Below are 127,594 nucleotides of genomic sequence, written 5' to 3'. Positions count from 1 at the left end.
GAACAACTCTAGGGCCCCTGCTGTAGATGGGCTCCCAGCTCCCCAGCGGGATTAGGCCCCAATTGCCCATGCTGGTAACCGGCTTGCTGACACTTTTTTTTTTTTTTTGAGACAATATCTTGCTCTGTCACCCAGGCTGGAGTGCAGTGGCATGATCTCAGTTTACTGCAGCCTCAAACTCCTGGATTCAAGTTATCCTCCCACCTCAACCTTCCAAGTAGCTTGAATTATAGGTGTGCACCACCACGCCCAGCCCAACATGCTCTTTATAGGTTGCCTCCCCTACCCACCTCACTTCCCCACTCTGCTACCAGTGTTCCCTGGAGTCAACTCCCAAATCAACTACCTGCACTCCAATCCTGTGGTCAGGGTCTGCTTCTGGTGAACCTGAAAGAAGACAGCCATTTGCTCCAGGAAGGCACTGGATCTAAGGATCTTCCAGACCTTCGTTCACGCCACCTTCCCGGCACCCGTACTTGACAAATGATGACACCGATGCTCTGACAGCTCTACACCACCGCCAAGCAGCCCTATTACCACCCCACACCACGTCCTTCTCTCTGCTACATCATCACCTACCCCCTTGGGTTTCCACCTCCCAAAAAAAAGGAGAGGAGTTGTTCTCCTGTGCCAGCCTCCTGATGTGCCCGGCCAATTTTTTCGTATTTTCAGTAGAGACCATCCTGGCTAACATGGTGAAACCGCGTCTCTACTGAAAATATGAAAAAATTATCTGGGTGTGGTGGCACGCACCTGTAATCCCAGCTACTTGGGAGGCTGAGGCAGGAGAATCACTTGAACCCAGGAGGCAGAGGTTGCAGTGAGTCGAGATTGTGCCACTGCACTCCAGCCTGGGTAACAGAGCAAGACTCCATCTAAAAAAAAAATCACTTGTTCACAAAGAATAGATACGTGGGTCAGAGTCTGCTCTGGGCTGTCAGCTGGGAAAAGCCAGCAGACCCCTGACGGTCCCACTTCGATCCCACTTTGCACTCTATCTTTGCTTCTGTTTCTTAATTCCTTCAAGGTCACCTGGGGTTGGGGTCTCTACAACCAAGCTGTTCCCGGCAGTAGGCCCCATACTGACATCTACGTGAGTTGCCTCAACGAACCTTCACAATACCCAAAAGACATAAATGGATCTATCATTCCCTTTTTTTTTTTTCTTTTTGAGACAGAATCTTGCTCTGTCACCCAGGCTATAGTGCAGTGGCACGATCTCAGCTCACGGCATCCTCCATCCTCTGCCACACGGGTTCAAGCGATTTCCCTGCCTCAGCCTCCTAAGTAGCTGGGACTATAGGTGTGAGCAACCACGTCTGGCTAATTTTTTTGTATTTTAGTAAAGACAAGGTTTCACCATGTTGACGAGGATGGTCTCAATCTCCTGACCTTGTGATCTGCCTCCCTCAGCCTCTAAAAGTGATGGGATTACAGGCATGAGCCACCGTCCTCGACCCAACTTTTTCTTTTTTTTTTTTTTTTTGATATGGTGTCTAGCTCTGTTGCCCAGGCTGGAGTGCAGTGGCACAATCTCAGCTCACTGCAACCTCCGCCTTCCAGGTTCAAGCGATTCTCCTGCCTCAGCCTCCCAAGTAGCTGGGATTCCAGGCACCTGTCACCACGCCCAACTAATTTTTGTATTTTTAATAGAGACAGGGTTTCACTGTGCTGGTCTCGAACTCCTGACCTTGTGATCTGCCCATCTCGGCATCCCAAAGTTCTGGGATTACAAGCATGAGGCACCACACCCAGCCCTATCATTCCCATTTTACAGACATGAAAAGTGAGGCTCAGAAGAGAAAGCAACTTTCCCCCAGTCACACAGCTCCTGATTGAAGGTGGCAGTGACCTCCTTGAGGTTGCACCTGATTGAAGGTAGGCCTGGTTGCAGAGGCCACACCATTGGTGACCACAGCATAGCAAAAAGTGATGGCATGGACAACATACTCAGAAAGGGTAGAGGTCCTGAGACTTGGCCGAGTTTGAAAATAATTTAAAAAAATTTGAAGACTATAGAGAATAGCCACAGGTAGACCCCAGAAACTCCAGCCTGGCCCCTCCCACCCCTACACAGTCATTCCCTTGGGCTCTATGACTGCCACATTCTATACTAGCAGCCCCTTCAGGGCCCCTCCTGAGAGTTGGGGGCCCTGCCAGGACTCCATATCTCCGATGACATTCCAAAGGGAAATGACCCACCCTCAAAGCCACAGGGCCCCACCCACCTCCTCCCTAAAGTCTGTGGGTCCAGGGCCCAAGGCCTGCCCCTCCAGCCTCAGTTTTGGCCAGAAGCCCCTTCCCACCCAGTGCCAAGAGGCCTTCTCCCTCCACTGAAGAGCTCTGTTGAGCTGCAAGCCCGGCCGGGCGTCGGGGGGGTGTGGGGGCTGGACTTCCTGCCCGGGTACCCACCCACCTGGGCTTCCAAGCTCAGGTTATAAAGTTGCCTTTCTAGGAAGCTGGAGACAGAGGCCAGGGAGAGATTCCAGATAGCCCCAATCTTGGAGAGGTAAAGACAAGGAGGTCACGGGGCATTTCTCAAATATTTCTTGAGCACTTATAATAATGTTGTGAGGTGGCACATAGATTTTAACACCAGGCGAACCTGGGCTGGAATGCTGGCTCTGCTGCTCACCATCTGTGCCACCATGGCCAGCTAATTTTCATTTTTGCAGAGGTGGGGTTTTGCCATGTTGCCCAGGCTGGTCTCAAACTCCTGGGCTCAAATGATCTGCCCATCTTGGCCTCCCAAAGTGCTGGGATTACAGGTGTGAGCCACCGTGCCTGGCAACAATACGTTTCTGTTGTCCAGGCCACCCAGTTTGTGTTAATAGTATTTGTTATGGCAGTCCTCACAATCTAATACAATTGGGAAACCCAGATTTTGATTAAAAACTTCTTGAGGGCTGGGAGTGGTGGCTCATACCTGTAATCCCAGCACTTTGGGAGGCCAAGGCTGGTGGGTCAGGAGACTGAGAATATCCTGGCCAAAATGGTGAAACCTCTCTCTACTAAAAATTCAAAAATTAGCCGGGCGTGGTGGCATGCACCTGTAGTTCCAGCTACTCCGGAGGCTGGGCAGGAGAATCGCTTGAACCCTGGAGGCGGAGGTTGCAGTGAGCTGAGATGGGGCAACTGCATTCCAGCCTGTGTGACAGAGCGAGACTCCATCTCAAAACAAACAAACAAAATAAAAACCTTCTTGATTTTTTTATGTTGGCAATTTATTAAACATATTTTTCAAAAACCTATGCAAGTTTGCAAAAAACCCAGTTGTAGGCTGAATGCCAAGGGCAGGAGGGCTACCGGGCTGAGGTCCTGGATCAAGACCCTGCTTTCTTCCTAGGAAGATTTCAAGGGGCTGGGAAAGACATAGGGCCAAGGAAGTCAGACTTGCTTAGTGCTTTCCAGACTATAGAGAACCTCCAAAGACACCCTGCTGAGAATGCAGCCACTCAGGGAACCAGGAAAGGCCAAAGGCAGTCCCGGCCCTCCCCTTACCCACCCGCCTGGAGCAGCTCCCACAGCAGGGGAAGGCTCTTCCCTGAAAGCAGGTCCCCACCCCACGAAAGATCCAGCCCACTGCTCTTCTTGGAGAGGCCTCTGCTTACAAAGGGCAGGTGGTGCAGGACAGCGGCACCCTTGTTCCTGGCCCCTGTCCCAGGCAGGCTGAGCATGTGCTCCAGGATGCAGTGCTCTGAGAACAGGTCTGAAACATCTGAGGATGCAAGCCCCACCTCAGTGTGTAGCTGTCCCCGTCATTCAGTCCTGCAACAAGTGCCCTTCAGCACCTGCTCCAAGCCAGTGCACGCAGTCATTCAGCGCCAGCACTCACCAAGCGCTTACTCTCCTGGACTCAGGGGACAGGAGCAGCGTGGCTCCTGCCCTCATGGAGTTTACTTCCTGGCAGAGAGAGACAAAAACTGAGCACTCAGATCAGCAAGCAAGGCAATGTTCTAGAGTGTTGCAAAAAGAAAAAATACAGTGGAGTTGGAGTATGACTGCGTGAAGGTCTGTTTCTGATGGGGTGATTAGGGAGGGCCTCTCTGAGGACGAGGCCTCCGAGCTGAGGCATGAGTGAGGTGGAGGAATCCATCACTCAGGCTGATCTCGGGGAGAGCCATGGTGGCAAGAGGAAACACAACGTGCAAAGGCCCTGAGGCGCCAGTGGGCCTGGCACAGTGGGAAACAGGAAGATCAGTGAGGCTGGTGCGTGGTGAGCAGGTCGAAGCTGGAGGGGTGACAAGCAGCTCAGTCAAGAATTAGGGAGAGAGGCAACCAGCCTGACAGACAGATGGGAAGGCAGGCACAGCACACTTGGATAAGGCCACAGAGGGGGCTTCACCAAAGGGCTGTGAGAACTCAGAGGAAGGAGAGATTCCTTCTGCCTGGAGAAATCGAGAGGGATTCCTAGAGGTGGGGGTTAGAACTTTGCCTTCAAGGATGGGCCCGGATCCACCATGTCGAACAGCATGTTTTTTGGTTTTGAATGTTCAGAAAAAAATAAGATGGAAATGAGATCACAACACTCCTCTTTCCCTCCCATAAAATGAGATCACAACACTCCTCTTTCCCTCCCATAAAATGAGATCACAACACTTCTCTCTCCCTCCCATAAACCTTGGTTCTGCTGGCAACAGGCATGGAAACTTGCACCCCTTAATCATGCTTTCTCTGTCACATCCACATACCAGCTCAGAGCAGCATTAAACATCTCCAGAAGGTCTACACAGACATCTGGCTTCTGCCTGGGGCTGGCTAAAAACCACCCACCGGTGGCCAGGCATGGTGGCTCACACCTGTAATCCTCCCACTTTAGGAGGCCAAGGCAGGAAGATCACTTGAGCTCAGGAGTTTGAATTTATCATTTTTTAAAAAGTGCTTGAGTCAGCAACAGCAAACCAAATCTCAGATGGATCAAGAATCTTGAACATACTCACATTATTCACAAATGCATGTGATTAATTCCCACTTCTGGGAATTTCCTAAAGAAAGAATCAGAGGCGCAGACAAAGATGTAAGATCGGTTGTCATGGCATTGGTTTTGTGGTGAAAATTTGAGAAGAATCTAAATGTTCAACAATACAAGATTGGTTTTTATGATAAATTCCTAATAAAAAATATTGCACAGGCATTAAAATAATGTTTTTAAAGAGCATTCATAAGAAAATACAAGAAGACTAGGATACAAACCTATTTATAGGCGATCTGAGATTTAAATATACATATATGAAATGAATGAGCTGGACACAGTGGCTCACGCCTATAATCCCAACACTATGGGAGGCCAAGGTGAGCAGATTGCTTGAGCTCATGAGTTCGAGACCAGCTTGGGCAGCATGGCAAAACCTCATCACTGTAAAAAAATACCAAAAATATTAGCCAGGCATGGTGGTACGTAACTGTAGTCCCAGCTACTCTGGAGGCTGAGATGGAAGGATGGCTTGAGCCTGAGGGATGGAGGTTGCAGTGAGCTGAGATGGCGCCACTGCATTCTAGCCTGGGCAACAGAGCCAGATTTTATCTCAGGAAATAAATAAATAAATAAACTCAAAATATAGGCTGTTACTGTCAGACAGCTTGACTGGCAGGATGGTAGATTACTTTTATTTTCTTCTTAATATCATTTCCAAAATTTTTATGCTGAACATAGTTGACTTTTATGATTGAGGGGAAAATGTTCTCATTCATTCAGTGAGGATGGTGATAGGTATTGACACTTACTTTGTGTCACATGAGCAAAACACAGCAAGAATGGTCTCTGCCCTCACAAAACTTGTGATGGAGACAGCGTTAAACAACCCAGCCAATAAAAAGACAAAAGACTACAAATTCCAATGAGAACCAAGAAGTTTCACTTCACAGTGCCAGGAGAGAGAAGAACAGCAGGGTGACCAGGCGGGGTGGCTCATGCCTGTAATCCCAGAACTTTGGGAGGCTGAGGCAGGTGATCACTTGAAGCCAGGAGTTCAAGACCAGCCTGGCCAACATAGTGATACCATTTCTACTAAAAATACAAAAATTAGCCAGGCATGGTGGCACTGGCCTATGGTCCCAGCTACTAGGGAGGCAGGCTGAGGCACAAGACTCACTTTAACCCAGAAGACGGAGGCTGCAACCAGCCAAGAGGGCATCACTGCACTCCAGGCTGGGCGACAGAGTGAGACTGTCTCAAAATAAAAAGAATGGCAGGGGCAGTGTAATTTAGAAGAGGTGTCCAGGGAGGGTGTCTTGAAGGAGACGCTGTTCAAGCTGAGACCTGCAGTGTGGGTGGAGCCCGGTAAAATGTGAAGGAAAGGGTTCTGGGCAGTGGGAACAGCATGTGCAAAGGTCCTGGGATGGGAGCAAGGTGGGTCTATCTGAGAAACTAACAGAAAGCCAGTGCAGCCAGGGAAATAGCAAGAAGTGGTGGGGAATGCGATTAGAGAGGCAGGACCGGTCCAATTTCACAGAGCCTCCAGGGCTGGGCCAAAAACATGGGCATTATTCTGTGTGGAATGGTGATTGTAAAACATGCACATTATTCTGTGTGGAATGGTGACTGACTATTTTAAGCAGGAGAGTGATGTGATCTGAATATGTCAGACTTTTTTTTCTTAAGAAAAAGGATCTCACTATGTTGCCCAGGTTGCTCTGGAGCTCCTGGGCTCAAGCAATCCTCCTGCCTCCACCTCCTAATGTCATGCATTTTTAGGAGAAAAGAGATTGAGCCAAAACTACAAAGCTACAAAGCTTTGGGGCAAATCCAGTGTCTGTTTTATTGTGAGACGTCAGGGATTCAACCCCAAGATGTCCAAACCAACCCACCCTGAGGGAGCTCGTATCTCTGCTCAGTGTTGTTCTGAAGAGAAGTGGACACAGGAGAAAGGAAGGCTGAAGGTGGAGGAGGGAACTCCCCGCCTCACATCAGCTGTCACTTTACACACTCAGGGCCACTGTCTTCTCTGATTCCCATAAGCACCATCAAAGAGAAGCAGGCAGGGAGTTGTTAGCCTGTTTGACAGACAGAGAAGCTGAGGCTCAGAGGAGCTGGCCCAGTCATTCATTCATTCATTCATTCATTCATTTGTGCATTCCTTCAACATTGACTGCAGGATAGGTGGAGACGGGGAAGCGCAAGGTGAGTGAGACATGCCCCAGCCCTCAGGCATCTCATGGACTAGTGGATCAGGAAGGCAAGGGGTATATCCCAGGATAAGGCTTTGCTCCAGACATGTCTGCATTTGAATCCCAGCCCTGCCACTTTTATCGAGGAGTAACTTAACTTCTCTGAGCCACAGTTTCTTCATGTCTAAATGGGGACAGTGGTGATGCTGCTGAGGAAGAAGATGGGGGAATAAGAGGAAGAGGAGGGGGAGGAAGATGGGTTGTCCTAAGAGTGGGAAGCATTTGCCGAGTGCTCAGTAGCGGGAGTTTGTAGGTTGTGGCCACCTCCTTCTGACCCAAGTTTTAGTGTGATTTCCACGGCACATCCCCTCTCCATCTTGCCTTAAGGCCATTCCTTTCACAATGTCACCCCAGGTTCACACTTGGCAACCCGAGAAACATTAGCAAAATTAAAAGGTTGCACTGAGTGTGTATATATATATATATATATGTATCTATATCTATGATTGCTTATGAATAATTATGTGATTATATTTCTAACTCTTTTCTATTTCATTATTTATGTGGGAACGAGCTGAGGCTTCAGACCCTTACCTCAGCACTTCCTACCCACAATAGATGAGGAAACTAAGGGACAAAAATATTAGATCATGTCCCAAGGCCACACAGCAAGCAGGCAGCAGAACCAGGATTCACATCCAGGCCTGTCTGGCCCCAAATCCTGTCACCAGAAACTGTCTTTTCCTAAACCACAGGTTCTTCACCATTTATACATCACAAGGCCCATCAAGAATCTCAGAGCAACATGGGAATATCATTGAGCCCAGAAGTTTGAAATCAGTCTGGGCAACATAGTGAGATCCCATCTGTACAGAAAACAGGAAAAAACTAGCTGGGCATGGTAATATGCACCTGTAGTCTCAGCCACTCAGGAAGCTGAGGTGGGAGGATAGCTTGAGCCCAAGAGGTCAAGGCTGCAGTGAGCCATGATGGTGCCACTACACTCCAGCCTGGGCAGCAAAGCGAGACCCTATCTCAAAAAAAAAAAAAAAAAGAAAAAAGAATCTCATTAAATGTATCTCTGAGAATTGAACATTAACACCAAATTTTATATGCAACTTCAGAGGGTCCAGGGGCACAAACTGCCTAGAGGACCCTGTGACCTCATGTGACTGGCAGAGATCTGAGACTGATTCCACCAGAAGATTGAGCCAGGGAATGCCAGCCATGACCTCTGAGTTCCAGTGCCCCAGACAGACACAGACAGGCACATAGAAAGATAAAAGCATTAACACGTACGCAGGTGTGTGTGTGTCACTAAAGACTCACCTAGGAAAGGTCAGAGTCCTGAAGTTTCTGTTCCTAGGGCACCCTCAGCTCAACCTGGCCTATTGTGATCTCCTCACACAGAGGCCATTAAGAGTTGGCAGCAGAATTATCACTGGCCATGGTGATCGCAGCCAAGCTTTGGCTAGCCTTGAAAAGGACTTCCCTTCAAAGAGTCCGCAGGTCAAATCACGTAGGGCTCAGGGACAAGCTGGCCCTTGTTCCCAGCTGATAAGCCACCCCGTATCACATAATCCACCATGGGGGCCCTGGATTAGCAGAAGTCAATGGCTGCCCCACCTCCTAAAGTTGAAGAGGAGAAAGACAAAGAATCAGGAGGCCCCAAGGCCCGTCAGAGGCTGCCTCCCGGATGTGCCCCTTCACGACCTCTGCAGTTGGGTTCATTGTTTGGGTTCAGAGAATCATGTGAGGCACCAAACGCAAGGGCCACATCCACCAATGGGCGGCATGAATTTCATCTCCAAGATGATTCAATTTCCCTCAAATGTCCAAGAAAAATAAGACCTAAGACGGTTGAGTTTTGTCTCCTATTTATCATCATGAGTAAAACTCTAAGTTCTGCCCTCTGAGAAAAGGTCAACTGACATTTGATGCAAAGGTCTACGTATCTGGTGCAAAGGTCTATGCACTGTCTGTTCAGCAATGTCCAAAATGGGGTCTTCAGCAAATGAAACCGTAGCTGGGGTTCACGGCATGAGAACCACAGAGGAGCTGGGGAGGTCCTGCCACCTAGGGAGAGCGAGGCAGCACATGGGCGGAGCCTGCTTTGAGGCAGGACCCCAGCCCAATGCCCAGCCTGACCCCCTGAGGCAAAATCAGCGTCCTCGCCTGCACTCTCGCTTTGTAAGCCGTGGTTACACCAAACAGCACGAGAGGATGCACAAAACAAAATCACAAATCTTCAAGTGGTAGGAACCGAGCAGCCTTCTGCTATACAGGGAAAGCCTCAGGCCCAAAGAACAGGCTCTAGAATTTGGGAAGCCATTCAATGAGATAACAGGTAAGAAGAAGCCCTGCCCAGAGACTAGAATATATATATTTTTTTGAGATAGGGTCTTGCCCTGTTGCCCATGCTGGAGTACAGTGGTGCAGTCAAGGCTCACTGCAGCCTCAACCTCCTGGGCTCAAGCAATCCTCCAACCTCAGCCTCCTGAGTAGCTGGAACCACAGGCAAGTGCCACACGCTTGGATAATTTTTTTGTATTTTTGTAGAGATGGGGTTTCGCCATGCTGTCCAGGCTGGTCTTGCATTCATGACTCAAGCAATCCACCTGACTTGGCCTCCCAAAGTGCTGGGATTACAGGTGTGAGCCATTGCTCCCCGCTGAATTTCTTAAATATAAATCAGAGCTTCAGCAACCTAGTGACATCATTCAAAGTCTCATTCCAGGGGCAAGCACGGGAAGCAAAGGAGCTGACCCAGTTATGTGACTCCCAAGCTTAACCCCCTCCACCCTCCAATCACCCTGAAAACAAAATCCAAACTCTACCACAGTGAATCACTCAGGATGCAACTGGTTACAGGCAGCTGAAAGCGAGCTCCTACTGATGATTTTACCCGGAAGGTGTTCAGAGCAGGGCAGGTCCCCAGCTGGTAACATCTGTGGGTCAACAGCTTCCTTCCCAACTCTCTACTGTCTCCTTCACCTTCAGCCACGCTCTCACCCCTCGAACTACTCAAGCTCATGCCCACTCAGGTTTTTAATACTTTCTAACCGCCCTGCATCCATTACTCATTGCCCAGGTCGTTGCCTGGCTCTATCCGCCGTGTCACCCATATCTGGGATAAGATATCACTCAGCACAGAGGTGTGGGTTCAAAGGGATGTCATCCCCTCTCTCCATCATCTTTGTTTGTCTTTCTTCACACATGTATCATTATCAAGAATTGTTGGGCCGGGTGCAGAGGCTCACATCTGTAATCCCAGCACTTTGGAAGCCAAGGCAGGTGGATTCCTTGAGTCCAGGAGTTCAAGACCAGCCTGAGCAACATAGCAAAACCCTGTCTCTACCAAAAATTTAAAAATTAGCCAGATGTGGTGCCACATGCCCATAGTCCCAGCTAGTCAGGAGGTGGGAGGATTGTTTGAACCCAGGAGGCAGAGGTTGCAGTGAGCCAAGATCAAACCACTGCACTGCAGCCTGGGAGACAGAGCAAGACTTTGTCTCAAAAAAAAAAAAAAGAATTGTCCTGTTATCAGTGTCTCCCACTAATGGGTGAACTCCATGAGGGAGGGCACAGTGTGGCTGAATTTCTTAAATATAAATTTCTCCCTGCCCGGCACTTGCCACATTACCTGGCAGGGAGAAAGTGCAGGGGCTGTTTGCTAAAAGAATGCATGTGTTTCGCACATGCCTGGAACCCTGACAACTTCCCATTTCATTTCCCAGCACTTTGGGAGGCTGAGGCAGGTGTATCACCTGAGGTCAGGAGTTTGAGACCAGCCTGACCAACACAGTGAAACTCCATCTCTACTAAAAATACAAAAATTAGCTAGGTGTGGTGGCGTGTGCCTGTAGTTTCAGCTACTCAGGAGGCTGAGGCAGGAGAATCGCTTGAACCCAGGAGCCAGAGGTTGCAGTGAGCCAAGATCACGCCACTGCACTCCAGCTTGACAACAGAGCAAGACTTCATCCCCCCCGCCAAAAAGAGTTTATTACAAAGCAAAAGAACCCTCTGACAGCTCATCAGAAGTGAGACAGCCCCTTCTGATGCAAGGGATATTCCTTTATGGGAGTTTTGCGTGGTTATTCATCAAGGGGCAAGAAAGAGGGGCTGCTGCTCAGCATGTTGTGGGTGGATTCTTAGGCCTGCAGATGCAGTGGTTATATGCGCTAGTACACACATTGCATGTCTCATTAGAATCTTAAATCTCTACCCATGGGTGTAGCTAAATTAGGATTTTTTTAGCATCAAAAAGAGCCTAGGTCAGTTTGAGGACATCAGTTACAGGGTTCCATGCCTGCGCAGACTTGGGGATTTTTCCTTAGGCTCTTGCTCCTCTCTGCTACAGGATGTCTTGAACCACAAGTGCCGGATGTGGTTCATGGAATGCCAAGCAGCTTGTTCTTGCCATAGATTTGATAAGGCTATTTTTGAGAAGCTATGCTATCTAACCTACCTCTAAGAGACAGACACCTTGCCTGCCTACCCCCTTCACAAAAAGCTCCAAGCACTCTGAACATCTTTCAGGAAGGCAGGACAATGGTGCGGTGATGAGAAGGGGCTGATCTTGGAAGGTAGCCTGAATCACGCCGCCCTTATCAGCACGCTTGGATCATTTCCCTTCTTGTCTAATGACTTTGCAGACAGACATTGGTCTATAAAATTGGGACGCAGCTCTGTCATCAACAGTCTGGAGGCAGGAGCAGGAGGAAAGGCGGCTTCTGAAAACTTGGGTCCATCCACCCCAGGCAAGGTAAGAACTTGCCGCATGGAACAGGCGAAAGAGAAGTTCCAACTCGTGGGTGGGAACAAGCAACGCACAGTCCATCTCAGGACCGGTAACGAGGGCTTACGCATTTTTAACTGCTTTAGCAACGTCCCTCCCCTGCTGACATGCACTCTGCCTAGCACAGGGAAGGTGGTTGGCCATTGCCTGTTATGCACTGCTTTTCGGAGAATGAGAAATGTAGTCCTGAGGTTCTCAAAAGGTTTCACTCAAGTCTGACAATATTGCCATCAACTCAGTCACGGGCATAAGATTTTTTTTCTGTGAAATTATGCTTAGATGTCATGTGAGATACTGAGGTTACATTTCTTGCAGACGAGAGTAAAATTTTAAAAATTAATGAAGCTGTGTTGAGATTTTCTTCATAAGGCCTAATCAATTCAAACTGAAGAATTCTCACTGGCTTCATTCAGATTGTGCCCTTCACCACATTCCTGCCATAGTTGCTCTTCTTTTTTAAAGATAGAGTCTTAATCTGTTGTCCAGGCTGGAGTTCAGTGGTGTGAACTTGGCTCACTGCAGCCTCAACTTCCTGGGCTCAACAGATCATCCCACCTCTGCCTTCCCAGTAGCTGGGATTACAGGTGTGAACCACCACTCCCAGCTAGTTTTTTTTTTTTTTTTTATAGAGACAGGGTCTAGTCCTATTGTCCAGGCTGGAATAGACACATTTTTAGGGTGTTGGCAAATGGCAAAAAGCTTGCTTTTGTTAATACCTATACATGGCAGGGGCAAAGATCTACAACCCAGCCTGGCATGGTGGCTCACACCTGTAATCCCAGCACTTTGGGAGGCAGAGGTGAGCAGATCTCCTGAGGTCAAGAGTCTGAGACCAGTCTGGCCAACACAGTGAAACTTCATCTCTACTAAAATACAAAAATTAGCTGGGTATGGTGGCACACACCTGTAATTCCAGCTACTCGGGAGGCTGCGACATGAGAATTGCTTGAGCCTGGGAGATAGAGGCTGCAGTGAGCCAAGACTGTCCCACTGCACTCCAGCCTGGGCAACAGAGCGAGACCTTATCTAAAAAAAACAAACAAACAAAACAGGCCGGGCGCAGTGGCTCAAACCTATAATCCCAGCACTCTGGGAGACCAAGGCAGGTAGATCATAAGGTCAGGAATTCAAGACCAGCCTGGCCAAGATGGTGAAACCCCATCTCTACTAAAAATACAGAAAATTATCTGGGCGTGCTGGCACAAACCTATAATCCCAGCAACTTGGGAAGCTGAGGTGAATTGCTTAAAACTTGGAGGCTGAGATCACGCCACTGCACTCCAGCCTGGGTGACAGAGCAAGACTCAGTCTCAAAAACCAAACAAAAAAAAAGATCCACAACTCAATTTTACAAAAAAGCTCACCTTCCTCACAGAGGCAAAATGCCAGAGGACACAAACCTCCACCTCGCCATAAATATTAGAGGGAAAAGCTTGGGAATCAGTTTTGGAGGAAAGTGAGGGTCGAAGGTGAGAATCAGTCTTTGAAAGGCACCCAGAACAGCTCAGACTCCAACAGGGGTCTCCTAATTTAGTGTGGACCCAGCTCTCTGCCTCCTTGCTGAGGCTCGGAATCCTCAGAGTGAGCAGACGCATAAGACACATGACCAGGCCGGGTGCCATGGCTCAAGCCTGTAATCCCAGCACTTTGGGAGGCCGAGGCGGGTGGATCACGAGGTCAACAGATCGAGACCATCCTGGTCAACATGGTGAAACCCCGTCTCTACTAAAAATACAAAAAATTAGCTGGGCACGGTGGTGCGTGCCTGTAATCCCAGCTACTCAGGAGGCTGAGGCAGGAGAATTGCCTGAACCCAGGAGGCGGAGGTTGCGGTGAGCCGAGATCGCGCCATTGCACTCCAGCCTGGGTAACAAGAGCGAAACTTCGTCTCAAAAAAAAAAAAAAAAGAAAAGACACATGACCACACGCCCCAGTGACGAGACATAGGCCTGAGAGTGCAGCTGCAGGACTTGGAACTCTCCAGTTCCCCAGCAGGTGACTCAGATGCCACCTGTGACAGAGGAAGGTGGCATGAGAATGTGTGACCTGAAGGTAACACCAGTGAGCAGGGACCAGCCTGGAGAGTAGGTTTATGCACGGTTGAAAAGACAGAGAAAAAGCCCTTTCTTCAAGACGTTGACAGCCACATACAGCAACATTTTTCCATGACTGCAGCATACAGACTAGAATACCTAAGATGTGAATGGCACCCTCCCACAAGGACCAGGACTCTAGTATGTGGACATCCTACACAAACCTCCATGGCAGCCCAATGGTCCATGGGGAATGTGGTATCTGAAGAAGCCTTCCTTTGCAGGTATCAGCCACCAAGATGCTGACTCTCTGGGTCCTGGCTGTCATCTTGGCCATCCAGGAAGAAGCACTTGGCCAGCTGAATCTCCCAGCTAGTCCTCCCATAATACCCAATTTGCCCGTCTCTCTTCTACCTGGATTACCCATCCCTATTCCACCTGGATTACCCGTCCCTCTTCCACCTGGATCACCCCCTGGAGGTCTGCAAGTCCCAAAAGTCCCTCTGCCCAGAAAATACCCAGCGAGGACCAAAGGAAGCAGGTGTCTACCCATTGCCAAGTACTTCATATCTGACAGCAAACTTGAAGACCGTAAGTAAGGACTGTTCCCCCACACACCCTTCCTTGGTCCTTTCAACCGCTCACACAGGCTTCTCATTCCTAAGCTCAGGGGGTTTCCGCCTTCTGAACAAGCAGGTCCCGAACATGAGGGGGCATTGGACTCACTTTAGGAGCTTGTGACAGCACAGATGCCCAGGTCCCCCTGGCCATTCTGGTCAGGCACTAGTGCAGTGAGCCTGAGAGTCCAGCTTCCTCATTTGCTCCAAGATGGCGCTGAGGCTGCTTGTTCAAGGTCCACGTGTAGGCTAGGGCTGGTCTACACAACCCTGGCAGACTGTCTGAGTATCCCCAAATCATGTGCCTCTTCTCACCTGGAGACTGTGCAGAGACACCACCCAGCCCCTCCCTGCTGGGCCCCAGGGCTTACCCAGACTCCCATGGGTGCTGAAACCTCAGCCTACTTTGAGGAGCCAGGAAATGGGAAATCTGGGTCACACCATCATCCCCTTGACCAGACTTGCTTTCTCCAAACTCCCTTTGTTCATTCACTCCCTGAGTCTCACTCCCTGCATGAGGCAATGAGGATAGGGCAGATGCCCCTCTAAGAACCCCGCAGAGGTTGAGGGCAGAGCAACTCCGGAATTTAAGGCTAGGCCAAGAAGTGACTCCCATGGAGAAGCCAGAAGGAGCACAGATTTACTAGCGAATGACAGCCAGCAGGAAGGCTCTTGGTGCTCCAACGGCAGCCTCGCAGCCATGGCCCACCTCAGCCATCCGGGATGAGGAGACAGGGCCACACAGGGAGGCCTGGCACGTGCTGAGTGACCACAGGGCCAACCCCACAGCTCCAATGTGGACTGCTATGACTCAGGAAGAAGCTATGCTTTGCTCTTCCAGCAGACTTCCTTGGTACAAAAGACTTCAAATATGTACAAAAAAGGCCAGACATGGTTTAAAAAAAAAAAAAAAGACAGCTGTGTACCCATCACACAGTGATTTGGAGATAATGATTATTAATTTTGTTTTGCTTTGTTTCGTTTTTGAGATGGAGTTTTGCTCTTGTTGCCCAGGCTGGAGTGCAATGGCACAATCTTGGCACCCTGCAACCTCTGTCTCCTGGGTTCAAGCAATTCTCCTGCCTCAGCCTCCCAAGTAGCTGGGATTACAGGCATGTGCCACCACACCTGGCTAATTTTTTGCATTTTTAATAGAAATGGGGTTTCACCACGTTGGTCAGGCTGGTCTCAAACCCCTCACCTCAGGCAATCTGCCTGCCTCAGCCTCCCAAAGTGCTGGGATTACAGGCGTGAGCCACCGCACCCTGTCCTTTTTGTTTTGTTTTTGTTTGTGTTGAGACAGGATCTTGCTCTGTTGCCCAGGCTGGAGTGCAGTGGCACAAGGACCCTTCACTCCATGTCCAAATCCCTTTAGATGTACTCAACAGAAGGCTGATCTCATAGCAGTTGCTAATAAACAGTAGCTCTTAACAAGGGCACAGGCAACTTTCTCTGACACCAGGCTGTCCCTAGAGAAGGAGCAGCAAGGACTGTTTCTTACAGGAGGCACCAGGCACCATATACAGTTTCTATGGGCCCCTCCAGTCAAAGGTGCTGTTGCCCGGCAGGGAAGCTTCTTCCTGCTGAACCAACTGGGAAGGCCACAGCAACAATGCGTCTCTTTATACTTTTCAGATATGAACGCCACCTTGCCCCCGCAGATTGAGAAGATGCTGAAGTGTAAGAAGGTTGACTTGGCTGGTTTGCTTGGGACCGTGTTATCCGCAGTGAGCGATTTGGACCTGCTGTCTCTATTAGACCTCACTTCATCCCTTGATATACTTGGAGGTGGCAGCCTCGGTGGCCTCCTAGGCGAAGGAAATGGTGGCAAGTCCTCGAACCTCCCATTGCTCCCAGAAGTCACTGGTGCTGTCAGCGGTTTGCTAACCCAGAGGACGGAGGGTCTGGGGAGCCTACTATCCACTGGTTCAGACAAGAACCTCGTAAAAGGACTGCTTGATGGCACTGGTCTCTCTGCTCTCCAGCAGCCTCTGAATGATGTGACTGACAAAGTTGGAGACCTCAAAGAGTCTGCTCAGGGTGTGCTGAACAGCACCCTGCTGTCGGGCATCAGCAGTGGACTCTCAGACCTCCTGAAAAATGCTGACCTGGAACAGCTCTTGCTGGGGTAAGTGCTTCCTTGACCTGTGGCTTCTCCACCAGAAAACCTGCTGATTTGGATTCTCATGTTCAACTTCCATTGGTCCCATAGATTGGGATGGGTATATTACTTGGTATTGGCATATTTCACCAAGAAATAGTCTTGCTCTATGCTGTGCCTGCACCCTTTCAGGGGGAAACAGGAGCAAGATTATTGAGCTTATAGGCCTGGGCAGATAAGAGGGCTGAGGGGTCAAGGGACTGGATGGTGGCTTGGTAGGCTGTTCATTGTCTGCTTCAGAGGCATTTCTCCTGCTTTCCAGGCTGATTCCTTGAAACAGGACTGCCTCTTGATGCTTTTGCTTTGCAGATTACAGGTTGAAAAAGTGACTGTGGAGAGCATGAAGTCAACCATGACAGCTGACGGGATCCACGTCCAAGCCACGACTACCATCTTCATAGGCGGAAACGGGTGAGTCTGTGCCCACAGCCGTCCGCTGGGTCGCTCTGCCCCAGTGTTGCAAGCTCCAGTGAGCAAAGGCCAGGTAGAGACAACAGAGAGGACAGCAGCATGGGTGAGGGTGGGGCAAAGCAGGTACTGCACACAGCCGCCCCTCTGCCCCCGTGCAGACGGGCAAGAAAAGAGAATGGGCCCGGGAGCCTCATCCTCCAATCATGTGAGCAAAGGTGTTTATGGGAAATGGGCACCAGTTCATACTTGGAAGGTGAGGAGGGAAACCAAAGGGAACACATCTCATGGTGATGCCTGCCCTGCTCTTAAACTACACATACTTTCCAAATCCTCTGGACTCTCCATGGGGAATCAGCACCAACCTCGTCAGCTGGGGAAATGGAGATGATTAGAATGCACTTGGCTGGCAGGGTGCGGTGGCTCATGCCTGAATTCCCAGTACTCTGGGAGGCTGAGGTGGGCAGATGACGAGGTCAAGAGCTTGAGACCAGCCTGACCAACATGGTGAAACCCCATCTCTACTAAAAATGCAAAAATTAGCTAGGCATGGTGGTATGTGCCTGAAATTCCAGTTCCTCAGGAGGCTGAGGCAGAAGAATCGCTAGAACCCAGGAAGCGTAGCTTACAGTGAGCCGAGACTGCATCCTAGAACCCCAGCCTGGGGGAAAAAAGAAGTCCTTGGCAAGCCACACATGTCAACATGCACATATCCATCCATCCATCCATCCACCCACCCACCCATCTGACATATGGTAAGGAACACTGCTCTGGGACAGATGCTGTGCTGGGAAAAAGACCGATTAAAAACAGTCCCCATCCTCAGTATCAACTCACGGAGGAGGAACATGTTAACAGTGTAGGCTCAGGGCACATGTGAAGACATAAGAGGGAAAAGACATCTCCCCTGGAGACAGGATGGCTTTGGGGACTAAGACACCCAGCACTGATACCTCTCACTGGCTCCGTGTCCACCAGGCACCTAATTGTCCACAAACTCCTTGGAGCCTCTCCACAACCTTCCCAGAGAAGCAGTCCTGTTTCCAGACGAGAATACCCATGCAGACTAGCAAAGGCGGTTACAAACCTTACTCGAAATCACAGCAAAAAGATGGCACCAACAGGGTTTAGACCAGGCAGTCAGCCTTCAGAGCTCACACTGTGACCGCTACAGATAGCAGGGGCAGAAAGAGTCATTTGTACTGTCTAGAAAGTCCCTTGTTCATAAGATCAGCTCTGGTCTATGATGGGTTTTTCTTATACTGTTGCTCACACGGCTGAAAGGTTCACACAACAGTGAGCCTGTAATGGACGTCTCATTACAACCCAGCCCCGTGCCAAGAGCAGATGACCTCCTTAGGGCTAGTTAGGAGCATGACTTTGCCAGATGTTTACTGCCTGCCACCTGTGAGCCAGGCTCTCTACCCAGTGAACAGGGGACATCCAGCCTTGGGGCACGTCTACTGGAAAGCACTGAACATCTCCCCTCCTGAATGAACCTTGACAAACACATGGAGTCGATTCCTACCATGCCTACCGCTGGGCCTGAGCACCACCTTGGAGCCAGCCTGGCTTCACCTGTGTCTTCCTCTCCACAGCCTCTTGGGACCTGTCCTCAGCCTGGTGGGATTTAACGTGCATGGGGACGTGGCTCTGAAGATTGGCCTTTCCACAAATGACACCCACTGTGTCAAACTCCAGGTCCAGGAAAAAGCCTTCGAGGTCAACAAAGTGACTCTTCAACTAATACAGACGTACGTGAGACCATTTTTGTCATCTTCTGGATCCCCCGACCTCTGTGCCAGCACCCTTACTCATAAGCTTGTCCAATGCAGTGCCTTAAAGGATGAGTAAACAGAGGCCCAGAGAGGGGTCTCTGCTGAGAAACGGCCCATTATGTTTCAGAACAGTCTTTTCTCACACTCCCTGCCTACCGCCTGCTAACTGCACAGGTAGTAACTCGTTCTATTTTTGGCATGAGCATGACATTCATCTAGATTGATATGCAAAAGATGCAAAAGGGCAGAGAATGAAAAGTCTCTCTCCCACCTCTGAATGCCAGCTGGCTAATTTTCCTCCCTGGAAGCAACCAACAGGCCCAGTCTCTTATGTTTGCTTTCAGAAATGCTGTGTTGCCATGTGAGTAAATTTGCACGTATCTATAAACACACAGAAGGGTGCACACGTAATATACACTTGCCCGGGCTTTGTCTCATAGAAAAAAATTGCTAGGAGCTGATGCAAAGTTTTCGAGTTATCTCAATTGACTATTCACAGTCAATTACAGACTCATCTTCTTGTTCTACTCTCTACCCTCTTCTCACTATTGTACTTGACTAGTCTTTTAAGAAAAAGAAATAAAAAAGGGAGGCTGAGGCAGGAGATCTCTTGAACCCAGGAGGCAAAGGTTGCAGTGAGCCAAGATCATGCCATTGCACTCCTGCCTGGGAGACAGAGTGAGACTTCTCAAAAAAAAAAGAAAAAGAAAAAAATTGCTAAGAATCTATGTGTAGATAAACAGCTTCTTCGCTTTTTATGACTCTCTAACATTTCTTAATGAAGATGCATCATAATTTAATCCCTTATCAAAGAACACTTCATTGTTTCCAATTATTGACCTTTATACCCAATGTTTATACCCAACTACCATGAATAAGGTCACAGACAAGTCTGTCCCCACTAGGCATGAGCGTCTGAAGGATGAACTCCCCTAGGTGGGATTGTGGGGCCAGACGTCATGTGCTTTGGTCGTTTTGCCAGGTGTCCTTGCATCTTCCTTAACGACTGAAACGGACGGTGAAGGGCTCAGGTGTGTGCACTGATTAAGCTGCGCAATAGCATTTCCCCTGTTTCGTCAATGGGCAGGTTCGTCACCGTTTGGGCAAATCCAGAAACACAAAATCCCATGGTTCTCCTCATGCCTCTTTCCCAGGGTCACGGATATTTTGCCTTTGTCTCTCCCTTTACCCTTGGATGATGTTGTTCTTCAACTGTTGACAGTAAAAATAAGTAAAAATGTAAGTCCTGGGAAAGGGGAGGGCACCCCTTGGAGGGCTACATCACTGGGGAAGACAAAGGGGTCCCTTCCCTCAGATTTGCCTGATGCCAGGAGATACTCAGGAACGAGGTGTCGGGCCCTTGGGATCCGCGAGACTTGGGGATCAGCAGCCCCTCCAGCTCGAAAAAGCCCACCAGAAGCACTGACAATGCCTTGGGCTGGTGGGAGGGAGGGATGACTTCTGCCAAATAGGAGGCCCAGGAAACAGGACAGAAAGAAGGGAAGGAGAGGGCCGGGTGCAGTGGCTCATGCCTATAATCCCAGCACTTTGGGAGGCTGAGGCGGGTGGATCACCTAAGGTCAGGAGTTCCAGACCAGCCTGGCCAACATGGTGAAACCTTGTCTCTACTAAAAATACAAAAATTAGCTGGGTGTCCTGGCACATGTTTGTAATCCCAGCTCCCCAAGAGGCTAGGCAGGAGAATCACTGGAACCCAAGAGGCAGGGGCTGCAGTGAGCCAAGATTGTGCCACTGCACTCTGTCTCAAAAAAAAAAGAAGGGGAGGAGAACAGGGGAGAAAAAGAAGACACTGTGGGGAGAGAAGGAGGGCGGGCTGATGGTGCTTCCTTGGCAAAGCTAACCAGCGGTGACTTCACAGATGGAAGAACCACGCTCCTGTGACATTGTTCTCAGTGACATCAGCGAATGCAAGAACTGTGAGTGCAAACACGCAACCCGTCGGCTGCCCAGGCCGACGGCAAGAGATGACCAAGGGTCCTTAAGGGATCCTACCAGGAGACAGATCAGAGAGGAAGGGGCTGTGGGATACAGCACCACACGCCTCCCAGCACCCAGACACCGTCACCCCAGCACGCTGACACCCTTGCCCCAGCACCCAAACAACCTCACCCCAGTACCTTCTGGCCACAAGATACCCCAGCTTACCTAAGTCTCAGTCTCACTTTGACTTAGTCCCCAGGAAGGGAACAGGACAAAGCCCCTGGCAGTCCCCGCTGTAGCTTGCCAGTCCCAAATAATCTGCCCGGCACACACAGGCACGGAATCTCGGGAGGAAAGTCCCAGGCCTTCACCCTGGGAGGCTGAGAATCAGAAATCCCTCAATGTCCCCAGACATGCAAAGAGACAGGGATAACAGGACGTGGGAGGTTGGCAGCCACCAAGAGAGCTGAGGCAGGGAATCAATCACATTTGACAAGTTCCAGAGTAGAGGAGACACGGGGCCCAGCCAGTGAGCCTTTTCCTCCCTTGGAGTTAGGGGCTTATCAGGAACAGAGCCAAGCCCTCTTGTCAGCTCCCCCCACTCCCCATGGCCTCCTTCCGCATGCATGAGAATCCAGGAGAGGCAGCCACTTTCTGCCTGGGATCCAGGGACTGGGAGGAGTCCAGACTGGCCCCCTGGGGAAGGCAGTACTGGGCAGAGGGCTGAGGGTGTACCAGCTGTCAGCGCTGTGCTGTGGCATCTCCATGTCGCTTTCTCTTCTCTCCTGCAGCTATGGGCTTGTTCACATACTCCTTCAAAAGTTCCAGAATGTCCCCCCAAGGTCTTTCAACCTTCTACTGTGTAAGTGCGCCCTGCCCTTATATGGCTTTTATCAATAGATAGAAGCAGAGAAACCCCTAAACTCACAATATATATTTTAAAGATGTCACAAACCAGCCTGCATCCTTACCCTGGGGTGAATCTCCAGGCTTCTGCCATCGCACCTGAGTGCCTCCTCCAGGGCCGACCATGTGTTCTCTTCCACTGAAGTCCAGTGTACGATACTGAGGCCATTCCCACAATGACAACCATTTATTGGCCATCAGGGTCAGCCCAGCACAGATCTAGATACCCAAAGGACAATACATAAGAAATGACAGAACCCACTCACCGCACCCACCCCTCTAAGCCACCGGGAAGGCAAAACCGGGTTATGAGAAGTGCTGAAAAAGGCAAGGTTTTGGACTCAGGTAGCTTCACTTCCAAGAATCTGTCCAAAAAAACCTAAGCCCAGATACATTTAAGCACAACGACATAGAGTTATTCATGATGGGAATTTAAAAAACAAAAAAACCTGAAACAAAAAGCGAATTATTAAACCAAGTACAAGATCATTAGACACGCTGACAGCATTTGTGATGGTTTACAGAAATGCTTGTGAAATTGTTATTGGTTTTTTTGTTTTGTTTTTGAGACAGGATCTCATCTCTCACCCAGGCTGGAGTGCAGAGGCACAATCACGGCTCACTGCAGCCTGGATCTACTAGGTTCAAGTGATCCTCCCACCTCAGTTTCTCAAGTAGCTGGGACCACAGATGTGAGCCAAGGTGCTCAGCTAACTTTTAATGTTTTGAATTTTTTGATAGAGACCAGGTCTTTCTATGTCGTTCAGGCTGGTCTCAAACGCCTGGGCTCAAGTGATCCTCCTGCCTAGGCCTCCCAAAGTGCTGGGATTACAGGTGTGAGCCACTGCGCCCAGCTATTGTTAGTTTTATTTTATTTTGAGACAGAGTCTTACTCTGTCGCCCAGGCTAGAGTGCAGTGGCGCAATCTCGGCTCACTGCAAACTCCACCACCTGAGTTCAAACAATTTTTCTGCCTCAGCCTCCCAAGTAGCTTGGACTACAGGCATGAGCTACCATACCTGGCTAATTTTTTTGTATTTTTAGTAGAAACTGGGTTTCACCACGTTGGTCAGGCTAGTCTCAAACTCCTGACCTCAAATGATCCGCCTGCCTCAGCCTCTTAAAGTGCTGGGATTACAGATGTGCACCACCATGCCTGGCTATTGCTAGTTTTTAAACAGCAAAGTAAACTTTGCTGAACCATCTAACTTTCCTGCTAAGTGGAGTTTGCATTTCATTGCCTATTAACCAATGAAGGCCAGAATATCCATGAAAGGAAATTAAAAACAAGATGGGCTTTGGAATGTGGGAAGGAAGGAGGGCACGCCAGACCAATAGCGCAAGCACAGGAAGGTAAGGAATGTGACTGTTGGCCAGGCAAGGTGGCTCAAGCCTGTAATCCCAGCACTTTGGGAGGCCAAGGTGAGTGGATCGCTTGAACCCAGGAGTTAGAGACCAGCCTGGGCAACATGACAATATCCTGTCTCTACAAAAAATCCAAAACTTAGCTGGGCATGGTAGCGTGTGCCTGTAGTCCCAGCTACTAGGGAGGCTGGAGTGGGAGGATCACTTGAGCCTAGGAGACAGAGGTTGCAGTGAGCTGAGACTGCACGGCAGCACTCCAGCCTGGAAACCAGAGTGAGACTCTGGCTCAAGGAAAAAAAAGTGACTATTGTGCAGATGTGCATATACACACATACACCTTACTGGGAGCAACACTTAAACAGGGGCCATTTGCCTGAAAAATAATGAATGTGGCTTCTCCTGGGAAGTCAGAGGTCTGGGTGTCCTGAGCCACGCTGTAGGGGGCACGGGCAGCCAGAGCCAAGCAGCAACTCCCCCTTCACCTGGTGCCTGCCATCCGGACACTGAGAGCCCCATCACACCCCATGGTCCACACCACAGCAGAGTCGGGGAGGTCAACAGCCATGTGCCCTCAGGCTCCTCCCACGGCGATACCTTCAGGGCCACCTCACTAGTCACCTCCCTAGTCAGACCTCCGAAGGCATTGAAATGGGTGTCGGTTTCATGTGATCACAGAGATTGTCTGTTTCTTCACTCTAGGCTGAAGCCCGCTTTAACAAAGGTGCAGTTGCTGTGCCTGGAAGTTCTCTCTCTTCAGTTACTAAAAATGCCAGCATTTCTCTAATTCTATCCCATATGATGCTCAAGGCCATCATCACTCACACTGCCAAGCAGAGCTCTGTGCAGGTAAGGGCCACCCACAGGGCCCAGCGTGGATAAGCACTGTCCTCAAGCTCAGCCGGTCAACCTCTGAGAGCAATAAGGAGGGGGTGAAAGTGGATTCTGAATGTTCTTCCAGGTTAATACACAATTGCCATGGGAGGCACCTTTTCCCTTCATTGTCATATAAATGGGCCCTAGCTTATGTTGGTGGAAAGCAGGGAACAGGGACATGGGAGGAAAAATGTGTTCGGAAGCTGGGTAAGGTGGCTCTTGCCAGTTATCCCCATGCTTTGGGAGACCAAGTCAGGCAAGTCACTTGAGTCCAGGAGTTCAAGACCAGTCTGGACAATACGGTGAGACCTTGTCTCTACAAAAAGTTAGCCAGGTGTGATGGTGCACATCTATAGTCCCAGCACTCAGGAGGCTGAGGCAGGAGGATCACCTGAGCTGGGGAGGTTGAGGCTGCAGTGAGCTGTGATCGCACCACTGTACTGAAGCCTGGGCGACAGAGCGAGACCTTGTCTCTGGGGGAAAAAAAAGAGTTCCAAGTGCCATCTGTGTGCCAGGGACAAAACCAGGTGTCTTTATATAACTAACCTCATTTCATCCTCAAAACAGCACTGAGATGTAGGTTTTCTTATCCCCATTTGACAGATAACCAGAGTGAGGGAAGGAAGCGCCAACAAGTCACAGAATGAGCAAAAACACATGGCAGGTGTTCATTTGCTACCAGCCCTAGAAGTGGCAGAGGGAGTTGTAGCAATAGTAACAATCATAATTGACTTCTATGTGCCAGGCTGTCTTTGAGACAAAGTATAATTTTTTAAGAGAGTGTCCCAAAATGATCAAGTACAGAAGTCTCTTCCCGTAAGGGCATAGAGAGAGACAGGCTTCAGCTTGGACAAGCTGTAATAGAAAAGTAGGATTTTACATGTTGCATGAGCCACCATCCTTCAAATGAAAGAAACGTCATCAAGGTGAATGTTTGGAAATAGACCTTATCTGTCATGGACACATCAGCTGCGCCAGCACCCAGATGACCAACTTACACTAGACAATCAATGATATTTGCATGAACGATCTGAACGATGCGAGTGTCTCATCTGTAACATTGTGCAGTCCTTCCTCACCACACTCCAAATGACAACTTCTTTCCAACAGAGAAATAACCTGGATGCAAGAATCACCAAACTAACCTACTCCCACCAGCTAGCCAATCAAATCCAAGCCAGCTACTGGGTTAACATCTCCAAGGATGGTGAGCGCCCTGTCACCGGGAAAACGGTGAGTGCTGAGAAATGAATCAGAGCAGAGTTGTGAGGAAGAACTGCAAGGAGCAGTGCTTAGTGGGATGAGATACACCCTAAACCCTGAGGCTCGGAGTGTCTGGGTGTACCTAAGATGAGGGAGACCAGCCAGGCCAGCAGGCTCAACCCCCAAGGGAAGAATAGAGTGAGCAGATTGGCTTAGGAGGATAAGGCCGGGAGGACAACCCTGTGACCTGGGACCCTGCTAGCCATCACACAATGTGACATGTCTGCTGAGTAGCCAGGCCAAGGTGTTGTTATTAACTCGTGCTCATTTTGTATTAATTCAGGACTTAATCATCTCATTGGTGTGCAAGATTTCAAAAGACAAACTGATCACAGACATCAGACTTCTGAGGTACTGTCTATAACTACATAATCCCTCTGTCTATATAAGAGATGATCTCAGGCCTGATAAAAATCACATAAGCGGCCAGGCGCAATGGCTCATGCCTGTAATCCCAGTACTTTGGGAGGCCGAGGCAGGCAGATCATTTGAGCTCAGGAGTTCCAGACCAGCCTGGCCAACGTGGTGGAGCCCTGTCTCTACTAAAAATACAAAAATTAGCTGGGTATGGTGGTGTGTGCCTGTAATCCCAGCTACTCGGGAGGCTGAGGCAGGACAATCACTTAAACCCTAAAGGCGGAGCTTGCAGTGAGCCAAGGTTGCACTATTGCACTCCAGCTCTGGGCTACAGAGCAAGATTCCGTCTTGGAAAAAAAAAATTACATAAGCAAAATAGTCATAAGACTCTTGGGAATTATCTGCAAAATTACAAGGAAATCAGGACGGAGTTTTGAACTCACACACTGTTGTTCATCCTACATTTACTCTTTCTGCTCAGTAGTTTCCAAGTTATAAGTGATTTTAAGGAGCAACTGATGACCTACTTAGCTCTACAATGGAGTTGCATTTTTACCTGAACCTAATATTTCTCTGTACTTTGTTTCCTGACAGCTCTGAACACAGTACAACACCCCCCGATGCTGTAAGTTTATTACGTTTTCAATACATTTATCAATGGGATGTGAGAAAAGATTGTAGTGCCAGGTGCTCAGTGCCCCACACACTCTGGAAAGAAAAGGTCAGGGATGGCCAGGAATGGTGGCTTACGCCTGTAATCCCAGCACTTTGAGAGGATGAGGTGGGAGTTCGAGACCAGCCTGGCCAATATGGTGAAACCCCATCTCTATAAAAGTACAAAAATTAGCTGGGCGTGGTGGCGAAGGCCTGTAATCTCAGCTACTCGGGAGGCTGAGGCAGGAGAATCGCTTCAACCCATGAGGCAGAGGTTGCAGTGAGCCAAGTTTGTGTCACTGCACTCCAGCCTGGGCAACAGGAGCAAGATTCTGTCTCAAGAAAAAAGAAAAAAGAGAAAGTCAGGAAGACGAGACCACAGACAGTGTGGGGTAGGACAGCAGCTCCAAACCTAGGCTCTCTTGGGAGCTCTTCAAACACAGCTACCCATGCCCAGTGTGCATTCCACACTCAGGCGCTGACGCGAGCAGGGCGTGGAATCCTGGCCTTTTGTGGCATCCTGGTGTACCTGATGCATCCAGCAGGCCTTGCAATTCACAGCAAGGAAGAAAATCTGACCTAGACCAAGCTTGTCCAACACACAGCAACAGGCCACGTGTGGCCCAGGAGGGCTTTGAATGTGGCTCAACACAAATTCCTAAACTTTCTCAAAACATTATGCAATTTTTTTGTGATTTTTTTTTTTTTAGCTCATCAACTATCGTTAGTGTATTTTATGTGTGGCCCAAGAAAATTTTTCCTCTTCCAATGCAGCCTAGGGAAGCCAAAAGATTGGACACCCCCTGATAACTAGACTCTAACCTAGCTAGGCTCACGAGAGTTTCTCAGAATCAGAGGCAGCTGTCCCTGGCTCAGCTCTCCTGTCAGCTATTTTCAACCCATGTTCCATGGGTTGACCACCCTGCAGATCACCCCAGGAGAGCATGGGAGGAGAGGAGTGTGCAGAACGAGGGAAGGCTCCAGTGACCAGGCTCCAGCTACAGAGACGGAACCTGGTGCGTTTCCCCCGCCAACTCCATGTTTAAGATATTCCATCTTGAACAGTCCTGCTGTGTCGCCAGCCTGGAGTGCAGTAGTGTGATCTCGGTTCACTGCAACCTCTGCCTCGAGGTTCAAGCGATTCTCCTACCTCAGCCTCCTGAGTAACTGGGATTGCAGGCACCTGCCATCACGGCCAGCTAATTTTTTGTATTTTTAGCAGAGACAAGGTTTCACTATGTTGGCTAGACTAGTCTTGAACTCCTGACCTCAGGTGATCCTCCCGCCTTGGCCTCCCAGAGTGCTGGGATTACAGGCATGAGCCACTGAGCCCGGCCAGCTCAAATCTTAAACCAGCAAATGTTTAGTGAGCACATGCTATGTGCCCAGCCCTACAAATGCCACATGAAGTAGTAATGAGGCATCTAACTCTAGGAACTGACATTCTAGTGTGAGGACCAAATGGGGACATATAAACACGTTTTTTAAAAGGCAAAAAGTATTAAGAGTCTGTCAGCCACATTTCGTGGAGGCACAAAATGAGCGCCCAGAGGTGAACAGCCTCATTACTTTATAACTGAAGAGTTTATGAGCTGGGGCCTCTATATCAGCCCTGAGATAATGGGGACTCATTGAGAGGCAAACTCCAGAGGTGATCACTAGCCCAGGGCACCCTTTGTCTCAACTTGACCAGGCGGCTACATGACACACCAGGCTGTGTGTTCAGCAAAAGCAACTTAGAAGGCACGATCCCCAACCTCAGATAACTACCCACCTGATGGGGACAAAGACCTTCATGCAAACAGCTGTCAACAGGGCACAAAGAAGACACAGTAGAGAGGGTACCACGGGGGAGGCAGAGGGTGGATGTACTAAAGAAGTGATGCCTGAACTCAGCCTTCAAAGAGGAGCAGGAGTTTATCACACAAAATAAAAGTGTATGGCTGGGGGAGGTGGCTCACGCCTGTAATCCCAGCAAGGTGGGTGGATCACCTGAGGTCAAGAGATCGAGACCATCCTGGTCAACATGGTGAAACCCCGTCTCTACTACAAATACAAAAAATTAGCTGGGCATGGTGGCGCATGCCTGTAATCCCAGCTACTCGGGAGGCTGAGGCAGGAGAATTGCCTGAACCCAGGAGGCAGAGGTTGCTGTGAGCCAAGATCACGCCATTGCACTCCAGCCTGGGTAACAAGAGTGAAACTCCGTCTCAAAAAAAAAAAAAAGAGTTTGAGACCAGCTTGGCCAACATGGTGAAACCCCGTCTCTACTAAAAAGCACAAAAAATTAGCTGGGGGTGGTGGCAGGTGCCTGTAATTCCAGCTACTCAGGAGATTGAGGCAGGAGAATCGTTTGAACCCGGGAGGTGGAGGTTATAGTGAGCCAAGATGGTGCCACCACACTCCACTGGTGACAGAGCCAGACTGTCTCAAAAAAAAAAAAAATCTGCACATACAGAGGACCTAAGACTGCTTTCCCTGACTGTGACAACTAGCAGTGGACTACCAGATAATGCTGATGCAAATGCTCCTCCTGTCTCTTGCAGATTGACCAGGTACAAGGGGAGATGGCTGAGGTTCTGAAGAAGTTCTCGTCTGGCCTTACTGGTATGTTGCATTAATAACCTGAACACCTAGAAGAGTCAGTGGCAGAGGACAGGCACCAGGGTGTGAGCCACACTGCAGAGTGTGCTAAGCACAAGGTCATCTGGTCACAAGCTAGGCCACAGGACACTTTTGTGGGCAGATAGGGGCTTCAGCACCCTGAGATGGCAAAAAATGAAAGTCAAATCAAAATGCCTCTCCTACAGCTCCTAAAGAAATCTCTGCCCACTAGGTGTCTTCAGGACCAACACTATCATCATGCTTAGAGGAAACATGGATCCAGGCACCTAGTCTCGTAGTCATTAGGGACTTGGGAAATCAAGAGGCTGAAGTGTTAACTCTTAGGACCACCAAATATGATGGTGCAACATGCCATCTGCACATATTTCTGGTTAACTCTAACTAAAGAGGTTCAAAATAGCCCGAATAACACTAAAACAGCAGGGCCTCACTCGTGTGGTTTCTTAAGGTAGTAAGGACAGACATGCTAGCATATCACCTGGTATGAGTATTTGGATCCCTGGCTGGGCACAGTGGTAGCTCAGGTGTGTAATTCCAACACTTTGTGAGGCTGAGGCAGGAGGATCACTTGAACCCAGGAGTTCAAGATCAACCTGGGCAATATAGCAAGACCTCATCTCTACAAAAAAAATTTTTTTAATTAGCCAGGCATGGTAGCATGGTCCTGTAGTCCCAGCTATTTGGGAGGCTAAAGCAGGAGGATCGCTTGAGCACAGGAGTTCTAGGCCAGCCTGGGAAACATATCGAGACTCAGTCTTTATAAAAAAGAAGAAAGAAAAGAAAGAGTACAGCTGAGCACAGCAGCTCACTCCTATAATCCCAGCAATTTGGGAAGCCAAGGCAGGAAAATCACTTGAGGCCAGGAGTTCAAGACCAGCCTGGGAAACACAGGGAGACCCAGTCTCTACAAAAACATAAAAATCTTTAAATTAGCCAGGCATGGTGTCGTGAGCCTATGTTCCCAGCTGCTTGTGAGGCTGAGGCTATGTGAGAGCAGGAGGAACACGAGCCCAGTAGTCTGAGGTTGCAGTGAGCTATGATGAAGCCTGGGTGACAGAGCGAGACCTTGCCTCTAAGAAAAAAGAATGCCAGGTTTCACCTCAGCTTTGGATACTCACCAGGTTTCAATCTGGTTCTGGAGTCTTCTCTTCCTGGCTACCCTGCTCTAACCTCCCACACCCTCCAACAGCCTGGGGAATATCCAGGCCCTTACTCAGATCACTCTGTTGAATGGGCAGGAAAGAGATTTCCTGGTTATCGTCCTTTTGACTCATAACATGTTCCTTCTTTATTTCAGAATATGTTAAACAATGGAATATACCACCACCAGTAATCTCAAACCTTCTAGACAATGTCAATTTTGAAGTGCTTAAGTCGGTAAGAGGGAGAAATACAAATATTTTCTTTTTGCACTAACACCCACCGTGTGCTTGCATCTTCAGAGAAATGAATGGGACCAGAGAGGCCGGGCATCACGATCTGTTCCTGGCAGCCCTCTCTGCTCCATCCATCCTCCCCACTCTCCCCTGGTCAGAAATACTGCTTACTGTAATTTCAGGCACCACACAAGTCCTAACCTAACAGGAAGTCACTCTTGACCATGTATAATCAAATAATCGGTCCTGTGGTCCACACAAGGACTCTCACACTTACTGAATATATCTCGATCATTTCTTTGGAAATTTCACCATTGTGCATACCTGACTCATCCTCACTGTCAGCTGCTGCCTTCCTAGAGCCTCTCACTCTCTGCTGCCATGAGTCAAATTTCCCTTTCTTCCCCTCTCTATCTGACCCTCAACCCAGTGACAATCTTGAAGGAAACCTTGCTTCCTTTATTCAACTTTGTCACAAGTAAGAGGTTAAATGGGCCAGGCACAGTGGCTCACCCTTGTAATCCCAGCAGTTTGGGAGGCCAAGGCGGGCAGCTCATGAGGTCAGGAGTTCGAGACCAGTCTGGCGAACATAGTGAAATCCAATCTCTACTAAAAATACAAAAAATTAGCCAGGTGTAGTGGTGTGTGCCTGTAATCCCAGCTACTTGGGAGGCTGAGGCAGGAGAATCACGTGAACCCAGGAAACAGAGGTTGCAGTGAGCCAAGATCGTGCTGTTGCACTCCAGCCAGAATAACAGTGTGAGACTCCATCTCAAAAAAAAAAAAAAGTTAAATGATGAAGATGAGTCTCCAGAAGATGAGAAGTAAAATTTAGAATCTTCATAACCCTTAGATGGTCCCGTCTTGATAAATCTGCTTAATGAATATGAAATCTGACCATGAAGATATCAACTTCTTTCACTTCAGCTCAGATCTCACAAATTGTACATTCCTGTTTTGACTTAACCCCAAACAACATGTATCTGTAGCCATATCAGTGACTAGAGTAAGGTAAAATCAGCATTTCCCTCCATGTTATTTCCTCCCACCCCCAGCTCTCACACTCCATGGCTACATGTAATTGGGACACATCGCTTAACTTCAAGTCAGCCTTGGGTCCATCACATGAATGCCAACTGAAGTACAGCTACCAGGGACAGGAAGCCCAGCCAAAACTGACTGGGCTCAGCAACAGCAATAAAACCTATAGGTCTTACACATCCAGTGATTACTAGTTTCAGCAGTGGCTCGACTAAGGGCCTGAAGGATGACACCATAATCAATTTCTCAGCTCCAGTATTTCTGAATGGGCTCCGTTTTGCCTCTGCATGGAAGCCCCACCTCCCAGGAGCTTCACCTTCCATTTCCTTCCCTAACAGTTCAAACAACAATCATCCAGAAATAGTCTCTGGGACTCCCATTGGCCTGACTTGGTCCATACCCCAACCCCTGAAGCAGGCACTGGGATCAGAGGGATAGTGTCCTGGTTGGCTCAGACTGTACCTGCAGTCAGCTGATGTATTTCAGCGCATCATTTATTGTATTTTCTCTCTCCACAGAAGGACCTTCAGGCAGCAAAGTGAACCTAGCTTACCAGAAGCCAAGCAATGTTCCAGAATGAAAGCCAAAAACACTCTGTAACACTCCTCTATGAAATACTGAGCAAAAGACATCCTTATGATTAAGGAACCAAGTAGAGTTAGTGTTCTTAAAATGTCAACTGTCCTTTGGAATTGTACTAACTACCTTGAATTAACACACACAAGAAAGGCAAAAATTCAGGGATTTTTGGCATTTTTGTAATCATCTCTTTAATAAATAACCTGTTTTCTTGCAAGAAAAAAATGACTCACTTGTCTTCCATTCCTGCAAAATGAAATTTCTGCAAATAGGAAATGATTTGTGTCTTTATGGCTAGTCAAAGTATTTCTAATTTGGAGTGTAAGAATTAATGATACGTAGGACAAGGCCACAAAACCCACGGTGAGTACACATAGTACACTAGAGGACAACTATGACAATGACTAAGGTGTTTCTTGCTGTTTCTGCTCCTCAGCTCCCCAACTCCAAATGCTTTGTTTTGTATATTAGCCCAACATGAAAATCATACAGTAGCTAGGTCCAACGTCTCTATATTAAGTGATATATACAGTTTTTGATTACCTGTTCAAGTATATACCTGTGAACTTCAAATATCTGAGACAGGTCTCTGGTCTCCATTAATTTATTTTTATTTTTTTGAGACCAAGTCTTGCTCTGTCACCCAATCTAGAGTGCAATGGCGCAATCTCAGATCACTGCAACCTCCACCTCCCAGGTGCGAGCGATTCTCCTATCTCAGCCTTCCAAAAAGCTGGAATTACAGATGCCTGCCACCATACCCAGCTAATTTTTGTATTTTTAAGTAGAGACAGGGTTTTACCATGTTGGCCAGGCTGTTTTTGAGCTGCTGACCTCAACTGATACACCCACCTCAGCCTCCCAAAGTGCTGGGATTATAAGCCTGAGCCACTGCACCTGGCCTTCAGTTAATTTAGAAAGTTTATTTTGCCAAGATTGAGGATGCATGCCTGTGACACAGTCTCAGGTGGTCCTGACGACAGGTGTCCAAGGTTATCAGGACACAGCTTGGTTTTTATACATTTTAGGGAGACATGAACTATTTATCAACATATATAAGATGTACATTGATTCCATCCAAAAAGGTGGGACAACTCAAGTAGGGAGGGGGCTTCCAGGTCACAGGTAGGTGAGAGACAAACAGTTGCATTCTTTTGAGTTTCTGATTAACCTTTCCAAGGAAGGCAATCAGATATGCATTTATCTCAGTGAACAGAGGGAAGACTGAATAGAATGGGAGGCAGGTTTGCCCTAAGCAGTTCCCAGCTTGGCTTTTTTCCCTTTAGCTTAGTGATTTGGGGGCCCCAAGATTTATTTTTTCCTTTCACATTCCCCCCCTTTTTTAAAAAAATCTTTTAGAGTGGCCAGGCATGGTGGCTCATTTCCATAATCCCAGCACTTTGGGAGACTGAGGTGGGTGGATCACCTGAGGTGAGGAGTTCGAGACCAGCCCGACCAACATGGTGAAACCCCATCTCTACTAAAAATACAAAATTAGCTGGGCATGGTGGCACATACCTGTAATCCCAGCTACTTGGGAGGCTGAGGCAGGCGAATCACTTGAACTCTAAAGGCAGAGGTTGCAGTGAGCCAAGATCACACCATTGCACTCCAGCCTGGGCAACAAGAGTGAAATTCTGTCTCAAATAAATAAATACATACGTACATAAAATAAAATCTTTTGAAGAAAGCATTTTAAAAGAAAATGAGTCCTGCTTTCAGGTTTCATCCTATCTATCATGGCTAGGATGATTTCTTCTTAGACAAGTAGGTCCCAAGTTATTAGGAAAGCTCATTTCTGGCAGGTTATAAAGTGTCATGTCCTATGAAGAGAAAATAGAGGGAGGAAGGGAGAAAAACAACAACAAACAAAAGAACAATCCTGGAAAATGGATATAGGCCACATTACTCTGAAATCCATATATCAGTAGGCAGGTATGAAAGTGGCTTATGTATATAGATAGGTTGTTGTTATTTTCTTCTAAAGCTTAAGTTATTTTCTTCTGAAGTTTAAGTTGTCTAGCTTCAGTTTGCAAGGTATAATTTTTTTAACATCAAACCCAATGTCTAGAAAGACTACTACAGTTTCTCTTTAATTATAGACAACTTGATTATATAAAAGTATTTGGTTTTGTTTTAATTAATCCTTTTTTGTGACTTACACAGACCATTCATAATATACTTGGACTTTCTGGTTTGTCCTGAACATCCCCTCTCTTAAACAACCAGTCATCTTCTTCTAGGACTAAATTTACAATACAAAATTCTTTCTCATATAAAATTATTTCTCTTTAAGCTTTCTTACCAAAAATTACCTGTTTATTTCTATAGATTTCTTTATGTCTCTCTTATTTCCCGGTTCGTTTTACATTATTTTATACATAATGTTTAAATAGGCTTCCAATCAGACAAAATTCTTTTACCTTTTTAAAAATGACTTTTTTTAGAAAGAATGTTTTCCTACAATGTATTTTTATTGAAAAATACCCATATAATGAAATATCTATTATTTAATTTAATATAACTTTAGATTCTAAATTATGACAAGTTTGTCCACATTTATCCCATTACATTTACCTAATTACTTTAATTATCTACCTAGATTACTTATGAAAACTGCAATAGTCATCAAAGTTATGAAACTCACCACTGCAAAATTACAACTGAGACAGTGAAAAAAATATGACCTAACTGACTCCATCTTGTTTCTAACCCCCTAAGCTGCCCTTGTTCATTCCTGGGCATAGGCCAAACTAACTTTGGGAGGAAGTTAGTTTATAGTTTAGCTTTGAAACAAAGACAGTAACAGTCCTTTCCCAAAAGAAACCTCCTTATTGCCTGTGGACTAGACTACCTAAAGGCACAAGACTAGCAGTATAGTAATTATACTAAATAATTCAAGATTAGCTATTTTCATTAAACCAATATCAATGTCTTGTTTATTAAAAATTACACAAGCCAAGATCATTCTATTTTGAGCTGGGTTTATAGTTTTGTAACTACTATGCTAGATTTTGACACCTGATAGGATCTGGCAGGATACATATGAAATTGCTTGATCAAAAAAACTGCTTGATGCAAACAAAAATGGATACTGGCAATTCTTAAGACATTTCTTTTTGTTTGTTTGTTTGTTTTTGTTTTTGAGACGGAGTTTCGCTCGTTACCCAGGATGGAGTGCAATGGCGCGATCTCGGCTCACCGCAACCTCCGCATCCTGGATTCAAGCAATTCTCCTTCCTCAGCCTCCTGAGTTGCTGGGATTACAGGCACACGCCACCATGCCCAGCTAATTTTTGTATTTTTAGTAGAGACAGGTTTCACCTTGTAGACCAGGATGGTCTCGATCTCTTGACCTCGTGATCCACCCACCTCGGCCTTCCAAAGTGCTGGGATTATAGGCATGAGCCGCCGCACCTGGCCTCTTAAGACATTTCTAATATTACTTTACCAATAATTTAAAGCTAGCTTATTTATTAAAGATTTTACTTCAAGACATGTAAACTTGAAAAAGCGTTTGATTGGTCTTTCCTCTTTTCTGATAAAGTATTTGATTTGAGCACTTTTATTTTTCTTTAAGCCAATTAATTAGACCTCTTTATGTATTTTTAGTAATGAAACATTATGTACACAACACATAAATACATAGCTGTATTAGGTATACCAACAGAAGTGCACCTTATAGATTCATAAGACCTACTTTTTTTTTCCTGCCTTAGATTTGCAAACTCTCAATAACCTGTTTCATTACCCTGGCAGTTGTCAGGTTAATAGTCCTAAATCTATATATTGAATAAAACAACTCTTAGATGAAAAATCAGATAGAAAAATTTACATGTTAATGTACAGAGAGAGAGAAAAAAGTCTGTTGGTACTTAACAGAAATTAAAGATGGACACCAAATCAAATATAAAATTATAGAAATCTATCACAGGTTTGTATGAAGAGACAAATTTTATTTAGATAGGGACTACTTATCTTTTAACTGGATCTTTGAGCTCTGGGCAGAGCCCACACTGAATCCTGAGTCTCCAAAAAGGGAGAATTATTATGAGGCTAGACCCTATGATGCTTTTATTACACTTAAAAAAAACGTTAAGCAAAGACATTTCTAAGTGTCTAAACTACACTCTTCTTTTAAAACCCAAGAGTAGCCTCTGTTGCAATAACTATTTTAGTCAAAAAAACAGGTAACACAATATAAAAATAAGCAGTTTAAGAGCTGAGACAAATTTTTCTGTTTATATTTTTGGGGTTCCATAAGGAAAAACAGAGTTTTCTCCCCAAAAGAAAGTCTGGTACCTTCTTTTTCTTTAAGAAGCCCCAGGCTATTATAAACTATTTAGGTCCCTCATGCAGTAGAGGGTGCAAGAGAAATGAGAGACAGCAGAAGTAAATGAAGAAAACAGAATTCAGTCAACTGAGAAGAAAAAAACCTTTTGCTCAAAAAAAAGGTGCTAAACAAAAGCATGAAGGCCTTTTAAATACGAACACACACACACACATCTTGGATGTTAGCTTTTAATTAAGCTGACCTTTAACCACTGAGCTCTTTTAAAAAAATCTTTTTAAATCTCATTACCATATTTCAGCTAGAATGATTGCTGCTACTTCAGAAGTACCAAGCATCAAACCAGAAAGAGCTTGACTTAGGAACCAAACCCAGGCTGTCATGGTGAGAAAAAAAAAAGGTAAAATCCTTAACTGTGGAACCGCAGCATGGGGTGACAGGCATTGCTCTTTCAGTTTTGCCTGGTTTCCAAAAAGGTGGCCTTGTTATGTAAATAAAGCATCTTGAGTGTGCGACCCCCTTGTAGACCCCTGCCTGGTACCCGACCCCAAATAACAGCTCGAGAGTTGGAAGCCGAGTTCAGGTTTATTGGGACCAGCGGGCAGGCCAGGAAAGGAAGGAGAATGGGGCTGGCTGCCACTGCGCAGCTGGGGTAGGAGGGTTTTATAGGGGGGTGGACGGGGCGTGGACACAGGGCTGGCGGGGTGTCGTAGGAGCTTAGGATAGGCTGTCCGTCTCTGGGCAGACTGCTGAGGTGGCTCAGAGGGTTACGTGTCGGGTCAGGATAGGCCGAGGCTTGGCGGGCTTTCCTGCTGCGATGATTGGCTGCTTGTTGTTGCTGGGCAGAACAGAGCAGGCTTGGCGGGCTTTCCTGCTGCGATGATTGGCTGCTTGTTGTTGCTGGGCAGAACAGAGCAGGCTTGGCGGGCTTTCCTGCTGCGATGATTGGCTGCTTGTTGTTGCTGGGCAGAACAGAGCAGGCTTGGCGGGCTTTTCTCAGGGCAGCAGGAAGCCTGGAGGGAGGGTGGGGGCAAGAAACCTGGGGGAAAGATGGCGGGACTTTCTACCAAACATTGAGTATTCAAATTTTTTTCTTTCTTTTTTTTTTTTTTTGTTTTTGCTGGCCATTTTTCTACCCCTACCACACAACCTTTTGTCTGTGTGAGACAGAGAATTTAGCCATCTCAGAGGCCTTATTCCCCATAATTTGAAACTTTCCTTCAGATTTGATCAAGTCAGACAGTTGATCAAACCCAATGGGAAGAAGACCAAAACGACAAAAACAGAAACAAACAATAAAAAATAAAAGTTAAGCAGAACAAACAATGTCACAACTTACACAATTCCTGAGCACTCTAATTGTAAGGAGAAATTAAGACCAGCTGGTTATTGATCTTTAAAAAAAAAAAAAAAAAATTCGCCACCCATTGTTGCCCAGGCTGGAGTGCAATGGCGTGATCTCAGCTCACTGCAACCTCTACCTCCCAGGTTCAAGTGATTCTCCTGCCTCAGCCTCCCAAGTAGCTGGGACTACAGGCACACACTTCCATGCCCAGCTAATTTTGTATTGTTAGTAGAGATGGGGTTTCTCCATGTTGGTCAGGCTGGTCTTGAATTCTCAACCTCAGGTGATCTACCCACCTCTGCCTCCCAAAGTGCTAGGATTACAGGCATGAGCCACCTTGCCCAGCCTGTTAATCTTAACATTAGCCAAGACAAACCCCAATTCGGCTACCTACCTAGGGGTAAGTCTCAGGTTCTCAGGCTGAAAACTGCTCTCTATCATCCTAGAGGCAGGAAAAAACTCAAATTCGTCTTCCCTGCTGGAAGGGAGCTCAAACTCCATAAAGGAATTACTTGCCTTCCATTGTCATGGAAGCAGGAAAAACTTGAATTCCTTGTGTTGGAAGTAAAACTCCCCCAAAAAAGGAGTGGTACAGTAAAATAAACTTTAGATCTTGACCAAATTTTGGGAGATCAGGGATTCTCTGGAGGGGGTGCTTCCAGGCCTCAGCAAATTATCCTATTGGTTTGAGCCATAAAGATAGCTCAAGCTGATACCAAGCCCTTGTTAAAAGAAAAACTTCAGCTGAATTAAATTTAAAGAAGTTTAATTGAGCAATGAACGATTTGTGAATTGGGCAGACCCCAGAATCACAGCAGATTCAGAGAGACTTCAGGGATATCTCATGTTCAGAACAAATTTATAAACCAAAAAAGGGAAATGATGTACAGAAATTGGTAGTGAGGTACAGAAACAGCTGGATTGATTACAGGTTGGCGTTTGCCTTATTTGAACACAGTTTGAACACTTAGCAGTCGTGAGTGTTAGAGGCACATACTCCTAAGTCTGCAATCTTGTCTGCCTGTTCAGCTAGGTTACCATTCATCCACAAGGACTCAAATATAAAAATACAGAGTCCTCAGGCCATATTTAGTTTGCAATAACGAATTGATAGGAGATTGGTCAAAGGTCAAGGGCACCTCCTCTCAGAATCCCTTCAGGGTTATCAAAATGTGAACCCCGAATAGTCTCAGTTAATTTGCAAAGTTTATTTTGTCAAGGTTGAGGACACACACTAGCCTCAGGAGGTCCTGACAACATGAGTCCAAGGTGGGCGGGGCACAGTTTGATTTTATGCATTTTAGTAAGACATGAAATCAATATATGTAAGATGTATATTGGTTCAGTCCAGAAAGGTGGGACAACTCAGCAGGGGGCGGGCTTCCAGGTCACAGGTAGGTGAGAGACAAATGGTTGCATTCTTTTGAGTTTCTGATTAACCTTTCCAAGGAAGGCAATCAGATATGTATGCATTTATCTCAGTGAGCAGAGCGATGACTGAATAGAATGGGAGGCAGGTTTGCCCTAAGCAGTTCCCAGCTTGGCTTTTCTTTTTAGCTTAGTGATTTGGGAGTGATTAGCCTAAGATTTATTATTATTATTTTTTTCCATAGGGACAAGAGGCAGAGAAATTCTAGGCAGAAAAGAGTGGAATCCCTGGCAAAGTCCCACCCCCAAGCCAAAAAAAGCCAAGACCATGGCCCAAAGTGAGAACTTATATCCCTGTGTTCTCGCTCAAATATTGCCTTGTCCTCAACCACCCATGGCCCTGCCCCACCCCATCCTGTGCCTATAAAGGCCCCAGACTCAGCTGGCAGAGAGGAAGAAGCAGCTGGACATCAGAGGCATGCCTTGACTTCAGAGAGACAGCCTGACAGTGTAACTTCAGAGAAGAATCCTGCTGGAGACAGCTAGACTTCAGGAGGTTACCCGCCCTCCACTTTCAGATCCCCTTTCAGCTCCCCTTCCCACTAAGAGACACTTTCACTGGCAATAAAACCCCCCACATTTACCATCCATTGATTTATTTGTGTAACCTCATTTTTCCTGGACCCCAAACAAGAGCTTAGGAGCAAGTGCAGATACAAAAGGGCCCACTGAACTGTTAACAACTCAAGCTGTCTGTAGATGGCAGAGCTAAAAGAGCACTGTAACATGCCACTGGGGCTTCCAGACTCATAGGCACCCGCCTACCCAAATGAACCCAGAGGTGGAGCCTGCACAGAGTTTGCTCCTGCCTGCACCCAAAAGCACTCACCCCATCTCCTGCACCCACTTACCTGTGTGCTCCCTTCCAGGAGTGAATGGAGTTTGCCCCTGCTGGTGCCAAAGTGGCCAGCTGGTTCCAGCACTCGCGGCCTCCAGTCCATGCCTCATTTGCTTATGTGCTCACTCCCTCAAGCAGTTGAGAGCAGCAGGCTGAGTAAACGGGGGCACCCCTGTCACAAGTCTTGCAAAGGGGTCAGGGAAATATCCTACTTCACTTTCACATCCCTAAGAGTGGAACTGCTGGATCATATAATTCTATGTAACTTTTCGAGAAATAGTCAAGCTGTTTTCACAGTAACCGGACCATTTCTACATTCCCACCAGCAATGCATGAGGGTTCTGACTTTTCCATCCTCTCCAGTAGCTGAAAGGGTTTTGATTGGGAGGATGTGTTTTATAAAGAGCACCCTGGCTGCCAGTTGGAGACTGGCTCATAGGTGGCAAAAGGGCAGAAGCAGAGGTCAGTTACCCTGGTAAATGATGATGGTGTCATGGACTAGGATGGTGATGGAGAGAAACACTCAGATGAGAGAGAGCCTCTTGAGGCAGAATCAACAGAACTCAGATTGTTGATGAGAGAGAGCAGGAGGAAACAAGAATGATTCCCAGGTGTTTAGGTAGAAAAGCTGGGTGACCTGTATTGCTATTTATCACAGTGGGACTGACGATGGGAGGTACTGGCCTGACTCTTCATAGGTGACAGGTGAATAGTCACAGGTATTGACTCTTCACAATAGCCAAAAGGTGTAAACAACTCAAATGTTTATCTATGGAGGAAAGAATAAACAAATATGGTATACACATATGATGAAATAGCATTCAGCCATAAGAGTGTGACATACTGACATATGCTGTAGTATGGATGAACCTCAAAAACATTTTGCTGAATGAAAGAAATGAAGCACAAAACATACATTGTAAGCTTCAGTTCATATTACATATATATATATATATGTCTTTTTTGAGACAGAGTCTTGTTCTGTCACCCAGGCTGGAGTGTAGTGGCATGATCATGGCTTACTGCCACTTTGACCTCCTGGGCTCAAGCAGTCTTCCACCACAGCCTCTTGGGTAGCTAGGACCACAGGAGTGTGCCTCTACACCTGGCTAGCTGTTGATTTTTTGTAGAGGCAGGGTTTCACTATGTTGCCCAGGCTGGTCTCGAACTTCTGGACTCAGGCAATCCTCCCACCTAGGCCTCCCAAAGTGCTGGGATTACAGGCGTGAGCCCCTGTGCCCAGCCCATAAGAAATATTAAGAATAGGTAAGTCCATAGAAACTGAATATAGCATGTTGGTCTCCTGAAGTGCAGGGTACGGGTACTGCTGAGTAACTGCTTAATGGGTATGGTTGGTTTTGGGGGATTTTATTTTCCTGTAATAGAAATGTTTGGAACAAGACAAAGGTAATGGCTGCACAACACTGCGAAACTACTAAATGCCACTGAATTGCTCCCTGAAGAAAGGTTATTTTTATGTTACACATATTTGATCTCTATTTAAAAAACAAAAATCCTTCCAACCCACAGCACCTCCATGTACACCTAGCACCCAGATGTTGGTTTCTAACACCTATCAAAGTCATCAATCAGGGCTCCTTGGAGAAATGTCTCATTCTAGGACTAGAGAGGAAATATAAAAGATGATCCTAGAGCATCTCATAGTTAAGTAAAAGAAGTGCTTCTAATAAGTAAATGAAATCACAATTGACAGAGACATGCCAAAGGGATACAGGGCTGAGGGAAAGAGCTGCCAAAGGCCAAAGCAGAAACAATTTCACCAATAAAATTAAGTAGTGTTAGATTATAACTCAAGTATAAAATAAATATCCAGCAGTTCCTACTGATACAAATGATTTAATAAATAAATGCGGAAGAACAGACAAATCTCATTGAAGAATATCAAATGATTTATTTCACAGTAAAGTAGGCAGGCACAGTGGCTCACGCCCACAATCCCAGCACCTTGGAAGGCCAAGGTGGGTGAATCACCTGAAGTCAGGAGTTCGAGACCAGCTTGGTCAACATGGCGAAACCCCATCTCTACTAATAAAAAAAAAAAAAAAATTACCTGGGCATGGTGATGGGTGCCTGTAATCCCAGCTACCTGGGAGGCTAAGGCAGGAGAATTGCTTGAACCTAGGAAGCAGAGGTTGCAGTGAGCTGAAATTGCAGCATTGCACTCCAGCCTTGGTAACAGAGCAAGATTCTCAAAAAAAGAGAAAAGCTTCTTCTGTCCTTGTCTTTTCCTCCTCCATTTGAACAAAGGACTCAGGTTTTTACTCTGTGCCTGATCCATCACAGAGCCTTCTGAGAACATTCTGAGAAATTCAGACAGATGGTTTTGACTGAATACTCATGAAACCTTTTAAAGAAATGAGTGCTAGAGGGGGGTGGGGAGTTGGGGAGGAATAACATGGGGAGAAATGCCAGATATAGGTGATGGGAGGGAAGGCAGCAAACCACATTGCCATGTATGTACCTATGCAACAATCTTGCATGTTCTTCACATGTACCCCAAAACCAATAAATGCAATAAAATATATATATTAAAATGCAATAAACCAATAAAATATACATATTTTAAAAAGAAAAAGAAATGAGTGATAGAGATCATCCATATCTGTAAGCTTTGTTGGTTTTTCTTGTTTTTTGTTTATTTGAGAAAGGGTCTTGCTCTGTCACCCAGGCTAGATTGTGGCAGTGTGATCACAGCTCACTACAGCCTCTATCTCCTGGGCTCAAGTGATCCTCCCACCTCAGCCTCCCAAGTAGCTAGGACTACAGACCTGCACCACCACACCCAGCTAATTTTTCGTTCTTTTTTTTTTTTGTAGAGGCAGGGTCTCGCCACGTTGCTCAGGTTGGTCTCCAACTCCTGGGCTCAAGCAATCCACCCACCTCAGCCTCCCAAAGTGGTGGGATTACTGGTATAAGCCACCATGCCCAACCTGCATTTTGAATTAATAGTTTCTTTTTCCTTAAGACAGAGTCTGGCTCTGTCCCCCAGGCTGGAAGATAGTGGCATGATCTCAGCTCACTGCAGCCTCCACCTCCCGGGTTCAGTGATTCTCCTGCCTCAGCCTCCTGAGTAGCTGGGACTACAGGCACCTGTCACCATGTCCAGTTAACTTCTGTTTGTTTTTTTCGCAGAGTCAGGGTTTCACCATGTTGGCCAGGTGGGTCTCAAACTCCTGAGCTCAAGTGATCCACCCGTCCCAGCCTCTCATAATGCTGGGATTACAGGTGTGAACCACCGCACCCAGACATTTTTTCATCTCAGGTAAAAAAAAAAATTTTGGCCGGTGGGTGGCTCATGTCTGTAATCCCAGCACTTTGGGAGGCCGAGGCAGGCAGATCACAAGGTCAAGGGATCAAGAACATCCAGGCTAACACGGTGAAACCCCATCTCTACTAAAAATACTAAAAACTAGCCAGGCACATGCCTGTAGTCCCAGCTACTCAGGAGGCTGAGGCAGGAGAACTGGTTGAACCAGGGAGGCAGCAGTTGTAGTGAGCCAAGATAGCACCACAGCACTCCAGCCTGGGTGACAGCCAAGACTGTCTTAAAAAAAAAAAATCCAATAAATAATTTGTTTATGTTGGGGGTTGTAAAGGAAAGCAGAGTGTTTTATCAAGTTTTTTGCTTAAGCGGCTTTAGGACAATTTAAAAGTCAACTTTGGTGCCAGAAAAAAAGAGGTCCATGAGGGAAATCCTCAGGTAAAACACAAAATAAAATGCAGCGATAAGCAGCTAAGTCAGTGGCATCCAGTGAAAACATCAGAAAGATCGAGAGCAGTTTTCCCAAGCAAATGGTTCTCCCCACCTTCCTCTCCTTCAGTCTGCCTCGTAAGGCCCAGGGGAGGAAATCAAAGAGGTAGCAGTGTCCACAGGAGAAACTGGGTTGGAAAACACTTAACAGACTCCACGGAAAACTCCAGAAACACTAACCAAGGTAAAAACGAAGTAAAAGTGAGAGACAAAGGGTTAACTTTAGGTAAATTTAATGACTGTAAAAGCTGTTCACATAGCAACAAAGAGACACATTTTCCACTGACATAAAGTTGCTTCACACCTTGCAGCTCATCTCCACAGCTTCATGGCCTCTTTCCTCAGTGACCAGCACTGTTTCCCCTTCCTGTTGGGGAGGACTGCCCAAGTCAGCTCTGAAGCCATCCTCCCAGGTCAGCAATATGCAGAGGAGTCCTTCAAGGTGGTCCTGCAGAGAACATGGCCCTTAAGTGTCTGAGAGCCAGCAGAGGTGATCTGAAAGAAAACCAGGCGAAAGAAGGCAAGGTAACTAGTACTGCATCACTGGGACTTCATGTGGAGCCTCTGGAGGAGAAACCCCCAAAAGGAACCTGATGGAGGCGACCAGCTGGCAAAGACCACATGGTTCCTGTGTGCCCCTAATCCTGGCAGGAAGAGATGTCTCATGGAATAGCAAGGTATATAATTTAAGAAGTCAAAGCAGGTCAGTCCCAGCCATTTCTCCCTTTTCTCTTGGAAGATGGCTCCTCCCCAGCTCTAACTATAAAATTCAGGTGGAACTGCCCATCACAGACCCTGCCTCCTAACTCCAAGGCTGAGCCAGTCAATCCTTCCTCAGGATATTTACAGCCAACATTTGGTGAGAAATACTCTCTACACCAATTGAGAGCTGAAAGAATGTGACCCCAAAGTTACCTATGGTCACATTTCTTACATAAGAACAAGTCAGTCGATTAGTAAATACTTAGTGAGTACATATTTTGTACCTGGAATTGCCCTAGGACCTAGAAAATAAATAAAAATGAACGAACAGAGAGAAACAAAGCAGGCATTTTCCCTGCCCTCAAAGGAACTTCTGTGGATGCTCTGGAGCATCAGTCTGTGTCCTGCCTAACTCATCAGTGCATATCCTGCCAGCTTCTGGTTCTGAGGTGAAATGGACATGAGAACAAGGCAGGGAAGTTGACAGTGGCAGCACTGAGCAATGTGAGAAGGAAGAAGAAAGGAAGAAATGGAAGGAGCGAACAAAAGAAGCATATCGCCAGTGAAAGGGAGAAAGAGAGGGAAAATCTCACACCCATACAGGGCTCATCTGCGAGTCCAAGGACGAAAGTCAAGAAGCTTGAGCACATGTACGTTAGGGAGGCCTAAGGCATCAGAGATCACAAAGATCATACTGATCCCTGACAGACAACACTCTCCACTCACTCAAAATCACTTACACTTCCTGGCCTCTCTGCAGCAATAAACTACATGTCACTGCATACTTCAACCTCTCCAAATTCCCAAAAAGAACCCTTCCAGGACAGGAGAAAATATAAGAAGAATAAGAAGACACTGGTAAGGACCAGTCTAAAATTCAATCCAAAGTGCCCTTCCACTATACTCGTTGAGACGAGATTTTTATTTTACTAAAATGTGTCTCTCAGAAAAAACTTGATTACCACAAATCATCCAAACCAACACTCATCGCACAGTACAAGCCGAAGGCCCAAAAGGACTCCTCACCTGCACCAGCACATAGTCCCCAGGCTGGGCTCTGACCCTGAGCCCAGGGTTACTGACATCTTCCATCTCGGCATCAGGGAAGATCACCTTAAGGTTTCCATCATTCCTGCCACACAGGTCGGCGGCAGAGCGTTTACTGAGCTGCAGAAAGAAGAGACAAGAGTTCCTGGATTTGTCACAGTCATACATTTTTGCTGGGAAGAAACTGTGCCTTCTCTGTCTTGGATCCCCAAGAGTCTTACCCACAGAGCACTCCTTAACCAAGGAATCACTGAAGACTCAGTGTTTGCTGCTGCTTCACCAACAAGGGCACTTTACTGAAACTCTGTAAGGTTTTACTAATATATTGTAATGAATCAATTAATCAGTGAGTCTTTACAGAACGGCCCTCTGCAGGAATGGACCTCCAACAGTCCTAAACCCAGACACTTATGAGTGATGCATTTGGAAAACCGACTTTCACCTTACCCAGTCTCATACTAATCGCTCAGGAATGTTCTGGGGTTGTTTGGCCTGGATTACTTGCCCTTACTGAATAGACAGACTGAAAGCCAGAGTCTCCATCACAACACACAGAAGACAGAGCCAGGCGGATACTAACATCACTATGACAGGATTAACTTCTAGAGTATACAGAAATCCTTCTCTTCCAGCCATAATAAAGACACAGAAACAAGGTTACCCTTCAGCCTTATAAATAATAACCAGCAAAATGGGCAAAATATATGAAACAACTGTTTTTGGATACTGCACAAAAGATCATACAAGACTGTGAACTGTGAGAGAAGGAAAACCAAGTGAGCATGCCAATCACCCCTGCTTTCTGCCAGAAGGTACATGCCAGACAGAAGCCTGTGAAGCAGGAGGGGAGAGCTCAAGCACAGCACAGTGATCCTCCCTGCACTGAAGAGAGAAGGATTCGGGTTCAGGGAGCCTGAAATAGTCAGCAATTGTGAAATTCTAGAGAGGAGGGAGCAAAGTGGAAAAAGAATCTCAGAAATATGCAGAGGGTCCTTATTAGTCTTCGCTGAACACTAACACTTGCACATGTAGCATAAACTCCATAGAGTCAGGCAAAGAGAGTAACCTGGGAACTGTCCACCGAACAGTTCCCAGAACTCACATGTGGCTTGGAATCCACCACCAAACAGTTCTCATTGGTTCCTTGGGACATTCACTAGCAACTCCTGACAGAAGGTCACACCTTAGTAGTTAGGCTACACTATCCTTAGAATAAAAGTTTTTCTGGCCAGGCGCGGTGGCTCACACCTCTAATCCCAGCACTTTGTGAGGCTGAGGTGAGTGAATCACCTGAGGTCAGGCGTTTGAGACTAGCCTGGCAAACATGGCAAAACCTCATCTCTACTAAAAATACAAAAATTAGCTGGGCACAGCGGCATACATCTGTAGTCCCAGCTATTCAGGAGGCAGAGGCAAAAGAATCACTAGACTTGGGAGATCGCAGCAGGGTGAGATTGTTCCACTGCACTCCAGCCTGCGCAAAAGAGCGAGACTCCATCTCAAACAACAACAAAAAAGATAAAAAGAAAGACTTAGGTGTAAATCTAACAAAACATGGGCAAAATCTGTGTACTAAAAACTACAAAAGCTAAAACTATGAGCCTGTAGTCCCAGCTACTTGGGAGGCTAAGGCAGGAGAATCACTTGAGCCTAGTAGTTTGAGTCCAGCCTAGGCAACATAGCGAGGAAAAAAAAAAAATCAAAGATCTAAATAAAGAAAAGACATAGTATGTTCTGAAGCATAAAAACAACATAACACACACACATATGGCCTCACCCCTTCCACTAGCACCAACTGGGTACAGCCCACAGCCGTCTGATTGGCTTTTGTTGCTTCTTCTCGGAAGACAGTGATAAGTTCCTCCAAACGCCTTAATTTTACCTCTTCCGGGACATCATCTTTCAGCCTGTGATATGCCCGTGTCTTCTATTGAAAAAAAAAAAAAGAGGAGATGGAGGTCACCAAGGACTTGTAGAATCTACTCTTAATGCACAGAGGGGATTATACTTACAGACACATGTACAGAAACCCAAGCCAGAGCCAAGAGGTTTCTCTGGCTCTGGGAGCATTCCAAGAGAAAAATGTAGTGGAGTCACATTTTTGCAAGGGTTAAATTCTAAATTTAGCACATGAAAATCACAGACTCAAAATTACTCTTGATATTTACCCTAAGGTTACACTTGTACATATACCAAATGACTCATATATACTAGGTTACTCAGCAGCACTATTTATAAAGACATAAGAGGCAAAGCAGCCTAAATGTTTATCAATAGGCAAGCAGTCACAGAAATGATGGTTTGGCCATACAATGGAATATTATGTAGCTGATAAACAGAACGATAGCTCTATATGTACTAATGTGGAGTGTCCTCCAATCTACTGTTATTGAAATAAGAAAAGTACAGATCAACACATGTAACTTTGGTGTAGACAGAATACATACAGGTATGCTTACAAGCACAGGAAATATCCCCAGAAAGTTATAAAAGAAATTGCTAAGAGTGGTTGCCTTCAGGGAAGTAACTAAAAAACTAGGCAACCTGAGAAGAAGGAAAAACTACTCACGTATACCATTTAACCTTTTAAATTTTATACCACAATCATGTATTACCTAGTCCAAAAGAAAAAAGGGAACTTATCCTTAAAAAGAGTTTACATCATCTAAAACCACAGTGTGTATATATATCTTTATGCACATGAGCTCAGGCTCAGTGCTGGAGAACCACTAAGCTAGACAGAAGTATGGAATAGAAGGAATATCTATATACTAAAGTCTGGACATTCAAACCAATCTGCCTTGAAGAGAATAATCCACAGAGAAAAATGAGAATCCTAAAAATACTTGCAGAGTTTACTCCATTCTGCCTTATTGTTTATTAAGAACACTAACTTACCTGTTGTGCATTTACTATGCATGAAACACAATCATAACTGCTTTAAACATATTATCTTACTTAATCCCCGGAACAACCCTATGAGGCTGGTCCTGTTATCCCCAGTTCAGAAATAAGGAAACCAAGACATCTGCCCAATGTCACACAGTTATTAAGCAGCAGGGGCACAATCTGAGTGCTTGCTCTCATCCACTAGGTTTTGATTAAGTTCCTACAACCTTAACCGTAATTTATGAATTAGGTCCCAAAGTGAACATTCATATTCACTGACCATAGGATGCTTCCGCCACATGCTGGGAACCCATTTCCCATCCCTAAGATTTTTTTTTTTCTTTTCTGAGACAGGGTCTCACTGTGTTGCCAAACTGGAGTGCAGTGGCACCATCTCAGCTTACCACACCTTCAACCTCCAGGCTCAAGTGATCCTCCCACTTCAGCCTCCCAGATAGCTGCGATCACAGGCATATGCCATCACGCTTGGCTAATTTTTTCTTTTCTTTTCTTTTCTTTTCTTTTCTTTTGTAGAGAGAGGGTGTCCCTGTGTTACCCACGTTGGTCTCAAACTCCTGGGCTTAACTGATCCTCCCACCTCCACCAATCCTAGTATTAAAAAGAATTTCCCTTGCATATTTGTGATGTCCATGGAAAAGAAGCAAAATACAAACAGCTCCTCTGAAACTTCATCTCTCCAAAACAATAAAAGAGACATGAATATGATATATACACCGGCACAGCTACGCTGTCCACAGAACACTAGGCAGTGGGCTTTAAAACAAATAAATTAGTCGAGGTGTTATGACTCAGCACTTCAGGAGACCGAGGTGGGAGGACTGCCTGAGGCTGGAAGTTTGAGACCAACCTGGACAGCATAGCAAGACACTGTCTCTTAAAAAAACAAAAAACAAAAAAAAAGGTGATTCTTTTTATATGCCCTTAATGTCCCAAGTATGGCCAGAAAGATATAAAGTTCACCAAGAATAATCTGGAAGCTGCCAAGGACTTATTTAAAAGTGTTTTCAAGTTCAACCGAGAACTCTGACATTTACAAATAGATAAGATGTGAATATTTAAAATCATATTTTCTTTTCAGAAAAAAAAATTAGCTTGGTTGATGGCAGCTCAGCAAAAATGACAATAAAGTCATGGTTTCAGCCATTCGTCAGCCAGCTTTTCTGAGCCCTCTGGCCACAGGGGGCCTTCAACCTCCTGCCCAAACACAAGCGCACTGCCGCAAAGGTAACTGAGGGGATGAGGAGTGGACCATGCAAATCCATGCCTACAATCAAGAAAATGACAGTCAACCGGGACTATCCCTTCGCTGCAGGAAAAGTGCACTAATCCCTCCTTCTTTCCTAATCTCCTTCTGCTACATTTTCCTAGGAATCTGCTTTGTTTCCTGGAAAGCTTCAAAGTGAGTCCACTTGCCCAGGAAAACAGAAATTAGGAATCACTGAAGATGGCTGGGAAGATGACCAGGGGCCACATCTGCAGACCAAAAAGGAATTCTGCATGTTAAGAAACAAGTTCAGGTTTCTTGTAAAGAAAAGGTTCTCTCCTTCCATACTCAAACTGTCAACAATGTAAACATAATGTTCAAATATTTTAATGAAGAGGAATACTGGCACAGTCATCGTTTATCATCAAATTGCTGAATTGTTGTTTCAAAGAGAAGACAGAGTAGACTAGAAAAATGAAAGGAAGTAAATTGTCAGAGCCTGTGGTTTCTCAAGGACTGCCTTGCCACCACTCTTTTCCGCCCAGTTCTCTATAATCACCCCCAAACGGGTCAGGAATGATGTCAGTCCTCCCCAACCCCAGGGCTCACCTGCCTCATGCTGTAGGCAAAGAGGAAGCCCATATTGTACTGAACTTCCCGGAGCAAAGATACTGTCTGGACGTGATCTTCCTCCGTCTCACCACAAAAGCCAGCAATGAAGTCACTGCTGAGGCTCACACCTGTGACATACAACAAAGGAGGCTTATCGTCAACGGAGGCCTTCGGCATATGTGGATTACAAGGGAGGGATAGCAACTGATAGTAAGGCCTTCCCTGGACTATTCAGCCCATGCATAAGTGAAACAAAATAGTACAGAGTAAGGCAGGATGGGCCTGTTCATCCATAACATTCCATGACCGGGACCAGCTTCTCGGCTAGAAAGAAACGAATTATCACCAATATTTACAGCAATAAGTTGCAATAAAGCTAGTTAGAAAAAGTATACATTTAAAAAGATATCAATTGCTCTCAAATTAGAACTAATTTAGATATTGTCAGCTTACAAGATGAGATAAGGTCTGTCCTCTATGTCTAGAAATACAAAGGCCATAGAAAAGGAATCTCTATAGCCTTGAGGCCACAAGGTGATCCACAACTGAGTATTTCCAGCAGGACTAAGACCACAAAAAATCAGAAAGACATAAAAGAAAGAGTTCAAGGAGAGAGAAAGAGCAAGAAGGGGAGCACAAGAAGTATAAAACTGTCATGACCGGGTGCAGTGGCTCATGCCTGTAATTCCAGCACTCTGGAAGGCTGAAGCAAGCGGATCACAAGGTCAGGAGTTCGAGACCAGCCTGGCCAACATGGCGAAACCTAGTCTCTACTAAAAATACAAAAATTAGCCAGATGTGGTGACGCAAGCCTGTAGTTCCAGCTCCTCAGGAGGCTCAGGCAGGAGAATTGCTTGAACCCGGGAGGCAGAGGTTGCAGTGAGCCAAAATTGTGCCACCGTACTCCAGCCTGGGCAAGAGCGAGACTCCATCTCAAAAACAAACAAACAAAAAAACTGTGTCACAAGGAAATGCCAAAGGTGTTGACCGTTGCCTGTATCTAACCATGATGACTAGTCACTGGTCGAGTAATGTGCTCAGCAGAATGAGTTTCTTCAATGTACCTGGAATAGATTCTCTGATATGGTGAACTAACGCCACGTAAGCTTCTCTTGAATATCTGCAATAAAGAACAAAAGGAAAAGGCCTACATAAACCCAGTCTTTTTAAGTGAATGCTATAAAAAGCTAATACTATGAATCCCCACAGGCAATCACTTTTCATCCAATTGTCAGGGCACAAGAGTAGATTAAAGTAACCAGAAGAGCCCTTTTAATCCAAGCTGTATCTTCTAATCTAATCTAGAGCCTATGAATTTTTATTTCAAGGGCATAAACTTTTTTTTTTTTTGAGACAGGGTCTTGCTCACTCTGTCACCCAGGCTGGAGTGCAGTGGCACAATCTCGGCTCACTGAAACCTCAAACTCCTGGGCTCAAGTGTTCCTTCTACCTCAGCCTCCAGGCTGGTCTAGTCTCAAACTACCTGGCTAGCGTGAGAGAGAGAGAGAGAGAGTCTGTGTGTGTGTGTGTGTGTGTGTGTGGTATGTAGAGACTGTGTGTATGCAGAGACGGGGTGTATGTGTGTAGAGACTATGTGTGTAGAGTGTATGTATGTGTGTTTGTGTAAAGACTGGATGTGTATGTGTGCAGAGACTGGTTGTATGTGAGTAGAGACTATGTGTGTAGAGTGTATGTATGTGTGTTTGTGTAAAGACTGGATGTGTATGTGTACAGAGACTGGTTGTATGTGAGTAGAGACTGGGCATGTGTGTGTAGAGTGTATGTATGTGTTTGTGTAAAGACTGGATGTGTATGTGTGCAGAGACTGGTTGTATGTGTGTAGAGACTATGTGTGTGTGTAGAGTGTATGTATGTGTGTTTGTGTAAAGACTGGATGTGTATGTGTGCAGAGACTGGTTGTATGTGAGTAGAGACTGGGCATGTGTGTGTAGAGAGTGTGTTTGTGTGTTTGTGTGGAGAGTAGGGGTGGGGTGTGTGTGTGTGTGTGTGTGTAGAGACTGGGTTTCACCGTGTTGCCCAGGCTGGTCTATTCTTAAACTACTGAGCTCAGGCAATCTGCCCGCCTCAGCCTCCCAAAGTGCTTAGATTGCAGGCATAAGCCACAGCACCTGGCCAGCATAAACTATTCTAAAGAGCTTTTATTTAACTAATAAATCTAGACGGATTAAACATTTTAGAGGACCTCTAAAACACTACGCCACTGTGGAAAACAAGAGAAGGCACTAATTCCATACAGCTTGCCTTGGGACACATTCTCCCTTCAGTCTCATCTGTGTAATACTTATTATTCTCAAAGGAAGTGAACACACAGAGCTGCATTTAAATTCCAAGACATAACAAAACCTTAATGTTAACATTAAAGGATAAAGTCTCAGAGTGTGTCACACCATAGGTGCTTAATTTTAAAAAACATACTAAACAGTGAAAATGGGTGACCCAGTCCTTAGCCTGTGCTTGTGGAGTGAGCAGAAGCAAGCTCCAGTGCCCAGTGGCTTGGTCATACAATAAATATTTACTAAGCAGCTACTGTGTGCCACACACTACACTAGGTTCTTAGCAACAAAGACACTGTTTGGTCATCAAGGAAACATGGGAAGTGTGGGATGCCCCCTTTCCAAGCAAGTCTGACCCCCTCCGCATGGCCTCCAATACACGGCTGCTTCCACTCTGGGCTGGCAGGTGGATCTGTTTACAGATGTTATCTCTCTCATGAATCAGCTGCAGAACCTGACCAAATAGAACACATTACAGGTAATCAAAATCTCACCAAAGAATCTTACAGAAAGCAATACAGCTCTTATTATGTGTCCTCCAAGGTTAATTTTCAAGTAATCAAGAGGCTGATTAAACCCAACACACAATTCACCTATTCCCTAACTTTTGTCCAAGCCCCCTTCTATTTGTCCCAGACATTTCACCTGCTTTCAAAGAGCAGAGAGAATAGCTACATACCAGCTACAAAAAAAAAAGAGTAGAGAGAAGAAAGCAAGCAGAGATCAGTTTAAAGCCACGGAGCTGAATACAGGTAGTGCTACCACTAGGGTCAGCAGGCAAAGAAGGAAAAAATGGCACTTCTTTCACTGAGCTTATAAACTAGTTATTTTCTTTTTCATTTTTTTTTTTTTTTGAGACAGATTATTACTCCATCACAAAGGCTGGAGTATAGTGGTGCCATCTCAGCTCACTGCAACCTCTGCCTCCTGGGTTCAAGTGATTCTCCTCCCTCAGACTCCCGAGTAGTAGGGATTACAGGCACAAGCCACCATGCTTGGCTAATTTTTGTAATTTCAGTAGAGACAAGTTTTCACCATGTCACCCAGGCTGGTCTCAAAATACTGACCTCAAGTGATTCACCCACCTCAGCCTCCCAAAGTGCTAGGATTAAAGGTGTGAGCCACCATGCCACCCCAAATGAGTCACTTTTAAAGATACATCAGGCCAGGCATCATGGCTCACCTCTGTAACCCTAGCACTTTGTGAGGCCAAGGCAGGAGAATCACTTGAGGCCAAGCATTCAAGACCATCCTGGACAACATAGCGAGACCCTGTGTCTATTTTTTGTTCTAATTTTTTTTTTTTATAGACAGAGTCTTGCTCTGTTGCCAGGCTGTAGCGCAGTGGCATGATCTCGGCTCACTGTAATCCCTGCCTCCCAGGTTCAAGCAATTCTCCTGCCTCAGCCTCCCGAGTAGCTGAGATTACAGGGGTGTGCAACCACGCCCAACTAATTTTTTGTATTTTTAGTAGAGACAGGGTTTCATCATGTTGGCCAGGATGGTCTCGATCTCCTCACCTTGTAATCTGCCCACATTGGCCTCCCAAAGTGCTGGGATTTTTTAATTTTTAAAAGAAGAAAAAAGGGAAAAAAAGGCTGGGCACAGTGGCTCACATCTGTAATGCCAGCACTTTGGAAGGCCAAGGTGGGTGGATCAAGAGGTCAGGAGTTCAAGGCCAACCTGGCCAACATGGTGAAACCCCATCTCTACTAAAAACACAAAAAATTAGCCAGGTGTGGTGTCTCACACCTGTAATCCTAACTACTCTGGAGGCCGAGGCAGAAGAATTGCTTGAACCCAGGAGGCAGAGATGTGGTGAGTGGAGATCCTGACATTGCACTCCAGCCTGGGCGACAAAGCAAGACTGTCTCAAAAAATAAAAGAAAGAAAAAGAAAATAGGGAAAAAAAGATACCATCAAAAAACTGATACTAGGGGAAAATATTTGAAAACATATTGACAAAGGATTTGAATCAATAATACATAAAGAAGCTGGGCACGGTTGCTCACACTTGTAATCCTAGCGCTTAGGCTAAGGTGGGCAAATCATTTGAGGTCAGCAGTTTGAGCCCAGCCTGGTCAATGTGGTAAAACCCCGTCTCTACTAAAAACACAAAAACTAGCCAGGCATGGTGGTGGGCACCTGTAATCCCAACTACTCGGGAGGCTGAGGCAGAAGAATCAGTTGAACTCAGGAGACACAGGTGGCAGTGAGGCCAGATCATGTCACTGCATTTCAGCCTGGGTGACAGAGCGAGACTCCATCTCAAAAAAAAAAAAGAGAATACGTAAAGAGAACTGAGTCCAGTCTCTCTCCTCCATTGCAAGAAAGACCTTTTTGCAGTAGTCAAAAAAATAAATGATATATAAAGAACTTTTACAACTTAATAAGAAGACAATCCAGAGGAAAAAAGATGTAAGTGGGAGCCAAAAGAAAGATATTTCATCGAAACAACCTTCAGGCCAACCACGGTCGCTCATGCCTATAATCCCAGCACTTTGGGAGGCAGAGGCAGGTGGATCACCTGAGGGCAGAAGTTTGAGACCAGCCTGGCCAACATGGTGAAACTCCGCCTCTATTAAAAATACAAAAATTAGCTGGGTGTCGTGGTGGATGCCTGTAATCCCAACACTTTGGGAGGCTGAGGCAGGTGGATCATGAGGTCAAGAGTTGGAGACCAGCCTGGCCAACACAGTGAAACCCCATCTCTACTAAGAATACAAAAATTAGCTGGTAGTGGTGACGTGTGCCTGTAATCCCATCTACTCAGGAGGCTGAGTCAGGAGAATCACTTGAAGCAGGGACGCGGAGGTTGTAGCGAGCCGAGATCATGCTACTGCACTCCAGCCTGGGTGACAGAACAAGACATCATCTTGGAAAAAAAAATAAAAATAAAAACTATAAACCTGTTTGTTATGTTGCCTGGGCTGGTGTCCAACTTCCAGGCTCAACCGATTCTCCTGCCTCAACCTCCCAAAGTGCTGGGATTGCAGGAATGAACCACCATACCCAGCCTTAGAATACTTTATTGCTAAAAAATGCTAACGATCATCTGAACCTTCAAGTGAGCAATGTTTCTGGCTGCTGACTGATCAGGATGGTGGCTGCAGAAGGCTGGGGTGGCTGTGACAATTTTTTAAAATAAGACAGGAATGAAGTCTGCCACATCAAATGACTCTTCCTTTCAGGAAAGTGTGCACTATAACACGCGATGCTGTTTGACAGTATTTTACCCACAATAGAACATCTTTTAAAATTGCAGTTCTCTCAAACCCTGCCACTGTTTTATCAACCAAGTTTATGCAATATTCTAAATGCTTTGTTGTTATTTCAATAACGTCCATAGCATCTTCACCAGGAGAAGATTCTGTATCAAGAAACCCTCTTCAGGCAGGACACAGTGGTTCATGCCTGTAAATCCCAGCACTTTGGGAGGTCCAGGTGGGTGGATCACTTGAGGTCAGTTCAAGACCAGCCTGGCCAACATGGCAAAAACCCATCTCTACTAAAAATATACAAAAATTAGCTCGGTGTGGCAGCAGTTGCCTATAATCCCAGCTACTTGGGAGGCTGAAGCAGAATTGCCTGAACCCAGGAGGTGGAGGTTGCAGTGAGCCAAGATTGCAACCCTGGGTGAGAGTGAGAATTCATCTCAAAAAAATAAACCATTTTTTTTGCTCATCCGTAAGAAGCAACTCCTCTTTCACTGAAGTTTGACCATGAGATCGCAACAATTCAGTCACATCTTCAAGCTCCACTTTCTAATTCTAGTTTTCTGGCTCTTTCCACTGCATCTACAGTTATTCCCTCCACTGAAGTCCCGAGCACCTCAAATCATCCATAAATGCTGAAACCTGTGTCTTCCAAACCCCTATTAATGTTGACATTTTGACATCTTTCCATGAATCGCTAATGTTCTTGTCCAGCGTGATGAATTCTTTCCAGAATGTTTTCTATTTACTCTGCCCAGATTATCTATGACAATTATAGCTTTATGAAATATATTTCTTAAATAATAAAAACTGATCTTATGTAAACTAAAAATTAAAATAATAGGGCTTGAAAGTTGAAATTACTCCTTGATCCATGAGCTGCAAAATGGATACTGTGTTGGCAGGCATAAAAATAACATTAATCTCCTTGTACATCTCTATCAGAGCCCTGGGATGACAAGGTGCATTGCTAATGAACAGTCAGAACGAATCTTTTTTTCTAAGCAGTAGTCTCAACAGCGAGCTTAAAATATTCAATAAACCGGCCAAGCACAATGGCTTATGCCTGTAATGTCAGCACTTCGGGAGACTGAGGTAGAAGGAGCACTTGAGCCCAAGAGTTTGAGACCAGCCTAAGCAACAGAGGGAGACACCATCTCTACAAACATTAAAAATTACAAAATTAAAAATTAAATATTCAGTAAACCAGGCTGTAAACAGGTGTGCTATCCAGGCTTTGTTCCTCTATTTAGAGTACAGGCAGAGATTTAGCATCATTCTTAAGGGCACTGGGATTTTCAAAATGGTAAATGAGGGAGGGGGGGCTGGGGAGGAATAGCAGGGGGTGGGGGGGGATTAGGGAGGGATAGCATTAGGAGAAACACCTAATGTAGACGACAGGGCAAATGGATGCAGCAAACCACCACCATGGCATGAGAATACCTACGTAACAAACCTGCACGATCTGCACATGTACCCCAGAACTTAAAAGTATAATAAATAAACTATGCATGCCTGATGACTTTCTAAACTTTCTTTTCCTTCTACCAATCACCTGCTAATCCCCGAATCTGCTCACTAAATCTTTTCTAATAAAATTACTGGCTTGGGGCCAGTATGGGGAGACAAATTTGAGCTGGACTCCCATCTCCTAGATAGTTGACTTGCAATAAAAATCTTCGGATTTTTCCTCAAAAACCCAGCCACAGTATTGACTTCTAGCTCACTGGTCAGCAAAGCATCTTTTGCTTCATAACAGGTACCTCTAACAGGTCGAATCATTCATCATTTTTCTTTTCGTAATTGGGTTACTCCACTCAAGATAGTATCTTTAGGGTTCATTCATGTTGTAGCAAGTGTCAAAATTGCATTCCTTTTTAAGGCTGAATAATATTCCATCAACCACTCAAGATAATATCTTTAGGGTTCATTCATGTTGTAGCAAGTGTCAAAATTGCATTCCTTTTTAAGGCTGAATAATATTCCATCATATGTGTTATGAAGTCAAAGGGGGCTCCCTGTCTGATGTGCTAGAAGCCATCAGGTTTTTGAAAAAAGACTTTTTGTTGCAAGTAGACTCAAGGGGAGATGAGAATATCAAGTTTAAATCTGTCTCCCCATGTTGTTTTTAAGGGAACAACATTTCTACTGGAAAAGGTTTATTGGATGGATGTTGGGATTAGCGGGTGACTAGTGAAAGAAAAGAGAGATTTCGAAAGTTGGCAGGGCATCCAGGCTTGGATTACAGGATTACATGCCTGTAATCCAAGAACTTTGGAGACAAAGGCAGGCGGATCACCTGAGGTTGGGAGTTCAAGATCAGCCTGATCAACATGGTGAAACCCTGTCTTATAAATAAATAAATATGGAGAGTCTTTGGGCATGAGCAGTTATCTCTTCATGCTAACTCATGGATCACATGTGTAAATTTGGGGTGAGTTAGCATAAAACATGCAATGGAAATTCAGGCTGGGATATCAGCAAGTTCACTGCTCAAACTCCAGTTCGCCATCTTTGTTTCAACTGATTAGAGCGTTTTTTTTCTTTCCTTTCTTTCCAATTTTTCTATTTTATTTTATTTTGAGATGGGGTATTGCTCTGCAGCCTAGGCTGGAGTACAGTGATGTGATCACAGCTTCACTGCAGCTTCATCCTTCTGGGCTCAAGCAATGCTCTCATCTCAGCCTCTCAAGGAGCTGAGACCACAGATACATGCTACCATGCCCAGCTAAGTTTTAATTTTTGGTACAGTCAGGGTCTCACTATGTTGCCCAGGCTGGACTCAAACTCCCGAGCTCAAGCAATCCTCTTGCCTCAGCCTCCCAAAGTGCTGCAATTATAAGTGTGAGTCACTTCACCTGGCCCGGTTTTTTCTTGATCTCACAAGCAGAGACAGTTTCAGTGTCTGACCAGGTTGTTTCTTTTCTGCTATCTATAAACTCAATAATTTTTGTTACTGTTTTCTTACTCTTTGGGGCAGAGTTCGAGTTCAGGCATCTCAACATATTGTTTCTTCTCTTACCTACTACCCTGTAAACCTAAGAATTTAGTCATTGGTTTCTTTAAGTCATTGGTTTTACATGTATATGCCACATTATGTTTATCCATTTATTTGCTGATAAACACTTAAGTTGATTCTGTACCTTGGCTATTGTGAATGCTGCTGCTATTAACATGGTGGTACATGTTTGAATTCCTGCTGTTAATTCTTCTGATATATACTAAGAAGTAGAATTACTGGATTATATAACAATTCTACTTTTAATTTTTTCTCACACAAAAAAAATGGTAAATGAGCACTGGCTTCAACTTAAAGTCACCAGCTGCCTTGGCCCCTAACAAGAGTCTGGCTGGGCACAGCAGCTCAGGCCTGTAATCCCAGCACTTTGGGAGGCCTAGGTAGGAGAATTGCTTGAGGTCAGGTGTTCAAGACCACCCTGGGCAACACAGCAGGACCCACCTGATTTAAAAAAAAAAAAAAGAGAGTCAACCTATCCTTTGAAGCTTTGAAGAATGGCACTGATTTCTCTTCTCTGGCTATGAAAGTCCCAAATGGCATCTTCTTCCAATAGAAGACTGTTCATTTAAACTGAAAGCCTCTTGTTTGGTATAACCACCTTCATCAATGACCTAGCTAGATCTTCTGGATAACTTGCCGTAGCTTCTACGTCAGCACTATGGCTTTGCCTTGTACTTTGATGTTAGAGAGATGGCTTCTTTCCTCAAACCTTGTAAGTCAACCTCTGCTAGCTTCAAACTTTTCTTCTTCAGCTTCCTCACCTCTTTTGGCCTTCAGAGAACTGAAGAGAGCTAAGGACTTGTACTGGATCAGGCTTTGGCTTAAACAGTATTGTGGCTTCTTTGATCTTTTCTCCAGATCACCAAGCTTTCTCCATATCAGCAAAAAGGCAGGGCTTAATTGTTTTTCTTTCTTTCTTACTTTTTTTCTTTGAGACAGTCTCACTCCATTGCCCAGGCTGGAATGCAGTGGCACAATCTCAGCTCACTCCAACCTCTGCCTTTCGGGTTCAAGCGATTCTCCTGCCTCAGCCTCCCAAGTAGCTAGGGTTACAGGTGTGCACCACCAACCTGGCTAATTTTTGTATTTTTAGTAGAGGCAGTGTTTCACCATGTTGGCCAGGCTGGTCTAGAACTCCTGACCTCAGGTGATACACCCGTCTTGGCCTCCCAAAGCGCTGGGATTATAGGCATGATCCACTGTGCCCGGTCTGTGAGCTACCACACTCAGCCAAAAAGACTGTTTTGTTTTCTTATCATTCATGTTTTCAGTGGAGTAGCACTTTTAATTTCCTTCATGAACTTTTCCTTTGCATTTACAACTGGGCTGGCTGGCATAAGAGGCCTGCTTTCAACCTAGCTCAGCTTTCAATATGATTTCCTCAGTAAGCTTAAACAGCTCTGGCTTTTGATTTCAAGTGAGAGCTGTGTGACTCTTTCCTTCACTTGAGCACTTCAGAGGCCACTGTAATTAAATGGCCCAATTTCAATATTGCTGTCTCAGGGAACAGGGAGAGAGAAAGAGATGGGGAACTGCCATTGGTGGAGTAGTCAGAACACACACATCATTTATAAATTAAGAGCACTGTCTTATATGGGTGTGACTCACAATGTTCCAAAACAATTTTAAGAGTAACATTAGGCCAGCACGGTGGCTCACGTCTGTAATCCCAGCACTTTGGGAGACTGAGGGAGCAGATCACCTGAGGTAGGACATTCAGGAACAGCCTGACCAACATGGTGAAGCACCATCTCTACTAAAAATACAAAATTAACCAGGCATGGTGGTACATGCCTATAATCCCAGCTACTTGGGAGGCTGAGGCAGGAGAATCACTTGAACCTGGGAGACAGAGGTTGTGGTGAGCCGAGACTGTGCCATTGTACTCCAGCCTGGGCAACAAGAGTGAAACTCCATCTCAAAAAAAAAAAAAAAAGAGTAACATTAAAGATCACTGATCACAGATCACCATAACAGACATAATAATAATGAAAGTTTGGGCCAGGTGTGGTGGCTCACACCTGTAATCCCAGCACTTTGGGAGGCTAAGGCAGGTGGATCATAAGGTCAGGGGTTCAAGACCAGTTCTGACCAACATGGTGAAGCCCCATCTCTACTAAAAATACAGAAAATAGCCAGGTATGTTGGCATGTACCTGTAAGCCCAGCTACTCAGGAGGCTGAGGGAGGGGAATCGCTTGAACCTGGGAGTCAGAGGTTGTGGTTAGCCAAGATCAAGCTACTGTACTCCAGCCTGGGCAACAGAGTGAGACTCCATCTCAAAAAAAATAGTAATAATAATAATGAAGTTTGAAATATTGTGAGAATTACCAAAAAGTGACACAGAGATATGGAGTAAGCACATGCTGTTGAAAAAATAGTGCTGGCAGACTTATTCAGAGTTGCCACAAACCTTCCATTTCTTAAAAATAACTGGATAATATCTGCAGAGTACAATAAAACAAGGTATGCCTATGTATCTATTTCACACCAACCCAAAGCAGGAGTGTTAACCCCTTATTAACCCCACTTTACAGATAAAGATGAAAAGCTGAAAACATCACACATTTGCTGGTAAAGCAATAGAAAAACTGAGATTTGAACCCAGGTCTGTCTGAGGCTAAAGTCTGGGCTGTTTCTCCGAGCACCACCTCACCTCCTTCCTGTCCACCCCACACCACCATTACTGCCCCACCACGATTATTACCACTCAGCTGCCCACTTTGTAACAAACTCTCTCTGTATGGCCCTCATGGTCCTGCAAGTGGTTTAACCTCCCGTGGAATATTAGACCTATCTCCTACCTTGGCAGACTCTTTTTTTTGAGACAGGGCATCGTTCTGTCACCCAGGCTGGAATGCAATGGTGCAATCTTGGCTCACTGCAGCCTCAACTTCCTGGGCTCAGGTGATTTTCCTACCTCAGTCACCCAAGTAACTAACCATACCCAGTTAATTTTTTGTATTTTCAGTACAGATGGTGTTTCACCATGTTGCCCAGGCTGGCCTCCAACTCCTGAGCTCAAGCAATCCACCTGCCTCAGCCTCCCAAAGTGTTGAGATTATAGGTGTGAGCCCCCATGCCCAGCCACTGATGGACTTTAAATCTTCAAAGGACCAGCAGATCCAGAGGGTGATGCAGCAATCCCGACAGGATCCCTGGGCAGAACACCAGGTCTCTGCTGCCTCCCTACTAGGTCCAGCCTTTGGCATGCTCTAAGACACTAATACCACTTTGTCACAGCTAACCTGACACTCACCTCATCAGGAAAATCCTTGGGGTGGGGAGAAGTGAATCGGATCCTCATTTCAGGATCCACTCTGGAGACCTGATCCAGAAGATGAGCAAAACGAAGCCCTCCTTGCTTGGTTTTACAGTTGGCGGTAAAGCCACGGCTGAGGTTGGTAGACACTGCACTGTTAAACTGGACCTCCGAACTGTCCCGAAAACTATTCACGTTCTGACCAAGAAGCGTCACTTCTTTCAGCCCCTAAAAATGGAAAAATATATTGGAATTTTAAAACGCTTGGGTAGCTTCATTAAAAAAAACACTAATGAAAAATTAGCCAAGGCCAGGCCCAGTGGCTTACGCCTGTAATCCCAGCACTTTGGGAGGCCAACCTGGACGAATCACAAGGTAAAGAGATCGAGACCACCCTGGCCAACATAGTGAAACCCTGTCTCTACTAAAAGCACAAAAAATTAGCTGGGCGTGGTGGCGCATGCGTGTAGTCGCAGCTACTCGGGAGGATGAGGCAGGAGAATCGCTTGAACCCGGGAGGTGAAGGTTGCAGTGAGCAGAGATTGCGCCATTGCACTCCAGCCTGGTGACAGAGCAAGACTCCATCTCAAAAAAAAAAAAAAAAAGCTGAAATTAACATATATTTTGTTTTAAACCAAAGAAAAAAAATTAGCTGAACTTACCAAGAGTCACCTATAAATTTGTTGTGTCTATAACCCAGTAATTTCAAGTTTAGACATCTTACCAAAGAATTAAACTTCAGAATAAAGCCTTATGTAAAAATTAGTATTCAAAACATGATTTAGAATAGAAAAAAACTGGAAACTAAATAATCAACAATAATGGTTAATTTACAATAGATCTGTCAGTTGAATATTATACACAGTGACTATATATTCTCACCAAAAATATTTAACCTAAACTAATCGAGCTTTTACACCTAACTTCTAATTACCAGCATTCAGGGAGATATATTAAATGACAACATGAGGAAAAAATCAGACAAAGCCAGACTATGTCCGATCTCTTCAAAAAGTTAATGCATCATTTAAAGCAAACAACAACAAAAAAAAATGAAAGAGCTGCTTTAGATTTTTTTTCTTCTTCTTCTTCTTCTTCTTGAGACAGGGTCTCCCTCTGTTGCCCAGGCTGGAGCGCAGTGCCACGATCACAGCTCACTGCAGCCTCGACCTCCCAGGTTTAAGCAATCCTATTGCCTCAGCCTCCCAATTAGCTGGGACTACTTTTTTTTTTTTCTTCTGTAGAGATGGGATTTCACCATGTTTCACAGACTGGTTTTAAACTCCTAAACTCAAGCAATCCTTCCACCTCAGCCTCCCAAAGTGCCTGGCCTAGATAAGTATTGATTTTCATACATGTGATAATATCATGGTTATGAAGAGAAAAACTGTTGCTCTTAGGAGATGCATATTGAAGTATCTAGGGGCAAGTGTCCTGATGTCTACAAATTACTTCAAATGGTTCAGGCAAAATCCAAATGAAGTCTGAAGAGAGTTAATAGTAACATACCAATACATACATGTATTTATGGGTGCATGGAGATAGGTGTAAAATATGACAAAATGTTAACAATCATGTTTTTCTATTATACTAGTCTTTCCATTTGTCTGTTTGAAATGTTATATTATAGGCCAGGTGTGGTGGCCCTTGCCTGTAATCCCAGCACTTTGGGAGGCCGAGGCAGGCAGATCACGAAGTCAGGAGTTTGGAGTGAGACCAGCCTGGCCAACATGGTGAAACTCCTTCTCTACTAAGAATACAAAAAATTAGTTGGGCGCGGCAGCACATGCCTGTAATTCCAGCTATTCTGGAGGCTGAGGCGGGAGAATTGCTTGAACCCAGGAGACAGAGGTTGCAGTGAGCCAAAATCATGCCACTGTTTTGTAACTTTATTTTGACATAATTTCAATTTGCAGACAAACTGCAATATTAAAAGGATTCCCACATACTCTTTGCCCAAATTCATCAAATGTTAACACCGTGCCCTATTTGTTTATCATTCACATTCACACACTCTATACACTCTCTCAACACACACACACTACATTTGTTAAAGCCTTCTGAGAAAAAGTCTCAGCTAACATACTCTTTTACTCCAAAATACTTTAGTATATATTTCCTAAGAATAAGGGCATTCTCCTATATAATTTCAGGTCTATAATTTCAAGACAATTATCAAAATCAGAAATATTGACACAATACTATTATCTAATCTACTTTCCATTAATCAGATGTTACCAATAGTTCAAATGATTTTTTTTTTTTGAGACAGAGCCTCACTCTGTCGCCCAAGCTGGAGTGCAGTAGCACAATCTTGGCTCACTGCAACTTCCACTCCCAAGCGATTCTCCTGCCTCAGCCTCCCGAGTAGCTGAGACTATAGGCCTGTGTCACCACACCATGCTAATTTTTTGTATTTTTCAGTAGACACAGGTTTCACCTTATTGCCCCAGCTAGTCTCAAACTCCTGAGCTCAGGCAATCCACCCATCTCGGCCTCCCAAAGTGCTAGGATTACAGGTGTGAGCCACCACACTCAGCCCAAATAATGTTCCTTATAACATTTTTTTCCCTGATCAGAATCCCAATTGAGGACCATGGGATGCATTTAGTTGTTATAACTCCAGTCTCCATAAAGACTATTTACTTGTATAAGTCATGATATATTGTTAATCTAAAAAGCAGAATACACTAAATGCAATGTGGATCCAATTTGGATTGGATCCCAAAAATGGCATAAGGCATTAATGGAGGAATTGGCAAAATCCAAATGAAGTCTGAAGAGAATTAATAGTAACATACCAATAGTAATCTCTTAGTTTTTGTTTTGTATGTCTGTTGGTAATAGAGACAGCATCTCCCTGTGTTGCCCAGGCTGCTCTCGAACTCCTAGGCTCAAGGCACCCTCCTGCCTTGGCCTCCCAAAGTGCTGTGATTACAGCACCAAAAAAATGTACCGAAGAAAGATGGTAATATCCAAAGAAACTCTCTTTGCAACTTTCCTGTGAAGGTGAAGTCATTCCAAAACAAAAAATTTATTCATTAAAAAGTAGAATATAAAACTAAGTAAAATACACACATATACATAAAAAGACATACAAACCAAATGCAGAAATATTTAAGGAACAACTGGGGAACTCTGAATAAAGATGGACTGAAATGAGACAGTATTTAGCAATTTTTGTTAATCTTACTGGAAAAACTAATGGTATTAAAAATATTCTTAGCTGGGCATGGTGGCTCATGCCTGTAATCCTAGCACTTTGGGAGGCCGAGGCAGGTGGATCACCTCAGGTCATGAGTTCAAGACCCATCTGGCCAACATGGTGAAACCCCGTCTCTACTAAAAATACAAAAATTAGCTGAGTGTGGTGGCACATGCCTGTGATCCCAGTTACTCAGTTACTCAGGAGGCTGAGACAGCAGAATCACCTGAACCCAGAAAACAGAGGCTGCAGTGAGCTGAGATCATGCCACTGTACTCCAGCCTAGGCAAAAACAGCAAAACTCAGTCTCAAATAAATTAATAAAATAAATAGGGCCGGGCGCGGTGGCTCACGCCTGTAATCCCAGCACTTTGGGAGGCCGAGGTGGGTGGATCACGAGGTCAAGAGATAGAGACCATCCTGGTCAACATGGTGAAACCCCGTCTCTACTAATAATACAAAAAATCAGCTGGGCATGGTGGCGCGTGCCTGTAGTCCCAGCTACTCGGGAGGCTGAGGCAGGAGAATTGCCTGAACTCAGGAGGCGGAGGTTGTGGTGAGCCGAGATCACGCCATTGCACTCCATCCTGGGAAACAAGAGCGAAACTCTGTCTCAAAAAAAAAAAAAGGAAATAAATAAATAAATAAAAATATTTTTTAGCAGCGCATAGTGGCATGCACCTTTAATCCCAGCTACTTGGGAGGCTGAGGCAGGATGATTGCTTGAGTCCAGGGGACAGAGGTTGCAGTGAGCCAAGATCGCACCACTACACTCCAGCCTGGACAACAGAACAAGACTCTGCCTCAAAAATAAATAAAGAAATAGGTCAGGAACAGTGGCTCATGCCTATAATCCCAGCACTTTGGAAGCCCAAGGCGGGCAGATCACCTGAGGTCAAGAGTTCAAGACCAGCTGGCCAACCTGATGAAACCCTGTATCCACTAAAAACACAAAATTAGCCGGGTGTGGTGGCACATGCCTGTAATCCCAGATACTTGGAAGGCTGAGGCAGGAGAATCACCTGAATCCAGCAGGCAGAGGTTGCACTGAGGAAAGATCGTGCCATTGCACTCCAGCCTGGGCAAAAAAGAGCGAAACTCCATTTATTATTAATAAATAACAAAAAAATTTTTTTAAAAAATAAAAAATATCCTTATTTTTTAGAGATGCGAACCTAAGGGTGAAACGCCATGCCATGCTCTACTTTGAAATACGTTTTCTTTCTTTTTGAGACGAGTCTCAATCTATTGCCAGGCTGGAGCGCAGTGGCATGATCTCAACTCACTGCAACCTCCGACTCTTGGGTTCAAACGATTCTCCTGCCTCAGCCTCCTGAGTAGGCAAGTGCCACCATGCCTGGCTAATTTTTGTATTTTTAGTAGAGACGGGATTTCACCATGATGTACACCCAGGTATTTCTTTCTGGTCAGGCAGGGTCAAGTAAGAGGCAGCATAGGCTCCAAAACAACAAAGATTATCCTCATCCTCCCCCAAACATGCTCACAGCAAGAAAGCCTGGAGAACCCTTCACCTGCTCAGAAAGCTTCCTCACTTCCTCTAGAATGGAGGCAACAGGCCGACTCCTCTCCCGGCCCCGTGTGAAAGGAACAATGCAGTAGGTACACATGTTGTCACAACCTCGCATGATCGATCTGGGAAAGAAAGTACCAGAATGTAGTAACAGTAGAAGGGTATGCTGGTATGACCCAATGAGCAGGCCTCAGCTCCCATACCATTATTCTTTGGCTCTGAATCCATTTGCCACAATGCTCACACTGGACCAATCCGAGATCTAAGCACTAAAGTAGACCTTTTTAATCTTTTTTTTTTTTTTTTTTTTTTAAGATGGGGTTTCACCATGTTGGCCAGGCTGGTCTTGAACTCCTGACCTCAGGTGATCCACCCACCTCGGACTCCCAAAGTGCTAGGATTACAGGCGTGAGCCATTGCACCCGGCCGACCTTTTTAATCTTTAAAAATTGAATCTAATCACAGAATATCAACCAAAGCATAACCAGTTAGAGTAGCTAGCTTGAGGAAGCACAGTGCTGAAGGGCTACGGGACACACTTACAACACCTGGACTTTCTACTGCTTTTCAATTCTTTTTTTCCAGACAGCCTGAATATGTTTGTATCTACTGTTTTTATGAGTATATCAACTGGACTTTTTACATCTAGAGCAGAAAAAATTAAGTATTAAAAAGTGTGTGTATATGTGTGTGTATAGGGCAAGGAGACCCTGGATTTAAAACACAGGGTTCTGGCTGGGCACAGTGGCTCACACCCACAGTCCCAGCACTTTGGAAGGCCAAGGCGGGTGGATCACCTGAGGTCAGGAGTTCGAGACCAGCCTGGGCAACCTGGTGAAATCCCATCTCTATTAAAAATACAAAAAATTAGCCAGGCATGGTGGCACACATCTGTAATCCCAGCTACTCAAGAGGCTGAGGCAGGAGAATCACTTGAACCCAGGAAGCAGAGGATGCAGTGAGCCGAGATCATGCCATTGCACTCCAGCCTGGGCAACAGAGCAAGACTCCTTCTCAAGAAAAAAAAACAAAACACAGGGTTCCACATTTCTCATACATTCCTGATCCAACTGCTAGGTATCTAAGTTAAATCACATCCTGCATGTGAAAGCCTCAATCTGTCTTAAGGAAATAATTATGGATATGTATCAAAGACATTCAATGAAGAATTATATAATAAATGTTAGCTATTATTTTTAATAAGCATTCCAACCAAATAATATTAGATAGCCATTAAAATAAACAGAGGTTGACAAACTTTTCTGTAAAAAAAAGATAATATTTGAGACTTTGCAGGCTATATAGTCACTGTCACAACTATGTAACCTTGCTTTAGTGGCAAAAGCAGCCAGAGGCGATTTGTAAATAAATGGGCATGCTTGTATTCCAATAAAACGTTATATACAAAAAGAGATGATAAGCTATTCGGCAACCTCTGTTATAGAAAATTTAATGCCATGGCCAGGTGCGCTGGCTTACCCCTATAATCCCAGGATTTTGGAAGGCTGAGGCAGGAAGATCACCTGGGCTCAGGAGTTTGAGACCAACCTGGGCAATATAGTAAGACCCTATCTCTGTAAAAATCCAAAAAAAATTAGCCAGGTGTGGTGGTGCATACCTCTAGTCCCAGCTACTCGGGGGACTAAAGCAAGAGCCCAGGAGGTCAAGGCTGCAGTGAGCACTGATCATGCCACTGCACTCCAGCCTGGGTGACAGACACAGTGAGATCCCGTCTCAAAAATAAATAAATACAAGTGTGAGCGAAAGAAGCTTATTCCCCATATCTTAGGTAGTGACTCACACAAAGGCAGATGTGGCACTGGGGCTTGTCTGGACTGGCATGACGTCGGCATAGGTCTCGTCCAGAGAGAGCAGCACGTTGGCGGCTTGCTGGCCCGACTCAGCAACAGCCAGCAGCCGGGGAAGGTCCCGGTACGCATCAGGACCAGCCAAAACATCTACCATTTTCTCCCTGTTGAGGATCTCCTCCTTCAACCTCTCAGCCATGCAGCCTGGAAGGGAAAAAGAAACAAGTACCTTTTCCCAAATTCATCTGGTATTTAATGGCTTATCACACATCATGCCTACCTGGAATTAGAGACCAGGGCACAGAAAACTTCTCTGAGAATTTAGTAACAAGGTTTAAATTTAACCGATTTTCCCATAGCACTGGAGCCTGCATCTTCCTTTATAAGAAAACCACAGGAAAGGGTTCCAGGAGTCTTGCTCTGTTGCCCAGGCTGGAGTGCAACTCAATTAAACAAGCAGAAAAAAATTAAACCGCTGGCCAGGCACAGTAGCTCACACCTATAATCCCAACACTTTGGGAGGCCACGGAGGGAGAATCACTTGAGCCCAGGAGTTCAAGATCAGCCCTGGCAACATAGTGAGACCCTGTCTCTACAAAAAAATAAAAAAAATCAGCCAGGACTAGTGGCACGTGCCTGTAGTCCCAGCTACTCAGGAGGCTGAGGCAGGAGGACTGCTTGAGCCTGGGAGGTTGAGGCTGCAGTGAGCCATGATCACACCACTGCACTCCAGCCTGGACAACAGACTGAAACCCTGTCTCAAAAAAAAAAAAAGAAAAAAGGAAATTTTGACACGGGCTACAATACGTGACCTCATGAACCTTGAGGACATTATGATAAGCCAAATAAGCCAGTTACAAAAAAGACATTGTATGGTCCGACTTACATGAGTTATCTGGAGTAGTCAAATTCATAGACAGAAAGTAGAATGATGATTGCCAGGGGCTGAGGGAGGGGGCATGGTAAGTGAGTGTTCAATGGATACGTAGTCTCAGCTTGGGAAGAGAAAAAAGTCCTGAAGATGGACGGTGGTGATGGGTGCAGAATAACGTGAACATACTTAGTTCCATAGAAATATACAATTAAAAAGGCTTTAAATGGGAATTTCAAAAATATTTTACTACAATTTTTTTTTTTGAGACGGAGTCTCCTTCTGTTACCAGACTGAGTGCGGTGGCACAATCTCAGCTCACTTCAACCTCTGCCTCCCGGGTTCAAGAGATTCTCCTGACTTAGCCTCCCGAGTAACTGGGACTACATGTATGTGCCATCAGGCCCAGCTAATTTTTCTATTTTTAGCAGAGACAGGGGTTTCACCATGTTGGCCAGGATGGTCTCGATCTCTTGACCTTGTGATCCACCCACCTCGGCCTCCCAAAGTGCTGGGATTACAGGCATGAGCCACCACACCCAGCCAATTGTTTTTAATTACTCTTGGGATTTCTGAAACTCTTAGTAGATATATACCCAGAGGCTTCTATAATGAAGGAACTGAAATGGAACAGAAAATTTCAACTAACCCTTCCATCCTCCTGCATCAGTTACTACACTGATCTGATAGCTGAATGTGGAGAGATTAATTTAACTATTCCACAATGGAGATCTGATAGCTGAATGTGGAGAGATTAATTTAACTATTCCACAATGGAGATCTGATAGCTGAATGTGGAGAGATTAATTTAACTATTCCACAATGGAGATCTGATAGCTGAATGTGGAGAGATTAATTTAACTATTCCACAATGGAAACAGTCTGTTTTCCATAAGGTTATATATATTAACTAAATTCTGAGACAGAAGAGGGTACCGACTATTTATTTTTAAAATGTCTCTCAGTCATCTAGATCAGAACTGTCCAACATAACTTTCTAATAAAACGATAGGCGTGGTGCAGTGGTTAACATCTATAATCCCAGCACTCTGGGAGACTGAGGCAAGGGATCACACTTCAGCCCAGAAGTTCAAGACCAGCCTGGGCAACATAGTGAGACACTGTTCCTACAAAAGGTAAAAAAATTAGCTAACCGTGGTGGTGTACAACTGTAGACCTTACCACGCAGGAGGCTGAGGTAAGAGGACCACTTGAGCCCAGGAGTGGGAGGCTGCACTGTGCCATGACTGTGCCACTGCACTCCAGTCTGCAAAATAGCTCGAGACCCTGTTTCGAAAAAAAAAAAAGGATGACAGAGTATGCTGAATGGAAAAATAATTGTACTATACAAACTGGTAGCCCTTAGTCATGTGGCTCCTGAGCAGGTGAAATGTGGCTAATGGGACTAAAGAAGTGAATTTTAAATTTTATTTAATTATAGGTAAATTTAATAACCCCATGTGGCTAGTGGCTACCATATTGGTGAGGCAGACCTAAATCATCACTTGGGCTTGCTTCAGGAGTCAGGATGAAAGGTGCCCACATTAGAAATTCATACTGTCGAGCCGAGAGCAGTGGCTCATGCCTGTAATCCCAACACTTTGGGAGGACCAAGGTGGATGAATCACTTGAGGTCGGGAGTTCGAGACTACCCTGACCAACATGGAGAAACTCCCTCTCTACTGAAAATACAAAATTAGCCAGGCGTGGTATGCATGCCTGCAATCCCAGCTACTGGGGAGGCTGAGGCAGGAGAATCTCTTGAACCTGGGAGGCGGAGGTTATGATGAGCCCAGATCACACCATTGCACTCCAGCCTGGGCAACAAGAGGGAAACTCCATCTCAAAAAAAAAAAAGAAATTCATGCTGGCCCTTCAGACTCCAACTCTATCCATAACTCTGTGCTACCATAAGCCACATTAGACTCTAGACAGGATATGCCACTTTCTGAGCCCCTGTTACTTTAAGGAACGATGGAAAGCCCTTTCATGAACTTTGTCTCATTTAATCCTGTAGCTTCTGGCAGTAAGTACAAGAATTGTATGGGGTATATAAGATTTCTTCAGACACTGGCAATCTAGCCTCTAAAGGAAACACTAGCAAATAAAGCCACATAGAGTCCAAGTTTCAAAACTAACAAAATCTGCAAATTACCAGATACCTAGAATCCCAATCCTCAGAGGAACCCGGGAGCGGAGCCGCCTTGTTTTCAAGGCTTTAAGCTGATGTAAACGGTTCCAGATGGTCTGCTCAGCCTTCTCCCTACAGAGATGAGAAGAGGCAAAACTATACCAAAAATAAACCACTGAGCAATCTAAGAGAGTAGGACAACGGGACCCATTGTCCTGGGGACAAATGGGACCCAAAATAAATACCACCTTCAACCCTTTAAATCAAGCTTTTCCAACCTGAGATGTTTATGAGATTTTTTTTTTTTTTTTTGCAATTTTTTTTTTTAGCTCATCAGCTATCATTAGTATAAGTACCTTACGTGTGGAGCAAGACAATTCTTCTTCCATGCGGCCCAGGAAAGCCACATTGGAACAGCCTTGCCTTAAATGTGTATTGGCCAGCCCTGCCTTAAATGTGTATCTACCGCTTGGACTTAGGGAAGGTAGGTAGGGGCCACCCGAAGAAGCAACACTTGCTATCATTTACCTTTTCTAGAACAGCACCCTTCCTGCACTTCTTCAAATCCTGACAATCCTTTAAGCCAAGCTCAGAAACAATCTACCTCAGAAAGCCTCCCTCAACTCTCCTCTGCGGGAGTTTGTCCTCTCTTTAGTTGTCCTTCAACTTTTTTTTTTCCTAATGATTCCAGATCCTAATGCCCTTCTACTTTAACTAGACTTTTTCCTGTGCTTAGTAATTTCTTTTTTTTTTTTTTTTTTGAGATGGAGTCTCACTCTGTCACCAGGCTAGAGTGCAGTGGTGCGATCTCGGCTCACTGCAACCTCCAACTCCCTGGTTCAAGCAATTCTCCTGCCTCACCCTCCTGAGTAGCTGGGATTACAGGCGAGTGCCACCATGCACGGCTAATTTTTGTATTTTTAGTAGAAACAGAGTTTCGCCATGTTGGCCAGGCTGGTTTCGAACTCCTGACCTAGTAATCCGCCTGCCTTGGCCTCACAAAGTGCTGAGATAACAAGCGTGAGCCACCGCACCTAGCCAGCAAGTTCTCTTTTATTTTTCTTTGTAGATACAGGGTCTCACTTTGTTGCCCAGACTGGTCTTGAATAGCTCACTGCAACCTTAAACTCCTGGACTCAAGTGATCCTCCTACCTCAGCCTCTCAGAGTGCTGGGATTATAGGTGTGACCCACTGCACCCAGCCTCATCGTTTGATTTTTTAAACTAACATTTTCTGCTTAATGTTGGAGCTATTTGTTCATCTAACTAAGCTCCTTAAAGCCAGGCCATGGAAGAAGGGTTCATTTCTGAATCACCCAAAGCACAGAGTTCAGTGTCAGGCAGCAGAGGCCTACGGAAGAAAAATGTCCGATGAATTAACTGATGGTATAGCCGGTTATGAAAACATTAACACTATCATGTCTTGAACACAGAAACCAAGTGAGAAAGAAGGTGGTTCACCTCGGACGGATGTCACCCATCTCTATTCAGAACTCTCCCCCCCAGCCTATGACTGCATCCTATCCCAGGCAGCTATATGAAAAACAGACAACATTAGTTATAAGAGAAAGCTCAGGAAGAGCTGAGTGGCTCAGCACATTCTTGGTTCCGTCATCTTATAACAGCACCATCACACAGGGTTGTTGTGATCCGTAAATTTGTTAATCCATTATGTTACTCACTCAGAACCTGGTACATGCTCAGCAGATGTAGCCAACTGTATACAGACTATCTCCACTGTGGGAAAACTGCAAGTCCTACTGCCATGGGGCCACTGGCTCAGTTCCATAGACAGGCAGGCCAGGCACTGTTAGCTCTGGTATTATTACGTAAGATACATTCACTCCTAGGAAAAGAACAAATTCGTACCTGATAGAGCATGTGACAAGGAGAATCACATCTGCCTGAATGTAGAAAAAGGAAAACAAGAAAAATTACAGTCTTGGAAATTAGCCTTGTACAACCCCTGTCTATAGCTCTTTATTATTGTTTTTCTCTTTTGTTTTTTCTTTTTTTCTGAGACTGAGTCTCGCTGTTGCCCAGGCTGGAGTGCAGTGGAGCAATCTCAGCTCACTGCAACCTCTGCCACCCAAACAGTTCAAGCGATTCTTGGGCCTCAGCCTCCGCAGTAGCTGGGATTATAGGCACCTGCCACCATGCCCGGCTAATTTCTGCATTTTTAGTAGAGATGGGCTTTCACCATCTTGGCCAGGCTGGTCTCGAACTCCTGACCTCAAGTGATCCACCCACCTTGGCCTCTCAAAGTAATGGGATTACAGGCATGAGCCACTGTGCCCGGCCTATTATTTTTCTTTAACTATTTTTTTCCTTTCCTTTTTTTTTTTAATAGAGAAGGGAGTCTCGCTCACTTGTCCAGGCTGAAGAGCAATACTATAACCATAGCTCACTGCAGCCTCGAATTCATAGCTTCAAGAAATCCTCCTGCCTCGGCCTCCCAAAGTGCTGGGGTTACAGGCGTGGTGACCTATGCCTGGCCATCTTAACCATTTTTAAGTGTACATTAAAAACATCTGTCTGTAATTTCATAACTATGCATTTTCTATAACTGTTTCATCTTCCACAACTAAAACTCTGTACTCGTTAAACGGTAACTCTCCAACTTCTCTCCCCACAGCCAATCTGAACTTAGCTCCTTGCCTGAAGGTGCATATCACCATAAAAGTTTCAAAAATAGCTGGAACAAAAGTACAACTCAGTCCCATCATGAACACTTTACCCAAGGGAACTCTCTCTCACCAGGTGGCACCCTGCTCCTGAAACTGCACCTACAAACTGGCACAAATGTGGAATCTTGCCCAGGTCCAGAAAACAAAGGAAACAGGAAATGCATGTACCTCTTGGAGGTTACTGGTCCGCAGGTAGCCACTCTTCTGTAAGATGGACCAGGCTATCTCTGTGTCATTCACATTCATCTGGCAGCCATAGGTCTCGAGGTAGACTGCAGTAAGAGGTTGGGAGGATTCCATGGTAGACAGACAACAAGGGACCTCATTCTCAAAAGGTCTCCTTCCCAAATGCTCTAGAAATACCTGAAGCATTTGGTTATCCACTAAGTCCCCTACTGCCTCAGTGCTAAGATAACATAAATTGCCAGATGTACTCCCAAATTAATGATAGACTTTCAGAGCAGAAGAAACACCACATTAGGCTGGGTACACTGATTTATGCCTTAATCCCAGCACTTTGGGAGGCTGAAACAGCAGGATTACTAGAGCCCAGGAGTTTGAGAGCAGCCAGGGCAACACAGGAAGACCCTGTCTCTGCAAAAAATTTAAAAATTCGCCAGGTGTGATAGTACATGCCTGTGGTCCCAGCTACTCAGGAGGCTGAGGCAGGAGAACTGCTTGAGCCCAGGAAGCTGATGCTGCAGTGAGCCATGGTCACACCACTGCACTCAGCCTGGGCAACAGAGTGAGACCCTATCTCAAATTAAAAAAAAATACCACATTATATACACACACCAGTTATAAGCCATGTTATTTTTTAAATGAGGAAAACATGTAGCTGAGGATCAAGGAAATATAGTTATAAAAACAATTAGAAAAGGAAGGACTAGGCCAGGCGCCTATAATCCCAGAACTTTGGGAGGCCGAGGCAGGCAGACTACCTGAGGTCAGGAGTTTGAGACCAGCCTGGCCAACATGGTGAAACCCACGTCTCTACTAAAAATACAAAAATTAGCCAGGCAAAGTGGCACGCACCTGTAAGTCCAGCTACTCAGGAGGCTGAGGCAGGAGAATTGCTTGAACCCAGGAGGCGGAGGTTACAATGAGATGAGATCATGCCATTGCACTCCAGCCTGGGCGACAGAGTGAGACTCCGTCTCAAAAAAGAAAAGAGCAGGAAGGACGAGCTGATAGTGTTCATCAGTCTGAAGGGAAAGTAAGTTTAAACCCACGTTACACCATGTTACACTCCTTCTTAAAATGAAGAGGTTCTCCAGCCTCTGTAAGCAACGGCAGTGGGCAGAGGGTACATAAAGTCACAAAATTATAATGAGGTTTGTTTTTTTTTTTTTTTGTCAGAGTCTTGCTGTGTTGCCAGGCGCCAGACTGGAGTGCAGTGGCACAATCTTGACTCACTGCAACCTCCACCTCCCGGGTTCAAGATTCTCCTGTCTCAGCCTCCAGAGTAGCTGGGATTACAGGCATGCACCACCATGCCCAGCTAATTTTTTTTTTTTTTTTTTGTATTTTAGTAGAGACGGGGTTTCGCTATATTGTCCTGGATGGTCTCGATCTCTTGACCTTGTGATCCGCCCACCTCGGCCTCCCAAAGTGCTGGAATTATAGGCGTGAGCCACCGCACCTGGCCAATGAAGCATATTCTTATGGTAGCTTCATCTTAAATGAAAGCAAGTCTATATTATGAAGTAAAACAAATTTTATACACGTTGTAAGAACATGAATTTCACATTCTAGCAGCTTCAAACTATACTCCATCTCGTCCCCACCAGCAAGCCTTATTTCCAGACACCAATAAATTCCAACTAAAAGTTAAGAGCTGAATGATAATCAGCTTTTGCTCAAATGATTCTCCTGCCTCAGCCTCCTGAGTAGCTAGGACTATGGGTGTATGCTACCATACCTGGTTAATTTTTTATTTTTTGTACATACGGTGTTTCACCATGTTATCCAGGCTGTTCTTGAACTCCTGGGCTCAATCCACCCATCTCAGCCTCCCAAAGTGCTGGGATTACCAGCATGAGCCACTTTGCCCAGCCGAGTTTCTTTTTTTTTTTTTTGAGACGAAGTTTCGCTTTTCTTACCCAGGCTGGAGTACAATGGCGCAATCTCGGCTAACAGCAACCTCCGCCTCCTGGGTTCAGGCAATTTTCCTGCCTCAGCCTCCTGAGTAGCTGGGATCACAGGCACACGCCACCATGCCCAACTAATTTTTTGTATTTTTAGTAGAGACGGGGTTTCACCATGTTGACCAGGATGGTCTCCATCTCTTGACCTCATGATCCACCTGCTTCGGCCTCCCAAAGTGCTGGGATTACAGGCTTGAGCCACTGCGTGCGGCCGAGTTTCTTAATATTAATATTACTTGATGGAGTCTGATGATTCCCACAGCCTTCTCACACTGTTAACCTTCCAAGCCAGGTTTGTAATAAAAGAATCATGCCAGGACTTCCAGAAAGGAGCAAGGCAGGAAGCCCAAAGGGATAAGAAAAGTAAAACCAACCTTTCCTCTGCCTTCCTAAAAGTTCATCCATCATGAGATAGGGGGGTGGGTCTTCCACTTCTGAAGACAGCTTCTCTTGAGGAGCTGAGGCACTTCTTAAAAAATATTGCAAAGTCGGTCCTGTGGCCAGCCTGGAGCTGAAATCCTTCCGAGCTCCATCCTCCTGCCTCTCTGGATTAGGACACGTGGTACTAGAGAGACTGCTGTGTGCCATGCACATCCTCAGCGACAGCCAAGACACAGAGGCCATTGGCCCCCACCTCAGAGACCTCTGCACTTGGAGGACACACTGTAAAGAATGCATGGCACTAAACAGTCCACGGTCTGCAAAAGAATGATAGACATCACCAGCATTTATTGAACACTGTGGACTGGATACTGCTCTGAGCACTTCAAGTGTATTCATTCATTCACCCCTCACAAAAGCCCATGAAGAAGGTACTCTTAATAACATTAGCTCTATTTTACAGCTGAAAAAACGGAGGCAACTTGCCCAAGACCACACAAAGGAATGGCAGAGATGAGATGCACATCCAGGCAGTGTTTTCAAAGCAAGGAGTGGCAGAGATGAGATGGAAAGCCCAGGCAAAATGACAAAATAGCACCTTGTGCCAAGAACAGTTCCCAAGGCTTTAAGTCTATCCACTCATTAAATCTTTACAGCAATCCTAGGAAACAGACACTATTATTGTTCCTGTTCCGAAAGACATAGGTTGAGGAACTCACTTAAGCTCCTCCAGCCAGTAAGCAGTCAACCAAGCACTTAGATAAAAATCTGTATGGATGCAAAGACCATGCCAATACCCACCCTGCTACCCTGCCTCTTAATACTGTGAAAACCACTCATTGTCTAAAGGTAACTTCCTTCAAGTTCCTTCAGAAGGAAAGCATCTAATGTGGGGGCATTGTACGCCCGATCAGTGACTCCTTCTACCCTTCAAAAGTCTCATCCAGGCACAGCCACTCACGCCTACAATCCCAGAACTTTGGGTGGGCCGAGGTGGGTGGATCACTTGAGGTCAGGAGTTCAAGACCAGCCTGGCCAACATGGCAAAACCCCGTTTCTACAAAAATACAAAAGTTAGCCAGGCGTCATGGCATGTGCCTATAATCCCAACTACTCAGGAGGCTGAGGTGGTGAGCTAAGATCACACCACTGCACTCCAGCCTGGGCGACATAGAGAGACCCTGTCTCAAAAAAAAAAAGAGGCTGGGAGCAGTGGCTCATCCTGTAATCCCAGCACTTTGGGAGGCCTAGGCAGGTGGATCACCTAAGGCTGGGGAGTTCAAGACCAGCCTGACCAACATGGAGAAACCCCATCTCTACTAAAAATACAAATTAGCCAGGCGTGGTGGCACATGCCTGTAATCCCAACTACTCAGGAAGATGAGGCAAGGGAATCCCTTGAACCTGGGAGGCAGAGGTTGCGGTGAGCCAAGATAGTGCCATTGCACTCCAGCCTGGGCAACAAGAGCAAAACTCTGTCTCAAAAAAGAAAAGAAATGGAATACACAACCTAGATCCCTTGCAAACATGCAGTTCACAATAGGATTTGCGTTCCTATGAGAATCTAATGCCACGGCTGATCTGACAGGAGACGGAGCAGTAATGATGCCAGCTTGCTGCTCACCTCCTGCTGTGCAGCCAGGTTCCTAACAGGCCATGGACAGGTACCAGTCTACGGCCTGGGGTTTGGGGACCCCTGCTATACATGTGTAATGAGCAGACGTGGCCCATTACCTTTCCGATGTGATCATCTGCCACATCTGCTACTAGCACTTAGGAGCAATGCCAACCCAGCTGCAAGCGTCAGAGAAGAGCAGCCTTATAGTGTGAGCTTTAAAGTCACCCATTTCTACTCCGTAATTGCTCGGTGACCTTTGGTAAGACAAATTTCTGTCTCTAAGCGACCAATTCAACATGTGTAAACTAAGGATCAAAGTAACACCTACTCCCCAGAAGTGTTATAAGATATTAAAAACCCAACTTGAGACACAGTAAGCACTCAGTAACTGCACATTCACACCAACACCCCCTTTCACGGGAAGTATTAGAGCATCCTGGTTAAGAGTATGGACTCTACTAGCAATACAAAAATTAGCCGGCCGTGGCGGCACGCGCCTGTAATCCCAGCTACCCAGGAGGCTAGGGTAGGAGAATCGCTGGAACCGGGAAGGCAGAGGCTGCAGTGAGCCAAGATCACGTCACTGCACCCCAGCCTAGGCGACAGAGCAAGACTCCGTCTCAAAAAAAAAACAAAAAACAGAAAACCCAGTATGGACCCTAGAGTCAGTATCTAACCCCACTGCTGCCAAGCCAGATAAACCTTAGGCACCTGTCTTAAAAACTCTGGTAGCCTCGAAATGGGAATAATAGCAGCTATCTCCATAGGCCAACTGTGGGATCAAATGCAATAACACAAGCAAAATGCTTTGCATAACACAGTGTAGAAGCCTCTCTGGGGGCTCGCAATTAATTCTGACAGTCGGCAATGAGGATGGAACAATAGTCTACAACATCCCAAATCTTTTTCTGGCTTGTTGCAACGTGTCAGGTATGGTGCGAAGCATTTCCCGCGAATTACCAGCTCTAACTCTCGCAGCAACCCTGTGGAGCAGGCTGAACTGTCACCCCGACGCCACAGGGGGCGAGGCGAAGCCTTGGAAGAAGTGGAGGTGACCTGTCCAAGGTCACACGGGGTCAGGGTACGAACCCCGACAGCCTGACGCCAGGCCCCACGCCGTAACCATTGTGCCATCCTCCCTTTGGAACACCGCGCGCTTCCCGGGATCCGCGACCCCTCCTGCCCCAAGCGCCAGTCAAAAGCAGCCCACCCCGGCTGGCGCGCCGCTCACCTCCTGCAGCAGCAGCAGCAGCAGCACCCGGGGTCCCGCAGCATAAGTTCCGCCGGCAAGTCGGCTCCCCGCAGCGCCCAGACGCAAGCCACTTCCGTTCCTCCGCTACTTCAGACCCGGTCAAGCTAACGGAAGTGCTTCCTTTTTATAGTCCGGGTGGACGCAAGTTCCGTGGCGGCACTGAGCCTTAGGGCAACCACTAGCCTTGGGACTTACGCGGCAACTGAGCGCCTCAAAGGGGGTGAGTGCAAATCAAATGTGCGCTAAATGTAAGATGCACCAGATGTGGAAGAAGAAATGTCAAATCGTTCATATATAATGTTTATATTGATTGTGTGTTGCAATGATTGTTGGCATATATTGGGTTAAAAAAGCACCTTCGTTGAATTATTTTTATTTGTAGCTACGGTGGTAGAAATATTTGAATGAAGTTCACCTGTTTCTTTTTACTTTTTTAAATGTGGCTGCCGGGGGGAAATTTTTTGGTGTGGTCATGGCTCACTGCAGCTCCTGGCTCCTATGTTCAAGCAATCCTCCCACTTCAGCCTCCCAAGTACCTGGGACTACAGGTGGGCCCCACCACACCGGCTAATTTTTTTTTTTTTTTTTCATTTTTTTGTAGAGATGGGTCTCCCAGTGTTCCCCAGGCTGGTCTCAAACTCCTACCTAGGCTCAAACCATCCTCCCACCTTGGCCTCGGAAAATGCTGGGATTATAGGGGTGAGCCACTGTGCCTGGTCCTAACAGGGAAATTTTAAGTCACCTAAGAGGTTCGCACTCTATTTCTATTGGAGGGTGCTGCTCTGTAGGTTAATGACTTCCTGATTCACATGTCCAACTGGAGCCTCCTTGGAGGCTACTTGGCACCCCCTTCTTGGGTGTCTGATGACCATCTCTAACTTATACAGAACTCTTCATTTCCACACACACACACACACACACACACACACCTTTGCCAAAAACCTGTACCTGCCATTCTGGCCCATCTCAGTAATGGCCCAATCATCCTTCCAGGTGCACTAGGAGGAAGCAAATGTTCATTTTTTTTTCATCTCCCTGGATCCCCTCATTCTATCTGTTGGCAAGCCCTGTCAACTCTAACCACAAAATGTCAAATCTGTCTACTCGGTAGCTACAACTACCCAGGCCACCACCGTCTCATCAGAAAAAATCACAGTAGCCTGCTAGCTAGTCATCTTGTCTCCTGAGACCAGTTTCCCACACATAGCCTAAGGGAGTTTGTCTGTTTTATTAAATCGAATTATAAAACTCCTCTGTTGAAAACTCTCAGTAGCAGGCCAGGTGTGGTGGCTCACGCCTGTAATCTCAGCACTTTGGGAGGCCAAGGTGGGCAGTTGCTTGAGCCCAGGAGTTCTAGACTAGCCTACAACATGGTGAAACCCCATCTCTACAAAAAATACAAAAGTTAGCCCAGTGTGGTGGCAGGTACCTGTGGTCCCAGCTACTCCGAAAGCTGAGGCAGGAAGATTGCTTGAACCAGGGAGGTTGAGGCTGCAGTGAATCATGATCTCAACACTGCACTCCAGCCTGGGTACCACAATGAGACCACGTCTCCAAAAAGAAAGAAAGAAAAACAAAAAGCTTGAGTGCTTTCTGTTGCCCTTGCAATAAAATCCAGATTTCCTACTGTGTCCTAGGGGTCTGTGTGATGTGGCCCCTGCTTACCTTTTTTCTTTTTTTGAGACGGAGTCTCACTCTGTCACCTAGGCTGGAGTGCGGTGGCATAATCTTGTCTCACTGCAACCTCTCTCAGGTTCAAGCAATTCTCCTGCCTCAGCCTCCGGAGTAGCTGGAATTACAGGTGTGCACCACCACACCAAGCTAATTTTTGTATTTTTAGTAGAGCAAGTTTTCACCATGTTGGCCAGACTGGTCTCCAACTGCTGGCCTCAAGTGATCCGCCCACCTCGCCTCCTAAAGTGCTGGGATTACAGGCATGTGCCACCACGCCTGGACCATGCACAAATTAAAAATAATTTGTGTATTTTTACTAGAGACGGGGTTTCACCATGTTGGCCAGGTTGGTCTCAAACTCCTGGCCTCAAATGATCCCCCCACCTCAGCCTCCCAAAGTGCTGGGATTACAGGTGTGAGCCACCGTGCCTGGCTCCCTACTTTTACTTCTCCAGCCCACTTACTTCTCCTACTGTGTTCTCTCTAGCTGACTGTACCTCAACTACATAATTTAGTTTTGCTCCTTCAATATCCTAAGCATATGTTTATAAAGTGAACAACAGCTTTGAAGTCAGATAGATCTGATTTGAATCCCAGCTCAGATATTTCATAGCTGTGTGACATTCGGCAATTTACTCTCCCCTTCTGAGCCCAAGTTTTTTCATCTGTGAAACTGAGATAACTGTGCCCACTATATAGGCATATGGTGAAGATCCAATAAGATAATGTGTGCACAGTGTGTGGAAGATCACACTCTCTGTATGTTAGCCATGGCTGGGGCAAGAAGGGAAGCGGCCACTGTGCCATTCTTGTTTTTCTTTTCTTTTTTTTTTTTTTTTTTGAGACTGAGTTTCACTCTGTAGCTTAGGCTGGAGTGCAATGGCGAGATCTTGGCTCACTGCAGCCTCTACCTCCCAGGTTCAAGTGAGTCTCCTGCCTCAGCCTCCCAAGCAGCTGGCACTACAGATGTGTGCCACCCCACCTGGCTAATTTTTATATTTTTAGTAGAGACGGGGTTTTACCATGTTGGCCAGGCTGCTCTCAAACTCCTGACCTTAAGTGATCCACCCGCCTCAGCCTCCCAAAGTGCTGGGATTATAGGCATGAGCCACCACACCCAGCTCACCATCCTATTCTTAAAAGGGGTCCAAGGCCAGGCATAGTGGCTCCTGCCTGTAATCCCAGCACTTTAGGAGGCTAAGATAGGAGGATTGCTTGAGCTCGGGAGTGTGAGACCAGCCTGGGCAACATGGCAAAACCCCATCTCTACAAGAAATTAAAAAATAAAAAAATTAGCCAGCCATAGTGGCACATGCCTGTGGTCCCAGTAACTTAGGAGACCAAGGTAGGAGGATCACGTAAGCCTGGAAAGCTGAGGCTGCAGTGAGCTGGGATCCCACAGTTGCACTCCAGCCTGGGCAGCAAAGCAAGACCACATCTCAAAAACACTTCACAGGGTGTTCCAAGTGAAGGCACCAGACTGCTGATGGCCAGAAGGAAATGAGTGAGTCTTTCATGGTTTGGGATATTGCTGAAAATTTAGTGGATAAGCTGAGAAAGTTTCATTTTCACAAAGAAACAAAGAATGCTGCCATTATAAATAAGCTAAAAGTGATTGCCTCAAAGTTAAGTTACCTGGTCTTTTTTTTTTTTTTTTTTTTTGAGGCAGAGTCATGCTCTGTGACCTAGGCCGGAGTGCAGTGGTGCGATCTCTGCTCACTGCAACCTCCACCTCCGGGGGTTCAAGTGATTCTCCTGTCTCCTGAGTAGCTGGGATTACAGGCAGGTGCCACCATGCCCAGGTGATTTTTGTATTTTTACTAGAGACAGGGTTTCACCATATTGGCCAGTCTGGTCTCAAACTCCTGACCTTGGGTAATCTACCCTCCTCAACCTCCCAAAGTGCTGGGATACAGGCAGGCACACCAAGCACATGATCTTTGTTTTATCTTGTGGCTACATTGAAGAAACTGGATCTTTAGAAAGTTTTAAAAATGTTCTGAGCTGGGCGTGGTGGCTCACACCTGTAATCCTAGCACTTTGGGAGGCTGACGCAGGAGGATTGTCAGGAGTTCAATACCAGCCTGGCCAACATGGTGAAACCCCGTCTCTATTAAAAATACAAAACATTAGTGAGGCTTGGTGGCAGGCACCTGTAAAAGCTACTCAGGAGGCTGAGGCAGGAGAATCACTTGAACTGGGAAGTGGAGGTTGCAGTGAGCTGAGAACATACCACTGCACTCCCACTTGGGTGACAGAGCAAGACCGTGTCTCAAAAAAAAGTAAACAAAAAAACCTTCTCCATCATTGCTGTTGTCATTGTGATTTCAGGTAGGGAGTCATAGCCACCGCCCACTCACATCCAGCCAGCACATCACAGTTTCTGAAGCACTAAACATTCCACTCTACCTCCCTTCTGCAGGAAAGGGTCCTGAAGCTCTCTAAGGTGGCTTTGAAATAGGTCCACACATTCTTCCACATTCCTTTCTTCAAGAGGTGGAGCCTGATTCCCCTCCCCTTGAGTGTGGGCTGAACTTAGTGACTCACTTCTAATGAACAGAACCACGGTCTGTGGCTTCCAAGACTGGGTCATAAGAGGCACTGTTTGTGGCTTCCTCCTTGCTCTATCTTCTGTCTCACTGTGGGGAAAGCCAACTGCCATATCATGAGAAGACTCAAGCAGCAGCTCTAGGGTTAGGCCTGCATGGTGAGGCACTGAGACCTCATGACCATAAGCAGTATTGGAATGGATCCTCCGACCCCAGTCAAGCCTTCAGATGACTGCAGCCCTGGCCGACAACTTGACTGCAACCTCATGAGCAACTCTGAGACAAGAACAGCCCAGCTTAGCCCCTCCCAAATTCCTGACCCACAGAACCTAGGACATAATGAATATTTGTCATTTTAAGCTGCAAAATTCAGGGTCATTTGTCTGCTAAATTTGGGGTAATTTGTCACACAAAAATAAATAACCAATACACTCTCTTTGGCCCTGTGGTGAAGGTCTGTTCTTCTCCAGGGAAAGGTGCCCCGGTCCTTGGTCTGGTCCATCTTGGGACTGCAGGGGCCACCCCAGGGCCCAAAGGCCAAGGCACAGACCACAGACACTGGGCCAGGCTGCCTGTATGCTCACAGGCTATTTATTTATCCAAGAGTAAGGAGGAGAGAGAAAGGATGAAGAGAAAAACCAGACTCCCCAAGGTGGCGGAGCTAAGGGGAAAAACAAACAGAAAGGCTCCTCTTCTTTCTCTTGCCGCTGACCCCAGGTATTCCAGCTTCAGATGGGACCTCTGGGGGTGGCTTAGGGGCCTCAAGGAGGCCTGGCAGCTCAGCTGTTGGCTGGGGTCAGGATCCACACAGGGGCAGGTCCCAGGCTTGGAATGGCTTCTGTGTACACAAAATATCTCTCTGCAAAAGGCACTAGTGGAGGGGGGCAGCAGGAAGGCTACCCCATCACAGGCAGGGTCCACTCTGTCCTGGGTCTGGGTCCTGGGCCCCAAGACCAATCCAGCCTCCCTCAGGGGCGGGGTCTCTGAGGAACCTCGTTCCTCTCCTCTCCCTTCTGTCAGCCCAGGGGCGAGCAGGCATTCGGTGGAGGCCCAGCTCAGGCCATGTTATAGACACCCCTCTTCAGGGCTAGTGCATCCGGCGACTTCTAGGCCAAGAGCCCAAGGCGGGTGACTTTGGCCGAGAGGAAGGAGTGGATGATGAAGACTATGGTTTTGGGACACGAGTGGAGGTCCAGCTGCTGCAGGGTGGATGGAGAGAAGAGTCAGGGCCCTGGCCAGCCTGGCTTCCAAGAGTGCACACCCCCTCCTCCCCAGGGTACAGAGGCTGCCCTTCACTCACGATCTCGCCTTCAGCACCCCCAAAGTCCAGGAAAAGGAGACTGGCGCCATCATCTGAAGACATCTGCAGCTTCTCGAAGGGTTGTCGCAGGAGCACAGCTCGGGCTGCCCCTGGCTCAGCCGCCCACAGTGTGAAGCCCTTGTCGATGTGCACAGACAGGCTGCAGGGACGCCCGTTCCACGTGCAGGCTGCAGGAGGGGCACGTAGGTACAGGCATAGCTGGCACCTCAGAGACCACACCCCAACCTCCAACCCCCACCGCAGCGTCACAAAGTGGGGCCTAAATGCCTCCATGTATGGTAGGATCACTGTTTGTTGTGGCACCTGTATACCCATCCTGCAGAGAGTCACCACCCCCACCCTCAGAGGACCTATACCCACTTCCAGCCCCACTTCCAGCAGCACTACAGTATAAAGGGGGGAGCTTAAAATCTGTCATGGACAGGAGGCTCACTCCTGATAAAGGCATCATCAGATCTACCAAGCACCACCCTTGGAGACTTGCAGAGTTGCCCAGCTAAATTTAAATTTCAGATAAGCAATGACTAATTTGGGCATAGTTCTATGAAAAAAGTATTCATTGTTAACTTGAAATTCAAATGTAGCTGGGTGTCCTGTATTTCATCTGGCAGCCCTACCCCAAGTGCCATCTCTCACATCCTCAGCAGATGGACAAAGCTGGGGCAAGAAAACCCCAGGGAGAAGAGTCTCTGCCTACCAGGGCACCTGCACATCCAAAACAGAGGCCCAAACCCAACGTTGGTTTCTTTTTTTTTGAGGAACAATCTCACTGTCACCCAGGCTGGAGTGTAGTGGGTGTGATCTTGGCTCACCACAACCTCTACCTCCCAAGTAATTCTTGTGCCTCAGCCTCCCAAGTAGCTGGGACTATAGGCACCTGCTACCATGCTCAGCTAATGTTTGGGGTTTTGTTTGGTTTTATTTTGTTTTTTGAGACCGAATCTTGCTCTGTCACCCAGGCTGGAGTGAAGTGGGGCTATGTGGGCTAACTACAACCTCTACCTCCAGGATTAAAGCAATTCTCCTGCCCCATCCTCCCAAGTGGCTGAGATGACAGGTGTGTTCCATCATGGCTGGCTAATTTCTATTTGTTTGTTTTGTTTTTTGAGATGGACTGTTGCTCTGCCGCCCAGGCTGGAGTGCAGTGGTGTGATCTCAGCTCACTGCAGCCTCCGCCTCTCAGGTCCAAGCAATTCTCCTGTCTCAGCTTCCTAAGTATCTGGGATTACAGGCGTGAGTCACCGCGCCTGACCTAATTTTTATATTTTTAGTAGAGACGGGGTTTCACCATTTGGCCAAGCTGGTCTTGAACTGCTGATCTCAAGTGATCCACCCGCCTCAGCCTCCCAAAGTGCTGAGATTACAGGTGTGAGCCACCACACCCAGCCAATTTTTGTATTACTAGTAGAGACGGGGTTTTGCCATGTTGGCCAGGCTAGTCTCGAACTCCTGACCTCAGATGATCCACCCACCTTGACCTCCAAACCCCATTTCCTGTCTGAAGTGCCCTAAAGAAGGAAGCTTGAATGTCCCTGAGGAGAAGAGGCTCATTACCAGAGGGACACTCCCAGATCCTCCCAGCACACCTGTAGACACCTCCTGCACACCCTCGGCGGCCCGGTGACAGCCATCCACCAGCTGGCGGGTCCAGGCAGCCAGCTCCTGCGGTGACTCCACGCTGAACAGGTGAGTGTCCACACCGTGACGCGTGCCCGTGCGCAGGGCAAAAGAGAGCTCTGCATCATAGGGCACTGAGCCCTTGGAGGGGCCTGAGTGCACCAGTCTGGGGGATGGGGGGGGCAGAGGGCTAAGCATGAGGCCTCAGGCAGGGGGCAAATAGTTCTGGGCAAGGGGATCAGTGTCCTGGGAAGGAATCCTGGGAATCTTTCACCACCTAACAGGACAAGACTTGCTAGGGGGCACTGATTGACTCAATAGGAGACATCTGCCACTCTCCCCGTCATTCCCTTGGCTCTGGCTATACTGGTGTCCTCACACACAACACCCAGCACATGCCTGCCTCAGCACCTTTGCATATGCTGTTTCCTCTGCCTATACACGCTTCCTTGATTATCCTCACAGCTCACTCCCTCACTTCCTTCAGATGTTAGCTTAAATGTCACCTCCTCTGAGAAGCCTTCCCTGACCTTCCAGTCCAAAATAGCACCCTCGTTACTCAATAGCCTTACTTTTTCGTTATGGTACTAGAAATTATACTTTTTATTATTTGTTTCAGTTAGTTTTTTTACTGTATTTTTTACGAAAATGTCAGCTAGGGTAGAAATTTTGATCCTTTGTTCACCACTGTATTCCCAGTAACTGAAACCATGCCTGACCATAGTAGTTGCTCAATAAACATTTGTTGCCTGAGTTGAATCACTTGATTCAGTGGACTGTCCAAAACCTAGTTATCCCTAGTAGCCAGCGGGCTCCTGACACACAGGCCAGAGCCAGCCTGAGGTAAGGAGAAATGGGTGACAAGGACTTCGGACTCCTGCAGCCTGACTCTCACTTGCTGTGCAGCCTTGGTAAGCCAACTGCCCCTCTCTGGGGCAGACCTTAGAGTTCTGGCCTGTATTCCTCTTTGTTCTTCCCTCCACCCACTCCTTCTCTTATAGCTCAGCTCCCCGTGAACCACTGCTGACACCAGCCTCCCACTGTCCAGCCCTGAGCTGCAGACCCTTGAGTCCCCAAGCTTCCTATCCAAGCTCCCTCTCCATCCCACACACACTGTGGACTTGACTCAGCATCTTGCTCCAGCCTCCTCCCTTTCCACCCCCACCCTCAGTCCCACACTCACCCAGACACAAGCTCCAAACCTCCTGTTCATTCCAGACCCCTCCTTCACCCGCCCCATCTGGCAAGCACTGAGCCCTGTTAATTTTACAGCCGTGTGGTTTCCCATGCAAATGCTGCCTTTCTTCTCCATCTGCAGGCCGCCCGCCACCCACCTCCACCTCCGCCAGCCACCCTCATCTCTCCTGCACGACTGCAGCACTTCCCCACTTCTCTCCTGCACTCTCTGCTGCATTCTCCACGGGGCAGCCACATGGGTTCTCTCAAAGCAACCAGAGCACCTCACTCCTTCCACCCTTCAACACTCCCAAACTTTTAAGATAAAGCCAACATTCCTTCATCAGGCAACAGAAGCTCTGTAAGAGCAGCACCTGCCAAGTCCCTTCTGTCCACTTCCTGCGTGAATTCTGGTTATAAGGAACTCATAGCTCCATGAACATGGCTTAGCCCGTCATGCCTCTGTACCTTTGACCATGAGAAGAAAACTTCTACTCATCCATCAAAGTCCAGCTCAAATGTCACCTCCTCCCTGAAGCCTTCCTCAACTACCCCTACAGAGTAGGCTCCTACAAACCCTGCACTATAATGGCTGTTCCTGGGTCTGTCTCCCCAACAAGACAAAGTTCTCTCTGAAGGTAGAAACTGTTGGGATCAGCTCTGTGTCATCTGAGCCATACAGCACAAGGCATAAGTGTCAATGAATGAGCCGCTGGTAGGGACCTTATATCCTTTTGTTCCAAGTGCCCATTTTACAGATGAGTAAACTGAGGCCCAGATAGGGCAGAGACTTGCTTTAGGTCACCTGGGGAATAGCTGAGGGAAGGACAGGACTGGAGTTCCCAGCTTTCAGGGCCCTGCTGGAGCATCTCCTGGCAAGCTCTGGGGAGACATACTGCCCCTGCTTGTGGGTACCTGGTGGCGATGAGTGGGGCAGTACGGGCTGGCCGGCTCAGGGCCTCGCGGGTCTCAGGGAGAGAAGAGTAAAGGAGCAGCTCCTTTTCAGTCAGCAGGGCCAGGGTGGGGGCCGTGCCTCCACTGGGCAGCTGCAGGGGACAAAGCAGCAGTGAAGAGGGGTTGGGGGAGAGAGGGCAGAGGGCCAGGGCGGGGCAAGGTGGCCAGGGGCACTGAGAACAGGGCCAGCTCCAAGGGAGGGGAAAAGAGGGAGAGATAGGTCCCAGGCCCAGCAGGCACCTGCTCAGTCAGCCAGCCGATCTGCTTGATGTCCTGGCTCCCAGCTGGGCTGGTGGCCGCCAGCAGTGCCTGCAGCTCATCCTTGACCCGCGGTGTCAGAGCACTGACCTGGGCTTGGATGGCACTCGCCCACGACCTCGCACCAGCCTCATCCTTGGCCCTCAGGAAGAGGGTGTCTTGGCCATCTGCTGAGCAGATCTCCAGATACCTACAGACACAAATGGGTGGAGGCAAGGACCTGACCACTAGGCTGCAGCTGCCCAACCCTGGCCCAAGAAACCCCACCCACCACCAAACCAGGAGAAACCACAGGAGATGTCTGTGAGAGAATCAGGAATGACGCTCACTGTTGGGCTTCAGCCACAGTTGCTGCGACCTCATGGGGCCTAGGGACAAGAGTGTGACATACACACATGTATTCATGTATTTCATGGGATTTTTGTTGTTTTTGAAATGGAGTCTCACTCTGTCACACAGGCTGGACTGTGATGGCCAGACCTTGGCTCACTGAAACCTCCACTTCCTGGGTTCAAGCTATTCTTGTGCCCCAGCCTCCCAAGTAGCTGGGATTACAGGCATGCGTCACTGTCCTGGGCTAATTTTTTTTTTAGACGGACTCTCACTCTGTTGCCAGGCTGGAGTGCAGTGGCACAATCTCGGCACACTGCAGTCTCCGCCTCCCGGGTTCAACCCATTCTCCTGCCTCAGCGTCCCGAGTAGCTGGGATTACAGGTGCATGCCACCACACCCAGCTAATTTTTGTTTTTGGGGTTTTTTTTTGAGCAACAGAATCTGTTGCTCAGGCTGGAGTGCAGTGGCGCGATCTCAGCTCACTGCAACCTCAGCCTCCCAGGTTCAAGCAAATCTCCTGCCTCAGCCTCCCAAGTAGCTGGGATTACAGGCACCCACCACCATGCCCAGCTAATTACTTTTTGTATTTTTTAGTAGAGATGGGGTTTCACCATGTTGGCCAGGCTGGTCTCCACCTCCTGACCTCATGATCCACCCACCTCAGCCTGAGATTACAGGTGTGAGCCACTGCACCTGGCCTTAATTTTTTAATTTTTAGTAGAGACACAGTTTCACCCTGTTGGCCAGACTGGTCTCGAACTCCTGACCTTATATCACCAGCCTGCCTTGGCCTCCCAAAGTGCTGGGAATACAGGCATGAGCCACCATGCCTGGCCTGCTCATATACATATACACACAAATACACACATACACTCAAACATGCATGATGGTATGATGGGGCCTAAATTATTGCTGTGTGACCATTCCTAATCTTGCCCCTTTATCCTGGTTTCTAAGGAAGATTCTCTTCTGGGCCAGCTCCTAGGTTCTCCTTGTTGCATAGAACCAAACTAATTCACTAATAAGAGCAGAAAAAAAAAAAGCAGGCTGGGCATGGTGGCTCATGCCTGTAATCCCAGGACTTCAGAAGGCTGAGGCAGGATGATGGCTTGAGCCCAGGAGTTCAAGACCAGCCTGGGCAACAAAGGAGACCCTCATCTCTACAAAAGAAAAAATGTTTTTGTTTTTGTTGTTGTTGTTGTTGTTGTTTTTGAGACAGAGTCTCACTCTGTTGCCAGGCGCTAGGCTGGAGTGCAGTGGCACAATCTCAGCTCACTGCAACCTCTGCCACCCGGCTTCAAGCAATTCTCCTCCCTCAGCCTCCCAAGTAGCTGGAACTACAGGCGCATGCCACGACACCCAGCTGATTTTTGTATTTTTAGTAGACATAGGGTTTTACCATGTTGGCCAAGATGGTCTCGATCTCTTGACCTGCTGATCCGTCCGCCTCAGCCTCCCAAAGTGCTGGGATTACAGGCTTAAGCCACCATGCCCGGCCAGAAAAAATGTTTTTAATTAGCCAGGAATGGTGACACATGCCTGTAGTCCCAGCTACTTAGAGGCTGAGGCAGGAGAATCGCTTGAGCCCAGGAGTTTGAGGCTGCAGTAAGCTATAAGGGTGCCGCTGCACTCCAGCCTGGATGACAGTGCAAGACCTTATCTTAAAAAACAGAAAAACAAATTCACAACAAAACTAAACTAAAGAGGCTTGAGGCCAGGCATGGTAGCTCACGCCTGTAATCCCAACACTTTGGGAGGCCAAGGTGGGTGAATTCTGAGGTCAGGAGTTTGAGATCAGCCTGCTCAACGTGATGAAACCCTGTCTCTACTAAAACTATAAAAATTAGTCTATGAAAAATACAGGCAGTGGCTCAGAACTGTAATCCCAGCACTTGGGGAGGCCAAGGTAAGTGGAATTGAGGTCTGGAGTTTGATATCAGCCTGGCCAATGTGGTGAAACCCCATCTCTACTAAAAATACAAAAATTAGTCTATTAAAAATACAAGTGGTGGCTCACACCTGTAATCCTAGCACTTTGAGAGGCCAAGGTGGGCAGACAACCTGAGGTCAGGAATTCAAGACCATCTTGGCCAACATGGTGAAACCCCATCTCTACTAAAAACACAAAATTAGCCAGGCATGTTGGCAGACACCTGTAATCCCAGCTACTCAGAAGGCTGAGGCAGAAGAATCACTTGAACCAGAGAGGAGGAGGCCGCAGTGAGCCAAGACTGTACTACTGCACTCCAGCTGGGCAACAGAGCCAGACTCAAAAACAAGCAAACAAAAAGGCCCTTCTGTAGAGCACCTGCAGGTGACCTGTGAATCACCAGCTCTTGTCTCATGGGGTAGGCAAGGGGTGTGGTATCAAGTGAAACCAAGAGATTTGGATGCTGGACATTAATCAGCCCTCCCAACCAATATTGGGCATTTGCTTGGCATCGAACCTAGGCTGTCACTAGGAGCCACAGCCCAAGCTTGTAATGCATATGCCACTTACACATCACCTCCAATACTGCCTATCCCACTTGACCAAACACGCTTCATTCAGCCACCACCATCTCTCAGGCACCTTGCAGCTTCCAAAGCAGAGAGGACTACCAGGAACAACGCAAGTGCCACCCTTTCTGGTTGTGTGATCTCAAGCAGGTTACTTTCCCTCTCTGTTCTATCTATAAAATGGAGGTAAGCCAGGTGCGGTGGCTCACATCTATAATCCCAGCACTTTGGGAGGCTGAGGCATGCAAATCACCTGAGGTCAAAGTGTGAAACCAGTCTGGCCAACATGGTGAAACTCCATCTCTTTCTCTCTCTCTCTCTCTCTCTCTTTTTTTTTTTTGAGATGAAGTCCCACTCTTGTCCCCCATACTGGAATGCAATGGCACGATCTTGGCTCACTGCAACCTCCGCCTCCTGGGTTCAAGCAATTCTCCTGCCTTAGCCTCCAGAGTAGCTGGGATTACAGGCACTTGCCACCACACCCAGCTAATTTTTACATTTTTAGTAGAGACAGGGTTTCACCATATTGGCCAGGCTGGTCTCAAACTCCTGACGTCAGGTGATCCACACACCTCGGCCTCCCAAAGTGCCGGGATTACAGGCATGAGCCACCGCACTCGGCAGGCAAAACCCCATCTCTACTAAAAATACAAAAATTAGCCAAGCATGGTGGTGTGTGCCTCTAATCCCAGCTACTCAGGAGGCTGAGGCATGAGAATCACTTGAATACAGGAGGCGGAGGTTGCAGTGAGCTGAGATTGAACCACTGCATTTTAGTTTGGGTGACAGAGTGAGACTCCTTCTCAAAAAAAAAAAAAAATACAAAAGTTAGCCAGGTGTGGTGGCAGGCACCTGTAGTCCGAACTACTTGGAAAGCTGAGGCAGGAGAATCACTTGAACCCAGAAGGCAGAGATGGCAGTGAGCCAAGATCATTGTACCACTGCACTCCAGCCTGGGCAATAGAGCGATACTCCAGCTCAAAAATAATAATAAAATAAAATAAAGGTGAAATAATAGGACTTTGCCCACTGGCCCTCTGTAAGAGCTATGTGATACTACACATAAGCACTCAACACAGTGCTGGGTACACAGTAAACACTCAGTAAATGTTAGGTGGTATCAGTGTTATCAATTAAAGGCTGCTAAGATGTGAAGGATGGTAACTTTCCATGGCCCTGATACAAAGGTTACCAGACATCTCAGAGCTCTAACAGAGCGGGAAGAGATTTGAGAGGATCAGTGAGCCCAACGCCCTTATCTCACAATGGAGAATCTAAAGGTCACTGAGGAAAAGGGACTAGTTCAAAGAGAACCAGGACTGGAACCCAGGGTTCTTCCTCAACCAAGTTCTTCCCCAGATGTGAGCTGCCCAGGGTAAGAAATGAGAAGCAAAACACACCATCATCTCCATAGCTCCACTCATGCTCCCAATCAAACTATTTTTTAAGTACCTACTATGTCCTGGCATTGCTGGTCATTTGTGCAGCACAGAGGTGTCTTTCTGTTGGTCCCACCACCTGACACCAGGGCATCTGTCTGTCTGAGTTGCCCTCCACCCCAGCCTTACCTGGGCTCCGGGTCAGTGGGGGTGCACCTCTTTGAGACATATGCCATCTTCAAAGACACGTGTTTGGCCTCGCTGAGATTCCGGGGTGTGGGGCCAGGAGAGGAAGGCTGCCGCTGAAGAGGTGAGGCAGGAGGTGAGTCCCAGCCAACCGAGGTCCCACCAGCAGAGTTCTTGAAATACGGTGAGACATCCTTCATATACTTAACTGATCGGAAGAGACATCAGCAGTCACCACTGTGACATGGGCTCCCAGCACATATCACAATGGTCCCCAATTTATTAAGAGTTTAATTTAAGCCAGGCTCACGCCTGTAATTCCAACACTTTGGGAGGCCGAGGTGGGCAGATCACAAGGTCAGGAGATTGAGACCATTCTGGCTAACACACTGAAACCACGTCTCTACTAAAAATACAAAAAATTAGCTGGGATTCATGGCACACACCTGTAGTCCCAGCTACTTGGGAGGCTGAGGCAGGAGAATCGCTTGAACCTGGGAGGCGGAGGTTGCAGTGAACCGAGATCATACCACTACACTCCAGCCTGGGCAACAGAGCAAGACTCCGTCTCAAAAAAAAAAAAAGTTTAATTTAGGTCCAGTGTCACTACTAGATTCTTAGTAAGCAAGAGTCCGATAGCGATATTAACAAATTCTTCTGGGTTAAAGTGGAGCAGGAAATACTGGATGCCCACCTATATCCCTTCTCTCACTTTCCCCGTGGCTGATAGACACACAGCCACCAGGAAGAAAGACTCTATTTCCCAGCCTCCTTTGCAGCAAGGTGTGGCCATGTGAGTAAGTTCTTTTTTTTTTAAGATCGTCTCTCTGTCACCCAGACTAGAGTGTCATGGTGCAGTCACAGCTCACTACAGCCTCAATCTCCCAGAGCAAGCAATCCTCCCACCTCAGCTCCCCAAGTAGCCGGCACTACAGGTATGCACTAACACTCCAGCTAATTTTTTAAATTTTTGTAGAGACAGGGTCTCGCCATGTTGCTGGTCTTGAACTCCTAGACAGTATAAACATGAAGGTGATTAAAAGACTTTCCCAGGCCAGGTGCACTGGCTCACACCTGTAATTCCAGCACTTTGGGAGGCCAAGGCAGTGTGGATCACTTGGTCAGGAGTTAAAGATCAGCCTGACCAACATGGTGAAACCCTGTCTCTACTAAAAATACAAAAGTTAGCTGGGTGGGGTGGTACATGCCTGTAGTCCCAGCTACTCAAGAGGCTGAGGCAGGAGAATCACTTGAACTTGGGAAGCAGAGGTTGCAATGAGCCAAGATCCAGCCACTGCATTCCAGCCTGGAAGATAAAGTGAGACTCTGACTACAAAAAAAAAAAAAAAAAAGAAAAAACTTTCCCAAGACCTGGTCTCTCTTCTCCCAGCAAGGATATATCCTCTAGGGGTGCCTGATGCCTGCTAGCCCTCAGGCAGCCTCTCTTCCTCTGCTCTCAACCACACCTGCCCCCAAGGCCATCTGGCTATCTGACGTCTGCAGTCAAAGCCCAGCCGGCTTGCCCTGTCTGTGAGTGGACAGCCCAGGAAGGAGACAGGAAGTAGTTCTTGGCTTACCTCCCTGGAAGAACCATCTAAGAAGCTGTTTCTGTCGCATCTCAGGAGATATCTCTGAGGCTCAGATTTTTAAAAATCAGATAGGATTCAAAGCAAACAGGCAAAAGAGAGAGGGAGTTACAAACCCTCTTGGGGTTGGGAAGGAAGCATGTTGAAAGAAAGCAGGCCCAGGTTTTTCTGGGAGAAGCAAGCCCAGGTCTGACTTTTGGGAACTAGGACTCAAATGACTTCTCATCACTGCAACTATGACTTATCCCAGGACTATTGGATTATGTCTCAAAGGGCAGCAGAAATGGGACATGTCACAGCCTACTTGACAGCCAAAAACCATCTCCCTTCTTTTTCCTTTGCTAAGAGAACGCTGAGCCCTAGAGGCTCAGCTTCTCCCTAGCCTAGAGGGAGAATCTTGATTGGTCAAATCTTTTTTTTTTTTTTTTTGAGATGGAGTTTCGCTCTTGTTACCCAGGCTGGAGTGCAATGGCGCGATCTCGGCTCACTGCAACCTCTGCCTCCTGGGTTCAAGCAATTCTCCTGCCTCAGCCTCCCAAGTAGCTGGGACTACAGGCGCACACCACCATGCCCAGCTAATTTTTGTATATTTAGTAGAGACGGGGTTTCACCTTGTTGACCAGGATGGTCTCGATATCTTGACCTCATGATCCACCCGCCTCAGCCTCCCAAAGTGCTGGGATTACAGGCTTCAGCCACCGCGCCCAGCCGATTGGTCAAATCTAATCATGCTCATTCCATCCTTCTTGCTTGTGATTGGTTTGGAAAGGGGTAAATGATACAATTCTGGCCAATGAGATGTGAGGAAAAGCACACTGCCTTCCTTTTCTCCTCCTTTAGCCTTTCAAAATTGCTGGGAGGGAACTTGGTCCTAGCATAACTACAGCCATTTTGTTTGTTTGTTTGTTTGAGACATAATCTCACTCTGTCACCCAAGCTGGAGTGTAATGGTGCAATATCAGTTCACTACAACCTCTGCCTCCCAAGCAATTATTTTGCCTCAGCCTCCCAAGTAGCTGGGATTACAGGTGTGTGCCACCACTCCCAGCTAATTTTTGTATTTTTAGTAAAGACAGGGTTTCATCATGTTGGCCAGGCTGGTCTCGAACTCCTGACCCCAGGTGCTCTGTCCACCTTGGCCTCCCAAAGTGCTGGGTTTGCAGGCATGAGACACTGCACCTGGCCTACTTTTTGACCACAAAGGTTGGAGTCTACACATTGCGGATGGTGAAGCAGAAAGATGGAAAGACCTGAGTTTTCAATGATACCATGAGCCCCTAAATTAATCTTCCCTGGATTCATGCTGCCTCAAGATATTCTGGAGAATCACACATATTCTTCCAATGTTTAAACCTCTTTGAATTGGGCTCCTGTTACTTGCGGTCAAAAGCATCCTGACAAACACAGCCCCCAACGTTGCAACTGCTACATTTCGTTGCTACATCCCTCCCCTGCTCAAAGCCCTCCTATGGCTCCCCTGTACCTTTCGCCTAACTTCAACGTGCTCTAGGATGCAGGCTCTGCCCACAGGTCCTGTCCTCCTCTCTGGCTTCACTTCTTGCCATATCCCTAATTTCACCCATTAGTCCAATCACACGAACTACTCAGAGGCTGTATGAGCTTCCAAACTTCCACAACATTGAAAATGTAGTTCCCGGCCTGGCACAGTAGCACATGCACTTTAGGAGGCCAAAGTAGGTGGATCGCTTGAGTTCAGGAATTGGAGACCAGACTGGCCAACATGACGAAGCCCTGACTCTACTGAAAATACAGAAAAAAATTAGCTGGGCATGGTGGCAGGCACCTGTAATTCCAGCTACTTGGGAGGCTGAAGCAGGAGAATTGCTTGGACCCGGGAGGCAGAGGTTGCAGTGAGCCGAGATCACGCCACTGCACTCCAGCCTGGGTAACAGAGTGATACCCTGTCAAAAAAGCGAAAGAGAAAAAGAGAGGAAAAAAAGGAGGGAGGGAGGGAGGGAGGGAAGGGAGGGAGGGAGAAAGGGAGGGAAGGAAAGAAATGCAATTCCCTCTGGAGTCAGATGCTCTTGGATGTGAATTCCAGCTCTAGCACTGTCTACCTGTGTAACTATGGACAAGGTCATTCACTTCTCTGGGCCTCAAACTGCTAGTCAATAAAAGATGAATAGGCCAGGCACGGTGGCTCATCCCTACAATCTCAACACTTTGGGAGGCTGAAGCGGGTAGATCACCTGAGATCAGGCATTTGAGACCAGCCTGGCCAATATGGCAAAACCATGTTGTACTAAAAATCAAAAAATTAGCCGGGCGTGGTGGTGGGCGCCTGTAATCCGAGCTTCAGGAGGCTGAAGCAGGAGCATCTCTTGAACCTGGGAGGTAGAGGCTACAGTAAGCCGAGATCATACCATTGCACTCCAGCCTGGGCAACAAGAGCTAAACTCTGTCTCAAAAAAATAATAATAAAAACAAAAATAAAAGATTATAACTACAATGGTGGCTCACGCCTGTAATCCCAGCACTTTGGGAGGCCAAGGTGGGCACACTGCTTGATCCCAGGAGTTCAAGACCAGCCTGGGCAACATAGCAAAATCTTGTCTCTACCAAAAATACAAAAAAATTAGCCAGGCATGGTATTGTGCATTTGTAGTCCCAGATACTCAGGAAGCTGAGGTAGGAGGACTACTTGAGCCTAGGAGTCAGAGGTTGCAGTGAGCCAAGATTACGCCACTGAATTCTAGCCTGGACTACAGAGTGAGATCCTGACTCAAAAAAAAAAAAAAAAAAAAAAGTCTACCTCAGAGAGATGTCAGGATTAAAAAATGTAAGGCATGTGGTGCCTTAAGGTCTCAATAAATAGATATTTCTCACCCATCAGCCTTTCTTGCCCATACTTCCTAGGTCTCTAATTCTATGCGTTGGGGTTATCTCTGCCACAGAACTGGGAATTCCTAAAAGAAATGGCCAGGCGCAGTGGCTCACACCTTTATTCCCAGCACTTTGGAAGGTCAAGGCGGGTGGATCACAAGGTCAGGAGATGGAAACCATCCTGGCCAGCATGATGAAACCCTGTCTCTACTAAAAATAGAAAAATTAGCCAGGTGTGGTAGCATGTGCCTATAGTCCCAGCTACTCGGGAGGCTGAGATAGGAGAATCACTTGAATCCAGGAGGTGGAGACTGTAGGGAGCTGAGATTGTGCCATTGCACTCCAGCCTGGGAGACAGAGTGAGACTCCATCAAAAAGAGAGAGAGAGAAGAAAGGAAGAAAGGAAAGTAGGAAGGAAGGTAAGAAAGAAAAAGAGAAAGAAAGAAGGAAGGAAGGAAAGAAAGAAAGCGGGGGAGGGAGAGAGGGGAGGAAGGAAGGCAAGAAGGACAAGAAAGCAAGGAGAAAAGAAAAGAAAAGAGGGCGGGGCGCAGGGGCTCACACCTATAATCCCAGCACTTTGGGAGGCCGAGGCGGGTGGATCACGAGGTCAACAGATCGAGACCATCCTGGTCAACAAGGTGAAACCCCGTCTCTACTAAAAATACAAAAATTAGCTGGGCATGGTGGCGCATGCCTGTAATCCCAGCTACTCAGGAGGCTGAGGCAGGAGAATTGCCTGAACCCAGGAGGCGGAGGTTGCGGTGAGCTGAGATCGCAGCATTGCACTCCAGCCTGGGTAACAAGAGCTAAACTCTGTCTCAAAAAAAAAAAAAAAAAAGAAAAGAAAAGAAATGAAATGAAACTGGGCTTGCTCTTCAAACCCAGAGTTGGCCAGGCAGTGGCTCACGCCTTTAATCGCAGCACATGGGGAGGCCGAGGCGGGCAGATTGCTCGAGCTTAGGAGTTTGAGACCAACCTGAGAAACATGGCAAAACCCTGTCTCTACCAAAAATATGAAAAACTAGCTGGACATGATGGTGTGCATCTGTAGTCCCAGCTACTTGGGAGGGTGAGGTGGGAGGCTAAGGTGGGAGGCTAAGATGCGAGGCTTGCTTGAGCCTGGAAGGTTGAGGCCATAGTCAGCTGTGATCACACCACTGCACTCCAGCCTGGATGACAGAGAAAGACTCTGTTTCAAACAAACAAACAAACTCAGAATCAGTGTTCTGTAAATGGAAAAATGAATGCCAGGGCAGGACAGGCTCATTTAGCAGGAGGGAAGAGGTGACATAGCCCAGGATATCCAGGTGCAACTCACAGGTCACCTCCTCTAGAAAGCCTTCTGAGATGCCCAGTCTGGATCCATCACACCCATCACCTCTGCAGTCCCCTACACCTCACTCCTCTGTGATTGTCTGTGTGGGGTCTCTGTCCCCAACTAGGCTGAGAGCACTTTGAGGGCAGGGACCTGGTCTGACTCTTCTCTGTGTTCCCAGAATCCAGCAGAGATCTCATAGGCTACGTGCTCAGCAATGAACATTTGTCAACTTTGAAGCCAGAGAAGCTGCCAAATTCCCTGCTCACCCAGCCATCCCACACCTGGGTCTCCTCCTTTCCCACAGGAACATGCTATAAATGGACAGCACGCACACCAGCTGGTGCCAGAATCAGGGCTTGCATTTCACAAACCAAGTGGCCTGTCCCAGAGTGGGGGTGGGTCCTGGGGGCCCCAGAGTGTGGCCATAAATAGCCCAACTCTGAGGCCTCCTCCCCTCTCTAATTTCTGCCTGAGTCACCCAACAAGGCAGGGTGGGGCTGCCAAAGGCAGTGGCCTAGAGAGCTGAGGGCATGACCACAGCCCTGTGGCCAGCATTCTCGAGACTCCAAAGACAGGCCCAGCCAGTGCCCCCACCCCTTCCCAGCCAAGTCCCTGGCCTGGGAACCTGATAAGCAGTGACACATGGGCCCTTCCTCCTCAGAGAAGCTGAGGCACCTACAAACAGAGGCCCCAATTTCCAGGGACCTCCAGCTCTGGCAAGGAGGGAAGCCAGGATCTGGCTCTGGCCCCAAAAAGCCAGGAATAGATCCTGGCTTCCCTCAGATCCTTTCTTCCCTGGAATAGAAACAGGGCAGGATCACTCACCCAGCCCAATACAAGTTCAGGGACTGGGGGTCACATATGCGTTGCTGAGAGAAGGGAACACACACATCTGTTTGGACAACAGGATCTCCAGTACTTATCCCAGTACTTAATAAATGTTTGTGACTGAATGTCCTAGCCTCCTGTCCTGGAGGGAAGCCTGTCCTCCGAGCTGTTCCTTTGTGTTCAGTGGATGCTCATTTACTTAGCCCTGCTTGGAATTAGATGATAGAGCCATTTGTTTACTAGCCCATGGCCTTTCTCCCCTAACCAGAATGTCAGTTCCCTGGGAGCAGGGACTGCCCTGTGTTCCTGCTCACTAGGGTATCCTCGCCATCAAGAATAGTGGCTGACCTATACCAGGTAAGCAGTAAAAGAAATTTGGCCAAGGCACAGTGGCTCACACCTGTAATCCCAGGACTCTGGAAGCCTTAGGTGGGAGAATCACTTGAGCCCAGGAGTTCAAAACCAGCCTGGGGGCTGGGCATGGTGGCCTATGCCTGTAATCCCAGCATTTTGGGAGGCTGAGGCGGGTGGATCATGAGGTCAAGGGATTGAGAGCATCCTTGCCTGGCCAATGTGATGAAAACCTGTGTCTACTAAAAATACAAAAATTAGCTGTGCATGGTGACGAACACCTGTAGTCCCAGCTACTCAGGAGGCTGAGGTTGCAGTGAGCTGAAATCATGCCATTGCACTCCAGCCTGGGTGACAGAGCGAGACTCCATCTCAAAAAAAAAAAAACAATCTGGGTGACAGAGGAAGACCCTGTCTCACCCAGGCTGGAAGCCAGTGTTACAATCACAGCTCACTGCAGTCTTGTGCTCCTGGGCTTGAGTGGTCCTCCCACCTTCCCACCTCAGCCTTCCAAGTAGCTGGGACCAGAGGTTCATGTCATAATGCCTGGCTAATTTTTTTATTTTTTGTAGAAATGAGGTTTTGTCATTTTGCCCAGGCTGGTCTCAAACTCCTGGGCTCAAGCAATCCATCCATCTCAACCTCCAAAGTGCTGGGATTATAAGTATGAGCCACCACGCCTGGCCTACAGAAAATTTTTAAGTCCAGGCGTGGTGGCTCACACCTGTAATCCCAGCACTTTGGGAAGCCAGGGAGGGTGGATCATGTGAGGTCAGGAGTTTGAGACCAGCTGACCAATGTGATAAAATCCCATCTCTACTAACAATGCAAAAATTAGCCAGGTGTGGTGGCACATGCCTGTAATCCCAGCTACTCGGAAGGCAGGAGAATCGCCTGAACCTGGGAGGCAGAGGTTACAGTAAGCCAAGATGGTGCCATTGTACTCCAGCCTGGGCAACAAGAGTGAAACTCCATCTCAAAACACTTTTGGAACTTAGGCAGGTGAATCACTTGAGGTCAGGAGTTGAAGACCTTCCTGGTCAACATGATGAAACCTCGTCTCTCCTAAAAATGCAAAAATTAGCCAGGCATGGTGGCAGGTCCCTGTAATCCCAGCTACTTGGGAGGCCGAAGCAGGAGAATCACTTGAACCTGGGAGGCAGAGCTTGCAGTGAGCCAAGAGCGTGACATTGTACTCCAGCCTGGGTGACAGAGTGAGACGCCATAAACAAAAAAAAAATTTGGCTGGGTGCAGTGGCTCACACCTGTGAGCACTTTGGGAGTTCAAGGCAGGAGGATCGCTTGAGCCCAGGAGTTCAAGACCAGCCTGGCCAACAAAGCAAAACTCTGTCTCTATCAAAAATACAAAAAATTAGCCAAGTATGGTAGTGCACACCTGTAATCCCAGCTACTCAGGAGGCTGAGGTGGGAGGATTGTTTGAGGCCAGGACGTTGAGGCTGAAGTGAGCTGTGATCGTGCACTGCACTCCAGCCTGGGTGACAGAGAGAAACCATGTCTCAAAAAAAAAAAAGCCAAGACCAGGCGTGGTGGCTCATGACTATAATTCTGGCACTTTGGGAGGCTGAGGTAGGCAGATCACCAGAGGCTGGGAGTTCCAGATCAGCCTGACCAACATGGAGAAACCCCATCTCTACTAAAAATAAAAAATTAGCCGGGCATGAATAGCTGGGATGCATGCCTGTAATCCCAGCTACTTGGGAGGCTGAGGCAGGAGAATCACTTGAACCCAGGAGGCAGAAGTTGTGGCGAGCTGAAATCATGCCATTGCACTCCATCCTGGGCAACAAGAGTGAAACTCCATCTCAAAAAAACAAAAGGCCAGTTTAAAAATAAATAAATAAATAAGTGCTGCTATCCCTAGTGTGACAGTATAAAGGGATGGGCACGTAATGTGGTGACAGACGAGGATTTGAATCCAGGCCCTGCGCTATCACTTGCACAAGGTGAGGTCCCCCTGAGCCTCAGTTTCTTTGCCTATATAATGGGTACTGATATGCCAGCCCCTCGACTTGAATATGAGGATTCAAGTTCCGGCTGCCCACTCATCCACCCAAGATGGGTGAAGAGGACTTGGATTACAACAGGCTCTGGAAGGGATGACCTTTAAGGTCTTGCTGGTCGCAGGAATGAACTATAAATAGTTCCTAGACTCTGGCAGGCCCTGTAACAGGGATGACCAGCAGAGCCCAGGGGTTGCCACATTTTGGGGGATAAAATCTCACCACACCCTTGAGTCGTACCGGGGTTACAACTTATATAAGATTGCAAAAGCATGGGAACCTTTGACCTAACAGCACCCCTTCCAGGAACCACACTTCAGATAAATGCTCACAAGTGCACAGAAGGCTCACAGCACTATTGTCTCCGCTGCAAGAGGCTAGGGACAACTTAAATATTCACTAGTAGGGCTGCTAAAAGCAAGATGTGAGCTCCGTGACTGGCAGACACCACTCAGGCTTGTTCATGGCTATATCCCTGGTGCCTACATCAAGTCCTGGCACAGAGCAGGGGCTCAGTAAATATGTGTCACATGAATGAATGAATCCACTGGATTTTTACGTAAATTTGTAAACATGGGGTCTTGCTATGTTGCTTGGGCTGCAGCGGCTGTTCACAGGTGCATCACAATGCACTGCAGCCTCAAAGTCCTGGCCTCAAACAATCCTCCCACCTCAGCCTCAGGAGTAGCTAGGACTACAGGTATGTAGTTCTCCAGCCCAATAATGGGACATTATATAACCATTAAAGAGAGTGAGGCCGGCCAGGCGCAGTGGCTCACACCTGTAATCCCAGCACTTTGGGAGGCCGATGGTGGGCAGATGACCTAAGCTCAGTAGTTCAAGACCAGCCTGGGCAATATGGCAAAATCCCATCTCCATAAAAAGTACAAAAATGTAGCTGGGTGTGGTGCTGTGCCCCTCTAGTCCCAGCAATCCCCATCTCTACTAAAAATACAGAATTAGCCAGGCAGGCTGGTACAGGCCTGTACTATAATCCCAGCTACTTGGGAGGCTGAGACAGGAGAATTGCTTGAACCCAGGAGGAGGAGGCTATGGTGAGCCAGGATCATGCCATTGTACTCCAGTCTGGGCAACAAGAGTGAAACCCTTGTCTAAAAAAAAAAAAAAAAAATTAGGTCAGCCAGGCACAGTGGCTTATGTCCATAATTCCAGCACTTTGGGAGGTCAATGGTGGGCAGATCACCTGAGCTCATTAGTTCAAGACCAGCCTGGGCAACGTGGCAAAATCCCATCTCCACAAAAACCAAAAAAATTTAATTTGGAGTGGTGATGTGCACCTGTAGTCCCACCTACTGAGGAGGCTGAGGTGGGAGAGTTGCTTGAGTCCAGGAGGTCGAGGCTGCACTGAGCTATGATTGTGCTACTGCACTCCAGCCTGGCAACAGAGTGAGACACTGTCTCAAAAAAATTTTATTTTAAAAAATATTAAAAATAAAAAAGAGGCCAGGTGCGGTGGCTCACGCCTGTAATCCCAGCACTTTGGGAGGCCGAGGTGGGTGGATCACAAGGTCAAGAGATCGAGACCATCCTGGTCAACATGGTGAAACCCCTGTCTCTACTAAAAATACAAAAAATTAGCTGGGCATGGTGGCGCGTGCCTGTAATCCCAGCTACTCAGGAGGCTGAGGCAGGAGAATTGCCTGAACCCAGGAGGCGGAGGTTGCAGTGAGCCGAGATCGCACCATTGCACTCCAGCCTGGGTAACAAGAGCGAAACTCCGTCTCATAAAAAATAAAATAAAATAATAAAAAAGAATGAGAAAGACTTACATGTTCTCAACTTATTATGTGATAAAAACAAATATGGAAACTTTCTGGAAGAAACTGTATGAAAGGATCAACAGTGGTGACCTCTGTTAGATGATCCCTTTACACTCTCCAGTTGCTGGTAATTATTTTTTTAAGAGACAGTGTCTTGCTCTGTCACCGAGATTAGATTACAGTGGCATAATCATAGCTTAGGACAGCCTCGAACTCTTGGGCTCAAGCAATCCTCCCACCCAACCTCCTGAGTAGCTGGGACTACAGGTGTACAACACTATAGCCAGCTAATGTTTTTACTATTTTATTTTATTGAGACAGTCTCACTGTGTCACCCAAGCTGAAATGCAGTGGTGCTGTCTTGGCTCACTGCAACCTCTGCCTCCCGGGTATAAGCAATTCTCCTGCCTCGGCCTCCCCAGTAGCTGGGATTACAAGTGCATGCCACCACACCTAGCTAATTTTTGTATTTTTAGTGAAACAGGGTTTCACTGTGTTGGCCAGGCTGGTCTCGAACTCCTGACCTCAGGTGATCCACCTACCTCGGCATCCCAAAGTGCTGGGATTACAGGCATGAACCACCATACCAGGCCTCCCAGCCAATTTTTTAAAAAATTAAAAATTAGTACTGTGCACCTGTGTGCACCTGTGAGCATTTATCTGAAGGGTGGTTCCTGGAATGGGTGATACTAGGTCAAAAGGTTTGCATGCTTTTGGGATCTTGCATAGGTTGTAACCCCTGATCACCTGAAGTCAGGAGTTCGAGACCAGCCTGGCCAACATGGTGAAACCCCATCTCTACTAAAAATACAAAAAATTAGCCAGACGTGGTGGCATATGCCTTTAGTCCCAGCTACTAGGGGGGCCGAGGCAGGAAAATTGCTTGAACCCAGGAGGTGGAGGTTACAGTGAGCCAAGATTGTGCCACTGCACTCCAACCTGGGCGACAGAGCGAGACTCCATCTCGAAGAAAAAAAAAAACATAGGGAAGGCACTTAGCATAGTAGGTGCTCATGGTGTTGAGCACAGCGTGGGTGATCGATAAGCAGCCAACGCCACCATCCTGATTATCATCACTATTATCTCCTCCACCACCAGCAGCAGCCAAGGTCATACAGCTCATCAGGGCCAGAACCTGCCTCCAGAGGCCCACAAGGCATTTTAATCAAGGTCCGGGGAACAGGCCAGGGCTAGATTCAGCCAAGTTTTGTCTGTGGGGAGTCACATGGTCCAAAGCTATGTGTGTGCGCAGCCAAGTAAACGTTTCCTTGAGAACAACAGGTCTTTACGGCCGTAGGAGAACTGAACAGGAGCTCCATTTATGCCTCTCTTCCTGGGACGGGGGTCCCCCCAGCATCTCTGGGGCACAGCATGACTCAGCTAAATTGAACAGGGTGGCCCCAAATTAGCTACATTTATGAATGACATCCTGCTTTTGACGGTGGTGATGCATCAAGCCAGATCAAAGGCAGGACATCTGGCACTGGCCATCTCCTGGGGAAGAGCTGGTAAGGGGCTGGCCTCAGAATTCTGAGGACTCAGAACAGAAAAGCTCAAGAATCAGTCAAGCTCAGCATGATTCTCAAGTCCAATCTTAAACATTTAGGAAACTCAGCTGCAATTGAAAAGATGAAAGGTAAAGTAGAAAGGGTCCAAGATATACCCCACTGATCAGTCTCCAAACACTCACCAAGATCTAATGTGTGGTGGGTTCAGTGCCAGACCTGCGGGCTCAGAGACAAGCTACCTGTGGTTCCTGCCCTCAAACAGCTTCCAGTTTACTAAAGAAAACAATAACAGGGTCAGGCGCCGTGGCTCATGCCTGTAACCCCAGCACTTTGAGAGGACTGCTGGAGTCCAGGAGTTCAAGACCACCCTGGGTAACACAGGGAGACCCTGTTTCTAAGATGAAGTCTCGCTCTGTCACCAGGCTGGAGTGCAGTGGCACGAGCTTGGCTCACTGCAACCTCTGCCTCCTGGGTTCAAGTGATTCTTCTGCCTCACCCTCCTGAGTAGCTGGGACTACAGGCACATGCCACCACACCTGAATGGCACATGCCACCACCGGCTAATTTTTGTACTTTTAGTAAAGACAGGGTTTTACCATATTGGCCAGGCTGGTCTCGAACTTCTGACCTTGTGATCGCCTGCCTTGGCCTCCCAAAGTGCTAGGATTATAGGCATGATCCACTTCACCCAGCCTAATATTCTTTTTTAATTAGGCACATGTGGTACCACATACCTGTGGTCCCGGCAACTTGAAAGGCTGAGAGAGGAGGCCCACTTGAGCCCAGGAGTTGAGGCTGCAGTGAGCTGCGATCATGCCCCTGTGCTCCAGGCTGGGCAACAGAGTGAGATCCTAAATAAATAAAAAGCCTGATTTCTCTGAGGGGTATGCCTTCCTTACTTTATATAAAGCACTATCATTCACTTTATTAAATTTTTTCCTTCTTTTTTTTTTTTTAATTTTGCTTTCTTAGTAGTTCTAAAGGAATAATTTTTTTTTTTTTTTTGAGACGGAGTTTTGCTCTTGTTACCCAGGCTGGAGTGCAATGGCGCGATCTTGGCTCACCGCAACCTCCGCCTCCTGGGTTCAAGCAATTCTCCTGCCTCAGCCTCCTGAGTAGCTGGGATTACAGGCACGCACCACCATGCCCAGCTAATTTTTGTATTTTTAGTAGAGACGGGGTTTCACCATGTTGACCAGGATGGTCTTGATCTGTTGACCTCGTGATCCACCCGCCTCGGCCTCCCAAAGTGCTAGGATTACAGGCGTGAGCCACCGTGCCCGGCCAGGAATAATTTTTTTTTTTGAGACAGAGTCTCGCTCTGTCACCCAGGCTGGAGTGCAGTGGTACAATCTTGGCTCACTGCAACCTCCACCTCCTGGGTTCAAGTGATTCTCCTATCTCCGCCTCCTGAGTAGCTGGGATTACAGGCACCCACCACCATTCCTGGCTATTATTTGTATTTTTAGTGGATATGGGGTTTCACCACATTGGCCAGGCTGGTCAAACTACTGACCTCAGGTGATCCACCCGCCTCGGCCTCCCAAAGTGCTGGGATTACAGGCATGAGCCACCATGTCCAGCCTTAGTATTATTTTTGGTTTTGTTTTTTGTTTTGGGGTTCTTCTTTTTTTTAGATGGAGTTTTGCTCTTGTCACCCCAGGTTGGAATGCAGTGGTGCAATCTCAGCTCACTGCAACCTCTACCTCCCATGTTCAAGTGATTCTCCTACCTCAGCCTCCCAAGTAGCTGGGATTACAGGTGTATGCCACCATGCTAGGCTAATTTTTGCATCATTAGTAGAGATGGAGTTTCATCATGTTGCCCAGGCTAGTCTTGAACTCCTGACCTTAGGTGATCTACCCGCCTCGGCCTCCCAAAGTGCTGGGATTACCGGCGTGAGCCACTGCGCCCAGCCAGTATTACTTTTAATTCATGACAGGCTCATGGTTGTCACAGTCTTGCCAGCCACACGAATGGGAGCAGGGAAGGGCGTTTTCCTTGTGGCTGTCCCTCCCTCTTCCCCGAGGCCTGGTCTCCAAGGCCCCAAGCTGGCCCTGGCTTGAGGTATGCACACACAAGGGGCCTCTCTAAGCAGCAGACAGAGGCATGTTGGCTGCCAGCTTGGGCCCAGACTGTGGTCACAAACACAGCCCTCTGGCTGAGAACAGGATGAGGATGTTTCTGCAAAGCCCTGACCTAGCAGAAGAAATGTTCTAGGAGGTGGGCTGGAGTTGCCGAGGCTCAGTTGAGCCCCTAACTTAGGCCAGGGAAATAAGGCTCTAGCTGACACCTGGAGTTTGTTCTTAATACTTGTTTCTCAGGACATTCTCAGGGGATTCACTACCCACTGAGCTGGAAAAATATCCAGCTGCCTTGCCAAGTTCACATCCAAAGACAGGCCATCCTTCCACGGCCCCTTGGAGGCGGCCTCGGTAATGGGATGTGAGTAGGGAAGTGCTGAACAATGTGGCCAGTGATTGGGCTCCAGGGGGAATCCAGGTCCAGTGAGGCTCCCAGGAACCCTGGCTCCAGACTGGGCAACTGCCAGGCCCGGACCTTCTTCATTAACTCTCCAAAGTCTCAAGGACCAGCCACGGTCCAGCATCCTCCTACCCTCCAGATTTCTCTGATCACTCTTGCCATTGAGAGATTCCTGACTCCAGTGCCTTCCACCACTCCTCCTCCCTTCTTTGTGCTATCTTGGGTGGAATGACCTCCTTCCATGAGACCTTGGGCCAGGAGAGCAGGTTGAAAAAGACTTCAACTAAGGAAAAGTGGGGAAAAACATGGAGGCCACACCTTTGTTCCTCTCACCCCAGCCATAGGCTGGGTTTACCAAGGAATGATCTTGTCCTATGAAATGTCTCAGAGAATATAAGAGTAGGGGCCCCTCAGTCCTGGGATGATGCACATGTTACTTCTCTACTGCATCTAGAGCGTTGCTAATCAATTCCAGCTCCTTTCTGCTGAGCCCAAACAAAGCTTCCCAGTTCTTCCAAATATGGAACTCCCAGAGCTACCAGTGGAGCTGACACTTACACTCTTTTCTCTTGTTTTTTTTTTTTTTTTTTTGCTACAGAGATGATGTCTCACTGTGTTGCCCAAGCTGGTCTCAAACCCCTGGGATCAAGTGATCTGCCTACCTCAGCCTCCCAAAGTGCTGGGATTACAGGTGTAAGACACCATGCCTGGCTGAAGCTGTCACTCAAAATGAAGGCTATTGATCACGTCTGATCTAGCCTAACCCCAATAGGAAAACTGAGGACCCTAGAAGGTAAGGGTCTTACCCAAGGCTAAACAGACATTTATCACAGAGCAGACAGGATTTCAAGCATGGGCTTTTTTTTTTTTTAATTGAGACAGAGTCTTACTCTTGTCACCCAGGCTGGAGTGCAGTGGTGCAGTCTTGGCTCACTGTCACCTCCACCTCCTGGGTTCAAGCAATTCACCTGCCTCAACCTCCCAAGTAGCTGGGATTAAGGTACCCGCCACCATGCCCAACTAATTTTTGTATTTTTAGTAAAGACAGGGTTTTACCATGTTGGCCAGGCTGGTCTTGAACTCCCAGCCTCAGGTGTTCCCCCCGTCTCAGCCTCCCAAAGTGCTGGGATTACAGGCATGAGCCACCACACCCAGCAGACTAAACTTTCAAACAACAGAAACTAAAAGAGCCTTCAAATCAACCAAAATATGACATTTCAATGAATGTCAGTGGTTTCAAACCGCATTGCTGGCTATAAATATCAAAATAATGAGGCCTGTGGGGGAAAGTCTCTTATATCCATATCATTTATGTGGGATTCTATTATTTCACTTTGCCATTAAAATATGATTGATATACTTAAGCTTTTAGGGACCAACACTCTAGAGTCAGCCTTTTTTAAGTACCAAAAAAATGCATCTAGACTGGGCACTGTGGCCTGTAATCCAGCACTTTGGGAGACTTAGGTGGGAGGATCCCTTGAGCCCAGGAGTTGGAGACCAGCCTGGGCAAAATGGCGAAACCCTGTCTCTACAAAAAAGTACAAAAATTGCCCGGGCATGATGGCTCACACCTGTAATCCCAGCACTTTGTGAGGCTGAGGCAGGTGGATCACGAGGTTAGGAGTTCGAGATCAGCCTGGCCAATATGGTGAAATCCCTTCTCTGCTAAAAATACAAAAAATAAAAATAAAATAAGCCAGGCATGGTGGCGCATGCCTGTAATCCCAGCTACTTGGGAGGCTGAGGCAGGAGAATTGCTTGAACCCAGGAGGCAGAGGTGGCAGTATGCCGAGATCGCACCTCAGCCTGGGCAACAGAGCAAGACTCCATCTCAAAAAGAAAAGCAAAACTTTGCCAGGCATGGTGGTGTGCATCTGTAGTCCCAGCTACTCAGGAGGCTGAGGTGGAAGGATTGTTTGAGCCCCGTCGGGTGCAGGGTGCAGTGAGCCAAAATGGTACTACTACACTCCCACTACACTCCAGCCTGGGTGACAGAGCAAGACCCTGTCTCAAAAAGAAAAAGAGAAAAAAAATGCATCCATGGCATTTAAATAGATATACCTGAAATATAAAATAAAACAAAAACGAATGGGAATTGAGGTCTGAGGCCACAAGAAGGTCAAAGATCAACGAGGGACCAAGAGCCTGTTTGCTTCTTTGGCCTCTTGAAGACTCCTTTAGGGAAACCAGGGCAACCCAGCAGGATTTGGGCCTGGGACTCAACTCAGCAGCTTCTCTAGCCACGTTATTCTCCATCAGCCCCCGCCACCTCCCTGTGCCTGTTCTGGGCCATAAGCCAGAGACACATTCCTCAGGCCCCCACGGGCTTCCAGAGCTGACAGAGGGGAGTTTGAGGAAAGGGCTGAACAAAGCAGAAACCTCCTAAAAGACATGGCACAACATGGTCATGAGACAACCTCAGCAGGAGGCCTATAACAACTGATGGGGAAACTGAGGCCCACAGAGGGCAAGGGTCCCATCCAAGACCACACTGTGAGGGAACAGCAGAGAAAGCCCTCCCACCAAGCTTTCCCCACAAAACTCCTCTCTGATCTTCGCTGAAAGGATTTGATGTCCTGCTATATAAAAGCCAAGGCTTCCAGGTACAGTGGCTCAAGCCTATAATCCCAGCACTTTGGGAGGCCGAGGTGGGTGGATCACCTGAGGTTGGGAGTTCGAGACCAGCCTGACCAACATGGAAAAACTTGTCTCTACTAAAAATACAAAATTAGCTGCGTGTGGTGGCACATGCCTGTAATCCCAGCTACTCAGGAGGCTGAGGCAGAAAAATCACCTGAACCTGAGAGGCAGAGGTTGCGGTGAGCTGAGATCATGCCATTGGACTCCAACCTGGACAACAAGAGCAAATCTCAGTCTCAAATAAATAAATAAATAACAAAATAAATAAATAATTTTAAAAATTAAAAAATTTTTTAAAAGCCAAGGTTTCCAGCCGCAGGGGCTCATGCCTGTAATCCCAGCACTTTGGGAGGCCAAGGCGGGTGTATCACCTGAGGTCAGGAGTTCGAGACCAGCTGGCCAACGTGACAAAACCCCATCTCTACAAAAATATAAAAATTATCTGGGCATGGTGACACACACCTGTAGTCCAAGCTACTTGGGAGGCTGAGGCAGGGAGGATTGCTTGAACCCAGGAGGCAGAGGTTGCAATGAACCAAGGTCATGCCACTGTACTCTAGCCTGGATAAAAGACCAAGACTCTGTCTCAAAAAACTTAAAGTAAAATAAAAGCCAAGGTTTCTCCCAAAGGAGGATGGGTCTCAGGGTTTTAGGGCCCCCAGGACCTAAAAAAAACCTGGAGTCATGAGCTCTCCACACCCCACAGAAAAGAATCTGAGCTGCCCCTTCCCCAGTCCACACTCAGGGGCTCCTCTCTCCCTGTGTCACTCAGGGGCTGGCACACTCTGCCATGTACCTTTTTGCCCTTGTTGCAACAACCCAGAAAGGCAGGAGCTACATCCCCATTTTACAGATGAGAAAACTAAGGTTCAGGGAAATGAACTGACTTGTCCAGGGCCACAGAGCTAATGACTGGAAGACAGAAAATGCAAACCAGGTCTGTTTGGCTCTGTGCCAGCTCTCCCTCCACCACTCCACGCTGTCTTCAGGCAGGTCCCCACGTTGTTTCTGTTTTCAATCCTGCCCACCTCCCAGCCCCCAGTGCTGGAATGGGACCTCTTGAGGGCTGGTGGAGGTAGGGAAGCAGTGGAACACCTGCCCCCAGCCCCTCTGGGCCCTGGAACATCAGTGCTTACCCTCCAGCACCACCTCCTTGCCTGTCTTCTTGAGGGCCTGCACTGCCTCATCATGGGTAGCAGAGGACAAGTCTTCCCCATTCACGGACAGGATGGCATCCCCCACGAAAAGCGCCCCTGTCTGGTCAGCTGCCAGTCCCTTGAAGATCTTGGAAATGAGAATAGGCATCTTGTTCTCCCGGCCGCCTGCACAGGCACAGAAGGTGGACAAGACTGAGGCAGACACTCCCACACCCGGGAGTCACAGCAAGGCAAAATTATTTCTGAAGGCTTCCCTTGGTGCCCAGCCTGGTGCTGGAAAAGGGAATGGGAGAAGAAAGGGAATCTAAGAAAAGTCTTGGAAGTTTGGGACACTAATAATACTAATAATAAATCATTTTCTTTTTTTTTTTTTTTTTTGAGACAGAGTTTGGCTCTTGTTGCCCAGGCTGGAGTATAATGGTGCGATCTCAGCTCACGGCAACCTCCACCTCCCTGGCTCAAGCAATTTTCCTGCCTTAGCCTCCCAAGTAGCTGGGATTATAGGCATGTGCTACCACGCCCGGTTAGTTTTGTATTTTTAGTAGAGCTGGGGTTTCTCAAACTGACCTGGCAGTTCGAGACATGGTCAGGCTGGTCTCGAACTGCCAACCTCAAGTGATCCGCCCACCTCAGCTTCCCAAAGTGCTGGGATTACAGGCATGAGCCACCATGCTCGGCCAATAAAACATTTTCCATCAGGTGCGGTGGCTCATACCTGTAATCCCAGCACTTCGGGAGGCCAAGGTGGGCAGATTGCCTGAGCTCAGGAGTTCAAGATCAGCCTGGGAAACATGGCAAAACACTGTCTCTACTAAAAATACAAAAATTAGCAAGGCATGGTGGCATGTACCTGTGATCCAGCTACTAGGGAGGCTGAGGTAGGAGGATCGCTTAAGCCCGGGAGTTTGAGGCTGCAGTGATCTGAAATTGTGCCACTGCACTCCAGTTTGGGTGGCAGAGGGAGACCCTGTCTCAATTAATTAATTAATCATTTTCAAAATTCATAATGCTATAGTTTGATCCCTGGATCTTTTGATTAAGTGTTTTGGGTGTTTAGCAGTGTTTGTGTAACTTACAAAGTGCTTCAATGACTTTTTCTTAAATGTTTTTCATTTTCTCATGTAACCCATAAATATATACAAAAATTAAAATAGCCAGACAAGGTGGCTCATGCCTGTAATCCCAGCACATTGGGAGGCTGAGGCAGGTCAATTACCTGAGGTCAGGAGTTCAAGACCAGCCTGCCCAACATAGTGAAATGCTGTCTCTACTAAAAATTAGTTGTGTGTGGTGGCAGGTGCCTGTAATCCCAGCTACTCAGGAGGCTGAGGCAGGAGAATTGCTTGAACCTGGGAAGTGGAGGTTGCAGTGAGCTGAGATTGCACTATTGCACTACAGACTGGGCAACAAGAGCAAAACTTCATCTCAAAAATAAATAAATAATAAAATAAAATAAATATGGCCAGGCACGGTGGCTCACACCTGTAATCCCAGCACTTTGGAAGGCTGAGGCAGGCAGATCACCTGAGGTCAGGAGTTCAAGACCACCCTGGCCAACATGGCAAAACCCTATCTCTACTAAAAGTACAAAAATCAGCTAGGCATGGTGGCACATGTGTGTAATCCCAGCTACTCAGGAGGCTGAGGCAGCAGAATCCCTTGAATCCAGGAGGTGGAGTTTGCAGTGAGCCAAGATCACACCACTGCACTCCAGCCTGGGCAACAAGAGTGAAACTCCATCTCAAAACAATAAATAAATAAAAACAAAAAATTTGCTGGGCATGGGGGCACATGCCTGTAATCCCAGCTACTCGGGAGACTGAGGCAGCAGAATCCCTTGAACCCAGGAGGTAGAGTTTGCAGTGAGCCAAGATTACACCACTGCACTCCAGCCTGGGCAACAAAGCAACACTCCTTCTCAAAATAAAATAAAAATACAAACATTAGCCAGGCATGATGGTGTATGCCTGTAATCCCAGCTATGTGGGAAGCTAAGGCACGAGAACTGCTTGAACCCAGGAGGTAGAGGCTGCAGTGAGCCGAGATTGCGTTACTGCACTCCAGCCTGGGCGACAGAGTGGGCAGACTCCATCTGAAAAAAAAAGAAAGAAAAAGAAAAAGAAAATTCCAAAAAAAATTTGGCTTTGAAGCAGCAATGTGGGGGCCTGGTACAGTGGTTCATGCCTGTAATCCCAGAACTTTGGGAGGCTGAGGTAACCAGATCACTTGAGGTCGGGAGTTTGAGACCAGCCTGGCCAACATGGTGAATCCCTGTCTCTATTAAAAATACAAAAAGTAACCAGGTGTGATGGCACACTCCTGTTATCCCAGCTACTCAGGAGGCTGAGACATGAGAACCTCTTGAACCCAGGCAGTGGAGGTTGCAGTGAGCCGAGATCATGCCACTGTACTCCAGCCTAGGCAACAGAGCAAAACTCTGTCTCATAAAAAAAAAAAAAAGCAGCAATGTGGGAATCCACTGATACCCCTCAAACTGGAATCAAGATAGCAGTCAGCTATTCCTATGGCCTCAAAAGACTGCTTTAGCAATCATAATGTTTTACAACCCAAGGTCCAGGCTGGAAACCAAAGCCTTAAAGTCTAGAGATTCTAAAAGCCTGTCTGAATTACATATCGGATACAAAAGAAGCTAATACATTTTACTAAACCGCTTTATTACTTAACTGTGAAAGCCCTTTAAAAATAAGAAATAGTAATAACAGTTCACCTTCACCTTAGTTGCACGTATCAAATGCCAAGCACTGTGCTGAATGCGTTCAATGTTGTTTCATTGCGTCTTTACAATACCCCATCTCATAGGCATGCTCAGTTTCCTATTAGGAAAACTGAAGTGTGGAGGGAAGCCCCTTGTCCAAGGTCACTCAGCTGGTAAGTAGCGAAGCCCGTATTTGCACCTAGGCCTCCAGGCTCCAGAACCAACACTATTCACCCTACGATAGATGGCACGTCAGGCCCTCAAATATCACACTCCTGGCTCATTCCCAGAATACTGAAGATGAGGAATTAGTGGCCCAGAATGGGAGGTCATTGTTCCAAGGTGACACAAGCTGGTGGCAGAGCTGGGATTGGAACACCTCTCTTGACCCCCACACAGGCCCAACACTTTGCTTATCTGCACAGAGCTTGAAGTCTAGGAGAGAAAGGGGTTTCTATTTATATCTGTCCTCCCCCATCTGAAACTAGGGGTTTCAGTTCGGTTGGAAGCTATGATCACTCATGGCTGCCTCAGACTAAGCTAGACTCTAGAGGATGGGTTACCATGACAACAGGAGCCCAGTCTCCATCCACAAGGATTTGGATCCTATGATAGTACCTGAAGTCTCCCTCCACCTAGAAGTATGCAGCTGGGGGGGAACTTTGTGTGACTTAGAAAGTCTGCTCCTCTCTGAGTCTCAGTGTGTCCATCTGTAGAATGGAACTCTATATGAATAAGTTCAGGCCAGGCGCAGTGGCTCACGCCTGTAATCCCAGCACTTTGGGAGGCAGAGGCAGGCGGATCATCAGGTCAGGAATTCGAGACCAGCCTGGCCAATATAGTGAAACCTCCCTCTCTACTAAAAAAAAAAAAAAAATTAGCCAGGCATGTTGGTGGGCACCTGTAATCCCAGCTACTTGGTAGGCTGAGGTAGGAGAATTGCTTGAACCTGGGAGGCAGAGGTTGCAGTGAGCCAAGATTATGGCATTGCACTCCAGCCCAGGTAACAGTGTGAGTCTCCATCTCAAAAATATTAATAATAAATAAACAACCTGCTGTGACACACTGAGTATATAATTTTTGGATTGGTCTGTTGTCCCATCCCATGCTGGAGACTGGGGGTAAGACTGGTGCCCATATGCTCGTTTTCCCATTTCCCCTTTTTAGGTCCTCTTGGCTGCCTGGGGATCTGCCATTCTGCAGGAAAGAATCAACTTCCCTGAGCACTCTCTAGGGGACAGTAGCTGATAATTAAGGTTCAAATCCCAGGGCTGACACCCACTGTGTAATCGTGGAAAATCATTTTACTTTTCTGAGTCTCAGTTTCTTCACCTGTGATGTGGGGATTATATTCCCTATCTTTCACCACTTGTTGCCAGGATAAAATGGATCATGAAACTAGTGTCCTGGGCACCACACATGGCACGCAGTGGTGGCATTCACTACCATCCTCACTGCCTCAGCCAAGCCAAAGGGTCTGGAGGCACTAGTGAACAGAATCAGTACTGGGGAGACCTGGGTGGGGACAGTTCATATTCAAGGTGCAGAAAAAGGCTGACACCCTTTCCCAAAGCACCCTGCTGGAGGCTGGAACCCTGAGAAACAGATAGGCAGGAATAGTGAGCCCAGCAGCTGGGGTTGTGCAAGGATTTTAAGCACTATGTTTAGTAGCTTTGGGAGTATCTCCTGGACTCCAATATTCCTCTCCGCTAACAGCAGTAATTAACTAGGCACCTACAATGTGCTGGTGTGGTGAGCCCTGCTCTCAGAAGTCACAACTCTATCATCCTCTTATACAGTTGAGGAAACTAAGATTCAGAGATGGGATGGGATTTGCGCAGGCTCACACAGCTGGTCCTGGACTCAAACGCAGTCTGTTTGCACTCTACCTGCACCCTACTAGTGGTCAGTCTTGGGGGCTGAAAGCTCTCTCTATCCTGTGCAAGGTGACTCAGACCAGGAGACTCAAATCCAGCTGTCGGGGCTCCCCATAGCCTTCCTGGGTCCTTCGATTCCTAAGGCCTTGCTGGCCTTCTCTCTGTGACCCCAGCCTGTGCCTGCACCCAGGCCTCCTATCCACCCCTGTGCTTCCCAGACTCCAGGCCTCCGCCCTGCGCCCAACTTGGTTGCTTCTCAGGGACTCCCTGCTCCCTGCTCCACCGGTGTCCCAGCCTCAACTCCCTTTCTCCACTCTCTGCTTTTTGGGGGACCCCTCTTGTCCTTGATGTTCATGCTGGTTGCCACTCAGACCCCCACGCCTCCACACACAACTCCCCACCCACGTGTCCTTGGTGCTCCCACAATATCCTCCACACCAGTAGCTACCGTGCCCCCTAAGGTCACCAACTACAGAAACCCCCTCCGACCTTGGTGCGCCCAGTGCCCTCTGTTACCTGTTTCCTCAGAATCCCCTTACCCCCAGACAGAAGGCCTCCATGTCCTGGGCGCGCTGCCAGCCCCCTGTGCCCTCAGCGGTCCCCAGACACCGCGACCCCGTACCCTTGGTGTCCCGCGCCCACCTTTGATGCTGATGCCCAGCCCACCGGCATCGGCCTTGCGCACCGTCACGCGGCGCCGCTGGAGCAGTAGCGCCTCAGGCAGCTGCGGGGGCCCGGCGCCTGGCTCCGCGGCGCCGTTCAGCTGCGCGGGCTCCGGCTCCCGCGGAGCGCCGGGATCGGGGCCAGGGTCGCCGTCGGCGGAGCTCACGGTCAGCACGTCCTCCGCCAGACTCAGCAGCACTCGCTGCCACCGCTCGCCGCCGGCCCCCGAGCCCGCCCCGGCGCGCAGCTCCAGCAGCCCGGTACGCGGGGCGCGCCTGCCGGACGCCATCTTCGCCTCCGAGACCCCGGACCTCCGTGCTCGCCCTGTCCCGCCGTGCCCTGCCCGTTCCTACCAAGCACCCGGGGCAGAGGGCAGCGGGGGCCCGGCTGGGCCAGCCGCCACCCTACCCTGGCCGCTGGGGGAGGAGCTCTGGGGGCGGGGCTACCAGGGGTGTGGCCAGCGCTTAGGGCGGGGCCTCGGGCAGGAGCAGGAGGCCGGGGCGGGGCACGGGAGCCGAGGGCCTCCGAGTGGAACTACCTAGGTTGCGGCTTAGAAGGAGCGGGGCGGGGCCACGAAGTAAGGCGAGACGCCTGGGAGGCGTGGTGCTGGGCGGGGAGTCAGGGGGCGGGGCTTCTCTTCGGGGGAGTAACCCAGTGATCCAGCTCAGGGGTCTCTGTGCTAGGAATGTCCGTCGAGGGCCGAGACTGTAGCTCGCGGACGTGGGAGCGCATGAAAAAGAGACAGAACCACGTATCCTGGTGCGAAGCATTGGGCGTCGTGCTGCGTATGGCGGAGCTCTGGACTCCAGGGCTTGAGTTTAATAGGTAGACATCGGCCGGGCGCGATGGCTCACGCCTGTAATCCCAACAGTTTGGGAAGCCTAGATGACAGCCCAGAAGCTTGAGACTGCAGTGAACCGCGATCATGCCACTGCACTCCAGCCTGGGTGACAGAGCGAAACCCTGTGTCAAAAACAAACAACAAAAAAGGTAGATACTGAGCCGCGAGAGACTACAGGCAGAGTTTTAGTTGGAGAGCGGAGGAAGAAGCTGGTTTCGCATCGGGGTAACCGAGGCTTTGGTCTGTGGGCGTGGCTTATAGTGGGCGTGGCTTCAGATGTAACGGGCCCCGCCCCCGGAGGAGAGAGCTGCCGGCTCCGCTTAGGGCTTAGGCAGGATCCCCACTTCAAAACTGGAGGGAAATTTAAGAGATTAATCCCTGGCTCTGTTAACAGTCGAGGATAGAAAAACCTGAAGTCCCACACTTTGAGGCCTGGCAGAAAAATCTCGAACTCCTAGTGTGTGGGAAGAGGACTGCAAGGTGGGGCTCTGGGTCTGGGCGTCTGGAGACCTGGTTTCTAATCCTTGCTCTGTTAGCTCCAAGTCGACCTTGGTCCCTTCACATCACTGCTCTAGGCCCCAATTTCCTCATCCATAAAATGTGGCTCATAATAATATCTACTTCACAGGGCTGGTGTGAGGATTAAATCAATGTGAAGACACGTGGTAAACTGTGAATCCCTATGCTATAGAAATAATCACTTTCGGCGGGAAAAGTGGCTCAACCCTGTAATCCCAGAACTTTGGGAGGCCGAGGCAGGCAGATCACCTGAGGTCGGGTGTAGGGTCCAGCCCTACTAGGGTCCTGGAGTGTCCCCTATCACTGTGCTGAAGCACTGGATCCAAGAAATAAGGAGACAGGACACCAAAGGACTGGATAAAGACAGCTGGGCTCCGGGGGCCAACGCCACTTACAAGTGGAGACAGGCGATGCCCTGAGCGTCCAGGCACATCTGTATTCGTTAGGTATAGGTTAGGGGGAAGGGTAGTGAGTGAGGTCATCTTAAGGATAGTGATAGGGTCAAGACAATCACGTGTGCAATAAGCAAAGAGTCCACCCCCATTAGGTAGCCGAGACAGGAGGTGGTCAATGTGCAGCAAGGGGTCCACCCCTAAGGGGGTGGACAGTGCACAGTAAGGAGGGTGCAGTGTGCAGCATCTCTTATCTAGGGGCAGGCTACTTCTAAGAATTCCTATAGGAGGATGCTCTGAGTCAGCATAATAGCAACAGAGCTGACAGAGTATACAGCCACCTGCAGGCTGCTACTAACGATTTCTATAGGAGGTTGCTTTGAGTCAGCACAATAGCGAGAGAGCTGACAGGGTGTATAGCCACCTAGGCTCGATTATACCAGAGGTGTTTTAAGCCCTCAGAGTACACAGGATTGCCAGCCTTAGGCCAGCTTTCCAAAAGAACTGGACACAAGATACTACAACTCCCTTTCAGGAGTGACTCTTGCTCCAAGTCTGCCATGCAGCGGGTATCTTTACGATACTGAACGCTGCCTGCCATGTAGTGCATACCCTTTAAGGCAGGGGCACTACCACCTGGGTCATTGATTCTTATCCTGGTGTGGCTGTTTTTGGATATGTTGGGCAATAAATAGAACCACACCAGTGTTTAGACTCCCTGAACTTTTGGGTAAAATCCTCTTCATAAGATACAATCAAAAAAAAAAGAAAAGAAAAAGAAAAAACTCAGGGCCAGGCACAGTGGCTCACGCCTGTAATCCCAACACTTTAGGAGGCCGAGGTGGGTGGATCACCTCAGGTCAGGAGTTCTAGGCTAGCATGGCCAATGTAGCGAAACCCTGTCTCTACTAAAAATACCAAAAAATTAGCCAGGCGTGATGGCAGGCACCTGTAATCCCAGCTACTCATGAAGCTGAGGCAGGAGAATTGCTTGAACCTGGGAGGCGGAGGTTGCAGTGAGCAGAGTTCACACCACTGCACTCTAGCCTAGGCGATAGGTCAAGACTCTGTCAAAAAAAAAAAGGGGGGATTTTACTTGCTGTTTTTTGAGATGGAGTCTCACTCTATCACCCAGGCTGGAATGCAGTGCCTTGATCTCGGTTCAGTGCAATCTCCGCCTCCCGGGTTCAAGCGATTCTCCTGCCTCAGCCTCCGGAGTAGCTGGGACTACAGGCACGCACCACCACGCCCAGCTGATTTTTGTATTTTTATTAGAGGCAGGGTTTCACCATGTTGGCCAGGATGGTCTCGATCTCTTGACCTCGTGATCTGCCTGCCTCGGCCTCCCAAAGTGCTGGGATTACAGGAAAGAGCCACCATGCCCAGCTGGGATTGTTTTAAGTTAAAGTGATAAGTGTCAAAACAGGGGAGACACAGGTCTTAAAAAAAGAACGCAGGGTCAGCCAGGTGCGGTGGCTCACGCCTGTAATCTCAGCACTTTGGGAGGCCAAGGTGGGCAGATCACCTGAGGTCAGGAGTTCCAGACCAGCCTGGCCAATATGGTGAAACCCCATCTCTACTAAAAATACAAAAATTAGCCTGGCATGATTGCTCATGCCTGTAATCCCAGCCACTGGGGAGGCTGAGGCACGAGAATCACTTGAACCCAGGAGGCGGAGGTTGCAGTGAGCTGAGATTGCACCACTGCACTCCAGCCTTGGCAATAGAGTGAGACTCCGTTTCTGTCTCAAAAAAAAAGAACCCAGGGTCATTCAGATTTATACATACATATATATATAAATATATATATAAATACAAATATACACATATATATATAGGATGCTGAGGAAGGAGTATCACTTAAGGCTAGGAGTTTTAGACCAGTTGGGCAACATAGCAAGACTCCATCTCTACAAAATAAAGAAATTAGCCAGGCATGGTAGTGTGTACCTGTACTCCCAGGTACTTGGGAAGCTGCAGTAGAGGACTCTTTGAGGCTGCAGTGAGCCACGATCATGCCACTGCACTCCAGCCTGAGTGACAGAGCAAGACCCTGTCTCAAAAATAAATTTAAAAAGTGAGGGGAAGGAAGGAGAGGAGCGGGGGAGGGAAGGAATATAGCATTGTATATCTGCATTGATATCTTAAAAGTATGACTGTGCTTGAAGACTGTAGGACAGCCTGAGGAATTTGTTTTAGCACTTGTGATAAATAACTACAGCCTACTTTGCTTGTGGAAGCTTCACTCCAGTGGTAGAGAAGCGAGGGGAGGAGAGACCCAGCAGGAGGCAAGAGACCAGCAGGGAGGTGAGGCTCCTTTCCCAAGACCAAAGCCTGGAACCAGATCCTTAAAAGTCCCCCCACGTACTGGCCTGCATAAAAAAGACTGAGGCCCAGACAGACTCGCTGAGAAAGAGCCCTAAGAGAGAGTTTCTCCCCGGGGGACAGTTTTCTGTGGATATAAGGGGAAGGAAGGAGGGAAAGAAGGGATGTATGCAAAGGGGCTAACAGAAAGAAGATGTAGAGCCAAGGAAACCGTGATGTGTGTATGCCTGTGTGTGAGTATGGATGTGTGCGTTTGTGATCACACTTGATAGGCAGTGCCAATCACCTGCAGCTACCCCAAGAATCCTGTAGCTGCAGGAATGCTCTATCCCTACCTACACTGTGGTCAGCCGATGCTGTGGCTCAGAAATTGGCCTCCCAGATAGATAATGCAGAGGCCCGGCTCCCCGCCAACCCACAGGCAGAGATCCCAGAGGAAACCATTCACTCCCAAAGGATGAGAGGTGGAAGGTGGAAAAAAGGAGAGAGGGGAGCTGCCCAGACTACTAAAGTCTCTGCAAACTCCTGCCGGCCGGGTGCGGTGGCTCACGCCTGTAATCTCAGCACTTTGGGAGGCTGAGGCGGGCAGATCATTTAAGGTCAGGAGTTCGAGGCCAGGCTGGCCAACATGGTGAAACCCTGTCTCTACTAAAAAATACAAAAATTAGGCTCCAAATTAGGGAAGTAGGGCAAAATGGTTTCCATCTCAAACAAACAAGTATTGGACAGCCAGAGTGAGTCTCCATGGAGATTATCTTTGATAATATCTTCTGGGGAATAGCTGAGTTTGTGGTTTTGTGTTTTTCAAAACTTTGCTTCAGCAAGATGTGAAAAAAAGAAGAAGCTGTCTGCCGGGTGTGGTGGCTCACGCCTGTAATCCAAGCACTTTGAAGGCCAAGGCGGGCGGATCACCTGAGGTCGGGAGTTCAAGACCAGCCTGACCAACATGATGAAACCCCATCTTAAAAATACATAAATAATAAATAAAAATAAGAAGAAGAAGCTATGGAAACTCATCTGATTCCAGATATGATGATGGAAGAGGGCCACCGGGAAACCCTCCCCAAAGAATGGGTAGAATCAATCATCTGCGTGGCCCGAGTCCTCCTCCAGTGACTGGTGGATAAGGAAGGTAAATGTCTGCTTTTACAATTGGCCGGGCGCGGTGGCTCAGGCCTGTAATCCCGGCACTTTGGGAGGCCGAGGCGGGTGGATCACAAGGTCAAGAGATTGAGACCATCTTGGTCAACATGGTGAAACCCCATCTCTGCTAAAAATACAAAAAATTAGCTGGGCATGGTAGCGCGTGCCTGTAATCCCAGCTTCTGAAATACTCAGGAGGCTGAGGCAGGAGAATTTCCTGAAACCAGGAGGCGGAGGTTGCAGTGAGCCGAGATCGCGCCATTGCACTCCAGCCTGGGTAACAAGAGCGAAACTCCATCTCAAAAAAAAAAAAAAGAAGCAGACAATTGGACATGCGAATTCATAGCAGAAGGAAACCATCAAGAAGTGGAGTGCGGACCATGCTGAGCAGTAGATGGATATGTGTGTCTAAACGAGGACTGCTCTGTGTCCTAAGTGATGGATGACGTCATGCCGGGAATTCCCTCTGCAGAGAACTGGCCTGACATGTAGTTCCATAAATGCACATGTTTGTCTCATTACCTTTTTTGTATAGCTTATTAAAGCATTAATAAGTAAATATTTTTAGGTTGCAGAATAGAATACTCATCTTTATATTAAATTCATGAAAAAACTTAATCTGAAGAAAATAAAAGGCTATGTATTTAGCACCATTAATGTCACCTTTTCAACTTCTGAAATACTGTTCCTTGTTTTTTGTTTGTTTATTTGCTTGCTTTTGAGTGGAGTTTAGCTCTTGTTGCCCAAAATTGCAGTGGCGCAATTTTGGCTCACTGCAACCTCCACCTCCCAGGTTCAAGTGATTCTCCTGCCTTGGCCTCCCGAGTAGCTGGGATTACAGGGATGTGCCACCATGCCTGGCTACTTTTGTATTTTTAGTAGAGACAGAGTTTCTCCATGTTGGTCAGGCTGGTCTCAAACTCCCAACCTCAGATGATCTGCCCACCTCAGCCTCCCAAAAGTGCTGAGAGGCCGGGCACGGTGGCTCAAGCCTGTAATCCCCAGCACTTTGGGAGGCCGAGGTGGGTGGATCACGAGGTCAAGAGATCGAGACCATCCTGGTCAACATGGTGAAACCCTGTCTCTACTAAAAATACAAAAATTAGCTGGGCATGGTGGTGCGCGCCTGTAGTCCCAGCTACTCGGGAGGCTGAGGCAGGAGAATTGCTTGAACCCAGAAGGCGGAGGTTGCAGTGAGCAGAGATTGCGCCATTGCACTCCAGCCTGGGTAACAACAGCAAAACTCCGTCTAAAAAAAAAAAAAAAAAAAAAGCGCTGAGATTACAGAGATAACAGCAGTGAGCCACCGTGCCTGGCTTTTTTTTTTTTTTTTTAATCATTTACTTGGCCAGGCACGGTGGCTCATGCTTTTTTTGTTTTGTTTTGTTTTGCTTTTTAAGATGGGGTTTCACCATGATGGCCAGGCTGGTCTTGAACTCCTGACCTCAGGTGATCCACCCACCTCGGCCTCGGTGCTAGGATTACAGGCGTGAGCCACCACGCCCAGCCAGATTTTTTTTTAAAAAAACAGAGTCTCACTCTGTCACCAGACTGGAGCACAGTGGCACGATCTCGGCTCACTGCAATCTCCGCCTCCTGGATTCAAGCGATTCTCCTGCCTCAGCCTCCTAAGTAGCTGGGACTACAGGCGTGTGCCACCACACCTGACTAATTTTTGTATTTTTAGTAGAGATGGGGTTTCACCATGTTGGCCAGGATGATCTCCATCTCTTGACCTCATGATATGTCCACCTTGGCCTCACAAAGTGCTGGAATTACTTTGGGAGTGAGCCACTGTGCCTGGCCAAAATACTGTTCATTGTTAACTTGTTCTCATTTATAAATTACATTGTATTTATTTCTGTAGAATGCAGAATATCTGTGCTCTTTTTTATCTTTAATATATTTGTCTCATGAATCTTTAAATATATATGTATATTAGCCGGGCTTGGTGATGGGCACCTGTAATCTCAGCTACTCAGGAGGCTAAGACAGGAGCATTCCTTGAACCCAGGAGGTAGAGGTTACAGTGAGCCTAGATTTGTTTTCCAAGTGCTAGTCATGACCTCAGTCACCATCCTGCTGATCAGAGCAGAATCTGGCCAATACAGGGAGCAGTGAAGAAGCCAGCCAAAATCAGCAGATGGTGGTGACCAAAGTGACCTCTAGTTGCCCTCACTGCTCATTTGCATAAAGATACTCAAACTAGGTGCCATGACAGTTTAGAAAGGTTAGGGCAAGGGGCCATGGCAATGGCCCAGAAGTTACCTTGTGTGGTTCCAGAAACTCTGCCCATTTTCTGGAAATTCTGAATAACTTGCCTATTAATTTAGATATAATTAATAGTGGGTATAGGCTGGATGGAGTGACTCACGCCTGTAAGCCTAGCACTTTGGGAGGCTGGGGTAGGCAGATCGCCTGAAGTCAGGAGTTCATGGCCAACATGGCGAAACCCCATCTCTACTAAAAATACAAAAAAATTAACCAGATGTGGTGGCCACTGTACTGGCCCTCAGTCCTCAATCTGAACATGCATTTTGAGGAGGCAGCCTGGAGCCCCTAACACTGAGACAGCAAGATTGGACAATGTGCGTATGGGTTCCCGCTGTCCTACCCTGACTTGTGTGGTGCAGAGTGGCCTCGTAACTGGATGAACTGCCTTGTGGAAAGGTGCATTCCTGTTACAGGGGACATCCAAGCTCAGGCTAGAGGTGAAGGTCTCAGGGATGCTATACAGAGGCTGCCTGCTATGCATAGGAGGGGGGAAATTGGACCTGGTGGCATTTAAAAGACTCCCCTCCTAAAAGCCAAGATTTCAGGATGCTGATATTTCTTTACTCCTTTTTTTTTTTTTTTTTTTTTAATCATGGCTCACTGCATCCTCTAACTCTTGGGCTTAAATGATCCTCCCACTTCAGCCTCCTAAGTAGTTGGGACTATAGGTACATCCCACCACATCCAGCTAATTATTATTATTATTATTATTTTTTTGAGACGGAGTTTCGCTCTTGTTACCCAGGCTGGAGTGCAATGGCACAACCTCGGCTCACCGCAATCTCCGCCTCCTGGGTTCAGGCAATTCTCCCGCCTCAGCATCCTGAGTAGCTGGGATTACAGACATGCGCCACCATGCCCAGCTAATTTTTTGTATTTTTAGTAGAGACAGGATTTCACCTTGTTGACCAGGATGGTCTCAATCTCTTGACCTCGTGATCCACCCGCCTTGGCCTCACAAAATGCTGGGATTATAGGCGTGAGCCACCACGCCCGGTAAGCTGATTATTATTATTATTATTATTTGTGGAGATGGAATCTCACTATGTTGCCCTGGCTGGTGTCAACTTTCTGTCCTCAAGCTAGCCTCCTGCCTCAGCCTCTCAAAGTGCTGGGATTATAGGCATGAGCCACCGTGTCCAGTCTCCTTTACTCTAAATTCTACAAGCCTGTGATTTAAATTCTCTAACAGTCTGAGCTCGATTCTAATTAGTATCCTAGGGTAGCCAGTGGAAGTGGTTAAGGCTTTGGAATCAGAAATAACCTTTGTCATATCTGGGCACTACCATTTATTAGCTGTGTGACCTTGGCACCTTGGACAAATCACTTTTCCTCCCTGAGCCTTCGTTTCTTCTTCTGCAAAATGGAGATACTAGTGACTGCTTCACAAGGCTGCAGTGAAGATTATTTTTATCTTTTTGGAGAGGGAGTCTCACTCTGTCACCCAGGCTGGAGTGCAGTGGCATAATCTAGGCTGAGGCAGGAGAATTGCTTGAACCCAGGAGGTGGAGGTTGTGGTGAACCAAGATTGTTCCACTGTATTTCAACCTTGGCGACACACTGAGACTCGGTCTCAAAAAAATAATAATTAAGTTGTTCACAGGGCAGATGGTGGTGACCTGAACTAGAAAGGTGACTGCAGTGGGGATGGAAAGGACTAAACATAATTAAGAAGTATTAAGGAGGTAAGATTGCTAAGGCTTGCTGGTGGCTTGCGTGAAGGAGATTAAGGAGAGTCAATGACATATGGAAGACATTTAAAGCATGTGACCCTCCAAGATAACCTAGGAAGACAGCATAGAGAAAGAAGAAAACTGGGCCATGTACTGAGCCCTGGAGTAGATATGAAGCTGAAGAGGAGAGAGCAAGTGTAGACAAACCAGCTAGGGAAGCAGGACACTGACTGTAGTGGGGGGTGTATAGGCGGGTGATGAAGGGGTCTTCCACTTAAACCAGACATGAATCCTGAGCCTGTCATTCTGGCCACACAGCAAGAAAACCAACCTTGTGGGGTGATGGTGATGCTTCAAGCTGGGCTCTGATAGTGCTCAGTTAGGGAGGAATAAGACGTTTCCAGAGAATAGAAGCACAAGGGCTCAGGCACAGTGGCTCACACCTGTAATCCCAGCACTTTGGGAGGCCTAGGCTGGTGGATCACCTCAAGTTAGGAGTTCAAGACCAGCCTGACCAACATGGTGGAACAGAGTCTCTACTAAATACACGAAGATTAGCTGGGCATGGTGGACGCCTGTAATCCCAGCTACTCAAGAGGCTGAGGCAGGAAAATCACTTGGACCCAGGAGGTAGAGGTTGCAGTGAGCTGAGATCTTGCCTTTGCACTCTAGCCTTGGCAACAGAGAGAAACTCCATCTCAAAAAAAAGCACAGGGGATAGGAACCAGGGTAAAGGGTTTGGGTTTTTTGTTTGTGTGTTTGTTGTTGTTGTTGTTGTTGTTTTTGACAAAGGGTCTCAGTCTGGTTTTTGTTTGTTTCTTTGTGTTTGGAGAAGGGGTCTCACTCTGTCACCCAGGCTGGAGTGCAGTGGTACTATCAGGGCTCACTACAACTTCTGCCTCCCAGGCTCAAGTGATCCTCCCACCTCAGCTTCCTGTGTAGCTGGGACTACAGATGTGCACCACTTTTTTTTCTTTTCATAGAGACAGAGTTTCACCAAGTTGCCCAGGCTGGTTTGGAACTCCTGAGTTCATTTGATCCACCTGCCTCAGCCTCCCAGAGTCCTGGGATTATAGGCGTGAGCCATCACACACTGTAGGGTTTGGGTTTTTGGCTGAAGATCATGAAAGGCTAGGAAGATGTTAACCTTGGCAGAGAAAGAATCAGAGTCATGGTCTGGGAACTTTTAGTCCCAATCCAGAATTCCATGAAGGAGGAATCAGAAGCCCAAGAGAAGGTAAAAGACACTGTT

At 47.2% G+C, this 127,594-nt stretch overlaps 3 protein-coding genes, 1 long non-coding RNA gene and 1 pseudogene across 12 annotated transcripts; 3 read left to right on the top strand and 2 right to left on the bottom strand.

Moving 5' to 3' along the window:
• The first annotated feature begins 11,806 nt into the window (after positions 1-11,806).
• On the top strand, positions 11,807-32,110 carry LOC103792783 (vomeromodulin-like). Its single transcript, XM_054255129.2, has 15 exons — positions 11,807-11,872; positions 14,223-14,529; positions 16,191-16,683; positions 17,026-17,127; positions 18,723-18,878; positions 20,057-20,141; positions 20,782-20,839; positions 21,635-21,705; positions 23,814-23,960; positions 25,098-25,220; positions 25,534-25,601; positions 26,202-26,232; positions 28,808-28,868; positions 30,184-30,263; positions 31,822-32,110. Exons 2-15 carry the CDS (start codon positions 14,238-14,240, stop codon positions 31,843-31,845), a joined length of 1,791 nt encoding a protein of 596 aa, XP_054111104.2. The 5' UTR covers positions 11,807-11,872; positions 14,223-14,237; the 3' UTR covers positions 31,846-32,110.
• An 11,662-nt stretch (positions 32,111-43,772) lies between these two features.
• CDK5RAP1 (CDK5RAP1 mitochondrial tRNA methylthiotransferase) lies at positions 43,773-79,520 on the bottom strand. Of its 6 annotated transcripts, XM_078371113.1 has the most exons (15): positions 79,431-79,520; positions 76,575-76,898; positions 74,222-74,325; positions 73,236-73,270; positions 71,398-71,498; positions 70,418-70,522; positions 68,358-68,568; positions 66,558-66,678; positions 61,818-62,048; positions 52,682-52,779; positions 51,096-51,151; positions 50,029-50,159; positions 47,083-47,232; positions 45,285-45,425; positions 43,773-44,051 (listed from the first exon to the last, which is right to left on the bottom strand). In XM_078371113.1, the coding sequence occupies exons 2-15, from the start codon at positions 76,876-76,878 to the stop codon at positions 43,971-43,973; spliced, it is 1,869 nt and encodes a 622-aa protein (XP_078227239.1). In that variant the 5' UTR covers positions 76,879-76,898; positions 79,431-79,520; the 3' UTR covers positions 43,773-43,970. The 6 variants fall into 6 exon arrangements, with proteins under 6 accessions (XP_078227239.1, XP_078227241.1, XP_035153978.3 ...); XM_078371115.1 differs by lacking the exon at positions 45,285-45,425; XM_035298087.3 differs by lacking the exon at positions 70,418-70,522.
• Positions 79,521-79,579: 59 nt separating this feature from the next.
• LOC128932003 (uncharacterized) lies at positions 79,580-84,696 on the top strand. Its single transcript, XR_008481142.2, has 2 exons — positions 79,580-79,671; positions 83,548-84,696. It is a non-coding gene; the product is annotated as an uncharacterized LOC128932003 (long non-coding RNA).
• SNTA1 (syntrophin alpha 1) lies at positions 84,234-117,593 on the bottom strand. Of its 4 annotated transcripts, none has more exons than XM_035298088.3 (8): positions 117,155-117,593; positions 111,899-112,084; positions 93,401-93,605; positions 88,983-89,190; positions 88,704-88,834; positions 86,550-86,778; positions 84,975-85,162; positions 84,234-84,873 (listed from the first exon to the last, which is right to left on the bottom strand). In XM_035298088.3, the coding sequence occupies exons 1-8, from the start codon at positions 117,462-117,464 to the stop codon at positions 84,840-84,842; spliced, it is 1,491 nt and encodes a 496-aa protein (XP_035153979.3). In that variant the 5' UTR covers positions 117,465-117,593; the 3' UTR covers positions 84,234-84,839. The 4 variants fall into 4 exon arrangements, with proteins under 4 accessions (XP_035153979.3, XP_002806790.4, XP_078227246.1 ...); XM_002806744.6 differs by having other exon boundaries at positions 86,582-86,778; XM_078371120.1 differs by lacking the exon at positions 111,899-112,084.
• LOC100405105 (selenoprotein K pseudogene) lies at positions 121,921-123,045 on the top strand (annotated as a pseudogene).

The sequence above is a fragment of the Callithrix jacchus genome, chromosome 5 (genome assembly GCF_049354715.1).
Source record: "Callithrix jacchus isolate 240 chromosome 5, calJac240_pri, whole genome shotgun sequence".
NCBI classification, from domain to species: domain Eukaryota; kingdom Metazoa; phylum Chordata; class Mammalia; order Primates; family Cebidae; genus Callithrix; species Callithrix jacchus.
This window is presented reverse-complemented; position numbering and strand designations above follow the sequence as displayed.

Coding starts and splice junctions, on each gene's coding strand:
- SNTA1 (XM_002806744.6), bottom strand. CDS start 117,464: ATGGCGTCCGGCAGGCGCGCCCCGCGTACCGGGCTGCTGGAGCTGCGC. Junction 89,191..93,400: donor CCCACTGACCCGGAGCCCAG/GTAAGGCTGGGG, acceptor TTGTGTCTGTAG/GTATCTGGAGATCTGCTCAG. Junction 86,779..88,703: donor GCCCCACTCATCGCCACCAG/GTACCCACAAGC, acceptor CCCATCCCCCAG/ACTGGTGCACTCAGGCCCCT.
- CDK5RAP1 (XM_078371113.1), bottom strand. CDS start 76,878: ATGCATTCTTTACAGTGTGTCCTCCAAGTGCAGAGGTCTCTGAGGTGG. Junction 68,569..70,417: donor TTACCTCAGCCTCCTGCGTG/GTAAGGTCTACA, acceptor TTTCCCTTCCAG/GCTGCATGGCTGAGAGGTTG. Junction 66,679..68,357: donor AGTGCCACATCTGCCTTTGT/GTGAGTCACTAC, acceptor TTTCTTTCCCAG/ATCGATCATGCGAGGTTGTG.
- LOC103792783 (XM_054255129.2), top strand. CDS start 14,238: ATGCTGACTCTCTGGGTCCTGGCTGTCATCTTGGCCATCCAGGAAGAA. Junction 20,142..20,781: donor CAGTAAAAATAAGTAAAAAT/GTAAGTCCTGGG, acceptor GTGACTTCACAG/ATGGAAGAACCACGCTCCTG. Junction 25,221..25,533: donor GCCCTGTCACCGGGAAAACG/GTGAGTGCTGAG, acceptor GTATTAATTCAG/GACTTAATCATCTCATTGGT.